Source organism: Thermobia domestica, chromosome 7 (genome assembly GCF_964235325.1).
Source record: "Thermobia domestica chromosome 7, izTheDome1.hap1.1, whole genome shotgun sequence".
NCBI lineage: Eukaryota > Metazoa > Arthropoda > Insecta > Zygentoma > Lepismatidae > Thermobia > Thermobia domestica.
This window is the reverse complement of record NC_137460.1, coordinates 59,649,027-59,772,358: the sequence shown is the minus strand read 5'-3', so window position 1 is coordinate 59,772,358 and position 123,332 is coordinate 59,649,027. Positions and strand designations below refer to the sequence as shown.

At 33.5% G+C, this 123,332-nt stretch overlaps 2 protein-coding genes across 4 annotated transcripts; both read left to right on the top strand.

The window, feature by feature from the left end:
* Positions 1-11,596: 11,596 nt before the first annotated feature.
* LOC145690147 (uncharacterized) lies at positions 11,597-85,932 on the top strand. Of its 3 annotated transcripts, none has more exons than XM_081764754.1 (19): positions 11,597-11,785; positions 19,572-19,707; positions 22,909-22,981; positions 23,545-23,623; positions 26,531-26,654; positions 28,076-28,151; positions 33,381-33,438; positions 34,663-34,759; positions 47,389-47,635; positions 54,184-54,256; positions 56,726-56,765; positions 58,915-58,939; positions 61,855-61,885; positions 65,449-65,533; positions 65,647-65,728; positions 71,395-71,455; positions 73,887-73,959; positions 80,916-81,064; positions 85,578-85,932. In XM_081764754.1, the coding sequence occupies exons 1-18, from the start codon at positions 11,724-11,726 to the stop codon at positions 80,988-80,990; spliced, it is 1,497 nt and encodes a 498-aa protein (XP_081620880.1). In that variant the 5' UTR covers positions 11,597-11,723; the 3' UTR covers positions 80,991-81,064; positions 85,578-85,932. The 3 variants fall into 3 exon arrangements, with proteins under 3 accessions (XP_081620880.1, XP_081620881.1, XP_081620882.1); XM_081764755.1 differs by having other exon boundaries at positions 61,858-61,885; positions 85,578-85,931; XM_081764756.1 differs by lacking the exon at positions 85,578-85,932 and having other exon boundaries at positions 73,887-74,005.
* A 9,526-nt stretch (positions 85,933-95,458) lies between these two features.
* LOC145690149 (uncharacterized) lies at positions 95,459-116,494 on the top strand. Its single transcript, XM_081764757.1, has 6 exons — positions 95,459-95,617; positions 98,142-98,274; positions 102,431-102,518; positions 105,577-105,625; positions 107,648-107,756; positions 116,049-116,494. The coding sequence occupies exons 1-6, from the start codon at positions 95,559-95,561 to the stop codon at positions 116,442-116,444; spliced, it is 834 nt and encodes a 277-aa protein (XP_081620883.1). The 5' UTR covers positions 95,459-95,558; the 3' UTR covers positions 116,445-116,494.
* Positions 116,495-123,332: the final 6,838 nt, after the last annotated feature.

Here is a 123,332-nt window from a genome sequence, read left to right as displayed (position 1 = left end):
AGGAAAGTGTTACGTGCACATAAGATTATGGACATAGGATAGATACGTATGTATAAGTGTTTGATATAGGACATAATATTACACTTCTGGAAGTTTGTATAAAGTATGGCTTTTGAATTTAAACATAGAAAATACTTCCGTTAGGATGGTTGAGTATGAGTATCCCCTTGTCTACTTCCCTAGCCAGCAATATTTATCACTTTGAATTTGATTTTTTTATTTTTTTTTTATTTTGAAGAACCATAGTTGAATTGTAAGTTCATGAATAACATTCTCTTTATTTATAAAAATAAAACAAAACTTAGATGTACTAGTTATTATAGGTTCATGGATAGAGTTCTCTCTATTTCTCAGAAGTAAATACCTAAATGTACCAGTTACTATAGGTTCATGGATGACATTCTCTATTTAAAAAAGGAAACAAATTTTAGATATACTTAATATTATAGGTTCATGGATGACGTTCTCTCTATCTGTAAAAGGTAAACCAAAAATAGGTATACTAAACGTTATAGGCTCATGGATGACGTTCTTTTCACTTATAAAAATTAAACCAAACTTAAATGTATTAGTTATTATAAGTACGTGGATGACGTGCTCTCTATTTGTAAGAAGGAAATAAAACTTAGATGTATTGGTCGTTATAGGTTCATATGTAACGTTCTCTGTATTTACATAAAGGAAGCAAAACTTAGATGCACTTTTCATTATAACTTCATAGATGACGTTCTCTCTATTTATAAAAAGCAAACAAAACTTAGATGTATTAGCTATTATAGGTTCATGAATGGTAATTTCACAATTCATAAAAAGGAAACAAAACTTAGATATACTTAATATTATAGGATTATGGATGACGTTTCTTGATTTATAAAAAGGAAACAAAACTTGGATGTAGTAGTTATTATAGGTTCGTGGATGACGTCCACTTTATTTTTTTTAAAAAATGTTTAACCTGTTAGTTAATAGGTTCATGAATGACGTTCTCTTTATTATAAGAAGTAAAAAAATAAAACTTGGATGTTTCTCATCCATTCTTGGATGGCGTTCTCTCTGTTTATAAAAATAAACCAAAATTAGATATAGTAAACCTTATAGGTTCATGGATAACGCTCTCCTTACTTATGAAAAGGAAAACAAAACTTAGATGTGCTACTTATTATAGATTCATGGATGACATTATTTACAAAAACAAGAAACAAAATTTAGATGTACTATCATTCTACTTACAGATTTCAGTAATTTCTCAATTTTTAGTTTCAATCTTTCGACTCTCCGCTGGAGTCTTGGTCACGAAAGTTAAAAACAGGAAGAAAAAGAATAGAAACATCAAGGAATAAAATGAAGCGGACTTGCCAAGGGAAGAGATGTGTTGTCCAAAAATCATGTTGTCAAGTGCGTCAGCGATCTCAAAATGGCGTTGTTGCGAACTAAAATATGGCGGAGTTCAATTTGTGCGTCTTTCCTTGTTGTAATTACCGCCTCCCATCCGTCACTCAACCATTCCTTGTCTAGATTTAATTTTTTTATAAATGAATAAATAAATTTAAAAAAAAAAGTCTCTCTACTTCATTTCTAGCTCCAAATAAAATTTTTGAATCTTCTAACCTGTGTTGCACTTGTTTTAAATGTTTCGATAAACCTGACCCCGGATTTTCCGCTTTTGAATCTCTAATGTGTTCCTTTGGTCGGATTTTTAAATTTATTTTCCTTTTGCCTGTATAACTCTCTTGGTAACTGCATTTTATTTCGTAAATATCCAATTTTTCATTGCGATCCATGTCATAACTCTTAAATTGGGTGATGTTCTTTTTTAAAATTTTGGGGATTTTAAGACTATACGAAAACCGTATTGTGTATAGTTTCTTTTTAATGCATTTGCCAGTCTGGAAAAAATAGGCAATTCAGTCCAGTTCTTATCCTTTATGTCGGTTTCAAGTTTTGATTTATAACGAATGTACTGTGTACCTGCTGTTGGCCTGTGGTGTACATTGGTGATTAATTTGTTGTTATGCTTTCTTATACTAAAGTCTAGGTACGTAAGGCTGCCGTCCATTTCTTTCTCAAAAGTGAATATCGTGGAGTTCCTGTGAATATTATTTAATTTTAATAAGTAATCCAATTGTGAATCGTTCTTGTACAAGAAAAGTACATCGTGAACATATCTATAATATCGAACCGTACCAAGTTTCCATTCTTTCAAAATTCTACTTTCAACCATATGAAGTACTAGATTAGCTAACAATGGTGATAAGGGGTTTCCCATAGCTAAACCTTCAACTTAATGATATATTTTATCTTTGAATGAAAAGATATTGTATTTAAGGCAACATTCAAGAAGATTGAGAACTTTTTAAGGATTCAAGAAGATTCAAGATGATTTGCAATATTCAAGAAGATTGAGGGTAGATGTACTAGTTATTATTTGGTCACAGGCGACATTCACTTTATTTAGAAGAAGGAAACAAGACTTAAATGTATTAGTTATTATATTTTCATGGATGACATTGTCTTGTCTTTGTATTTTAAAAGGAAACAAAACTTAGATGTGCTAGTTACTATAGGTTTAGGAATGACGTTCTTTTTATATTCGAAAAAGAAACAAAACTTAGATGTACTACTTATTATAGTTCACGAATGACGTTCTCTTTATATCTAAAAAGGAAGCAAAACTTAAATGTATTAGTTATAATAAGTTCATTAATGACATTCCCTTTATTCATAAAAGAAAACTCTACTTTCTTAAAAAGTCGCTTAATATCATTTAGTATAAAATTAAGGCTGAGTAGAAGAAGAAGAAAGAAATCAGTTTAATTATTTTTAGATTTATTTAGATAAACAAAAAATTAAATTCTATGCCAAAATTCATAGTAAATTACTGGCACGCTATATTCGAGGCGTATGTAAAAAAAGGCCGATAATTTTTTACAGAATGTTGGCAACATTGATAAAATTGAGCATGTGCAGAGCATATATATATTTTTTTACGCGCTACTCTAGCCAATTGCTTTTAAGTTGGTCACAAGGAAGCAGGTGAGGTTAGATTTATCTCGAAGTTGCACCACCCGAGTGTGACGTAATGTCACGTGGTATTATCATGGGGGCAAAGGTGGAATAAATCGAGCCCTGCGGGGCTTGTAACCTCCTTCCCTTGCTGACGCTTGCTCAGCTATCTTTCGTAACATAACTAGAGCACTTTTTTATCAATAAAGTTGTGTGTGTAAAGTTGACTAATTACCACGTGAAATTACGTCACGACCGGATGGCGCAACTTCAATGTAAATTTAACTACACCCCAAGGGAAGGGTATGCCTATCTTTCCCCATCCTGGTGCCTCCGGCACCTCCCCCCTCTAGCTCCCCATTACCTCCTAAAACTCCTAGCTTCACGAGGGCCCCACTTCTTGCTCTCCTGCTGGTTTATAACGCCATTGTTTATAAGGGCTATCAGAAATCTCTAGGTAAATGGATAAAGCACAATTTATGCATTATATATTACGTACAAGGGCAAATTAGTATTATTTTTGTCATATTTTAATGAAATTTTTTTTATGAAAATTAAAAAAAAACTTTTGGGCCAGGTTTGAACCCACGCCAAAAGCGATTTTCATTACTATTCTGCTCGCTAGTATGCTTGGCTACGAGGACCGGCAGCATCTGGCGTTTGATTTGTGCTATATGTATACTACATAACGAGAAACATAACTCCAACCAATCAGAACTGTGTCTTTAACTCCTATGGCTAGGGTCGATCGTGATTACAATATGTGCTGCGTAGAAGCATTCTTTTATAATCTGTGCTTCCAACAGAAATAGAATCGTCTGAGTGGAGTTGCGAGTAGCAGTAAGGCGAAATGGCTGCCGTAATATAAAATCCCGCCAAATGTGAAGTGAGATCTGTCATACGATTTCTGAATGCAAAAGGACATAATGCAGCTGACATCCATTACATGTCATTTATGTGCCATTTACTGACTGACGGTAATGCGTGAAGAAAAGGTCAGGCAATGGTGCAGTTAATTCCGGGTAGTGTTTAAATGGTCATGACGATGAGCGTAGCGGAAGTCTTAGTGTTCAGATGGACAATTTGGTGGAACGTGTTAACGAGAAATTGTGATTCAATCGCCGGTTCACAATAACTGAACTCGCCAAAGAGTTTGCAGAAAGTATGCAAAAACAGTGCATCGAATGGTGACTAACATATTGGGTTATCACAAACTATGTGCGGAGTGCATGCCAAGAATGCTGACAGATGCTCGCAAAGAGCAAAGAATGACAACTGCACGTGTTGTAATAATACTAATATCGATATTATTGCTGTTGGTACTTAGGTTACTATGTCAATCAACTATTCAATTAAAACAATGACAGCTATGTCTCAATGACCAAATAATTAAATGACTTGAAACGTTAATAGCTAAGTATAAAGAATAGACAAATGGACAATACAATAATACGAAAACAAGCTGTTTTCATGAACTACCATACCTAGAACTTAATTTTGGATGCCTCGAAAAAGCAGAAACAAACTTAGGTTATTCCACTGTCATAAGTTCAAATCTAGTAATTTGTCGCGACCTTCAGACACGAAGTTTTCTTTTGCTCTAGATGTCAATTTTAAGACAAATTTTGACCGAATTAAGCACATGACGCCTGCAAGGGCGTTATGATCGAATATTTTTCGTGCCTGCAACTTTGTTTCGATAAGTGTTTTCAATTAAAAGTTTAGCTGTTTTAGCTGTTTAGCTTTTTTAAACTTTTTTTTTTTATCAGAAGCGATTCAAAATAACCGCTTCGACCAAACAACAAATAGGCACCTTAGAGAATTTTCGAGGCCAATTTATAGCTGAATTAAGCCCTGATGCCAGCGCCGAAGTTAAGAGTTGGCTAGTATACATATCTAAAATTATAGTCCAATAATTTCTTTCGATTCGAGGCTTAGGTTTCCAGTCAGGATCATAAAAAAAAGGAAACCGAGCGAAGTAGGTCAAATAGCAGTGCGTTGGCTTCGCATTCGGGAGGTCGTGGGTTCGATTCCCGCTGCCGACTATCCTCACGGATTTTTCAGCTTTCCCTCAGTTCTACCAGGCAAATTCCGGGATGGTACCTACTAAACAGGCCCTGGCCGATACCTTCCGAAATCCTTTGCATTGTTATTGTTATTGTTAGGTATCCAGTATAAAATGGCCTCTGAGCTGTATCTGGTGATTGTTAAATAAACAAAATAAAATAAAACAAATACGCATCCTGAGAAAAGAGGAAAATAGATAAAGCCAAAAAACGCTGTATTATTAAAAGTCTTTCTTAAAAGAAATACAAGCTGTAAACTAAAAAGTGGGAGCGTTTCCACTTTTTAAATTCAAATTTGACTTTTTAAGTTTTTTCTTATTAAAACCGAGAAACATATAAGAAAACCCGCAAGTCTAGTTCTTCTACATAGCTTATAATTTTCATAATCAGGCATTTTCTCGGGTATTGAAAGGTGTTTCATCACTGCTGGTTGAATTATTAAACCTTGAGCGCATTGTCAGACAAAGGGATTTGAAAAGGATGCTGCCTGGACTTAGCGTATAAGCTGATGTACTATTCCAGCATTTATATAATCTGTCAAAGAATAACTTGGAAAGACTAGTGAGAATGGATGGCTATCGAATTTTTAGAAATAGAATTGCTCGAACAGCTGTTTCCAGCGAAATTTGAACTTGGTATCTTCCTCGCACATGTAAATAATAATAATAATAATAAATCGGTCAAGGTGTGAGAAAAACCTTTGCAGATCAGCTATCCTAAGATAGGTTTTTCTAATTCGCACCAGGCAAATATCTGAATAGTACCTAACTTTTAGGCCTCCTAATACCTAAGTGGTCGCCTTTAACGAAGGACGTTATCCTTCTAACATCTTCGTCATCAAGCCGGAGATGCCATAACAATCTTTATAATGTGAAGTAAATAAATAAATAAATAAATAAACTTACGTCTTTCTCTGAAGCAGTAGCTAGCAAATTAATATATTATTTTTATTTTTCATGGCTATTTCTAGATGTCTTTGCTTTTACATTTTCAGCAACGGAATTTACACATTTTTTACCCCTCCTTTTTTTCCCCAGTAGGTTGCGGAAAAACTACTACTAGCACTAGCTGCTGAGTATTTATCGAAATTAATGGCCGCTTTCTTTGATGTCAATTGCAGTTACAAATAAGTAGTACCAATATGTGGTTCGCTGTTGTACTTGGTGATATTGGGAACGATGGTGAATGCTTCAAACTAGACCGACGCTAGGTCACATATTTTGTTATTTTTGTGGAGGCCAACCATTTGTGGGCTGAAATAGGCTATATTGATTTAATTTTCTCTTATCTCTTGAACTAAAGTGAAGACCACATATTTTCGGAACCTCTTTCCGCGATTAGAAAGGAACTGGTTTCATCCCGTATTGCCTCGCTCAAATTGTATCTAATCGGGAGACTTTGAATTTGGATCGAAGAGTGCGTGAAAACTGTGGTCATTGCTATGGCAAAACGAAACAACTTCAATGTCACCATATGAATATAGTCCCTACTCCTCACCGAACTCCTTTCTCACCATTCAACTCTATCTTCTACTAGTCTTTAGAAACAAAAGAGTTTCAAAGAAAATCATTTGTAAACAGCCTGGATTTATTTTATTAAAATACCAGAAATCAGCTTCCAGAAGGTAGGGACACCGCATGTGACATCTTGAGCAACAACCGCTGCAGGTTCAGAGTGCTGTTTTCCATTATAAAATAATTTTCTGAAAAATCGATTCCCACACCCTGAAAACGCAAACATTTAAAAGAATTGAGACATTATCCGCGGCAACAGCCTGATGACCAGCTGCTTAGCGAGATTTTTTTTTAATACAGTAAGGAAGAATTTAGAGAACTTCGAAATGTGGTGTTGGAGGAAGATGGAGAAGATAAAATGGATAGAGAGAGCAACAAACGAAGATGTTTTAAAACGGATAGGAGAGAAGAGGACACTTCTAGCCACCATGCTTAGCAGAAAGGCCAATTGGACTGGACACATCTTGCAAAGAAATTGTCTTCTTCACACCGTCGTAGAAAGAAAGATGGAAGGGAAGCGAGGAATAGGAAGAAGAACACAGCTGATCGATGATTTGAAAGATAGGAGAAAATATTGGGAGTTAAAAGAGGAAGCTGAAGATTGAAAAAAGTGGTAGAAACATTTCCAGGCCCAAATCTAAAATTGAAAAAAAAAATCCCTCATTAGTCCCAGGACCTGCCGAAAGGCAGAATACTTAATAATAACATGGAAAGCAGTTCTCGTTTGTTCCAATGAAGTGAGTAGGATCGAATGTAGGGTATACCCACGTACTTCCTAAATTTTAGGTGACTATACGATAGTTTCCAAAAATTAGAGGTGTGTATTTGCCGTATACCCGCGTATACCTTCCATTACATCCCTGCCTGAGAAGTGACTTGCATCGAAGCGTTTCAACGATAATGAAATGCTCAGGACACCAGTTCTGGACTGGCAGCATTTTCAGGCGGAAGATTTTACAAAGAGAATATACGAAAGCTTGTGCTACGCTACCAGAAATGTCTGTAGATTCATGGCGACTACATCGAAAAATAGCCACAGTATGAACTTATACAACAATTACAATAAAGTACTTCTATCATTTTCTTTTCTTTTTTTTTTAATATCGATCTTTTTTTTCTTTTCTTTTTTTTTTTTTTTAAGATATGCACTTCGCATATATACATTTTCAATGGGCACTTCCTTAAAACGTGAATAGCTCTCTGACATGTGATTATCATAAATCTTTTAGTGTAGGGTGACCAGATTCTGACAAGCGAAAAATAGGACACAAGTACTTTGTATAATAGTAAATGATAACCTACTGCGTCGGCAATACACATGTCCTTATATCACTTAACCTTAACCTGATCATTCATTAATAATAATAATAATAATAATAATAATAAAAAAAAGTACCCAACAAAAATATTGAAGGAATTCAACACAATTCCAAATATTTTCATGAAAAACAAATACAAGATTGATGAAACAAATTAAAACAACTTGATTGAGTAACACAAAGGAATCACTTTCGTGAAAAAGAAAACAAGTATGTTGAAGCACAAAATTTTAATAAAACATAATAATCCGCTTCGTCTTAACAGTTATTTATCCATTGCCTTCCGAACTTTTCCCAAAAATGTTAACAAATTATTTTCATTAATATGTGACATACCAGCTAAACATCAGTATAATTTGGTGACAATTTTTTCGTTTGAGTGTACAACGCGCAGTAATTTTCTGTTTTGCAAAATCATGTCATGAAATTAAAGTACATTTGGTTATTATTAGGTGTTTAAGAGTTTCAGATTTTAACTGAGATTTCTTAGTCCACAAGTTATTCACTATACAAATTATCCTTTCAGTCGGAGCATTTGTGGCAAGAAGGCATGTACTGAACTCCTCTTCAAAATGCTTGAAGAATTCGTCGCGTCTTAAATCTATCCTCATTTGACCAGTGTTTCAGAAGTAGCATAGAGCTACTTCTTTACATTTGCAATATCATTAAATAGGTAGATTTTTTTTTTTTTGACAATTTATTAATGTACTTCAAGCTGCTCTAGACCTTATCCCATTCAATTACTGAGTTAAGTGTTCAATTCAAAATGTTAATGTCCGTAAAAGGTGTGGACCACTGCTCAACATACTCCATACAAGTTTAATAAAATGAACAGACAGATTTCTTAAAATTCGATTCAGAAAAATACAATATCTGTGATTCCAAATGTTGTGAATAAAGAATAAAACATTAAAGTGTTGCAAATAAGTTAAATCAGGATATTTTTCAAGATATTGTAAAGAAGAAGGACATTTTTCGATTTTCTAGGGGTCTTTGCAATAGGCAGGACAGCTCTTTGAAAAACAGTAGTGTACAGCGAAAATCAGTACGTCTGGTCACCGTATTTTAGTGTGGAATATTCGGGTTCAATTTCTGGTGGAAGTTCATGTAGTTCAGGTTCATTTAAAGCTGAAGTTCACTTCTTATATCATCTCTATGTTGAAAAGTTAAATCCCAAACCAACTAACTCCATACATGAAAACAAAATTTATTTTTTCTTCCGAAGAGCTTTTCCGTTGTGGTCTGAAAATGATACGAAATAGGAAAAGATGAAAAGAAAAAGTTTACCCTATAATGTTTGTTAGAAAATGGTTTAGGAATATTATAATCTACAAAATAAGTTTTTAGGAGATAAATGAAAAATGTATCGGTTCACAGTCTGTTTTTGCATTACAGTTAGAGACAGTCAGATATCGATTAAGATAAGACTAATTATCGATTAAGATAATTAGTCACATATTTCGATTAAGTGACTATTTGTGTACTGTTAAGATATTATTAGAAGGAATGGGTCAAAGGTAAGGAAGTTACAAAGGAAATCTGTGTTATGGAAGGGGTGGGGTGGACTATGAATAATTGGACAGTCTGAAATTTCTTAGGTGATACTAGCGTTGAAATCAAACCTCTGGCATGTAGATTATTAGATGATTAGGAAGCTCTTGGAGCAGATTGTAACGATCGATTCACGCACAAGTACACCTGAATTGGCAACACAGTTGGGATTATCCTAAAACACCGCGTGTCGTCTAGGGTTGTCTGTAAATGATCTTGATTTGTGCACTACAATAGGCCGAAAGACTACTTACTCTATGTCAACAATTGTTAGAGAATCCTGGTGCAGATTTTGTCATCGGATCGTCAGAATTGACAAAAAAGGAATCTGTGTTTCTACCGGAAGACATCAGTGGTTGTAACTAGGTCAAGAGGCACTTACTACTGGCCAAATGGTTATGTTTGAAATAAACATCGCGTTGTGTATTATAGGTGTCACAATTGGACATTTTATCAGACGGTCTTACGTTCAGCAATGGGAACCTTAATGCTGAATGATTACAGTGGTTCTATAATTTTTGTGCAACAAAAATACTCGTGTTTGGTCAAAATGAAGATGGTTCTGCTTGAAGTCAATAACACCATGTGCCATCGATCACGAGTAGTTACCCAGAACCTCCAGGAATTGTACGTATTCGAATTGATGAAATATCCAGCATGCACTCCAGACCTTGACACTTCAGATCAGTAGCGTAGCCAGGATGTGTGTTTGGGGGGGGGGCAAGTGCTGCTATAGGCACATATAGAAAAATTACAAACACAAAAATATATAAACATAAAAATATTTAAAAAAATACAAACATCAAAGTACCAAAGTACATTGCCGGACCTCTTTGGGGGGGCCCGGCCCCCCCTTCCCTACGCCACTGCTTCAGATTAATTTGTTTCACCCCCTAGCACATTTTCTACATGAACGACAGTTTGAAACAGTTTACAGTGTCAAAAATGGGATAGTCGAGTGTTTGGCTTTCAAATCCAAAGAATAGCATACTAGTGGATTGTGCCTCTCGTAGAATGTTTGCAGAACAACATCAATAAAATGAAATTTATTAGGATCACACAGTGAGAATTATAAGGTTGTGTTGTTAGTACACCCGCCCGTCCATTACTTTGCACGAGAATAACTCTTGAACGAATGTGATATTTTAAATTCTATTTCTTGCAATAGATAACTAGAGCAATTACCTCGATAAAGTTCATTAGTGGAGTCAATCCGTTATCTTAGTAACGGATAACGGCGACTTCAATTGTGGCTTTCCATATCCCATACATATGTCTATATTTCACGTGATCCTCTCTACTGTCTTTACTGAAGTTTCTTTCAGAGAACAAGGCAAGTATTCACGCACTTTACACAGTATAATACGTACATTTTAAAACCAGCTACGGTACGTATTACAACTAACATTTTGTTTGTGTATTTTTGTACCTTTGCTAATACATTTTTGCATTTGGAGTAGAGTGAGGAGAAAGAGATTCCGGTAGTTTTTGAATCCATGGGGAAAGGGAAGGGAAAGAAGACAAAGGAGCAAGGGGAATATAAGTGAAGTTTTCATATTTGTGCTCAGGGCCGGTTTTAAAGTGTACGCATATAGTGGCAACTATACACACGGCCCTGTCTCACTCCAATTTTTGAAGGTATCTCAAGTGATACCTCCTGTAGAATTGGGCCTTCTGGGCCTTCAAATTTCTCTTCCTTGCATTTTTATCTATGATATTAACTGAAAGGATAGGTATACAAGAATAATTATCACACCCTGGAGGTGCCGCATACAGCCATTACCTAGCATATTGCACAAATTTCTCAAGCAATACTCTGGAAAGTGTTACACAAATATGGAGCATCATGTGCAGATGTGTTTTCAGGATTTTCGAGAACATTTCGAATATCTCCTGTAGAAAATTATGTATGCCGTAATTCCACTTAAATTTCACTTATCTACCATTTCTACTGTATTATTACTTGTCAGATACCCTGTACCAATATTTCACACTAAAAAAAGAACGAACGTATGAGATCATAGTATCCTTAAAAGACTCAATTACTTAGTTTTTGGTTTCGATCACTCAACGTAAGATGAATACATATGCAATAATAACAATTGATTTTATTTTCTATCTTTATTCCCTGGTAATACAATCATTGTTGTAACATAAATTTTTCGGCTCAAAATTTACAAGTAGAAAAATGTTACCTTTATTTATATAGCTCTTTTTATATATATCCGGTATGATTTTATTTATTCTTTAAAATTAATTCAGTGCAAAAAATGGGACTACCAGGGAAGTCAAGGAAAGTTTACCATACACCTCAGCCTCATCACATCCCAGGGTAAGTTGATTTTCTTTTATATTGAATGACTAATTTATTAAAACCAAGTCAACAAAAGAATGAAATGAAATTAAATGTTTAAGTTTTACGTCCTACGATTATGCCGAGCAGGCTAAAGGAGGCAGTGATGATTAGAAATGAATGCAATGGTGAAATACAGACGTGTTCAATTTATTAGACTCAACATTCAGTTTCTGAATATTTTTCTGTTCTTACAATATTACGTGAGAAAATACGTTCGAACGTACTCCAAATTACTACTTTGTAACTCTCTCCTAATTTCTAGTGGGTGTGACATTTGGAAACAAAAAATGAAATGGAGTACTTACAAGAAAATTATCTCTCACACAAAGATTAATTCTTCTTATGAAATTCCTTATTCTTTATTAAGTCTTTTATCCTTTGTGGCATTCTATGTACGAGTTTAGCACATTTTGCCTTCAATTCAGCATCGTGATACCACAAATTGTTGATCTCCTTGATCAATTGAAGTTTGGTTCTAATGTGCTTCTTCTTTAGCATTTCTTCCATGAAGCTCAAAGTTTTCAATCGGGTTCATATCAGGACTAGTGCCTGGCCAGAGAAGAACACTAATTTCGTTGTACTCGAAGAATTTTGTCACAGCTTTGGCCCGGTGGCATGGGGCTTCATCATGCATGAAGATGAATTGTGCGTCATCAAACCAGAGTTAAGACATTCCAACTTGAATTCCTCCCAGGTCAACGTCACACATATTGTGAACATTCATCAGACACAAAGATACATGATTCGTCTCTGAAACACACTATTCTCCAATCTCAGCAGTCCAATATTCTAGGCCTCGTGCCCATTCGAGGCGCTTCTTTGCCATGATTGGAGTAGATTCTAATTTTTGTTTTCTTTCTTGACCGTGTGCTTTTATTCCCTCGGCACGAAGAATCCTTCGAACACTTTCAGGCCAAATGTGTGCGCCATACTCAGCCATTCGTATGCTTAAGTCTATTAGAAGTTGCACTTCTGTTTCTCAGAGCCAATCTTTCTAGTTTCTGATACCTTTTAGCGATAGCTTTGGTTTTCACCCACACTTCCCAACCCTATTTTGGCTCTTGTTCATTTCAACAGAGATTCTACTCACAGATTTTTGTTCTATCCCAACTCGACTAGCAATGTATTGCCGTGTATATCTTATTTCCACCAGAAGTATTTTGTTAACTTCTATTTTACGCGGAGGAAGGTCTTTTGCTTTTCCCATTATGCTTCAATTACAGGACTACACAGAATGAAAGATTGATACACGAAACACGTCACGATCATTTTCAACTGGCCCATTCGAACTGTTGAACGGCTTTGAATATCGTTAACTTCTTACGACAGTAACCATAACACTTCAAACTGTAACTTGTTGATAGGAACTACAATAGCTATCTACAACTGAAACACCACTTTCAGAATCCCCCCCCCCTCACTAATACCATCTGCTGTTCAACGCTGATATCACTGCTTCAAGTGTACAGTAAACAAATGAAGGGTCCTATATTGGTGGTTTAACCATTAAATTAAATGTTCTAGAACTATGAAATTAGGACTCCTACATCAATTTTGCATTTTCGAGCGAGAGTCTAATAATTCGAACACGTCTGTAAATAGGGGCGCGGTGGCTCAGTGATAGAGCGTTCACCTCCGGTGATTGGAGTCCCTGGTTCGATCCCACCTCGCGCCGTGTGGACCTTGTGGTGAACAAACGCCGTGCTCGTGGGTTTTCTTGGGGTTCCCCCGTTTCCTCCCAGTTTCTTCATTCCACCATTTCACTCATCTCTCATAATCACCGTCTCCTTTAGCCTAACCGGCATAACCGTGGGACGTAAAACTTAAAGATTTCATTTTTTACGCCTGTAAATAAAGTAAGAGGAAATGGGAGAATCCCGAGAAAACTCACTCACACAGTGATTGTCCACCACAAAGTCCATTTGGTGCGAACTGGAATCGAACCAGGGATCCACGTACCAGAGGTGAACGCTCGACCACTGAGCCACCGCGGCCTAGATTTGTATTCGTCCTGTGATTCCGTCAGTCTGTAACATTATAGACTGGAGAAGAGTTAAGGTAGATATGTGTAATTTCAGGGCCAAATTGCTCATGGTCCAGAGAAGTGTGTTAATGAACTATATCGACAAACTGTAAGAGGTGATTCCTCTCATCAAAATAAGAGAAAAAGTTAATATGGACCTATGGCGAAAAATGAATAGTTTCAGAGCTAGGGCTGTCCAAAATCGCAAAAAAGCTAAATTTCAACAAGCCCTAATTTTCCAGAATTCCAGCTAAATTTCGAGTTCCAGAAACTGTGGATGGTAGTCCTTATTAGCGTAAAGGAAGCCACGCATACACAATCCAAAAGTGCATATTTCATCAATTTTCAATATGTGTACAGGATATTCCTTAAAGGGTGTAACTCTCAGATATGCTCTCAATAGAATTTTCAGATATACCATGATTTCAAGGAGGGCCCAAAGTAGGCAGGAGGTAAGCCTTGACAACAATTGACATCCAATGCTTCGGAGGGAAGTTGGAAGTGTTAGAAACCGGCAGCTCCGTGTGTGTGTGTGTTTTTTTTTTTTTTTGGTGTGTGTGTGTGTTCAGAGTAACGCGTAATGCGATGTATTTCGTCACGGTATATTTCACGTTTTCTTCACTTATAAGCGTAAAAGAAAACATCGCAGCATGCGTTTTCCTGAGTACGAGAGACCGTGCTGTTGACGATCCTTAACACTTCCGACATCGCGCCAAAGGATTCCGTGTTCACTACTATCAAGACTTATCGTTTGCCTACTTTGGACCAATCATAAATACAGAGTATATATCAAAATTCGGTTGATGGCATGTTTGGAAATTTCATCCTGCAGGAAACACTTTGTACACTCATTGAACATTAATGAAATGTGCATTTTTGGACTGCGTATGTATAACTTCCTTTATGCTAATAAGGACCACCCTCCACGATTTCTCGAATTCGAAATAGGGCCTCTTGAAATGTGGCTTTTTCGCGATTTTGGACAGTCCTAGCTCTGAAATTATGCACTTTTCCCCACAGGTCCATATGAACTTTTTCTCTTATTTTGGTGTGTGAATCACCTCTTTCAGTTTGTCGGCTTAATTTATTAACAACCTGTACTTATATATATATATATATATATATATATATATATATATATATATATATATATATATATATATAGTTATTTGGACTTATATATTTATATATATCAATCGGACGACCACGCGGAGGTTTTTTTTTTTTTTTATTGTCCCGAACAGGTAGTAATCCCTGGAACCCAAGTCCGCAGAGTACGAAAGATGTGGCAGCACTGTAAACCCTAGTTGATCTCAGCTGGTGTTAGGGCGTTAATTGCCATGTTGCGGAAGGCGCGACAGATATGATCTGATATATCAGAAAGCACAAGAATTAGGAGGGAAAGCTATCAAAAATAATACATCAAAAACCAACAAAGTCATGTAATCACCGACCATCAAAGAATCCTTACAGTTTCGGAGGAATACATAAAGGATCTATACTACCACAAGAACCGTTTAAAAGATATTGCCATTGAAACATACGAAGAGATGGATGATAAAGAAAAAGAACCCAGAATACTGAAAAGTGAAGTAGTAGAAGCCATCAAGGGCAAGGACGACGACATGCCAGCGGATCTGCTCTAAAGATTAAAAGGTAATACAATGAAAGCTCTGATTTCACTCATTAACAAGATCAATCTGAGTGAAGAATGATCAAAGGATTTTTTTGATGTTACAATGGCTGCATTACCCAAGAAAAAACAAGCAAAGAAGTGCAGTGATCACAGAACCATTAGCCTTATTTCCTACACTGGAAAAATTATTGCGCGCATACTCATCAGGCGGCTGGAAAGTACTATAGGGGAGAGAGTAGAAGATCTATTTGCATTCCGGAAAGGAAAAGACACCAGAGATGCTATTGAATTGATGAGAATTATATCAGAAAGAATTCTTGAAGTAAAGGAAGAGTTGTGTTTGTGCTTCATCGACTGGCAGAAAGCATTCGACCTGGTCAATTCGACCAAACTTCTGAAAATTCTTAATGAAATCGAGGTCAACTGAAGAGACCGGCGACTAATTCGCAACCTGTATATAGGACAATAAGTGAAATTGCGTTTGAATGAAGAAACAAAGATTGGAAGAGGAGCCAGTATCTCGCCCCGATTATTCAACATGTACAGTGAATGTTTAATGAAGGAAGCATTAATGGAAATGGAAGATTTCAAGATTGGAGGGCAGATCATTAACAAGATCAGGTATGCAGATGACATGGTTATTATAGCTAGAACCGAAGAAGAACTAGGACAGACAAAATAGTTGACACTGAGAAACAATATGGAAAAGAAATCAATGTTGAAAAATCGAAAGTCATGAGAATATGCCGCGGAAACACGCCCTTATGGGTCAGAGTAGAACAAAGAGAACTTGAAAAGGTTGATATTTCAAATATCTGGGAAATATTTTAACGAGAACTGCTTACTGAAACAAAAGATGAGGTCAAAAATTATCATAGCCAAAGAGGCATTCAACAAGAAAAGATCACTCTTAACTAGCAGGCTTAATATTGGACTAAAGAAGAAGTTGATAAAGTGCTATATATGAAGTATTAGACTTCATGGTTCAGAGACTTTGACATTACAGAAGTTGAGAGCAAAAATATTTAGAGAGCTTCGAAATGTGGTGTTGGAGGAAGTTCGAGAAGATAACATGGACAGAGAGAATAACAAACGAAGGTATTTTAAAACGGATAGGAGAGAAGAGTACGCTTTTAGCCAGCATCTTTCGTACGAAGGCCAATTGGATTGAACACATCTTGTCAAGAAATGTCTTCTTCATAGCGCCATAGAGGGAAAGATGGAAGAAAAGCGAGCAGTGGGAAGAATACAACTAATAGATTATTTGAAAAACAGAATATAATATTGGGAGTTAAAAAAGGAAGCTGAAGATCGAGAAACGTAGAGGAAATATTTCCAGGCCCGAACCTAAGAAAGAAAGAAATTAAAACTTCATTAGCCCCAGGTCCTGGCAACAGTTGATAATAATAATAAGGTCAACATGATTAAAAATTCAATTTGTAGCAATATCTGTAGGTTTGAATGTCACTTTCTTTCCACAGGATTTCTGAAGGCTCAATAGTATACCAAGGCATTATTCGGATTACCTACACGCGTATATTTATTTTATATAGTATAAAGAATTGAACTTTTTTTTTTTTTTTTAACTTACAGAATGACTACAGCTTGTAGTTATTTTATGAGAAGCTCTTTTAACAGTAATAGCATTTCAGGGTCTGAAGAATAATACATTGATATCAGAAATGAACAACATACGTATATAATTAGCTAAAGGCCATAAGTATATGAGAGTATTTTCTTCTGTAACATTTCGGGATAGAAGTGATCCTTATCCTGAGACAATGTTGATTGCTGATTTACATACTTCTTTTCATTTTACATTGTAGATCAGAAATTTTGCTTCTTGCACTGTGGATCAGAATCTTTTTCTTTTCTTATATTGTAGACCAGAGTCTTTTCTTCTTACACTGTAGATCAGAATCTTCTCTTCTTATTTTGTAGACCAGAATCTTTTCTTCTTACTTTGTAGATCAGATTCTTCTCTTCTTACTTCGCAGACCAGAATCTTCTCTTCTTACATTGTAGACCAGTCTTTTCTTCTTACACTGTGGATCAGAATCTTCTCTTCTTATTTTGTAGATCAGAATCTTTTCTTCTTACATTGTAGGTCAGATTCTTCTCTTCTTACTTCGCAGATCAAAATCTTCTCTTCTTACATTGTAGATCAGTCTTTTCTTCTCACATCGTATATCAGAATCTTCTTATTTTGTAGATCACAATCTTTTCTCCTTACTGTGTAGATCAGAATCTTCTCTTCTTACTTCGCAGATCAGAATCTTCTCTTCTTACATTGTAAATCAGAATTTTCTCTTCTTACCTTGTGGATCAGAATCTCCTCTTTTTATATTGTAGATAAGATTTTTTTTCTTACGTTATAGACGTTTAAATTTCTATTTGTAAATAAACAATCAACGTCGCCTGAGAATGAAGGTCTCTCTAAAGCCAAAATATTACAGGAGAAAATACATTGATACCTGAAAATGTAGTAACAAAGAGGTAAGCTTAGAATTATAACAACATATAATTTAAATGTAGGAGTGAAATGTGAAAATTTTAAATTCGAGGTGCCTTCTAGGATTATTGAGTTAAGATTAATATTGTCGGGATGATCATAGCTTGTTAAAAACTTATTTTTTTTTCGAATTCTATTAAATCTACGAACGCAGCGTGAAGATTATATGTAAATCATATTCTGAATCTACGAACTATATGCTTTTAACTGAGATATAATTCATTTAGACATAACAATTACAGGATGTACAGAAACATTCAGCAATTATATATATTTGAAAAAAGACTCAAATTGTTCATAATAACTAATACTATCTGAACCTGCGCTCTCTACACAGTGCATCATTCACATTTGAGTATGAATCTCTTGTCATTCCTCACAACACCTGTACATGTCCCTTTACAGACACAAGTGAAAAACGTCTTGATAAAAATCGGCAAGCAGTATCATAAAGGGGAGATTTTTCCGATTATTTTTTTCATTATCTCGCACCGTTTGTAAGATTCGAGCCTACTTCCAGTTGGAGTTTCTAATTCATGTATGATCATTGTTTTCTTTCTACTTACATGCAGTATGTAATAAGCAAATATACATTACATACACACTTAATTATAATGTCAATGATATATGTTGTACATTGGGCAAAACACTCCAAACAATAATGATTCATCTTAGCTTGGAGAAATTGTTATCCTTCGTTTTTCGTTATCGTTTGCCATAAAACAAAAGCCTGAGAGAGATACAACTCCTATATACAACAATGTCGCGTTGGAATGTATAACTCACATGATATGATACTTTTTTAAAATTTCAACACTTTCAGTGTAAACCTAAAAAATGTAATAAAGAAATAACGGCTACGTTTTTAAAAAATAAATCAATTACAACTGGACAATCTACACAAAATTTGGAATCGATTAGCGAAAACGGTACGTTTCTAGCAGTTGTGGTTTTCGAGATCTCATTGTCGAAAGGATTGTAAACAAACATATAAACTTTTCTTTGGAGACAAACATATAAACCTATATAATTATATATAGAGATAACTTTTGTGAAGAATTAATCCATTCGTTTGAAAAAATATGGATATTGAAATTGAGGAGACACATTGCAGCGATATCGTGCATGGGAAGCATATTGGTGAAAACCGGGGTAAACGAGACAATTGGTATATATAAGAAATCAATGCTCTTGAAAAAGTAATAAGTAATAATAATAAATGACACGCCTCTAATTATATTTAGCAACTAGCACCAAATATTGATATTATTTTAACATAATGAATTTCATACTTTTTGAAGTCTTTTAAGAACATGGAGTGGGCAAATATAACATTCAACTCATTGTTAACAAGTTCCATGTTTTAAATTGATTTTCATAAAATGAGTCAGTATAGATAAAATATTATGACTAGCAGCTTCTTTGCTCAATACAGAAAGGTTTTAGTTTAGAGTTTACTCTATGGAAAGTGTATTTTGATCATGTTAATGCCAACAAAGTAATTAAACGAAACAAGTTGGAATTTCTATTACGGATATCAATCAATACCAATACCCTGCAAATAATGACATTGACCCTATTTTTGTTTCAGGTATACTGGTTTTGTACCAGATTTTCAATTTAGGTTTGGAGACACATATGCGGCTACGACTCATAAGATACTCACAGATCCAGAGGTCTACACTGCCTATAAATCTGTACTTGCTGGAAATCCATATCATCGCAAGGTCTGTATAATTAATTAGATTAATCAAATAACAGTTGTATACAGCATAGATGTCCATTTTCCACTGGGCTCGCTCAGGATCGCGCTCATTTCTCTCAACTGAGCTCGCACTCACTCGGGCTCGCGCTCATCTCTCTGGACTGGGCTCGCACTCACCCGGGCTCGCGATTACTTCCCTCAACTGGGCTCGCGCTCACTCGGGCTCGTGATCACTTCAGTGAAAACGTTTTAATGAGGAATAGCGTAAATAGTGTGTTCACTTACAACTTGATGAAAGATTTTTTCTTTAAATTTATTACATAGAATAAAAGGATGTTGTTAATAATTAAAAAGTAAAAACTATGAGTTCTGATTACTAGTAGGGATCACATCTGAAACGTTTCTCATGCTTAAGGTAACTGTAACTTTTTATTATTTACACGTGTAAACTTCTATTTACAAATGTTTAATACGCCAAACTTGGCAATAAAAGTATATAGACATTTTTAATAAACTTTTACTAACATACAATTGTTTAAATGTTTTAACAAAATGTTGGTTAAACGTTTTATGAAATGTTTTCTGTAAAAGAATGGTTAAATGTTTCAATGATTAATCAGTTATTAAGAAATATTAGTTAGACGAAAATAGATCTACAAACACCTTCATTTTTTTCGAACGTCATCAAATGTAAAGCGAAAGATAAAGAAAGGAATATTAAAATGTTAATAGTTAGCCTGACTTGTAAATTATTTAGTGATGGATTTCATAAGATAAACCTGACTTGACTGATATAATTAATGGACAGTTAAAACAGCTTAGTGAAAATTTAATTTGCTGAAATCTTACTTTCCAATTAAAATGACTAGATATATTTCTTAAATACACTGAAGTACTGAAATACACTTTTGACGTTATATTTGATCTGTTGTTTCTTCATACTTACAGAACTATATATAGTGTAGCCAAACCCAAACTATCAGTTAACTCATTGTGATGTACTTATTCCGTAGAAAATACGAAAACTCGATTTAGGGGCCGTTCAAAAATTTTGTGGCCCTTGATCCAAAAACCTTATTGGCCAAGATTGCAATATTTTGATCCATTTTTGGATCATTTTCCTAAAATTCTTGTTAAGATCTACAACTATAATGTAAATAAGACTAAATCTGTCTTGTTATTTTGTTCTTTTTATCTTTATTTCTTTCTTGTTTTTATTCTGATTTTATTTTCTAAAGGAGATAGGTGAAAAACACGAGATGTACAGTGTCTTTCAGAAATGTTGGATACAAAGTATATTACCGGTAGGAGACCTCAAGCCAAGCAAGAAATCATTTTTAAAAACACGGTTCAGGAAACGTGCATTTTCAAATTTATAAGCTGCTGAAAACAGGATTAATAACTTTAAGATTATTGAGCTCGGAAACTATAGGTCATATTAAATATAATTCAAGGAATTTAGGTGCATTTGAAGGAAATCACATTGGTAAAAGTTTATATTATCTTATTTCCTTAGTGTAGTGACAAAATTTGAATTCTTAGTGAAGTGACTTTCGACAATAGATCCACTCAAATTAGTATATTCTGTATCTAAATAACAAGTTTGACAATCATGTGGTAACCACATAACTGATTTTATAAAATAAGTTAAGATATGGAGAAATGCTTTAAGTGAAGATGATACATAACTTTTTTTTTTATTTATCCCTGGAAGATAATAGTGGCATATCGTTTCGTTTCTTTTCTATTGATTGCTAAAGATTAGTATCGCTTATCAGTTATCACTTTCGTGTAACCGCAAATATTGTCAAATGTTACGAAACTATACAGAACAGATTTCTTAAAAGTATTTAATAATTAAAAATAGATAAATAATAAGATAAATAAATACATAAATAGATAAATAATAATAAATAGATAAATAATAAATAGATAAATAGTAAATAACATTTATAGTTCATCTAAGTAGATTAAAGGAGATAGATTTGCATCTGAAAATATTATTTTCCATTGCATGAAAACCAACATTAACGCTTAGCGACCAAGAATAGAGAAGCGGAATGGTACTCACTTCTGAGTGTTTGCCATTTAAAAACAAATAGTTCATGTCTCACCTGTACTTACAACGTACTCTCATATTCTTACTTCTTTTGCAAGATCCATTTCACAGGAACCGTATGATTGTGAACTACGCTTTTTTAATTTTTTTTTTATAAAGGAAAATATATCAGTTTCTAAAAATCATTTGAGAGATCTTTGATATATCCCACAGCTTTCGAGCTAAATAACCTTCAAATTGATTTTTTCTATTTTTTTGGCATCTTATAAGTATGAAAATAAACCCGTTTGATCCATTTCTTTTAAGATTTTTTTTCGCTTGGTTTCAGGTCTCCATACGATAGTACATCCTAAAATAGCTATTTTAAAAAATACTCAAAGAACTTATGCAGCACATAATACACATAAATTGAACTCATAAATTTGTTTCATGTTTTGTTAAATATTTTATCAGTAGTTCCTATATATGTAAGTTTATATCTTTCTATCTCTTTGCGTTTCAAATGGCATACATGTATTGAATATTTTAATCGTAAGAAATCCATATTTATTTATTTCAGTTCAGTAAAGTAACGTCTATGTAAAACAAAAACATAAGATGTATTTAACACATTGTAATTAAAATTAAATACTAAAGAACAAATAAAATTCATAAATATGAGGTAAGTGATTATGATGATGTAAATAGAAAAATACATGTTGCGATGCAAAGAAAAATCATCAGGTATCCTCAATAGTCTTTTGTGTGTATGTGTGTGTGTGTATGTGTACAAGAAGTGTAAACAGTGACCTATATCATGAAATCGATTTACAATTTTAATTATATATATGAGATGCCTAGTATCAAAATCCGCCACATCCATTTCGCTTAGTTTCGAGTAATCTCGCACGTGCAATGAAGCTCCATATATACGCATACAAAGTCCCACATTTGAACTAGTTGTTTTAGTATGAAATATTAAGCTTTTAAACAAAATTCTATTTCCATGGAATTCCTTTAGATTAAATATATAACGAGCGATATATAACTAAATTTCGGTAAAAAAAAAAAAAAAATTTAGAGGCTTTTGATACTAGATGCCTCATATAATGTTCATACAAATTCCGAGTACTTATTTACATGAATGACGTGTTTGTTTATACATTTTTTCTATTATAATTTCAGAAATGTAACAAAATAAGGCATCTTCCTGAATGTGCTGAATCCTCCAAAGATCCTCCAACAGTAAAAGAAGCAGGTAAATTTGCTAGCTCAATATTACTACTATAACCTTCACATCAACTTCTACTTAAAGTAGTGGAAATATAGGTCTTGTCAAATTTAATAACAAATTTATTTGTTCGTGCATAAGATAATGTCAAAAGATTAGTACTTTTATAACACAAGTGAACTATTTATATTCTTGAAACGCTGGACTCAGAAACGTCCGGAATGTGCGAATTGTGCAGTCATTCGATTACACGACTAATGAGCACAATAAAACAATATTAAAGGCTCCTTTACATTCTTTTCTTTAAAAAAGTTTAATAAATCTACTGAACTGTGTTTTTAGATAACTGTTTGCCTTGGAATAATTTATGCCGTGTGAAGATCATTCATTAGTATCGTATTCTTTTGTTTTAATTATTTATTATGTTATTTTTATTTTTAAAATCTCAGATAACAATTTTGTGGTCAAATTATACTTAGCAAAATGATATTTGATGTTTTCTAATTGCATTTGGTAAGTGATATTGATAAATTATTCTTTGATATTTCAAAAATTAAATTAATTAATTAATATCTTATTACTCCTACTAGAAGGCGTTGTGTGTTCAGCACTTGCACCTAAAGTATGCCCTGCTATGAAACCATCACATCATCCTTACTACATTCCAGGGTAAGTGAAATTAAAATCAATACTGAAATGCATAATAGTGATTATGTCAAAATTGTGCTGAAATTTTTCTATAGATGAGCATTAAGTGTACTCCCCATTCCGTACATTGGAATCAAACTGGTCCTGATATTTCAGGTCATAAACCTATCCTTTATCCAAGAAGGTGGTGAGGTAAACTAGATGATAGATAAAAAGGTAAATTTAAATAAGAAAACATTGTATTAGATTCACTCGTGTCCAGAGGTTAAGGTACATCATAGTTAAGTGACACACGAATGAATATGTGGAACTAATGCCAATCTGCAGAATCGAACTTGTGGGGAGATATCCAGGGACCACACGAAAGATCAAATGACACAGAAACATAGCAAAGGACGACTGTAAGGCATCCTCTCGTGTGAGTTCATGCATCGATTGCACACTGCTCCTCTTTGATATAGCCAGAAAAGCTCAGCATGATGTGAGATTACTTTGAATGGCTATACAGGTTGCACAGCGTGTTTTCATACTGTGGATGAGGCCGTCTAGCAGTTCCTGTAGTAATGTGTTTCTCTCATAAATAATTCCCTTGGTTGGTTTTATAGTATGACTTCTTTAAAATTTTATCTATTATTGCAATCTTTCTATCTATATATATAAAAATGAAAGTCAATGTGTTTGTGACTTAATAATTCTTGAACCACCCGACCAATCTCGATCAAATTTTCGACATAGATGAGGTTCTAGACTGAAATGTTTTATATATATAATTTCACTTTAACGGTGCAACTTAGGGGAGGTGGAGTGGGAGATAGATAAAAATTGTCGAAAATGACCTAGATTACTGCCGAATCCATAGTTTTCAGGGTTGCTTAGATGAATAGTGACATTTCCGATGCCATTTAAATCCAAATTCAACTCTGCAACTTGAATGGGAGGGGCTAGTGTTGAATCCTTAGTTTTTGGGGTCGTTGAGATAAACAGTGACATTTCTGATGACGTTTAAATCCAAATTAGTACCCCTAGGGGGGAGCGATGACGTAAAAATAATTGAAAATGACCGATATTAATGTCGAATTCATAGTATTCGGGGTTCCTAAGTTGATTGGTGACAGCTTTTGTGCCCTTTATGTCCAAAATGAAATGTATTCTTCCCATGCAAAGAACGGGCATTCTCCTGGTCATAGATATAATGAAAATGATAAGTATTCAACTATTTATATAAATTGCATCACAAGCTATATATATATATATATATATATATATATATATATATATATATATATATATATATATATATATATATATATATATATATATATATATATATATAAAGATGGATCAATGTATCCCTGTAAATATACAATCAAAGAAATAGTTATTTCGTTCTTCATTTGATTTTTTTAAGATACAATCACAAGGATAGTATGATACATATCGTATCGGATTGATAAAGCTCACCCGGTTATAATCAAATTTGGCATGGTGATACATCTTGATTAACCAAGGGCGCCGATCCTGGGGGCTGAGGGGACCCGGGCCCCCCAAAGCTGATGTGGGCCCTCTTATTGTATCTAAGAGTATATAATATTTGGCATAATTTAAATGCAATTTGTCTTAAAACCCTCATGTATGCCTTCAGCATCTGAATGCCCCCCCATGAGGAACTGCACATGAGCTTTCTCATCACCCTTTCCTTTATTATAAAGATTTCTATCCAGTTTGTACATTAGATAGCAAATAAGTAATTCTCTAATAGTTCTTTTCTCTATAAGTTGAAACTCCTACCCGTAGCAGCTCGTAGAATTGGTTTGTTGGTTAAGAATGACTCTGTCTTTTGCAGCGCGAAAATTAGGTGAGGGTACCTCTCTTGCCCGTTGCAGCTCGGAGGTAAGATTAGAGGAATCTCTTCCGCCCGATGCAGCTTGGAGAGATAGATAGGATATGACCAGTTAACAACTGATGTCTTCTGTCTCGAGGTGTCCGTTTATATAGCCAGTCTTTGGAGGTAGAACTTGTGGAGGGGTTGAAGGCCTCGTCCTCTTCGTATCTCTTCGTGTCATCTTCGTGTTTACTCGGTGATGACACCTGTATTTGCAGATGCTTGAGCCGAAGCATGTGATTTTGTTTACTAATATGAGGGGATATTGCAATATTATACGTATATCGTATGTTATCGATGAAACTCGTCCACTCTTGTACAACCTTGGGATAAGTGGTAGACCTTGACGAGCTAGTGCACATATAAAATATTAATGTGTGCTATCATTTGGTTCCCGAGTTACTGGCCATCAAATTTCAGATTTGGACTTAAAAATTAAAGGATATCAACTATTGTATGAGATACATGAAACTCAACCTATGTTGACCCAACTTGGCATGGTGATAGATATCAACGAGTTTAGTAAGAATATGGAGTATTATGATGTATAGACCTTTGATTTCTAAGTTATTGACTGTCAAAGTTAGAAATTTGGACTGTGGTTAAATTTTAGCAAAAATATTACTATAACGCGATCGATGAAACTCTTCTGATCTTGACCGTAAGTGGTATGGACGGATATTTTATTGACGAACTTGACATGCATATGAAATATTATGGTATGCACACTTTTGGTTTATGAGTGTTTGGCCATCAAATTTAGGGTTTGGACTTCGTGAAATATAGGAAATTTATCAAGAAAGTAAGATTCTAATATGCATCTCTAGGTGGGAAATAAAAGAAACTTTTTACACTACGAAAATTATTAAATTAAGTCTTTTGCTGCATTGTATGCTCAAAATGGAGTTTTTCTAAAATCATTAAAATACTTTTTTTTTTTTTTGCGTTAAACTTACTTATTTTTCTCTTAAGTCATACTTCTTGAAGTACGTACTACATGTTTAAGTTGTAATACAAAAAATTAATATTACATCTTCTTGCTTCAGATATGCAGGCTTTGTGCCAGAATACCAATTCTTGAACGGGCAAACATACGGAGCTGCAACGCGTCAACTCCTACTTGATCCAAGTGTTCCTCATGGTACAGAACCATTGTTAAGTGATTTACGTGTGAGTACGTTTTCACTTTTTAAAACAGCATTCTAGGTACGCAGAAAGCAAACTAGCTACTTAGCAAGGGAAAAATTAGGTATTAAAACATATGAGCGGCTCGGGGGAAGACAATGGTAAGTCACATTTCTCTAAGTTCCGAGTAAACTAGAAAAGGAAGTTAAATATTCTCATCCAATGCAGTTCAATGACATATACTAAACAAGATTCCCCTGATCTGAAGGTATACTTGCAAAAATTAAATACCTACATACTGTTCTGTGGTCCGATCTCAACCTACTCCACCTAATAACTCAATTTCACCGGAGAGGGCGAGCGGTGGCTCAGTGGTAGAGCGTTCACCTCCGGTGCTTGGGGTCCCTGGTTCTATCCCAGCTCGCGCCGTGTGGATTTTGTGGTGGACAAACACCGTGCTCGTGGGTTTTCCCGGGTTCTCCCGTTTCTTCTCACTTTCTTCATTCCACCATTTCATTCATTTCTCCTAATCACCGTCTCCTTTAGCCTAACCTGCATAAACGTGGGACGTAAAACTGAAAGATTTAACTTATGAAGAACAATTTGCATCGAGTTTTTTGTAAGCTATAGTTAAAATAAGTGTTCAACCATATAAAACCTAAAATTCATAATAATTTTTGCGGAGTAGTAATCTGTTAGTGAAAATATTGTGCACAAAAGCCTCATAAAGTGAATTTAGAGGTAACTACATTAGAGCAACAAATATACATAGATATATTGTGGAATTCCTATGAGTTATTAATTAACACAATATTATTTTTCATAAAAAAAACAACGAGTGGACAGTTTAATAAGGGATAATTACCAAGGGTAATCAAAAACCAAAATTGAACCCAAAGAAATTAAACTGTCCACTCGTTTTTATGAACTATATTATTGTGCTAATTAATAACTTACGTGGAATTCCACAATATATCCATTAATTTGTTCCTCTAATGTGGTTTCCGCTATGTTCACTGTATAAGGCTTTTGTGTACACTATTTTTCCTGGCAGATTACCACTTAGCAAAAATATTATTGTGAATTTTAGGTTTGATATGGTTGAACACTTATTTTGAATATAGCCTATAGAAAACTCGTAACAAATTATCCTTCACAAGAAAATTAAAACTATAAAAGAAACTGTAAAGGTAAGAACTCGGTGAAGCAGTAATAAAACTGGTGTTGACAACATTCCCGGCGAGAAAAGAAATATACAATTAAAGTAACAAACACGGAGGCACAAGTAAGTAGCTTTTGTTTTTTAAGTTGTCTTTTAGTAACCAACTATGCATGTTTATAACATGAAGCTTTATGAAATTTACTTTTATTTTTTATATTTAGAAAAGCATTTTGATTTTTTTTTTTTTGTAAAAGTTAGCTCTTACTTCTCAGGTTGTATTAACGTGTGATATATTGTTTTGTAGGTGAATGAAAGACCTGATCATTATTACTGCGGTAAGGCAAAAAGAAAACCATACAGAACCAAGACTTGTCCTGCAGGTAACATATAGTTCTCATGTCTTTTTAGATAATAAAGTAACAGCAATTTTTTTTTTTTTTAATAATTGACAGTTTGTTGCTTTGATAGTGTTATAAAGTAACAACTAGTAATAAATATAAGCATCAGACAATGCTTATTAATATATTTAATATGTTGTAGTGACTAGCGGTTTCTAGATTGGCCCAAATGATTAATGGATCTACAAAAAAATTGCTGAAAATATAGTATAATTTATTTTAATATTCATTAACTGAAGGGTGTTCAGAGATGGAACAAGAGAGTTCCAAATAAGTGCTTGATGAGTTCACACTAACAGTGTATGAGAAATCGTTTGAATTTGTATTGTAAACTGCTAATCTATATTGGTAACTCATGGTTTCTGAAAAGTACTAACAGCTGATTTGCACCCAGATCAAGCTGTTTCAGGGAAGTTCAATCGATTCTGGCGGATAGGAACTATGTTGAAAAGTGAGTACTGCATTACATAGAGGACAAATGTACCTATCAGGTACAAATAAATAAATAAATAAAATTGGTTAACAAATAAAAAAAAATACAGTCATGGAAGCATTACTTTTCAATCAAGCCTCGTAAACCGAACTCGAAATATATTTGTGTTTGTTACAGGATACTGTGATCCCAGGGTAACAGATTTGAAAGGGATGTCGATCACATAAGGCAATTTCAAGTCTAAATGACGCACGTAGTTGGCGCTAACGTAGGAGCGATTGCTATTAAATTCAGTGTTGTCTTGTTTACTTTTTTCCGGATCATCCGATCTTATTTGTCTGGGATCATATGGAAACTTTGATGTACGAGGGCCGTTCGGAAAGTAACCTCCGATTGGTTAAAAAAAGAAATACCGAAGTAAATACGAAGAATTTTATTATATACATCTGAAAACTACTTTTTTGCTCTATTTTTCAACATAGTTTCCATAAACATTCAAGTACTTATCATATCTCTGCACTAGCTTAGAAATTCCATCAGCATAAAAATCTCCCGTCTGTGCCTTGAGCCAGCCTGTCACCGAATCTTTTATCTCATCATCACCAAATCGCCGAGATCCAAACCACTTCTTCATATACATGAAGAGATGATAATCGCTGGGTGCTAAATCTAGGATGGGCAACCTTTTCCATCAATTTTCTGAACGAGTTTATCAGTGACCACTGATGACCTGCCACTCCTCTCTTCGTCATGAATGTTTGTTCATCCACTTTTAAATGAAAGAACCCATTCACGAACAACTCCCTCACTCATCACACTTGATCTATACACGGCATAAAGTTCTCGATGAATAGCTGCTGCCGAATGCTGGGGAACTTGTGATTAGACAACCTTCACTCTACCACGGCTGGATGCAGACTAATCTATCACGCACGTCTGTGCAAAGATGGTAGCGCTTCCCGCTACATCACGCACAGTAACCAATCGGAGGTTACTTTTTGAACGCGCCTCGTATATCTCCAAAATTAATAATGTGGACTATTTTCGTCTGAAAATTATAGAAGTTACTGAAACAATCTGCAGTACTGTATAATGAAGACGCACGCGTTTTGTTTCGAAGTAAATTGGGCCTTCGAACTACTTCTAAAATACTATGCATGAACTACACTGTAGTAAGTACTTCTTACCACTAGTTTCCAACGTAGCTGTCTACTGTTCCCTCAACACAAATTAGAAGTTCTTCCTATGCACGAGGTATTAATGTGCTAATACTGCGAAAAACACTAAACAAGACATTAGTAAATATGATAACATCACACTTTCTGTAAAATGATTCACATGTTTTCTTTGCATTTGAAACTAGTTTGTTGCAAATGTTGCAACCCACATTTGTTTACAAAAAATGTGAGCGGGTATCGTAGATATCTCTATCATACTCCACTGGACAAGTCATCTTGCGCTTATTTGTTTCCAGCCTAAAAAGGTTTTTTCCAGAATTCATAGATTTTGAGTTTGATTACATCACTTTCTGACATTCCGGCAGCTTGTTTTTCCTCAACTAAGCATTTCTATACATTGGTTCATTAACCATTAACAATTTTTACTTTATTGAAACGAGGAACGTCACTGTGCAATTTCAGTAACATACGTGGATCAACTCCTCGTATACAAAAAATATTTTATAGTAATGTTAATATGCATTATTATTATTATTGATAGAGTTATCTATTAAAGACAGTGCTTCAGTGGGTTCTAAAATAACTTTCTACGGGACCGAAATTGAAAATTTTTCCACTGTTAAAAACATATATAGGGCCTACACAGTGTGAAAAGATTTTTAATGAGATTATGCAATTAATTTCTATCTTCTTTTTTTAAGTTACTATCAGTCAGTGGCGGCTAATGATAGTGTTGCAGCGTCGCGCAACGACCAAAATATTTGAAGAAAAAAATATTATTAGCAGTAGTAGTAAAGAGTAGAAAAAATACTTTCTAATACTATTTATTTACTAATATACACTTTAAATAATATATTTTCTTATTTCTATAACTCTAAAATCCTTTAATACGTTTTAAAAAGCGAAACGCAACCCGTTATAGAGTCTCTAACTTATATTGCGTTGCAGCGAGCATACAACGACCAGATTTCTTCAGCGCGGCAATTGGAGCGAATGTTAAGTCTCCTTTTCCCTATCTCAGAAGTTAAAGGCTCTGGTCGTTGCAGTGCTTCTGCAACAACGCGGCACGGTTTCCAGTGAACGAGAAGGTTTTCGCGCTAAATAAGATTTCTGAATTTTATTTCACTACCAATTACAAATAGAACTTATTTTTATGCATTCATATTTTTAAATTAGGGGACTATACTCAAGCAAATCAATACAATTACAATTTTAAAAAAGTGATACCAAAATTACAAAATAAGAAAGAAAACATGTAATAAGGTAGAAAACAAATGAAAGTAAACACTCATTTACAAGTTAATTCCTACTTCTATTCTAGATAATGAAGGCTTCTTGTACAATAATTTGCTAACCAAATATTAATAAGTCAATATATAGACCCCCCTTCCTTTTGTGGATAGTATTTTAGTATATACATATTTCTTTTATAAAATAAATGTATTTTATACTCTTGATAACTTTCCACATAAAAGTGTATGATGGGAATCATCACATTGAATTTGGGACTAGTTAAAGATGTTCAGGGGCGCAGCCACGAGGGGGGGCACCAGGTTCGGACCTCCCCAAAATTTCGAAACTCGACAAACATTTGGAGACTTTCTTAACGAACGATACTTGTTTAACAGAGAAATGATTGATGTAGGCTGAATATTTTATTTTACGCCTCATCATGTACTTTTCTTATAAAAATAATCGATCTATCATTTTTTCTAAACATATAGGTGACAGTAATTAAGAATTACATATCGTCTTTTCGGGTGTAGAATAAGATAGGTTCGATATTATATAGACGTATTGGACTCCCTCAAATACTTTTTACCCCTCCCAGCAAACATTTCAGGCTGTAAAACTGGCAATGTTGTTTGTTTTGACGTTCACTGACTTTCGACTTCTGTTACATGCCGAACCTACATCTGGCGGGTTTCAGAGTTTGTTTACCAGAACTTATGACATTGATAAGCATTGTTTCGCCTTATGTAGAAGTATATTGTGTTCATCTTGCATTGCTTACAACCAAGACGGATGATTTGGAGTGTAGTTTTCCTTTTACGCATGTATGTGTGTTGGTATATATACGACATTCCCGATTTATATATCTCTTTTCTATCAGCTGTTTTGGCTTTTGTATCAGCTGTTTTTCTTTCCATTTAGCTGTTTTGGTTTTTAGTTATTAGATTTACTTGAATTGTGTGTGCTCTAATTCTGTAAATAACCTACAAGTTCTGAATGAATTCTATGCCATGATTTCTGTAAATAACTTATAAAAAAAGGCAATTTGCCCAGCTCACCACTGAGGAAAAACTTGCAATTAAGGCAATTCAGGAGAGTGTTAAAAAGATATCCGGTTTAAATTCGCAGGACATCTTATGGCAGATATGTTGTTTGCACTAGATATATTTCCACAATTTGTTTTCAATTTTGCTAGATAAAGTGTGAATAAAGTGTGTTCAATACCTTTTTAATATATAATACTAATCTCTGCCACGAACTGTCTTCAGTCTAAGCTACAGAGGAATTTGGATAACTGTCAGGGACTGGGTTTGCTAGAATGAATTGTTCACAATAATCTACAAAAAATATTTATTGAATCTACAAAGCTTCTGAAATTAATATTAAGTGTACCTATGACGTCAGCAAAACGAGAAAGGCGTTTTTCCACATTGAAAAGAATTGACATTTTCAAGGAATTGAATGTTCCAAGAAAGGTTATCACCATTGGTTATGCTTTCCATCGAAAAAGACCTGATAATAAGAATACCCAAGTTCAACCAGCATGTATTAGACAGATTTGCTCCAACCAAAGAGAAGAGAATGGACTCACTAATTACATAAGATGACTAATCGGATAAAATGATTTGCATTATTTTTTATTTTTAAAAAACAGAATTTTATTTAATTTCACACGTTACATCATTTGCATCTAAAGTTATGCTGATTAGTCAATGAGTCTAGTTTATATCTTCTGTCTCCGATCGTTCGTACTGCAACACCCGAAACCACAATCCACCGGCCGCCACTGCTATCAGTGCAGCATTTAGAAGCTCGGCGCCCCTATTCACTTTTGCTGTCGGCGCCCTCAATAATTACATGTTTCACCACCCCTTCATCCCTAACTTACAAAACAAAACTTACATAACAAATTATGCTTAATTAGTAAATTAGCAATTTATTGCAGTTAAATACCACTCACTAGATGCTACAGCTACAAATACGTAACAAAAAATAACAAATGAGAAATACGTTCTGAATTATTTTTAGATATCTTATGCTATCATATTAAACATATTAGAATAGTAAAAAAGGATTGTTCATGAAATAGTATATTTGTTCTTAATTTTTTAACTTTTTTACGCGAAAAAAAATACTCGTATTATTTAATTTTTTAATTTTGAGCCCTTCAAAAGGTTTGCGTATCTAGGCACGGACTCAGTAAGGTTAATGGGAAATCAATAATAATAACTATTACTTTATTTATATTTTTTTAAATTTTGAATGATACTAAATACGGACTTCTATTTTATGAATTACAATAAGAATGTTCACTGCCTTAGTGTCATTAATCAAGACTAAAAGGAGTTTTATTTAATTTTGTTATAGGCCGTAATGAATGCTCAAAAGTCGTACAACGTACCACAGAGTCTTTTTATTTTGGAAGGTGAGTAGCACGAGAATAATATATCACATTAAATAAGCTTCGTAGGCATTTATATCCTAATAATTTACACAGAATGTTAGTGTTAGTAAGTAATACTTATATTGATATTCCCATTAGTAGTACAATGCGAGTTTGTAAAACCAAAATTACGTACCATATTATTATTATTATTATTATTATTATTATTATTATTATTATTATTATTATTATTATTATTATTATTATTATTATTATTATTATTATTATTATTATTATTACTTTTAATATACTTGGAAATAACTTAAAAACTTCCGTCAAGGTATTACTGTAACAGATAGAGCTTGTCTTTATAAAATCAGTTGTTAACAAATTTAATGATATCAGATTTTCTAAAAATAAGATAATTCGTTTCAGGAAATTATATGGCTAGCCTTGTTGTATGAATTACATAGAATGTACGTAAATTCAATGATAAAAATATTTTATATGAATATGTGTATAAATTAGGGCTATGCTATTTACGTACATTTGCTGATGGCTGTACAAGATTGAGTGAAACGTGGAGATAATAAATTTAAAAGAAAAATAAATAGCTTAGCAAGTTATATTTACAAGAATTTTAGGAAAACTAAAAATGGATCAAAATATTGTGATCTTGGCCAATAATTGGTTGTTGGATCAGGGGCCACAAAATTTTTGAACGGACCCGAAATCGAGTTTTCATATTTTCTACGGAATAAGCACATCATACTGAGTTAAGTGATAGTTTGGGTTTGGCTACACTATATGTAGTTCTCCAAATATAAGGCCTACAAAAAAAAAAAAAAATTGTTGAAATATATTGGATCTTTTGATTAAAAAAATGATTGTTGTTGCTCAAATACTTTAGTTTTAGAGAAAAAATTATACAATAATTGGAGAATAATATCTAATTTAAGAATTCAGTAACATCTATTAGGCACCAGTTTCATTAACATTTTTAACTTTGTTTAACTATTCTACACAATTGTGAGTACTTATTAAAGTAATTGATTATCTCATTTATAATCGCAACAGACGCCATTATGATGAGTGGTAATAAGTGTTCATGAAATACTCAATTAGTCTTATGAATCGTTAAATAGTATAACTGTAAGAGTTATCGTTTTTAAACAAGCAGCAAGTCTTTTCTGATATATATATAATTTAGCCTATATGTATATGTGTGTGAACATTTTGGATAGTTATAGTTATTTTTTCTTTCAGTTGTGAGGGAGAAAGACCAGGCTGGAGAACAAAGAAGACTTGGCTGGAAGTTGAGGAAGGACCTGCATATGCAAATGAATTTAGCACTGAGAATGAGGTTTGTACATTGTTATTCTTTGTTTGCTAAAGATATTTATATACAGATAACGCGATCAGGTTAAATTAAAATATTGGATCTAACATTACCCAACTTCTGTAAAAAAAAATATACTATTTTACTTTGGGTTGAATGACCTAATACAACAAGAAAGAAATTTAGACTCATTAAGTACTTTCTTTAATAGATAGTAATCATAATAAAGTAAACCAATATTAACACATTATCTGCCATGTGTATCAAATTGATACACAAAGTGACTTCCCTGGCAGGCCATGTTCATAAAATTGATACACATATTCTATACAGTTTTGTGTACCTGAAAAAGGTCTCAGCCTGGTAGGATTCATATCCGGCAAGCAACGTGTGAAACTTGCTTAAGCACCCGTATAATTAACTTTTCCGTATATGTTTCAACGTAATTTTGCCATCATCCTCGGTATGTGTCCGTTAAGGTGATTTTACGTTGATTCGTGGATTCATATTACCGGTATATTGCTGTTCGTTAAAAAAAAAAAAAAAAAAAAAAAAAAAAAAAAAAAAAAAAAAAAAAAAAAACTTGAATCAGTAGTTTTGAAAAGGTCATGAGTCAGAAAAGTAAAATTATGAAGAAATAAAACAAAAATTCTGTTTAATTTTTCAAACTCCTGCTAGACATGAAATGATCGACCTTTGTTTGAAACAGTAGAGCTTCCTTGTCATTGTACAAAATGAACAACTTATTTAGAGCAATTCGTAGCAACAAAAAGTGTACTCACTGTAAACTCGCTATTTACTGACTCATGACCTTTTCAAACCGACTGAATCACTTGTATTTCATTGACATTAAGCACCTTCTTTTACTATAAAAGAACCCACTTGCAGGGTTGATGCATCAAAATGAAATCGCAGAATGTGTGACGTCCTATTGCTCCTTTGGTTAGAACAGACAGAAATGATACCAATAATAATAGTCCTAGAAACGACATCAAAGTTTCTTAACGGACACTACCACGGGTGGTGACAAGGAGTTAATGAAAGGTATACGGAAAAGTTAGTAATACGAGTTCTTAAATAAGTTGAAAATTGCTTTACTTTATTATTGGATATGCACCCTATCAGTTCATTATAGTACGTACAGTAATCATTTTTATTTCCCTTCAAAATTATTATATAATGTAAACCTGAATTTAAAGAAAATAATACATCGGATTTGAGAATTATTGTTTTCATTTTATAATAGTAAGGTAATAAGGCCAATATAACTACTAAAATGTCTTGTAAGAAAGTTAATATTTAAATTTAAAAAAAAATACCTGGGTAGTTATCAGAAAACTTCTGAAAACATTTTAGGAAGTACACTTTTTCCACATTTACATATTAAACAGATTTTAAATTCTTTATTATAATTTAGCTGCAATTAAGGTAGTCAATATATTTGCCTTTTTGCTAATTTATAAAATCCCCTCATTGACACTCAGGTCATACTACTATAACTAGGAATGTAAAATTTGAACAAAAAAAATCCTTCTGTCACGAAAGAAAGAGGTAAGAAAAGATTTTTTGAAACATATATAATAAAAGAGGTTAAGTTAGTAACTGTGTAAATCCTCGGCAAATAAAATCATGATTAAAAATGGCTAAAAACATATTTCAGTGTTTTCGAAACTTGCGTTATCAAAAGGAGTAAGGGGGATGAATTTCAATTATATTCAAATTTCTGCCTCATTATTTAAATAGTGTTCAATGCGAGGATTTGCTTAAGTTCAGAGGTGTGAAAGTTGGCATTTAAACTAAAGTAAAACTAAGGGAATACGTGTCCAGCCTTTTAAAAAATTCCATTTCTAAGGGGTAAAGAGGACACTTTCCAAAATATTGAAATTTCCGTTTTTTTTTTTTCCTTCATTAAGTGCCCAATGTAAAGATTTTCTTAAGTTGGAGGTGTGAAATCCGTTCTATAATCTCTTAATTAAAAGTTAGGGAATAATGTTTCAACCATTTTGAAAATTTCACTTCTAAAGGGGGAAGGGCTGAGGAGGAGGAAAAAAGAGAAACGTCTACAATATTCAATCCTGTGGAAAGAACAAACACTTCTGATGGTTAAATATAAAGAAACATGTGCTACCACTTTTATAATGATACAATATATCAAGAATATGTACAAAGTAAAAGCGTATTAAAATTACATCATAACCTCTGAGCCTGTCAACATATTTTTCCCATCATGGCACAACTTTTAAAATACCCTCTACAGAATAGTCCCCCTTTTGGGAGTATCTGCGCACAACCGATTTGACTTCGTCATCGAACTTGAATCGTTGGTCGACAAAGATTTCTTCACCCTATGATACGAACTTCCGTTTGCTTGATGCCCGCTCTTGGCAAATCCGCAAGGTTCACACGGCTCTCCTCAAAGAATTTGCATTACCTAAACATATTGCTACGGTTCATGCAGTCTTCTCCATACAACCACAAATTTTCCTTGTGAAGTTCACTCCGGTTTCGTTCATTTTCCACCAACACCCTCCCCCCCAAGAAAAAAAGAAAAACCTGCCCATACCTCTCTACCCTTCAAAATTAAGCGACTGTAGCACATGATGGGTCATTTTGCTCAGTAGTCCACGCTTCTGCCATTAGAAGTATATCTAGTCGAATAACTGTTGACTATAGTACGAACTTCAAAGTATTTCTCTTTAAATTTTCATGTTCCATATCAGTATAATATAGCATAAAAAATGTTGTGCGTTACTTGTTGATCCCCTCCTCGTATTTTGTAAACGTAGTCTTTTATTTTCTTCGTCTAATATCTAACGTACTATTAACTATAGGCCTACTGTTCCGATATTCTTTTGCACCATTCTCAGCAAATCTGGTTACACACTTCATTAATTATAATTTTATCTTGCACTTTTCGTATGCACAGTAAACAATGATGAAATTAGAAAACTTGTTAATATGATAATGTAAATGCCTTGCATAAAAATTATTTTCTTTTGAACAAATCTTCGGCAAGTTAAAGAAGTATATAATTATTAAAGTTTAAGGTGCAATTTAACACTTAGCGTTTAATCATAGATTTAAGATTTTAACAATATCTTTACGAATTGTGTATTAGAAGTGAGCAAGATTTCTACAAACTAGCACAAAATTGCAAGTCTTCATAAGATCATCTGCAGGAGCTTCTAACAACAAGATTTCCGAAAGAAAAATTTATTAGTAAAAGGAATTTACGTTTTTATATATTTTTTTTTAAAAATTAGCCCATCGCTGTATACCATCCGCATGAAAAAGTGCAAAATAAAATTGAAAGAAGTGAGAAAAGTTGCATGTGGCTTTCAAAGGTTTTGCTGAGGAAGATGTCTGGAACACCGAAACACTACAATCAATAGTACATTATACATTAGACGCAGTAGCTAAAAGAGTACGTTTACCAACGTTCTAAAAATTTATTCCTCTTTCTAATTACTTCTACTACTGTACGTTTCACCACTAATATTTGTAACATTTCACCACTGGTTTTTCTTTACACCAAGCCGATTATCATCACTACTATTTCTAGCATTTTTTCATTGGTTTTTCTTTCGACCTAGAATTTTCACCATTACTATTTCTAACATTTCCTCATTGTTTTTTTCTTTCGACCTAGCTAATTTTCACCATTACTATTTCTAACATTTCCTCATTGGTTTTTCTTTCGACCTAGAATTTTCACCATTACTATTTCTAACATTTCCTCATTGGTTTTTCTTTCGACCTAGAATTTTCACCATTACTATTTCTAACATTTCGTCATTGTTTTTTTCTTTCGACCTAGCTAATTTTCACCATTACTAACATTTCCTCATTGGTTTTTCTTTCGACCTAGCTAATTTTCACCATTACTATTTCTAACATTTCCTCATTGTTTTTTCTTTCAACCTAGCTAATTTTCACCATTACTATTTCTAACATTTCCTCATTGGTTTTTCTTTCGACCTAGAATTTTCACCATTACTATTTCTAACATTTCCTCATTGTTTTTTTCTTTCGACCTAGCTAATTTTCACCATTACTATTTCTAACATTTTCTCATTGGTTTTTCTTTCGACCTAGTTAATTTTCACCATTACTATTTCTAACATTTCCTCATTGTTTTTTCTTTCAACCTAGCTAATTTTCACCATTACTATTTCTAACATTTCCTCATTGGTTTTTCTTTCGACCTAGCTAATTTTCACCATTACTATTTCTAACATTTCCTCATTGGTTTTTCTTTCGACCTAGTTAATTTTCACCATTACTATTTCTAACATTTCCTCATTGGTTTTTCTTTCGACCTAGCTAATTTTCACCATTACTATTTCTGACATTTTCTCATTGGTTTTTCTTTCGACCTAGTTAATTTTCACCATTACTATTTCTAACATTTCCTCATTGTTTTTTCTTTCAACCTAGCTAATTTTCACTATTACTATTTCTAACATTTCCTCATTGTTTTTTCTTTCGACCTAGCTAATTTTCACCATTACTATTTCTAACATTTCCTCATTGGTTTTTCTTTTGACCTAGCTAATTTTCACCATTACTATTTCTAACATTTCCTCATTGGTTTTTCTTTCAACCTAGCTAATTTTCACCATTATTATTTCTAACATTTTCTCTCTTTTTTTTTTTGTATCGCCCTAACTTATTTTCATTACTACTGTTTCTAATATTTCTTTGTTGGTTTTCGTTCCTAACTAGCAAATTTTCTTCATTATTCTTCTTACTCATATTTTGAACACTTCTAGCCGTTCCTTGTAGCCTTTCCGTAATTTTCGTTTCTGTTTTGTGCAGTACAATATTCCACACTAAACTTAACATGAGTCTTTTTCGTCGTGCTAAGTTTAGAGATTGACAAAATATTTACACATTACCACCATTCAGATTAAGAATAACTGTAAGTAATATCAATATAATCCAAATATTTAAATGGAACACCTGGTATCATCTTCTTAACAGTAACATCAATTTGAATAAATATGTTTTATGTCGCTTAGTTTACATTCTAATACGTGTAATAAATAAATCTTTCATACATTAGGAATTTAACCATTTACTAAAGAAAACTTAACACAATTTCAGAAACAATTGACAATCATCTAATTTAACTAACTGGTTCCATAAATATTTACACATATTTACATCACACACATTACACACATGATTTTCTGTTCATTTCTAAATAAACTTAAGACCAAGTTAGCTACAGAGTTCTCTGGCATTTAATTGGAAGTATTAATTACTTTCAAAAATTTAATAAAATATAATTTTCCCAGTTTGTTTTTTACTTTCAAAATTATTTCATTTCTAAAGAGATTAGTAAGTATTTTACGTAATACACTAGCTGAACCTGCGCTCTCTACACAGCGCATCATTCTCATATGAGCATGAATCTCCTTATCATTTCTCACAACATCTGTACATGTCCTTTTACAGACACAAGTGAAAGAAGTCTTGATTAAAAAAAAAAAATTGGCCATGGATATCATAAAAAGGAGATATTTTTTTATATTTTTTCAATATCTTGCACCGTTTGCAAGATTTAAGCCTACTTCCGGTTGGAGATAGAATTGTCGTAGGTATATTACATTTGGTATATGTATGTATCGTAATGAAAATCGACAAAGGGGTATCATAAAGGGGAGACTTTATGGATTATTTTTTGAATATCTCGCACGGTTTGCGAGGTATGATTCTACTTCCGGTTTTGGAGTTACAATTATTGTTGTAGGGATGTGAAGTTTGACCTATGTATGTATCTTGATAAGAATCGGGAAGGGGTGTAATAAAGGAGAGATATTTTCAATTATTTTTTTCAATATCTCGCACCGTTTACGAGATATGATCCTAATTCCGGTTGTGGTTGGACTTGTCGAGGGAAAAATGAAATCTTTGAGTTTTACGTCCCACGATTATGCCGGGTAGTCTAAAGAAGACGATGATTATGAGAAATGAATGCAATGGTGAAATGAAGAAAGATGGAGGAAACGGGAGAACCCGGGAAAACTCACACACACCGTATTCGTCAACTACAAAGTCCAATGGTGCGAGCTGAGATTGAACCAGGGACCCCACACACCTGAGGTGAACACTCTACCGTTGAGCCAACGCAGCCCCAATTGTCGAGTGAGATGCAATTCGGTATATGTATGTATCGTAATGAGAATCGGCAAGGGGTATCATAAAGGGGAGATTTTTCGATTAGTTTTCAATATCTAGCACGTTTGCGAGATATGGGCCTACTTCTAGTTTTGAAGTTACAATTATCGAGGAAGATTTTTTCGATTATTTTTTTAACATTTCGCACCATTTGCGAGATATGATCCTACTTCCGGTTGAAGTTTGAACTGTCAAGAGAGATGCAATTTGGTACATGTTATGTATTGTAATGAAAATCGGCAAGAGGTGTCATAAAGGGGAGATTTTTTTGATTATTTTTTCAATATCTCGTACCGTTTGCGAAATATGAGCGTACTTTCGGTTGGACTTAGAATTGTCGTAGGTATATTAAATTTAGTATATGTGTGTATCGTGATGGTAATCGTCAAGGGGTATTGTAAAGAAAAGATTTTTTTCGATTAGTTTTTCAATATCTTATTCCGTTTCCGAGAAATTAGCCTGCTTCCGAATTCAGAGCTTGTGTTTAGGAGTTGAGATGTTGGACGTCATATCCTAGCGAATTTCGTTCACGCAATGCAAAATTTGCGTTTTAGTTTGCGCTAATTAACATAGTAATTATAATTTCTTTTTGCATTCTCGTCGAATAGTATGCGAAGAGTCTTTAGTGACAGAAAGATTTTGAAAGCACCAGTGGTTTGATTTTGATAAATGGGTGGTTACTGCAATTGACTTCTGTTGAAAAAACTCGTATTCAATCCACCGCCACGAAAAGTTTTAATATGCTTGAATTTCAGTTTCAATACGTAGGTCAGTGGGGCAAGATCTCCTGTGAAGAAGAAAAAAGATATACTCGAATGAAGAAGAGAAAGGGACTGCAATATGTCAATGAATGGAGAGAAATATTTACAAGTTTATTTCCTAGAATTATTTTAGATTTGGTACCATTTTCTGATTAATGTATGATCAGTGTTTTCTTTCTTCTTGTATGCAGTATGTAATAAGTAAATACATTACATACACAATTAATTATAATGTCAGTGATATATGGTGTTCATTGGGCAAAACACTCCAAACAATAAAGATTCATTTTTGCTTAGAGAAATCGTTATCCTTTGTATTCCATTATCATATGCCCATCAAACAAACGCCTGAGTGATATACAACCCCTATATACAACAATGTTGTGTTGGAATGTATAACTCATATGATATGATGCTTCAGTTTTTTTAAATTTCAACACTTCCAGTGCACCCCTAAAAAATTGTAATAAAGAAATAATGGCCATGTTTTTTAATATTCAATTAGAACTGGACAATCTACACAAAATATGGAATCGACCAGCGAAAATGGCACGTTTCTATCACTTGCGGTTTTCGAGATCTCATTGTCGAAAGAATTGGAGACAAACATATACACTTTTCTTTGGTGACAAACATATAAACCTAGCATTTTAACATATAGATTAATAATCATGTAGAAGAGAGATTAAAGAAAATGAAACATTTGATATTATCGTTTCATAGTTTTTTAAATAATGGAAAGAAAATGTCAATTTTGACTATATATAAGTGAGTAATACTGGAACGTTTATAATAATAATAATAATAATAATAATAATAATAATAATAATAATAATAATAATAATAATAATAATAATAATAATAATAATAATAATATAATTTCAAAGCAGTTTATTGGCAACAACAGCTTGACAGCCACTAGACAGTGCACTAAGAATAATACATGATACAGTGAATACATTGAATCATAATAATAAAGGAAACAAGCTAAATACATCATGATAAATGAATGTAGAAATAAAAAACAAACATTTAGTATTTGTAATTAAAAAATACATAAATAAAGATTACATACGAAAAATTACATGCACACATGGTAAAATTACATGCACACATGATAAAATTACATGCATGAACATGAAAAAATCAAACATACATTTATACAAAAAGACCGACATTATTAGAAACAAAAGAAAATATATACGCATATTAAAGGCAGCCATCGAACAAAATTAACGACTTTTAAAAAGTTTAAAGAATTGATGACGACCAATTGAAAATTTAAATTGGAACAGGTCTAAATTAGAATAGAAATTTATTAGCTGTCTCAATACAGCTATAAATAGAAGATTTGGAAAATGGCCTGGCACAAAGAAAAGGAGTAAATTTCCTGGTTCCACAATAAAGAACTCTTAACGAAATGAAACCATTTAAATAAAAACGTCCATGTAACAGATTATGTAAAAAGTTTAGATCAAACTGTGTCTATCAGTTAGTTAAGTTTACATCCTCGCGTATAGCATTTAAGCTCATATTATCATAGTGCCTAAATTTCCATTTTAACCAAGCCAGAAAATTATTCTGAACAGATTCAATAGTTAGCAAACTATTTAGGTTCACAATTCCAAACAACAGTTACATATTCAAGGCGAGACGGTACATTACATAAATAGAGAACCTTGCATGTATTAATTAAGTTCAAAGTTCTACACAACCATTTAATGGGTGTTAAATTTCTCTTCGCTTTAGATGTTACAACTTGCAGATGTTTATGAAACAACAGTTTTGTATCCAAAATAATTTATAAATCATTAACATAATTTACAAATTGAATATGATGGTTATCAATATTGTATTTATATAGAAAGGGATTTGTTTTCCTGAAATAAGATATCCCTTGAGTTTTAGAGAAGTTCAAAAGTAGGGAATTTATTTCAGACCAATGTACAATAGTATTAATATTGTTTTGTAAAATTACATGATCATTCGTTGTTAAAATACGATGAAAGATTTTAATATTGTAACCGTTCGGGGTTCGATTCTTTTATATTCCTGCTCGGGATGCCATTATTCATAATCGTTGTGGTTCGGATTCTATTCGGTGCGCTACATTACCACGTTGGGATTCGAACCAAAACTGTGAACTACTTAGTGATCAGTTTCTTCAATAGAGCGGGAACATACTGAAATCACCATGTGAATAACTGTATGAGATTCCGGTACGATTTTCATTCAGTCATTCACATTGAAGCACAAACATTACAAATTTAGCATGCACATAGCTTAAAACTAACCATATAAATAAATAGGAACACTTTCATTAAACAAAATCAATTTAGTTTAACATGTATATTTTCGGGCTGTCGTAGTGACGTTTGTTTTATTGCCCTCTTTACTGATCACAAATACTTACATGTTTTATATCTCATAAGATTATAAATTGATCTTTGTAACATTCATTTTCAATTCAAACCTGTATTATATGAATCGAAGATTTTAGCTCACACTAACGCGACACGCACACGGACGATGACGGTATCGACGCGAAATTCGCACTGTTTATTATTAGTCTACATATTCGATAAACTATAGTGATCACTATTAAGTACGAATAATTCAGTGCTGATTTAACTTGTTATAATATTTTTTTTCACTATTTTTACACAATGTCTGTCTCCAACACCTTTTATGTTTGCTCCTCCGTCTTTTGCGTGTGTTGTTCAGAAGGAATGTATGAGCAGGATTTGTTCTACTGTATTCCTCCGCCAGTGCTATACTGCGTCATCATATCTTATTTACACGTGATATAACTAATTCACTAATTAGATGTATTTCTTCAGCTTTGATGAATTAATATTGAAGGGAAAGGTAACTAATTTTTATATTTTGATGGTTATAGTCCGATGATTGGCGATATTCAGGGGGATTACTTTTTATAAATCATTCTAGTCCTCCGCAAGTTTACTCACTGTTTCTTGCTGGCTATTTTACCTTTATTTGGGTGCGATTTTGCACCGGAAAATTTACTCACACTAATACAAATTCACACAAGTTCAGCCACAGATTACTCGAAACAGACTATCTTACAGTTCACCAGAAGACGTCCCTTTTCCTTACTTGTTTCCGATTAAAAAAAGTTTTTTTTTTTTTTTTGTATATAATAAGCTTGCACACTTATAATATCATCCGCATACAACAAATAATTGCAAGTAATATTCTCAGATATGTCATTAATAAAAAAAAAAGTAAGGGCCCCAAATTAGACCCCTGAGGTATTCCAGAAGTAATATTACAAATCGAGGAAGTATTTCCCTTATATCTTACCAAGAGTTTCCTATTAGATAAATATGAGACAATCCAAGTAATTATAGAACATGGTAGATCAAATTCCATTAATTTACCTAATAATATAAGATGAGGCAGCTTGTCAAATGCTTTTGCAAAATAGAGATAAATGACATCAACTTGATCATCATTATGAATCACAAGGAGTACATTATGCATAAGACTTGATAAATTAGTAACTATAGATCTACCATTCAGAAAACCGTGTTGGTTAATATCAATCTTAGAATGTACCAAATTATATATATTTATATATTATTTTTTCAAGAATTTTAGGTATAACATTCATTACGGAAATGGGTCTAAAATCACTGATCCTATCTCCACTAATTTTAGGAATTGGTGTTACAGCAACAATTTTCCAAATATCAGGATATATATTAATATTACGGCTCTAATTAAATAAAGAAGTCAAAACAGGAGCAATGACCTCAGCTATTCCTTTGATTATAAAAGCAGGAATACCATTAATACCATAAGCAGATTTAACCTTTAAAGATTTAATAGCGTCTAACACATGTTCAATAGTAATTACAAGTGGTTTCCTGGCTGAAAAATAATTAGAAGATCTAAGTACTTCTGCATCTTTATCAGGAAATCTTTTAAAAAACTGAAGCAAAATATTCAATGAAAGAATCAGCCAACAATTTACAATCAGTTATCAAAACATTATCAGATGTTACATTACTGTTAACTAAATAATAATAATAATAATAATAATAATAATAATAATAATAATAATAATAATAATAATAATAATAATAATAATAATAATAATAATAATAATAATAATAATAATAATAATAATAATAATAATAATAATAATAATAATAATAATAATAATGGTCTTTCCTACTTTACCTATAAAAAGAATATTTTTCCAGCAACTTTCTAACATTTTGATGTTGAATTCCTTTCTAACAATTTTCTAATATTTTGCATTTTGTTTATTGAAGTTTCGCGTGACTTTTTGGCACAGGTGTTACATGAAACGTGAATCTGCAGTTTAAGTTGGAATTCGAACCACTTAATGCGTTCAAATTTCAATGCTCTTTCATTGGGAATCGAACCTGGGGTCACGTGCACCAAGGGCGCTCGCGTTGACAACTAGATCAGCAGGGAGGACTTGTGATTGAACATGGACGAAGAGAAGAATGAAAGAGGATGTTTTTTCCACTTTATGTGTATTATGTAAGTTTGTTTTTCCCTAGAAAACTTTTCTGTCTCTTGAAATAAGTTTCTGCAGATGCCCATGGTGTTGAACTCATCCACTATTTTAATATCCTCCAAGGAACTCAAGCTTTATAAATTAATATTTCTTTAAAATCTTGTCTGTAAGCGACCTAAAATTATAGAAAGCTACAAACGGTTTCGTCGAACTACTGTCGATTTCGTCAGTATGACTGAGAAGCTAAGGTTGCTTAAACCGTTATGTTACGTTCAAATAAGAATACAAATGGAATGGATGAATTCTTGATGCACTATGTAGAAACGAAAATGTTTATCTTCTTGATTCCTTAAAATGAATAGATCGTAGGATCAATTTACACAAAAGTTATTAACTTCGAAAAGAAAACAACGTTTATATGTATTACTGGAAAACTACTAACGTAACAATGTTGCGTATTGAACGCTTAACAATAATAAAACAGGAGTAACTATTACTGCTAAAAAAAACTTCCGAACAAGCTGTTTTACTCACGTGTACTATTGAATGAAAAACTTCGAATTTTGTAGATAACAAATAGAAAGAAGTCAGAACTATTAACCAAGAAGACAACTGGGGTTTAATAAAACCATTCCTAACTTTCTACTTATTTCACGTCGCTTATAGGAAATTTTTTAATTGTATAATATGGGTCCAATAGTTTCTTTAAACTAATATTTTTCCTGTTGTCTGTCTCAAACTATTTGAAGTACAATTGAAAATAGAAAGATTGAGGTAAAATAACAAACATAGTAACAGTAAGTATAACTCTCTGAATGGCGGAACATAGTAATCTGCTTCCGCCAATCTTGATAACCCGTATTTCATTCTACCTTATCTCGATAATTGTATCTCTGCATTCATCTGTGAACGAACGTTCATATTTACTATTATATAAGATTTTCTTCTGCTTGATAATTTATCTTAATCTTCTTTCATAATATTGAAGAAGAAACTACAGCAGATAGACGAAATAGTATTTCAAGTCGCTGTAAGAATTAGAATTTTACATAAAGTCCAATTTCATAGAGTATATTAAAATGTAAAATTTAATTTTTATGTGACATTCTCGGCACGCTGCCAGACTATAATATATCTAAACATAATAATTCTAGATATATTTTAGTAAGCCTTTTTTTGCTTATTTACCATTACAGCCATGTCCAGCTGCACCTTGTTCTCAGCCCCCACCTTGTGCTCCATATCCTCCTCCCTGTGGACCTCCGCCACCTTGTGGACCTCTGCCACCTTGTAGACCTCCGCCACTTTGTGATTCATATCCACCTCGTTCTGAACCTCCACCATGTTCCATATCTGAATCCAGTCTTAAAGAGCCCGGACCACTTTGTGCTTGTTCTGTTGGTGCTTCTAGAGGGAAAGGTCCAAGAGTGTCTTGCAACGTACGTAAGTATTATTAATTGATTATATTATTCAAATGAAATTTGTTTTACTGTGTACTATAATTAACACAAGGATGAAAGAAGCTCTAGTGCAAATATTTACTAACATCTCTTACAGATTTATTTGATTTATGATAGTATATTACAGTTTTCATATTATTTATGTATAATACGGTAAATTATAACAACAAATTATGTATAATAAAGAAAATATATAGTTTTTCGTACCTTTGCGTCATTTTATTTATTATAATCCTAATATTTTCCTCACTTTTGCTTCTGCGAACTTCTTCGAAGGCTTTTACGTTTTGAAACTTAAACCTACTGGGAATTCACGTATTGCTTATTTAGTCCCTTCCTCACAGATATTTCACTGCAAAACAACTTCTCAAAGTACCTGCACTGCTCACCTGTTCAACATTAGAGCGGATGTTCGCAACTTTTTCTTAGAGCATACAAATTAATCTCTTTAGAAGTAAATTCAGAACAATTAAAACTAATTCACAATTTAGATGTACACAATATATATATATTCCAAATTTACTGTAGAAAAATAGAAATCAAAAGTGTTGAAAATTTCTACGCTACATAACACAAGTTTAGTAAAGGATTTACCTAGTAATGCGAAGTAGGACTCGTTCTCTTTGTGTCCTACCTTTCATATAAATTGCGAAAAAGTAGCTAAAAAAATGTATGATTTCAATGTAAGGCTTAAATCACTGATGGAATTAGAAAGTAACTTTACACGATACAAAATTTACTGTGTGGATGATCTTAGTTCCAGGTACATATTTAGTAATATACGATTGTCAACAAACTTATATCAATATGACTAAAAGAAATGTAACGAAGAATATAAAAAAAAACATATATGAGACTATTATTATTATTATTATTATTATTATTATTATTATTATTATTATTATTATTATTATTATTATTATTATTATTATTATTATTATTATTATTATTATGTATTCTGCCTTTTGGCAGGTTCTGCAACTAGTGAGGCATTTTTCATTTATTTATTTAGGTTTGGTACTGGAAATGTTTCTTCCACGTTTCTCGATCTTCAGCTTCCTCTTTTAGCTCCCAATATTTTCTTCTATTCTCCAAATCATCGATCACTTGTGTTTTCTCTATTTCTCACTTTCCTTCCATCTTTCCTTCTATGCGGTATAAAGAAGACAATTTCTTCGCAAGATGTGTCCAATCCAATTGGCCTTCCAACGAAGGATGCTGGCTAATAGTGTCCTTTTTTTCTTTAAAACATCTTCGTTTATTATAGCTCTCTGTCCATTTTATCTTCTCCATCTACCTCCAACACCAGATTTCGAAGCTCTCTAAATATTTCTTCAATAAGAGACTATAGGGACCAAGATCTCGTGGTTTCAGAACTATCTAAATACTTGGCTGCCTCTAGGTACACCATTAATAAGGTACAGTTACTCCTTAAGACCTCTTCATAAACAGAAAACTCCGGGCACATAATACTTCATTAACGTGTGAATCCTACTTTATTAGAACTAGGGAGCTAAAATTAAATCTTGACCAAGAACCACAAGATAAAAATTGAAATTATATTAATAAGCTAAGAAGCACCATTAAAATTGTTTAATTTAAAAAGTGAGTTATAAACTACACAAAAATTTTCCATACAACAGCAGATTTTTTTCATCAGTTTTACGTAATAGATGTAATAAATGAATTAATGATTGGGATTGTCTACTATGGATTATAGTGGCTAGTGTATAAAATGTTATTTTTGTTGATTAGTCTATAAATGCATTTTTTATACATAATCGTTGAAGTTTTTAGGAGTTCTGAAGGTACTTTGAAAAGTTGTTTCCGGGGAATATGTATGAAAAAAAGGTTAAATAAATAAATAAATTCCCAGTTATTAAGTTTCAAAAAGTAAAATCCTCCGAAGAGGCTCATGGAAAGAGAAGTGAGCAAACTAGGAGTAAAATAAATAAAACTACACAAAGAAACGTAAAATTGTTTATTTCTTAATCTATCATGGGTTTGATAAGGAACACTGTTTCTAATATAGAGTTCGAATATCGGGGCATAATATTTCAAAAATAGACAATTAGATTCAGGATAATCAATTTTGAATTGAACAATTCATATACATGTTAAAAATATCTTACCTTAAGGTAAACCATTTCGATTGAGGGTGGGAAAGAAGGGGCAAATTACAACGTTGTAAAGACTTCACTTTCCATATCTGTTGTGAAGACTTCGCAGTGTGTGTTTTCTCCCACTTAGTTAGTGACAATTATTTTCGTGCAAAACACAAACTGCACAGCCCTGTGAGTTTAGGCAGAAACTATTCCTACTGGACACTGGTCGCCAGCTCTAAATTTCTAGTCGCCACTGGCGACCATAAATTTTTTGTCCTGTCATAAGTAATCTACTATCAATAGGAGGGAGGCTACTTGTCAGAAACTGAGAAATTTTCATGCGATTCTTGTTTAATCCCATTTTTCATTCGCAGGAATTACCAATAATACACAAAGAGTGAAAAAGTACACGACTGGACCGAACCCGGGTACCGTTCCGATGCGTTAACCACTACGTTACCCAATCTACTGTCCGAACAGCCATACAATCTCTTACTTTTCAGTGCTCTTCCACTCTGTCCAATTATCAATTTAAATATTGATTGACCAAATGGAATCGTTTACAAACTAACAACAATAAGTTGTAGAATTACTTACTTCAATTTACAAATTTATTGAAGTATTTAAACTTAACTGAATATTCAACACATAAAATAAATATGCAAGTTAAAATTTTACAATTTGCTATTAGAAGCGCACTTTTTTTTTTTTTTTTTTTTTTACAGACTGAACACTATGTAACCTGCAGAACCACAGAGTAGTATAGGTTGTCTATTTTAAAGGGCTCTTGAGATACTCTATACTTTGTGAACCTCCAGAACATGTGACCTCGAGTCGAAAATAGAAAAACTAGCTTTGTACGCGGTTAGATTTGGTGAAGATCTCTCTGCGTACAAAATGTGGTGGCTCCAGGTGACTCCTTTTTATGCGAAAATCTGATGGCACACACACACATATTATTTTACGATTCTGAAAGCAAAAATATATGATAAATGATCATAAAATAATCACTACAGTTTTATAGTCCCTGTAGATGTATCACAAAAATTTATGGGAGAACTACACAGAAAAACAATATAAAAATATAGAAATTTCTACTTCAGCTAAACAGAAGTATGTATGATAGAAACCGCAGAAAAACACTACAGTTTATTAGCTCTTGTAAAAATACAGGGTGATGCGGAGCCGAATGATATATTTCAAAGTTGAATATTGCACAGGCGCAATAGCTTGGAATGGGTTATGGGTAGGAGATTGGAAGAGAATTGATGGCATTTTATAGGAATACCATAATTGTTACCATGGACATCGTTAGAGCGTTGAACAATGTGTTTTCTATGTTCGTATTTATTACGAAACGAAGTCAGTCATTAAAGTTCAGCGATTATTCAGACACTTCACTGTTTTGTAACTGTTGCAGTGTTCTTATGAAATGACATCCTATCCACTTTCTAACTCCCAGCCGCAATGTGAAAGTTATGGTGACTCTTGTGTACAACTGGGACAGTGTACTCTTGACGTATATCTTTCCTCCACATCAGAACGTCAATGCACAGTTTTTTTTTTTTTTTTTTTTTTTTTTTTTTTTTTTTTTTTTTAACACAGCCTGCGACCAGCCTTGAGAAAGAAGCGATCACACTTTTTGCAGAACTTATATATATATCATTTTGCTGGACACCGGGAGCATACAGCGCAAGGTGTAACTGATTTGTTCGACTGATGGGGTGGCAAGTGCTATACTATTCCCCAGACTTAAACTCTTGTTACTTGACTTGATCCCTGAGCTGAAAGAACCTCTCCGTGGCATTCATTTCAGAACTGTTCAAGAGATTCTTCAGGTAGTAAATCGGTCTCTTAAAAATATCAACATTTCAGGTATCCAACGGCTTCTGCATCACTGGCAACGCATTATATAGAATGATAGTGATTACAATGAAGGACGGTAAACCTTTGTAACATGTATCTTTTTGTATCAGTTGTAAATAAATAATTGTCACTATTAAAGTTCCAACCCTCGTATTTAATTTCCCGCTTTGATCTTGAAATCTCAACAAGTGAAATAATGGATCTAATTTCCGGACTTCTACTCTTTCTCTTCAGCTGAATCACTAGTAATGGAGAAATTGATCTGAAGCTCAGTTAAAATTGTAATAATAAGAGTAATACATTTTAACATCATTAGAAATGTCTATATCCTTGTTTTTAACCTTTTTCATTACTTTGTCAAATTGTTGCAGAATACAACCCTACATTGATTATTATCAATGCTATCTTAATTCTAAGAAGAACCTCAGTTTAATACCCGTTTTGTTTTCTGAAATTATTTTTTAACGCAACAAACACTAATTTCTAATCTTCATCAAAACTCTTACAGGAATCACTGCACACCACTGAATTTTAATATCATAGTTTCAGAATCAAAACATATTTCCAAGGTGTTTTATCTCCATATAGAATCCAAAAATTAGTTGTATAACTTTTATATTATCTATATATATAAATATATAAAAGTATTACAGTTGTACAGCATTATACTGATCATGAGCCAAATAGATTCAGCAAGTGAGCTGAATATGGAATAGAGGATTTCTGTTCTTAAGTATTGAATGCAATTTCAGACATATCTGTATTATCTTATGATTAACCTCTACAGTTGCCAAGTTTCAGACCATGTGGTTCTAAAGCATTCGAAACCCTCATTTTTTTTTTTTTTTTTTTTTTTTTTTAAATAGAACACGGAAATTTTACAAGTGTCAATTTACATCAGCCCAATTCCAGTTTTATATTTAACAATTATACTTAACTGATCATTATGGGATATAGGTGGCGTGGAATTTACTGTGGCTGAAAAGTTCAGAAGGAATAATTTCATTACCTATTTTTTTTCTCACTGATAACAAAATTGCTTGTGACAAGTATGAAGTATATTTTTGCCCCAGAGTTGCTAAACCATAAAATATGGTCTGCCAGAAAAGAATCATATTTTGCAGTTCAAAACACGTAATGAAATTTCATTTTTAATAGAGCCAAACACTTGTTTGTCTCCACGAAATTCCAGAACCTTAGAAGCTAGTTTGTTAACCACAGAAAAAAAACTTTTTTAGCACATTTTCCCAACATATTACTTTATGTTTATGCTGGCTGAGCGAACGTTTGTCAATCCTGTTCATCTCGCTTCCCTTGTTTGTCAAGAAGACTCGATGAAATACAGAATTTTCATGTTCATTCGTTTGTCAACTTGGTTATAATTATTGAAACCAGATGTTGCAAACAAAGAACAGTGATCCTTGGCTGGGAGAATAAACAAAATATTTACGGCTAATATTTCTCCATTCACTAAAACAATCTGAAATAATTCTTTCGCTGCAAAATTGTTGTGTTCTATCGATATACCACCACAAGGACTGAGAAAAGTAAGCAATTTTGTTTCATTTATACCACTTTTTTAATTGAATAATCCCGAATGCGGACAGTGTTTTCCCAATAAAAGGAATGATTACCAGGTACAGGATTTACCAAATTCACTGCTTAGAGAACGTAGGTTTTATACATTCTGCCAGCGCTCCGAGATTTTCAAATTTTGTATTGTGTGTTCTGTTTTGAACTACCATTTTAGCTGGATTTTCAGGCCTCGACTGTTCACTTTTATTTTTACCACTAAAACACGAGTCCAGTTAAGGTATTTTCTCTAAAATTTTACACTCTTGCTCTGTCTGTTTTCTAAGCTTCCTTATCATATGCAGCACCACTTAGCATAGATATCTGTCGCGTGAGGTCCCTGGCTCGCTCTCATCTAAGTGGGCTTTGTAGTGGACAAACACCGTATACGGGGGTTCTCCCGTTTCCTCCCGCTTCCATTATTCCACAATTATTATCCATCACATCATTAATATCTTCCTTAGCCTCGGTGCATAATCGTGGGATGTTAAACTTAAAAAAGAACTAGATAGTCGATCCGATACCAAAATGGACGCCTTTTGCAGTCATCCACCTTTCGCCTGAAAATCTAACTATACGGTTTAGTCATCATTATATAGATCTTGCCATCTCACGTTGAAAGGAGTACACTAATAGTACCATATCAATTTAATGTCAGAATGCTAATCTAATGCGTGTTTCCTAATAATAAAAACAATGAAAATATTAACTTGTTTTACTACTATCTACGTTCTACAGCCCTGTACAACTGCACCTGTTACACATGCCTAAATAGGACTCTACACATACATGCACATCCACACACACATCCACACACACACACACACACACACACACACACACACACACACACACACACACACACACACACACACACACACACACACACACACACACACACAAACACACAGTACTATATATATATTTAAATAATAATTTTTGGATTTGTGAATCCTTGTCAAGATAATGATATATAATATTTTTCCAGTTTCCAGAAAATATTCGTCAGGATTTGGAAATCGAAGGAAAGGCGATTCACGTACTGCTGGCTTTTTAACAGGGTAAGAATAAATAAATAAATAAATAAATAAATAAAACTTCAGAGGTATTTCGTAATATTTATCTACTTTTCGTTTGTTTATAATACAAAGTATTGATACTTATTTTAGTCTAAGCTGAAACAATTTTTTAAATGATCATTTAAATTTGTATACTGTAAAGACAAAAGGAAAGTCTGGTCAGATGTATATTTTTTTAAAAAAGTTAATCTATCTATTATGCGTTTACGTTAAATATATTAAATTTCTTATTATAACAATTACAACGCTACTCTTGTTTTTTCTTCCCTTCTAGGGAAGTATTAAAAAGCATTGAAACACGTCTTTAATTATTTCGTCCAATATACCAAATTTCATGTCTCTAACCTTTAGAGTTCCGAGATATGAACATTGTAAGATAATAATTGCTACTCCTCTGTCTTCTTCTCCCCATCGAATTTCCAAAAATCCTTCCTTAGTAGGACCTTACATCACATACCCTATGCCCTGTCCCAATTTCAAGTTTTGGCTTAAGTAATTTAGACTGAAGGCACACTGTTGAGGAGACAGAATAATTAACTTTTTATTTTTAATTTTGAATAAGTGAATAATTAGTTATTTTTTTATTTCTCTGTTCAAGTGAGAACAGGAAGCACTAGGTCAGAGATACCTGAGTGATTGTTTTCTCTTTAGAGGAAGTGGTGACCCAAAGACAACAAAGTTATTTTATTTTTATTTATTTATTTATTTATTTATTTATTTTTGAAGGAAAACTGAAGTCAGGCTTCTTTGAAAGTTCAAGTATCGGTCAAACTAGATCGAAGAGGCGACCAGTGGTTCCCGATTAAGGCAACATGCTAGGCGTTGCTTGTAGACAGAGATTTAGAACTCCAAGATAAAAGAGCTCACTACACAAATCAATTTCCTTTTTTAAAAAACTGAAAAACATCGACATCGATTTTTTAAAAAAATCGTTTATGAATAAATTTATTTTGTTGAACCTTATTCAAATCCAGTACTTTAATTTATGAGGAAAGAAAGTAGGCTCATCCTATAATCTTAAGTTTAGATAGAGGTAAGTTGATTTGTAGGCTCGAACTTCGGTTGTAGGAGAAGAAGAAGAAAAGATCAAATGTAAATGATAAGGCAAGAGAAGAGATAAGAAATACTACATATATCCGTTGTGTATAATTAATGAGACTCATCCCCTAGACAAGTGAAACCAAAAATAAATAAATAAATAAATAAAAAATAAACCCTATTCATATTTAGGGATTTGTTCTTATTTTGAATAGAGAAGACACCGCTACAACGGAAATATTATACAGACCTCTACCTGTATTTGCCTATTTTTCTTCTTTTTTTTTTATTTTTCTTTATTTGAAAGAAGTATTATCTTTGACCTTTAAGAGCCTGACATACTAAAAATAATACAAAATTTGCTGTTTTTCTTTTGTTTATTTTTAATAAGTGAAAGGATATAATGAAATGCAACTTACCACAATCATAGATAATTATTCTACAACAGAAAATATGAATCTGAAGAATGTTCAGTGTTGTCATCCATAGAAATTACATTATTGGCAGAATAACATTTCCCCCAAAACCTAAATTAAGGCAGCGACTAGAGGAACTTACTCAACTGCATTTAATTATATATCATGTTGTTTTGGTATCCTGTAAATTACTTTTAAGTAATAGTTGTATTTAGTTTGTAATAAACAAATAGTTTTAACATACAGTGATTAAAATTAAATAATAATGTTATTTAAAAAAGTAGTTCACAGGATACCAAAACAAAATGATACGTAAACAAATGCAGTTGAGTTCGTTCCTCTAGTCGCTGCCTTAACTTAGATTTTTGGAGAAATGTTATTCTGCCAACACTGTAATTTTTATGGATGGCAATATTGAAAATTCTTCAGATTCATATTTTCTGTTAAAGAATAACATTATCTATGATTGTGATAAGTTGAATTTCATTATCTTCTTTCAATTATGAAAAACAAGCAAAATAAAAATGTTATTTTTTAAAAAAAATTTTTTAGTATGTCAGGCTCTTAACCGTTGTTAATAACTTCGGTTTAATCTTTTGCAATATTGGGATCCACAATTCGTCATTCCACAGAATGAACATGTGCTAATTTACTACAACTACTGAAGTGTTTCAATGTTAACCATGTGTAATCGTCCTTCCGTGTTATAATTCCACCTGTTCGGCAAGAAAGAAGTTGAGTAAGCAATAGAAGTAGCACTTGTTCAAATTAGAGCAAGCTATCTGCTAAAAGGAACCATTTTTTGTGTTACATGTATTTATTTATGTCACTGGTATGCATATTTTTAAATTTAATTTTTATTCTAAAGGAAGAAAACACTTATGTGAAGCTAACAGTAACAGTTACAAAGAGTAGAATGAAAAGATCATTATATTAAAACTATTATCACACAACATTTTGGAAATATTTAATTGACATTTAACTTTATTTATTCCAGAGCGCCTTGTGTCTGTAACCAAGAGGAAGAAAGATTTCCAGTAAGTATTGATATTTTATATAATGTATGTGTTTGACTTCTTTTTAAAAATCGTAATTGATTGATAGTTTTCCACGTAAATGAAGTTAAGTTTAGCCGAAGAAGAAAAATAATACTGAAGACAATAGTCTATAGAAAGTCAACTTTGAAACTTAGTCAGTCTTAAATAATAAATAAAAATGCCTATTTGATCCGTGTTAATAAGTCTGAGTTGAAACTAATTGTGTGAAAATATGAGTGTAACGAGCCAATAACATTATAATCAGATTAACCTAAAGGTATCTGAGGTGGGAGAAGAACGGAAAACCTGATCAGACGATTGGTGGGAACTTTCGTGCCCGATCTCTCTTTTACAGATACTCTACCATTTAGATACTAACGTAAATATTATAGAATACAGATTGTATTGATTGTGACTTCATTGTGGGGCATTTACCTGACAAGCGGACTGTACTAAACTCATCTTCTATATATCATTGAGTTGCTACTTCATTGCAACGCCTATTAATTAGCATCATTGAGCTGCTTGTCCATCACAACTCCTAGTAACAGCACCATTGGGTTCCTACTACATCTCAATTCCTCTTTATCAGCACCACTGGGTTGCTACTAGGGGGAACCGTAGCCTAATGGTTGGAGCATTGGACTTACGTTCACTTGATTCCGGTTTGATTACTGGCTACTCAGAGTCGTGAAGCAAACTGGGGAGTCACATGAATAAAAGATGTGACGGCCACAAGGTCTAGAAAACTCTGACAGGACGATGCAGTGCGCTGACCACGTGTTAATCACTAGATTGGACGTGGTTTAGCCGGTCGCAAACAGATGGTGTTAGAGAGGCTTAGACTCACACAGGGCTATCACGCCAACTGGCTTTTTTTTTTTTTTTTTTTTGTCAGGTTGTAGCTTTACCGCAACTATAAATAATTTGCACTATTGATTCATACCATTGTAACTCCTATCAATTAACACCAGTGGGTTCATATTCCATTGCAACTCCTATCAATCATCAGTCATCACGTTTGGGTTGCTACTCCATACCAACACCTATTAATCAGCACCAGTGGGTTGCTACTCTATTTCAACTCTTATTAATCAGTACCATGGCATTGCTACTCCATCACAATCAACAACTGTTGTTGTTACTCTATCACAATCAATACCTGTTGTTGTTACTCCATTGTAACTTCTATTAATCAGGGAGTTATCTTAACCCGTAAGTCCTCCTTCAATTTTAACTACTGCAGATTATTTAATCTGTTCCTTAGAACATCCACACCTTCACTTCGTTATACCTCTTGGACATTAACAAAATTTCATTAAACAGTCCCTCTTGGACAATTTCATTATTTTAATCTTATTCGCAAGATGGAGATAGGACTTGAGTTCCTACCAGTCCAGAAAAAGGAATTTTCCGTTATTCTATCATTGACCTAAGATTATCGTCTGAAACAGAAACAAGAATTTAAGTAGCGTAGCTTTAGCTTGACAAGCAAGACACTCTTTTAAACATGTGTAGAACTAATAACAACAAATTCAAAAAATCATAAAGAATTTTTATATAAATTCAATATAAACATTAATATTGTCGACCGCAATCAGCAAATTTTAACAATTAAAATTAAAAGAAAGAAGTTAGAATTTATGTAACAATTAACGTGAAGAACAGATGAGAAATGATTTATGTGATCAAATTATGTGATTGACTGGGGAAGATGTAATGATTTGAGTATACATGTTTTTCTCTTTTTGTTCTCTCTGAAACATTGCTCTCTTCCTCATAGTCACTAAAGTCGCTGTTTATACAGGAATTGTATACTTCTTTTGTACATAGCGTTAATGTTTCTGTCTGTTCTCCACACACGTAGCTTCTAAACTGAAGTGAAGGGAACTCAAGTGCTATTATTTTATATATATATATATATATATATATATATATATATATATATATATATATATATATATATATATATAAACAAACTGGATTCTGGTTTTCCCAGACATTTTTGATCTTTTACTAAGTAATAACCAACTTTTCGGCACGAAAAACTTTGTGAATATTTCCATATAAAATATTTGAACTGATTTTCGCTTTAACTATTTGTTTCTTGATATTATTCTTTATCCAAACAATTTTATTTATATTTCAGCCTCCACTTTGTGATTGTCCAGACGGTAAGTGGAGTATATTTTTCTTTTTTTTTCTTTTAATATTGTATATATTGGTTTCTAATATAAATGCAAGTATATATTTTTTTCTTTCCATTTAAGTTATTCTAAAAAGGGAGAACTTTTAGTTTTTTAAACTGATAAAAGATTCAACTATAAAATAATTGCTTGAGGTTGAAGTCGAACTAAACTTCTACAGATAATCTGTCAGCTATCCACGTTGTGTTTGTTTTTTGTAAATAATTCTCTAGTTGCTGTTTTATTTACTTAAAGCACATGATCATGACTTCTTAAGTTAACATAGATAATTTGTCAGCTTCAAAGTTTTGTTTCTCTGTTCTGTTAACAATCTTATGTACTCAAAGGTCAATACTTGGTTCCAGAAGTATTATTAATGCATGAACAAATGGTTGACTATGACTATTGTGTACGTGATGTTTTGAAGTTCAAAGATAAGACAGTCACATGATAGATTAAATGTTCCCTTTTGAAATCTCTTAACAACACACAGGGTGAGAACAACAAGATTAATTTTAAATATATAAACTGAGAACATTCACAGATAGATTATTCAGTGTTAAAATTATAGACGCGTAACTATCGTGAACGTTCGTCTGAAGAAAACTCTTTTTCTCATCCACCCACGACATATACTTATATTTAAAGAACTACGGTTCTTACTGGCTGACTGCTTAGTCTTAATTCTTTCGATTCTTTCAACTAGAAAATTAACTCTTTGTCCTGAATCTATTTTTGGAAAGTCAAAATCTTAACACACTTCAAAACATCACTTCAAGATATAATTCTTATATATATATATATATATATATATATATCATTATTTTATTCTATGGAATCTTAAATTTGTGAATCTTGTAATTAATACTTTTAATTTTTACCAACAATAAATACGGCTTTCTCTATCCGGGATTTGCCGCGAAAAGATCCTACCTACTTTCTTTAAATCCTTCAAGAACCTCCGGTTCTACTACAATACCGTGCTAATTTTTATTTAACATTCCATTGGTTCCATAATTTTGGGCTACCTGAATCCTTACATTTCACAATTTCGGTTCTAGTCTCCTAACCAATGGTTAGACAGAAGTAATTTTCTGTTATTTAATTATTTGCACTTAGAATAAACTTAAAATCAAAATAGCCTTGAAAAAGTGCTTTTCTCTGTACTGAACTCGTAAAAATTTTACTTTTTAATTGAATTATATTAGCTTTTTCCAAGCCACCTTGTTGAGGCTTTCGTCTTTTTTGACTTTTTCTCCATTCTCTAAGAGAAGGAAGAAATTTTAATAGGAAGCAGAAACTTCAAATAAACACTAAACTTTATAGAATAACTCCTGTAATTCACAATGTTTCTACGAATATTATATATATAAGTGAATATTCTGGAATACCTAGGTTTCCAAATCACTTTAGATTTTTTCATGTTTTTCAATTTCATGAATGTACGAGGTTTGTCTGAAGAATAACTCGCCTGGTGACACTGACAAGTTGTTTTATGCCAAAATACAACCACAAGTGTCAACTCCAAAGCAATCTTCATTCACTCAACACACTTGTCCAACCGTCTCTGCTACGCCTTCATGCTCTGCTGTAGGATTCTGCTGGGATGATCCTAAACTCTGTTGTTACAGCCTTCTTCATGGCCTCCACTCCTTCAAAATGGGCCCCTTTGATCCCCTTCAGCTTGGAGAAATAGGAAAAAAAAATACAAGTAGTAGGATCTGGTGGATACGGGGGTTGATCCAGGATGGCGATGTTCTTCTTGGCCAAGAACTGCTGAGAGAGCTAAGAGCGTTGACTTGGTGAGTTATCGTGACGCAGTAGCCACGATTTGTCCTTCAATAGCTTCCGTCTCTTCTCGTGCATCATCAAAAACAGGATTTCTCTGTAGACGCCTTGATTGATCGTCTGACCATGTGGCAAGAACTTTCTGTGAGCAATGACAGAAGAACGTTATCAGCATGACTTTGACTGCCTTGCTTTCCTTAGTTTTGGTAACAAAGGAGTCTATCACTGACAGCTCTAGCGCGTGGATTGTGAGTCATACTCAAATATCCATGACTCATCACCATTGATAACTCTTGAAGCAAGTCTAGTTTTGTTTGGAGATGAGAAATGATGTCGTTCCACATCTGCATGCGGCACCCCTTCTGATCATTACTCAGCAGCCGTGACACAATTTTTACGCAATTTTCCACATGCTCAAATCTTCGACGATGATTTTGCAAACAATGTCCTTTTTTCATGCTCAGTTCACTGGAGATCATTCGAACAGTTAGCTAATTATCACCACACAATACCTGCCTTATCCGTTCCTCGTAAACGTCAATCGTGCATATAGAAGGCCTCTAGCTCCTAGGGTCATTTTTCATTTCCTTACAGGTCTCTTTCAACTTCTTGTACCTTTCAAAAATACTTGTGCGTGACATGATGTTCTCTCCGTAAACTTAACTCCGAGTACTTCTCCGACGGAGTTTTCCCTAACAGTACCAGAAATTTTACGTTAATTCGTTTCTTCATTTTTCCTCAGTTCTCACAATTAAACGACCTGCAAAGACAAAGGTGCATGTAAGAGAGATTACAGCCATCATATTACCAAAATATCATATTATATGGTTAAATAATTAACCGATCTCTATTGTGCACACCAGAGAGTCAGGATATTTTTCAGATTTACCTGATATCTTGAAATTTAGATGGAAAAGAAATATAAGGGAAAAATGCAGTGTACTCAAAAATTTTCAATTAAATAAAATTGAATTTAATATGAATATTGAAATAATGTATTAAATGTTATTACATATTCTAATTTTATCAAGAGTTTTTTTTTTTTTTGCTTAAAAGAAATACTTTCTAATATAAAGTTTTTAATCAATTAACCGTTTCTTTCTTTTTTTCTCCAGTAGATTTGCCTCCAGCTGGTCAACGTCCACGGTAAGACAAAAAAGTTACAAAGACATTAGTAATTTTTAAGGAAGGAAGAAACACAAAAAAGTCACATGTAGATTATGTATATAAAAATATTTTAATTACAAATAATATACTGCATTTCTTAATGATAGTTGTGAATATTGTAGCATACCACTTTTGTGTAACTTATATCTTCATTCTTCAACTCGATTTACCGTTTGTGACCATAGCCTCTACTGGAACACGAGAGCAGCCTCAGACCATTCCGATAAGAAGTCGCAGAACTTGTTATGGACTTTGTCCGAAATCAGTAGAGGACGTAACTAAGAACAATGTTTGTGTAATTTTAATGAGTTTAGTGTAGAATATTTCGTAGTTCGGACGAAAAATGTTGTGACCCATTTAGTATATTCAGCCAGTAGAACAACGTAAATTATTGAAAACTTATTAAAGACAATTGATCAATGGTTTATTTCCAAATAGAGCAATTATATAGATCAGGTTCAGAGCTTCACTTCAAAGCGAATTTGTAACCATTCACGGGCAATATATTTATCATGCATAAAATAGTCAGTAGACACAATTATATAGACATAGATAACATAGATCGCATGAAGACCAGACGGCACACAGAAAAGATCTATATAATATTTCAGCAGTTCACCAATCAATGATGAGAACTGGGAAATCAACATAACATACAGTTAGTTATCAGTCTTACAAGGGTTCATAAGTGGAGTGATGTGCAAGGATCTACTAATTTCTTTTCTTATTATGAATCTGTGATAAGTTTATATAAAAGTGTGTTATTCGATTATTTATCTGAAGGTGGCTTGATTTTTCTAGTTCGAGAATCTGGTCAGGCTGAGAATAACCTTCTGTTCATGTATTTTTTTTTAAATTTTTGTTGTTATTTGGGAGTGGGTTTATATAGTGAGTTATGAAGCATCGTAAAGACCCCACTTCTCATCGCTCGTCAGCACTTTGTCTAGAAATGAATTCTTGCCCCGGCAAGACAACAATGAAACACATTCAATTGCTCGTGTCCGTAACTGTAATCGACTCATGTGGGATTTATCAACTCATTTCGTAAGCTAATAGAAGTGTAGGCGAATGATTTCTGCACTGCAATTCAATGCTTTTTCCAAACCTCACATGTTTGTCTATTATACCAGTGGTGGCTTTAGCGGGTAGGTCGGTTAGGCACGGACCTACCCAAAAATTTTGAAAAATGTACAAACGCTAAAAAATACAATAAAGAGTAAATATTTTTCCCACTTTTTATATTAATGGTAGATAACTGTATAAAAAATAGCATTATCCACTACTGTAAAAGTAATATCCTACTGTCATAAATCAATCAAATGTGTATGTGTATCCATAGGCAAGGTAGTGGGCCTACCCAAAATTAAAATCCTAAAGCCTCCCCTGTATTATAAGCCTCAATAATTGTCATGAGGGTCTTGTTACCTCTGACTTGTTGATGTTCCATACATCGTGCGTGCTGGAAGAATTTCTGCGCCATTTTAAAATGTGCTAAACTCATATTATATAAAGAGTATCCGGTACAATTTATATATTATCCAATATCTCTATATATATATATATATATATATATATATATATATATATATATATATATATATATATATATATATATATATACAGTGAAACCTGTCTATGTTGGCCACCATCGGTTCCATCGAAAAGTGGCCAACTTACAGAAAATAAGTGTGATTTGTGTATTTTTAGAATAGGATTTCTAGTATTACTTGATTGTAAAATTTTAATAAGCAGTGGCACGACAGCTACTTATAAATAATATTAAGAGTAATCATAAAAATATAAGCACTAGAAAATATTACTATAGTATGCGAAAGCGCCGATTTCTCTGTAAATTGGGGGGGGATTCAGATGCAGAAGGCATATATATATATATATATATGAAGATTTTAAGACAAATTGCACTCAAATTATACCAAATATTGTATACTCATAAGTAAAATAGGGCCATATGAGCTTTGGGGGCCTTCCCCCCCCCCCCAGGATCGGCGCTCTTGATAGTATGTTTAATATATATGCATACCTTTCTCTTCCTGAAAACTAGTCTGGTACATTGGATTATTCGGATTGAAAACACAACAACACAAACAACCATGAAATAGGAGTGTATGTACGCACTTTATTGAAATTGATATTATAGCACACTGAGTTATTCAGATTGAAAACAAGAAGGCTAAGTTATAAATTGAGAAATTCATATGCAATTTATATTACTTCTTTTCAGTTGTTACTGGAAGGTGGGTCATTCTAGACATATTTGCTTTATTCTTTTTGGCAGATATGCACATTCTAATATTGTAGTTAACTACCTCTTGTTAATGAGCTAGAAGTGTTTCCCTCGGAGCAAAAAATGTTTTGAGAAAATCTTGAGGGAATTCATATGTCAAAACCTCCGCTACCTTTTGACATGCTTGCAGGTGTCAATAAATGACAATTGAGCTTTAACCTTGAGAATTTTTCGAAATTACTAAAGCTTCCCACTGATGAAAGGAGCCGATATAGCTAATGGTTTTACCAAAACAGATACGTAAACAAATACGTACAACCATTTCCTGAATTTTTGTACGTGCTTTTCCTTATTCACATCTTCCTTAACCACCCTTTTATGAGGGTAGTGTTCTGGCCATTGACCTCCAAGAACAAATCGTGCGAATCTATGCTTCTTTGTGTCCAGTCTCAAATACAGAACATCTGCCTCTCATATGGGAATTCGAAAGAGTCAAGAAAAATAACAAAACTGTATTTTTCGTGGCCAAGATACGCAGGTAAATTTATCATTATCATCATAGGGTAAACATAGCTTCAGTGTGGCCAACTTCCAAGATAGACAGGTGGCCAACTTATAGAGTAGTAAGTAACGAATGTCTTACGGGAAAATGCAGGTTCAAGACGAACTAGGCCAAGATAAGCAGGTGGCCAACTTAGAGAGGTGGCCAAGTTGATAGGTTTCACTGTATAAACTCGATCGTAAACTTTTCTGCTGTTAGTAAGATTCTTTAAACACAAATAGTTATTCCAATGCTCTTAATTATTAGAATAATAGATCACTTTCATTTTAAAATATAATAATCTAGTAAATAAAATTATTTTTGTACAGATTCAATTCTGTCGAAGTTATAAAACTCTTGAGTCGAATCACATAAAAGAATAATACAATATTTTTAAAATATTACATTTCCCATGTAGAGGAACTAAAATTGTACAATTTCTTACACTATGATTTGGTATTTTGAAACCAATGTTATGTAAACAGCACTCTGTACAATATACTGTATACATAAATATATCATCCAATACTTTTTCCATAAAAAACTTGGCCAACAAATGTTGTTTTCTTAGTAAGATTCTCTAAACTTTTAACTCTCGAAACCTTCCTAATGCTTAGATCAATAGTTCAGTTTAAAACATAATAATTTTCTGCTAAATTCAATTCTGTTTGTCGAAATTGTAGAAATTCTATCCCATATTATTAGTCAGTAATAATAATAATAATAATCCATTTTAACGTTATGATCTTATTTTAGCCAAAAAGATACCCTTGGAGCTGGAATGGATAGCGTTCTTCTTTGTGGATCACAACAGAAGAAGAGCGGGAAAAGTTCGCCACAAGTAAGTACTATTAAAACACTGTATTCAATAAAATTGTTGCTATTATAAGAATATTAGATTTAAAAAGAAAGAATAGTTTAAAATAATTTAATATACCCATATTTTTATTCTAGAGGTCTGCTAGCAGCATTTGTCCTTGTCCTCCATCACCTAACATGCCTAATTGTCCTGGTGCTGAAGGTTGGTTCCAAGGAGGTAAGTTTCTGAATGGATTTAGTGGAAGTAACAATTAATCATAAGCTAGAAAAAAAGAGTATAAATCTGTTAATAATGTCCGAAATGAAGACTCTACTGTCCGGCTCAAACCTTCTGACGTTTGGCAAAAACCATTGGCGCATAAGAGCGACGTTGTCGGACTTCATTTTCTTTCGTGTACAAGTTTGACGTGAAAACTTTTTTTCGTGAAATATAGATGAAAGAATAAAGTAAACGCTTCAAACCGAGAAGGTGAAAGAATAAACATTGGTTTAGATTGACTTGTATATGAAGAAACAATCTTACAATCAAACAATGAACCACTGTACGTAGAATTATGCTTTTCTCCACTAATTATTTAGATACGATTTTCTTTTTTTCCTAAACATCATACATCAATATTTTTTTGAACAAAGAAATTCTTTAGTGCAAATAATATTTCTCCCAAGCATCGAATATTAAATAACCGCTTAACTTTCATTGGGTATTGCAAGAAAGAGGACACGCCTTAAGCGTCAAGAGGCTTGAGCCAAACAGTAAATATATACATTGTGGTGTGCATCATAATCCAAAGTAAAGTTAAATCAAGTGAAAACGATTTATTTGTATCCAATTTAAACTATTTGCTGGCAATAAACGTATTGTTTTCCTCAGCAAGTAGTTTAAATCGGTTTTAAGTCTACTAAACCAAAGTTTGTATAGTGGAAAATATTGCAGAAATATCAAAAACATGTTTCACTAATTAAAAAAAAAGAAAACTCTTCTGTAAACTTAACTGCTTTTTTGACATATGCTCTTTCCCTAAGGCAAAGTTACAAATTCCTTAGTTCAATTAACACACAATTCTAACTTGATTATAATACGAAAATTCTGACAGTGAAGTATGTGTGTAAAATGTAATTACTGTGCTACATATAACTTATTCACTGTTAGGATATATGAGACGCATGCCAAAAAGAAGGACCAACTGGTTATTACAAACAAGAAAATATTGTAATTTTCTCGCCCTATACCGTCCACTATTTGTAATTTTCTCTTCCTCTCCGTCTTTTTACTTCAACTGTACCTTTTACCACATTTCACAGGATACAGCTTCTTTTTCATGTCCTAACCAGTATCTTGTCCTCTTTTCCAGTTCCATTCAGTATTACCCCTTTCTCACCTACAATATTTTCTTGTATCTTTGCTATTTTTCTATATAGTGAGAACGAAGCTTCAAGCATGTTTGGTAGCGTGACACAAGCTTTTGAATACTTTTTTATGTAGAAATCTGTCGCCCGAGACTGAAACCAGTCAAGAAATGATTCACTGTCATTGAAACGTTGTGAAGCAGGCCACTTCTTTAGGTTAAGGAAAAAATCACGAGGGGTCATGTCGGAACTATATGAAGAGTGTATAATAATTCCCATCGGTATATTTGAATTGTGTGTTATACTTCTGAAGAGCTTCAATCGTAACATTTCTCTACACCCATTTTAGATGGTGCACAGCAGATTAGAGAGTGTTTTGCAATACACATCTGCTGTGACTGTTCGTCCCTACACGGGGCTGTTCGGAATTACACGAGGATTACACCTTTCTGGTCCCAAAACATGATTTCCATGATTTTGCGATTTGGTGTTTGCTTGAATTTCTGTAGTTTCTGGGAACCGACGTCACGCTGTTGCACTGATTGCTGCCTTAACTCATTAATGGCGTCGGTTATCCATGTATCGGTTCAGTTGCTATGTGAGCTAACAAGGTTAACTCCCTTTGACAAACGAAACGGACTATATCATGTCAAACAGAATGTACACGATTGACGACTGAAATATTCTAAACAGGTTTAACACAGCAAGTAACAATCGTAAACTTCAATTGTGGAAATCTGAAAACTTGTAGATGACAGGAACATATGTAGAAAGGAAGATTCTGTAAGAACAGCGTAACGTATTTCAACTGAGACTGAAGAACTGTTTTACCGCACTCGAAGAGAACATGAACATTTCAAAAGTTAAGGGGAAGATCACAAACATTCTGATGGATATAACAACAACGATAGGAAGTATTACGAGAAGATGAATAAGAAGAGAATCTGCAAAGAAACACAACACCTGATGAGGAAAAGAATTGAAATAATGGATGATAGTGACGATGAGTCATCTAAAATAGAATATATGGAACTTTTCAAAGCAATAGGGAAATGCATTACAAAATATATAAGATATTTTAACAACAATCTCGTAAGAAAAATGACTGAATACAACATGGATCTTAAGAAGGTTAAGCATAGTCTAAGCAATGGTCTGAAATAGATCGAAGAACTGAAAGAGAATATGGCACAACCGCTATTAAAAAAAAAATAAATAAAAAAAAAAAATAAAAAAAAAACTGTGAAGAAGTACTGAAGGAGATTTAACTACTCAACAACAAATTATATTCAAACGATGAACCGAAAATGAAAGAAGGCGAAGACAAAGAAAAGAGACCCCCTAAACCTGTAAAAGGAAGTTGAATTCGATATAAGGAACATGAAACGATGAAAGGTATCAAGAGATTGAGTTATTAGATGCGGTAAAGTAAACTGACAAGGAACCGGAAAAATCGTAACATAACTTTTTTTAACATAAAAAAACATAGCATTTTCCCCAATTTAAGCTTAAATGATCTTAATAAATATTTCTGCAATATTGCTAATTTAGACTTGAACGTAAAAAGAAATATATATTTTATTAAATCGAATAAATAGTCACTACACCATCATTTAATTTCCTTTATGTTTCTGTAAGTCAAGTTGACTCAACAATCTAAAAAAAGAATCAAATGCTAGAGAACCCGATGAAATATGAATTCTTACGGTAAAAAATATTTTGCAGTATGATACATGCCATATGTGATACACGTAACAAGTATTAGAACAGATGCATTTCCTGATCAATGAAAACTACTTTTGTAAAGCCCATAGCGAAATTCTCCTTTCCCGCATTGCACTCAGGTTATAGACCAGTGAACATAACATCAGAAGTATCAAAAATTTTAAAATATCCTATCCATGAGAAGATAATAAGTTTCTTACAAGAAAATAAACTAATGAATTATTTCCAGTCTGTCTTCAGAAAACATCATAGTACTGCAGCAGCTCAAATCAAAGTATTCGATGGCATAAGAGATGCATTCAAAGAAAGGAAAATAATAACTATGGTAGTGTTAGATTTTTCAAAAGCCTTCCAGCGACTCGACTTCGATATTTTATTAGCTAAGCTTAGTTCTTATTTCAACTTATCCTCCTAGTTGTTACTGAGATACGCTCGTATTAATTCAACCGTAAATAAGTAGTAATGACAGATGAAGTTTGATCTGAATGGATATATTTACAGAAAGGGGATGCCACAAGGCACAGTACTTGGTCCTATCTTTTACTTATTATATGCTCATGACCTTCCAAAAATAATAAGCTATGCAAAATATCATCTATGTGCGGATGATATCTAACATTATGTCTCACCAAATTCATCAAATATTTGAGAATCAATAACAAAATTAAATTACGATATGTAGAATATTGAGATGTGGTCAAAAGAAACACACTCGAAATCAACCCGAATAAGTCTTACGTTATTTTCATTGAATTCAAGAGAATTAGAGATTGGTGTGCAAAACTTAAGGGGGAGATAATTAAAGTAACTTAAAGTAATGCATGTAGTCAAAGAAATGAATGAAAACCCAGCAGCATGTTGCCAGAGGTCTTCCACATGTGCACAGGAAGAAGAGGTTACATTACGTGACCATAGTGCTAAATGGGTCTACTTCCCTCTATGAAGCAGTTGAATGAAAGGAAAGAGGCAGTGTGTGCCAGTCAGAGCTGTTAAGGTGCGTTGTGGTGGTGTTAGTTCCAACAACATGGAGACATTTTTGTGACCGCACACAAGGAAGAATTATCGGGAAACTGGAAGGACGACGAGGTGTGACTACAATGGAGGACAACCGCTACATTGTGAAAGAGGCAAGAAGGGACCGACGTCAAACTGTGGGTAGGGGACTGCAAGGCGGTCAATCTCACGTTCCACAGTAGTACATCAATCGTTTACAGGTGGTCTCTTTTGGCCGATGGCCATGATGTATTCCGTAGACACCCGCCGTTTGTGGTGGTACCAAGAACATCAGGAGTGCACCAAGGAGTGGGGTCGCGTTCTCTTCTCCAATGAAAGCAAATTCAATCTAAGTAGTGAATCTGGGCATATACTCATCTGGCGAGAGTTGAAAACACACAAACGTTGTCGAACATTATATATACTTATGAGAGGCTCGGGGAAACAATGGTATTTCACGTTTTCAAACTTTCGAATAAACTGGAAAAGAAGGTTAACCATTCCCATGCAATTCAATGCAATGACACATACCAAACAAGCTTCCCCTGTCATCTGATGGTACATTTACAAAATTAAAGTACCTACATGTTGTTCTAGCCCAAGCAATTTCACCTAATAACTCAATTTAACCGGCAGTGGCGTTTGCTATTATGTTCGGCTGAGCCGCTCATATATACTGCGTCCGTACTTCGCATCAAATTGTCCGATGTAATTTCTGCGCACATCGTTTTAATCTTATCTCAAAGTGTGTCCAGGTTACGTAGTTTAGCACGGTATGTATAATCTTTTATTGTGTTCCATAAGAAAAAAATCGACTGGAGTAAGGTTTGGAGAGAGTGCAGGAAACTCGATTAGTCTTCTGCGTCCTATCCACAAGCCTGGCACATTTTGATCTAGTTGTGCTCGTACACCCCTATGGTAGTGGGGCGGGACGCCATTGTTGGTAATAAAACCTATCAGTACTGTACATTGCACGAATGGTAGGGAAGATAGAATCAGCAAGCATTATTAGGTACTTTTTCTCCAACACCACGACACATATTTACAAGGCAAATTCACATTTTTTTTTTTTAACTTACCACCTCCCATGTGACTCTTGCCTTGAAGATTTATGTGCTGAGCGCTGAAACGGTTGCACAGCTGAGGATTCGGCACTTGCAGTCAGGCAAGGTCCCTTGATTGACCTTTCTGAACATCAGACACTATTCCATGAACCTCGAATTTGTCTCGTAGACGTGAAATTGTTACCTTGTAGATAGATCAGGCTCATAATCACATCTCCACTATCCCTGAATCGCAGCAACATTCTCAAAGTTCCAGTACTACTTTATAACCTGCTTCCATTTTTCAAAACTCAAACTTCTTCTGTCATGTTGATGTGACTCTTCTGTAACTGAGTTGCGCAGCTAGACCAGCGATTCTACTACTTCCTATTGAGGAAACATAACAATACGTTTTCTCAGAAATTTAAACTTGTGTTGGAAAATACATTTTCTATGAAGTTTCAAGTATGTATCCATTTTTTGACGCATCCGGTATATGTATGCAATGCAATAACACATACCAAACAAACTTTCCTGACATCTCTAGATACATTTCCGAAACTGAACTACCTACATATTATTCTGTGGTCCGATCCCAACTTACTCCAACTAATAACTCGATATCACTGAAAGTGGCGCTTACCATTGTCTTCCCCCGACTTACTTAATTAAAATATGCATCCTATTGTCTCGCTAAGTAATCATTAACAATTTATTGTTTATTCGCAAACTGAAGTGCTAATTATTTTTTTTAAATAAATTTCCATTCCTTCAGGATCATCAGGTAGCATGAAGAAAGATTCTTCTAGGGCTGTACGTGGCCGACCTCCGAATAGGTATGTATCAAGGTTGACTTTCACTTAAACATTTGTTTAAGCATATATTATAGGTATGTAAAAGTACTCTTAAGTAGTAAAATGGTAGCGAATGTGCCTTTACTCTGTGTATTCCTGTGTTTAATTATCGGTGAGGGCATAAAAAACTTTCGTTCGTAAAGATGTAGTAAATATCGATCTAGAAAACCAGTAATAACAGTAATAGGATTCAATGTACTGACATACATTAACCAACAAAAAATATATATGTCGTCTACAGCTTTTCGTGAGTACTAATGCCACGAAACTTATTTTATGTAGTTTAAAGGGTAGTTGCATAGAGAGGGTAAGCTTCATTCTTTTCTGTCAAACTGTTCTCTTAACTTGATTTTTTAAAAATGTTTTGTATTAAAGAGGATTTTCAGCTAATTATGAAAATGGATCATATGTAAAAAACATAATTAAAGTGTTTATTTTTATTATGTGAGAAAAATAAAGTGATCCATGCAGAGGAATTAGAAAACAGACAGCCAAGTGCAAAAATGAATACTAGACATTGATGAAAAGACTATTGAACGAAAAAGAAAAATATGGTAACTTACAAATTACAAATTATAGTCGAAATGATAAGTTATGACTTTAATATGCTCATGAAGCTTCCATAAGTAGGTCTACTTCTGCATGCTTCCTTTCAAGTAAAATTTAATTTTAAAAAAATAGACATACTTGAAAAATGAATACTAGAAATTGATGAAAAGGGTAGATTTTTGTATCCAAGAATTAACTGCGAAAGATGTTGCTACTTGGTTCTTCGAATGTGATGATCGGATTGTTAGTTCTATTTGGTTGAGGTAATAAAAAAGTATTTTTCACGTTTTTAACACTATAAGCGTGAAACAATACATCACAACATGCGTTATTTCAAACGTGAGGAACTATGGAGCTGGTGGTGCCTAACACTTCCGATGGAGGCGGAAATCCGATGGGCCTATTCGTGTCTCCAAAACAGACCACAAATGTTCAATTATGTTCAAGTCCGGGTATTTGGCGGGCCAGGAATAATGTTCAACTTCCTCCCAATGTACTTCAAAACACGACGCAACAGTTCCAGCTGAGTGAATGGGCACATTATTATCCGAAATACGAAATATGATGTCAATGTCTGGAAACAACATCTGAATATGACCCCCTAAAATGGCGACATATCTACGGACAGTGATGTGACCAGAAATCATCAGCACAGGACCCACTGAAAACCAGGATGTTGCGACCCACAGCATCACAGAACCGCCACCGTGTTTCACGGTTGATCGCAAATATTGCGGACCCTACGTTTATTTTAGTGTCTGCCTCACATAAACATGGTCCGTGATTTGAAATAAGAAGTCACCCAACCATATCACATATTTCCAGTCATCAGTGGTCAATGTTGTGTGTTCGCAGCACCATTGGCGTCATGCTAATGCGTTATGGCCCCTTATCAACGGTTTCGCCAGAGCAACCCGACCTAACGTGTTTAGATCATGTAACTTGCGGTTCACTGTAATTGTTGACACAGGCTGTGGAAGGTGCTGCTTATGTTCCTCCATCACTTGCACAGCAGTCGAACAATTCCTTTGAACAACAAACCGCTTTAGTGGTGGCGGCTCTGTCACTGAGTATTATCTTCCAACCACTGTTCCTCTTGGCCAATGTAGTTTTGTAAGCCGTCGTCACCTTGGACATTGTCCATTGTGACACATCCAATATACCTGTCACTTTCGTTACGCTCGAATCACATAAACGAACGCCAACAATTTGTATTTTATGGTAATTATAGAGATATAGTGTTTTACACTCAGATGCTCATTCATCGCGCATTGAAGTCCTGAAGCTCCTCACGTAGTACTAACGTGTTTCTAACTCCATGTGTTTTCATTAAATTAATAAGTATCAATATTTATATTCATATACATAATCTTATGATTTTTATGGTGGACTGTAAGTTTATTTTCCAATCTTAAAACAAATATACATGTATAGTATCAACTGTTCGGTACAAAGATATTACAGTTTATTTAATTACAGTAAAACGTATTGCAATTGCTTGAAATATCTTTTCGATACAGAATGAACTCTTTCTAACAGCCGATACTGCACGTTATGTTGTTTATTCAGAAGATACATATATCATGTCTTTTTAATAGCACCTTAAAGTGTCACCCACTTCATAGCCAGCTAGTGTAACTAGTATATATAGAGTAGCTAGCAAACATTTAGCTTTATTTGGGTTTTGTAAAAAGCTATTTCTTGTTAGAAAATAAATGATACGTGTATTTTGTAAATAAACAACATAACGTACACTACTGGAGGTTAGAAATACTTCATTCTGTAACCAGAAAATTAAAATCTAACCAGAAACCGGTTTTTATTTAATCAAAAATTATATACATATGTTTCTCTTTTGTTTCAGGAACGTATCAAGCGCCAACAATGCCAGTAGATCAGGCGTATTAGCGAGGAAAGGTCAACCCACAAAGATCGGGGTTAGTATGCACTTACATGCGAAGTAACTACAGAAAATAAGTTTCAGTAAGTTAACACTTTCTCTTTGTGTTTCCTCTGTACTTCTAATCTGAGACTACGGTATATAGTTTAAACAAACAAGTTTTGTTTGACAGTGAAGTTACGGAAGACTTCCAAACTATGCGAATCCAATACGCAAACTTGAAGTATTACATCTATAACTCCTAGTTGCAATAGAGTAATAAGATGAAAGATAAATCCTGTTCCTCGGACGCTGGATCCATATCAAAAAACTATTAAGCCCGTCTCACACAGATCTGAACTAAGGCCTCAATCCAGGCTACAACTTAACAGTGTTGCTTATCTCAAACTTCCATACAATTTCTTTTATCCTGAGGCGATGTAGGGGTCTCAGACGATCCTCAAAACTAGGTAGGTTTTACCAGCAGAGCCTCTCGTGGTCGGTGTATTAAACAGACAAAAACACTTGAAGAATGTGTTACGCACAGGGCAATCAACTGTCGTAATTGTAAATATTATTGTTTATCTATTTCAGAATATGAGTTCATCTGAAGATGAAATAGCCGTAGCAGTGATATCTGCTCCGTTGTTGAGACAAAATCCGCCCTCCCCTCCCCCCAAATAACGAAAGAGAAAGAGTAAAGAGGAGCTGCTGGTCAGGGAGTGAATTCTTCGTCCCAATAATGCACAGTAAAGCACCGTATTTTCAATGGTGAATAATGAACAACATACAGAAGATCCTCGTTCCTACAAAAAAAAAAAAAAAAAAAAAAAAAAATCAACAGAGTGAACTATTCAGAATTCCATACGCTCTTGAAATTAGTAACTCCGAAAATTCAGCAGCGAGATACGAACAAGAGGGAGTCTGTATCAGCTGAAAAAAGGTCTAGATCCTTGTATCCACCAGATTGTAGAACTAATAATCAAATGACTTGTCCGCATATGTAAATGAGGACAGTTATCAGGCGCGGAAAGCTAAAATAAAGAAAGAGCAATTTTCTAGTATAGGTACTGAGTGTATCCGCTCAGCTCACTACCCACAAAAAATGCCCACATAACCCATAAAGTAAACTTATACCGCACCGGGAGCTCCTCTCATGCACTACACCTGGACTTTCTGTATTGTGCCAGCATTGTAGAATTGTTCCCTAAAATTGCACGAAGGCCACACAACATTGATGACAATTAACTCTCATTGTCTCTGTTTCTGATGCTGGTTTACTTTACTCGTACCACACCTGAATTTTATGTTTATATGTGTAGAATTACTAGTGTAAAATTATTACAAATGCTTTACGACGGATAAAATAAGTGAGTTCATATGAAAGATGCCTGTATAGAAACTAATTTCCACCGGTGGTGAATTTCTGCACAAGCGTGCAGAAGTTTTATTTTGTTTACAAGGGAAACGTTACTAGTATGAAACTATGACAAAAGCTATTGAAACCCGCATCATTGCCAAAACCCATTCGTTTCCACTACCCTCGCTTATGCGGATACCCTCCTTCACTGACGAACCCCCTCGCTAACATTCGGGCCCTCCAGCTTCGGGCTAGATAGCATTCGTGCTTTTTAGTGGCGACCTAGCGCAGGTTGTTTTGTGTTTTTTGGGCTGTAGTTTTTATGCATGAGACCGGATGCTGTATTTATAGGCAATAGTAAAATAATTATAATTTTTCTTCAATTGCTTATGATACCCCCTTGAATTTTAACTATGCATTGTGGATATTTTATGTCGCCTAGCACAAATCATTTAGAAAACAATAAGAAGGAAATTAGTAAAGGAATTCTAATTTTTAAATAATTATTTCGAGTGGTGCGTCAAAAGTAAACCTGCACGATTTTTAAAACATGTTACAGTTTTTGATATACAAGTTGCACAACATAATTAAATAACCTATTTTTATTCTTTTAAAAGATGTAATTACATTTGTTGACATCTGTTGTGTTCGGGCGGACACTACTTAGGCCTACTTCACTGCATACCTTCTCTAAGGTCTTTATTCTTGAGTTTTTTTTTTTTTTTTTTTTTTTTTAATAATATAAATCGTGCTTCACATTATCTAAAAATTCATATTTTTCATGATTCTATTAATAGTTTCAATGTTTCTCTTGTCCAGGCAGCATTGTTTTGAAATTACAGAGAGAAATAAAGTTCAATGTCGTCAGACGCTACCGGTACTCTTTTCTGCTTGGTAGTTGTATGGAAGTCCAGAAGAAAATAGAAACTGCTTCTATTTCTTCCAAGTTAGGATCCAAATAAAGACAGCAGAAAATTTCAACCTGATCTAAGGGCAAGTTACCTCTCACACGATCGTTAAGTAAGGTCATGAGTTTTAGATCGTGAATCGCAGCCTTACTTCAGTCCCGTCTGAGACAGGCTTTACTCGCTATCTCTTACTGTCAGAGCCTGACCTACTAAAAATAATACAAAATTTATAATTTTTCTTTCGCTTGTTTTTCATAAGTGAAAGGAGATAATGAAATGCAACTTACTACAAGCGCAAATAATGTTATTCTACAATAGAAAATATGAACCTGAAGAATTTTCAGTGTTACCATCCATATAAATTACAGTGTTGCCAAAATAATATTTCTCCAAAAATCTAAGTTAAGGAAGCGACCAGAGGAACAAACTCAACTGCATTTGATTACGTATCATGTTGTTTTGGTATCCTGTGAACTACTTTTTAAATAATAGTTGTATTTAGTTTGTAATAAACAAAATAGTTTTAACATACAGTGATTGAAATTAAATAATAATGTTATTTAAAAAGCGGTTCACAGGATACCAATACAACATGATACGTAATCAAAAGCAGTTGAGTTTGTTTCTCTAGTTCCTACCTTAACTTAGATTTTGGGAGAAATGTTATTCTGGCAACACTGTAATTTCTATGGATTGTAACAGTCAAAATTCTTCAGGTTCGTATTTTCTGTTGTAGAATAACGTTATCTATGATTGTGGTAAGTTGCATTTCATTATCTCCTTTCACTTATGAAAAACAAGCAAAAGGAAAATGGTAAATCTCGTATTATTTTTAATATGTCAGGCTCATAACATTGAAACTGGAAGTGCTAGGCCTAATTGATGCCTACCACTTCCTGTTGCAATAAAGCAATAAAATCAGAGGTGAAACATATATTTGAATCCATATCAAAAAACGGCTTGTCGCTATCTATTTCCATTTTATCTATTAAGCCTATGTGATCAGTGTTGTAACCGAAAAACCTTATACATCCTTCATTTTCATCAACTTCCGGTTTTAAGAAAGAGAGAAAACTATAGACGAAAACTCATTCTTGGGACGCTGAATCTGTCATAAAACCGTTTTGCAAAATCTCTCACAATTTTTACTCCGAAAATTAATATTGAAATTGTGAGTACTACTAAATTTCAGTCACTTCTAGTTTCCGTAGAGTGTTGCGATTGGTAATATGTTCTGAATCGATTGTAAGAAACCGTTTGTCGCTATCTATTACCGTCTTGTTGTATGACGATAAACGTTGAAACCGGAAATAGCCAATTTAAACCACTTCCGGTTCGAATAGAAACTTAACGGTGGAGATGGTACCTATTTTTGTGACGCTGAATCGATTGCAAAAAACGGCTTGTTATCTATTACCGTTTTGTTCTATGGCGATAAACATTGAAACCAGAAATGGTTTATTTAAACCACTTCTGGTTTGAATAAAGAATTTATTGAATAGATGAAACATATTCTTGGAACGTAAAATTAATTGCAAAGAAACCCTTCTTGATATCTTTTATTGCTTTTGCTCTGATACGTATCTTCAGACAAACGGACGAACATAGGCGTTCTATAAGACTTTTAACACGCATAGCATAGTTTGAAAGTCTAAAAGAATGTATACATAGACTGAATAGTAAGCCTCTCTTGTTTGCATTTTTAAACAACATTTTGAAAACGAGTCTTACTTATCACTACAGCTGGAGCTTAATAGTTAATTTTATTATTGTTTAAGTAAATGAACTGCTGCAAGATTAAAATATGTACAATGACTCACCTTAGTATACATTAAGATATTTACTTACTTGACTTTAATTACTTAATTTACATATTTGTACCTTTTATTCCATAAAGAGGTACATCTAACCAGTTGCGAACAACGCATTAAGGGAGGCTCATAAGAATCGAGCACATAACCAATTTGCTGAAATCTTACGCAGTGTGAAATATAGAGCTTCTAGAAAGTAAGCTTTTTGAATGCGATTACAATATTTGTTTCTTTTGTGTGTGTGTGTGTGTGTGTGTGTGTGTGTGTGTGTGTGTGTGTGTGTGTGTGTGTGTGTGTGTGTGTGTGTGTGTGTGCGTGTGTGTGTGTGTGTGTGTGTGTGTGTGTGTGTGTGTGTGTGTGTGTGTGTGTGTGTGTGTGTGTGTGAAAAATTAATTTAAAAAACGTCGTAAGAATGGTACACAAATTAAACGTACTGCATGTAAGCGGAATCATTTCGATATCACTGTGCTAAAGGAGAGGAACAGAATCATTCCCTGGCTACGTTGATGCATCTAATCGTATTTACCTGATTGTAAGCCGACTTTGTTTTCTTTTTTTCTTTACCTGTTTCTTAGCTCAGAATCTGTAATTTTAACACACAGGCAAAGTAAATTACATCCTTTATCGTCACAATAGAAAAAAAAAAGTTTCGAGATGCATTTTCAGAAGCCTCCACAAATAGGTTTTCGCCAATATTTAAACTCAATGTTGCTAATTGGTGGACTTTCTTGTACATAATTGTATTGGATTTTAATTCGTTTTTTTTTTTTTTTAAATTCAAGAAAGCGATGTAAATTTTATTTTGCTCGTATTTGAATTTAACAGATAGTTTAAGTATTCTTAGCGAGAAAAAGAAATTTATAAAAGAAACTGACAATGAATCTGAATCACTTGATGGTTATGACAGACTAAATAATTAAATGGCAGAAAATTTACTTGTTATACTTTATGTGCTTCATTGATAAATTTAAATTTTATTTCGCTTTTGATTTTTGAGTGTAAGTTTATAGTGATGGCTTATAATCGAATAAACTCTGGTATACAGTGAAAAAGGATCACGTAATTTCGTCTGGTAGTTGTCAACCGCTGAAAGACGTTTACCGCCATCTAACGGCGAGATGTGTAATTTCTACTACCCTTAGCAAAATACAAGATTCAGAAAGTTCCCTTTTGTTCAAGAGTTATCGTGTGCACTAACCATGCTCGCCGACTATGTGGGTGCTCCGGCACCCACACAAATAATATTGTGGGTGCGCTGCACCCACAAGATTTTTAGTTTGGACCGGCGTTTGAACCCGTTTCTCTTGCTTTTAAGTCAGTCGTGTTACTGACTGAGCTAGACCAGCCCCAACTTATCCTTATAGTACCTGTATATTTTACTTTATCACAGCAGAGGCCTTTATGAGAGTGTTAATAAAAGATTTTAACTAAAAGTTAAATCAGTCAAACATCGAGATTTTCGTGAAAATATACAGGCTAAGACATCCCACCATTGATATGCACACACATAAATTTTGGAAAGTCGGCGCCGTTGGCACTAACTGACAAACAGAAGTCATCGTTACTCGTTTAGGTGTTAACAGATTGACTCTGTTAACCTTTGGATACCCAAGTGGGATACAAATGTACCCCACGCATGTTTTCCTGTATATTTTGTGTCAGACGCCCGAAGGAGACTAGCGTTCTTTACATTGTGGGCCGGACTGTAAGGAAATGTATTTCCTGGATAACAATTAGATTGTAAGGTAGTTTATGTGGCTAAAACTACACTGGGGTACATTTGTACCCCGTTGGGTATCTATTATGCCATATTTGTTTCAAGTATTTTATTATTTGATTTATGTTCAACGGAATATAGAATAAAGAACGGGTAATATTAGAATCTATTACAATGTATTTTTGCAATATGGCATTCATGTTCCAATATTGCAATCTCTAATGCGACAAAAATATTACGACATATTACAGTTCTATAGCATATAAACAAATTTCAGTTTCGCTAACCTAACTTACATAAAGATAGCTTACACTAACAAAACCAACATAACATTACAAAGCACAAGCACAACCCAACATAAACTAACATGTTGAGTTTATGTTGCCAATATTATCGATGCCACAAATAAGGATGTTTCTAATTGCAAAAATTTATGTTGGGATACACTTGTACCCCTCTTGAGAATCCGGAGTTAAAAAATATCATGGGTATCCGAAGGTTAACCAAGTCGGCCTAGATAATCGCTATTGAAAAAGAAAATCTCTTTTGTTCAAGAGTTACTATAGGCCCTATGCACTAACGGAGAAACGTAAGTTTCCGTTATCCGTTAAGATGCTAACGGATTGATTTCATTAACGAACTCAGTCCAGATAATTGTTCTATGTACACTCATGTTCAAAATGATTGTCGCATAACTATAACTGTCTTCTTGTAAGAGTATAATTTGATAATGGTTTTCCAGAGCACTTTTATTACTGAAACTATGTGTATAATCGAGAAATGTATATTTCTGGTAAATTTCATAGGAAAAGAATTATAAATACGAAAATTATAATGAGTAAAATAAAATGTTGCTAAATGGACGAGAAAATTTTATTTTCGTTTTATTGTTTTTATTTACTACTCTTTGTACATGAAATTTGCCACATACATATCTTTGCCGACTATACACATACTAACATTACAAGAAATACCAGGCGAATTCATTATATTCCTAGAAAAACATATTTATAGACACGCGACAATAAATTTGGACATGAGTGTACATATTTATTGTACCTATACTATTTATGTTGTGTCTATTATTTATGTACTGTATATGAAAATACACTAGCAAATTATATCTGCTGTTGTAAGATTTCTCCTAACTGTGACGGACATATTCCTTACCAACTAAAACGAATAAGATGTTTTTTTTTCTTTCTTTCGTTTTTCCAGTCACGTAACAGAGTTAGCACCCAGAAGTCTCCTACTCATCTCCCGAGAGAAATTACCTTTGTAATAACAACATAGTGTAACGAACATTAAATGCAAATCAAGTGGTGTTTTATGATTTGCACTCAAAAATGTGAGAAAGTAGAGAAAATGTAAGTACTGTTAATTTATTTATTATATTATTTTTTTATTAATGTTTATTTGAAAATACATAGAATTAATTCAACATGCCATCTGCAATTCATAAATAAATTCATTCGTTACTTAAAAATAGATATTGAAAGTGGGCAATTGAAATCTTTAGAACTCCTTCTTTATGTTTCATACAAAAAATAAGAAACTGTGATGAACTTGTATTTCTGCTTATTTAGGAAATATTGTTTTCAGAACCTTTGAATATTAATTTGCATCGTTAACAAACAGTGCTGCTTGCTAATTTGTTCAATTTGCCTCAGTAGGGCTATCGTAAATAATATTCTCGATTAAAAAGTTAACAACTCACGTTCATTAATCCACAATGGCAAGCAACTCATATTAAATGAAAGAAAATCTCAAAAAGTTTTATTTTTTTTAATACATACGTGTTATGTTCTATGTCAAAGATGCTCAATATGAGTACCTTTTGTAATCCGGTACACATCAATCCAATAGTCTAACTCTTGCCACACTCTCTCCAACATCTCAGAGTCAATAGATGCAACTGCTTCTTGAATACGCACTCGAAGTTCAAGTAAATTGTTAGGTAGGAGTGGCTGATACATTTGGTTTTTAACATACCTCCCTTCCCTACCCCCCAAAAAATAAATCGCACAAGGTAGTATCTGGCGACTGGGGAGAGAGTCCAAGGAAGCAGAACCTGATGTTCATGACTAGCTCAACTTATCCATTAATTTGCTAACCTTCTGTTGCGTTCCCTCCTGACATTCTAGCGCCAATGTGGTGGTGTCCCATCTTACTAGAAAATAAAATAAAAGTTTCCATGTTCTCTTCCAGGTGCCGGAAAAGTGGTGTAGGAAAGTCCGTTTATAGTGTCTTCCTTGAGAAACATGGAGCCATACTTTTTTTTCGGGTGGCTGCACAAAACACGTTCGCCTTGGAGGGATCACGAGTATGTTCTTCATAACCATAGGGATTTTCCAAAGCCCGGTTCTAACATTTTGTTCATTTATTTTCCCCCTAAAGGTGAAAGGTAGTTTCATTACTAAACACAATTGACTCAATGAAACCATCTCTTTCCATAAAGTTTTGCATCGCAACGCAGAACTCAAGTTTTTTTATCCCTGTCAGTAGGTTTAAGTGCCTTCAACAATTCCAATCGGTATGGTTGAATTTCAAACGTTTTCGCAGAATCTTTCACATTGTTGCTTGCTTCAAGTTCAATTCGTTGCTTGATCGAACCGTTGATTTTTTGTGGATTTCTAGCGAAAATCGCATAAACACGATCAGCTGTTTCCTCATTAACTCCTGGCCAATCTGTTGATTTTCTCTTGGAGATATACTCATTTTCTTTAAATTGTCTGTGTTACTTCCGAATTGAGTGTCCGCTTGGTGAATCTAACCCGAACTTCGTCTTGAAACTTCACTGAACACTAACTACGGACTGTTTTACATGAAATTCGAGAACACAAAATGCTCTATTGTCTTCGTTTCCTGCCATCTTTATTTACTATTGCACTAGCGACAGAATGAGTAATTAAACATTAGTTTTGACAGCTTTTAATTTAAAAAAAAAAAATTCTTCCATTTAGCATAAGTTGCATGTCATTGTAAATAAAGAAACTTGAGTTATTAAACTTCGAAATCGAGATGATTTACAATAGGCCTATATTTTGAATGGTGTTTCATTTGGGTACGTGCTTTGTGGTGTACAAACACCATGTGTATGGGTTTTCTCAAGATTCTCCTGTTTTCTCCCATTTCCTTCATTTCACTACTTCATTTATTATCATCATCACCGTCTTTCTTAGTCTTGAAGCATAAATATGAAACTAAAGAAAAGATGGAAAGTCTATATCTTTCGACTTCATTACTCACTTTTGTTTATAATGTGTATCAATTAGCGTGCAAGACAGAAACACGAAATGTTACTGTTATTTTTTTTCTTACCATTTCATTTACTGTAGTTACTTTAATGCTTCCATCACATCACTTACATCAATATTAAGCACTCAGAACTCAGATAATGTCTATTAAATAGAAATACTGCATGAATTAAATTCAACTTAATTTAAGTTTGTGCATGACGTTTTCCTGCCTTAAGAAGACAAAATACAAGGTTTTATTGTATAATATATTCTACAATTTTTGAAAATCAACGATAATGGAACAGTAGACTTACCTGTATTCCACGATACTTTCTTTTGTTTATTTGTTAAGTATTCTTAATATTTCGACCTCTCTCGAGGGTCATGATGACGATCATTTCAATTTATGCTTGCTGGAAACTCACTATTTCCAAATGAAGAACTGTTACTAAGAACTACCTCATTCTCTTCAGTTAGTTAGTGAAGAGATACGATATTAGCTAGAGCTCCTCCGTGGCTAAGCGGTTAGCGTACGCGCCTTTGGCGTGGGAGACCCGGGTTCGATTCCCGGCGGGAGCTCATGTGGTTCGGATTCCACGTTAATCAGTAGGTCCACGTCTCATATAGCCTCGCTGCTGAAAGGGACGCTAAACTAAAAGTCAACTCAACTCAACGATATTAGCTATGTAAGCCTTAAAAGGTGATACTTTTTTTAACGCTAGAAGCCATTTTGTTTTACAAGACAAACATCATAGGATGTGAAAATAGTGAGTTTCCAGAAATTAGTGATCATTATCATAAATCCCGAGAAGGTCGAAATATTGAGAATACTTAACATGAATACATGAAAGAAAGTACATCTGTACAAAGGCCATTGTTCTATTTTAAGATCTACTATGTATCGTATATTAGTAGTTACCAATGACAATATTTATTACATAAATGGATACATTTTAACATAAAGTGGACCATTTATCTTGAAACGCTCTGTATTTGAAAAAAGCTCGGGTCGACATCTTCCACAATCTTTCTTCTAAAAAACAATATTTGATAGAAAATACACTCTGAGACCTACGTAAGATTGAAGTCAGATACTTTGGATTAAAATTAATCATCCCAAATACCAAAAGAAGAAATAGATTGTGGAAATGCCAACATTAATCCATTATTAATAAAAACAAACCATTTGAAAACTTCTTGTATGCTCATTTTAAAATTATTGGAGCATAAATTTACGAAATTCGGTTGAAATTATAAACTAAACCTCCGAATGTTTCGAAGTAAATAAGTTGAAAAGAAAGTTAATTAGGTTTTGGAAACTTATGTGGATTGTGACGTAGAGAAATCAGCTGCTTGCAAAGCGTCTTTGCGTTGGTTGAATTGGAATTTAACGGCTCTTTCAGCACCAAGGCTATACGAGACGGAAACCTACAGCATAACATGGAATCCGAAGACATGAGTTTCCACTGGGGATCGAATCCGAGTCTCCCGCACCAAAGGTGCGCGTACGTTAACCATATAGCCATACGGTAGCTATCAAAGCATAGAATAATGTGTGGTAAATGAGAAGGGATTGGCATATATACAGGATAGACCATTTATCTTGAAACGCCCTTGTAACATTTAAGCTAATAAATTAAAAAAAACACTAAAATATTGACAGAGGGATATTGTTTGACGTACTTTGCAATACCTTCAGATTAACAATATTGCCAAGCAAATATAAAGTGTATTTTATCAAATGGCACTAAGTCAGTTTATTACGTATTACAGATTACGTATTAAACAAAAACTTACAAAACCACATTTATTATTCAGTAATACAAACTAAGGATGCTACAATAATAAACATCCAAATTTTTGGGGTCTCTCCATCAGTAATAGAACAAGTTAGACGAGCAGTTCAGTACACATGCAAAGTCTCTTACTATGTCTTTTGGAATGAATAGGTACAAAGTTACAAGGGATTGTAAACTTGACCTTTTTCCAAAGAAATTAATTTAGAAAAAAGAAACGCTTAGATAAGTATCACTATTACGTCACCATTACAATCATGTAGATGATTTACAAAAGGCGTAAAAATCAAATTACTGTTTATAGCAATATGGTTTCTCAAACCGTTCCGGAGACATGAAAATATAAGTACAGATTTCTACACTGGTTAAAATGACATATTCATGAAACTTTTTTGTGGTGGCTGTTGCTTTCCTTCGCTTTTCTATCATATGAGCAACAGTTTTTGGTAGTTGTAATTGCAACAAGTTCTCGCAGTTGTATAATTTTAAGGAACATTGCAGATTTTATTAATTTTTTATCATATCTCCGGAGTGGTTTGAGGTATCAGCTGCTGTAAACGGTATTATTTCCTTTACGTCTATTGAAAACCACCTATGTACGTAAACGTAATACTTATCTCCAAACAGCTTTTCGAAATAAAGATATTTTAGAAACGTTACATTTGAAATATGCAATAATAATCCCGTAATACTATTTGAAATAACAAATCTTCATGTTGAGTTGGCAACACTGTTAATATGGTGGTATTCGGGGTAGTATGTATTATTATTCTCAATGCGTAATTTAAATATTTGCACCACGTCACAACTTAACTATTTATCCAATATTCTTCTTCCTTTTTCAGGGTTAAGCAGACAATAAATCAACAAGTTCATTTTATCTTTGTTGGCCTTTTGTGTAAAATTGTGTGTAATAATTGTGTATCTTTGATATTTCCAATATACTGTTCCCTACATAATTACAGTTGTATTATTATAACTTGAAAACCTAATTTATAAAGTAATTTATTTTGCTGTCTCTCTCATCTGTTGAATGAATTTACCTTTGAGATACATAAAGTACACTCCTTCAAAAGATCCAAAAAGAATGCAAGAATGTTTGCAATGTATCACTGGGTTTTCTTGTATACATCATGACTTAGTTGAAATGTAACAATCTTTAATCGTTCGTCACAAAGTATTCACCACACCAGTATTCAGAAATTTGCTAAATTTCATTTTATCTGAATATTGTTCTTGTTTGAACAATTTTCTGTTATATATTGTTTATTTATTTTTGTCACTGTATAAAAATGTTATAAAAAATCATGATTATATTAAAATTTACTCTTCATTTCAAACCGGACAGAATCTGTAGATTTGTCTACGATTTTCTTGTTTTATATTATTGGGATCAGAAATCTGTACTGAATTGTACTAACATCGAACACATATTGTCAAGATTGATTTGGCTTGTATATCGAGCTTTTATTTTAGCAGAATATTTGTGTTCAAACCGATAATTTAGAACGACAATTTTACAGTTTCTCTTATTCTACCTTTTCGGAAGAAGTAAGATATTTTGCTGCAAGGGGATTAAATACCACAGAATGTTCGAGTAGACAATAAATCTGTCCTTTCTTCTGTTTTACTATGTGCCATTGTTATAATTTGTAAAAATCGAGAAAGTGGAAATTTTGATTTAGTGCTTTATGTGCTATTCGATAATAATCATACAAGTTGAACTTAACTATCGGCTTTGTTATAAGAAGAAGCTTATAATAATGTGAGGATGCAAATATTGCTATTGTTTACATCATGGCGGTACGAAAAGTTTACGTACCTAAAGATGCTTATAATTATATGTAAACCCAGTTGCTTTCATATAATCTCTTTAAATGTGAGAGAATTTAGGATTATTATCGGTATTCAATTTACATAAAGAGCTTTTACGGTGAATTTATCGAATATGTTTCGTGTTCAATGAATCAGTAATAATAATATCTTTATACTGTGTCAACGAATGGTTCAAGTTCTACTAATTTAATAGATAAAAGAACATGAGGCATAATTGAAAGATAGTAAAACAACGCATAACGTATGTAATGTGTACTGTTAGGGGTCTATGTAAAACCACGCTCAGGAATTCTAACTATCATTCTACTTACAAATATCTGTAATTCCTGAATTTTCTTTTAAACTTCCAAGCTTTCGACTCTGTTCTGGGGTCTTGGTCACGGAAGATAAAACAGGAAGGAAAAGAATAAAAATATCAAGGAATAAAAAAGAACGGAATTACCAAGGAAAGAGCTGTGTTGTGTAGAAACACGTTGTCAAGTACGTCAGTAATCTTCAGATGCAAATTAAAAAATGGCGGAGTCAATTTGTGCACTTTTCTTGTTCCTTATTGGAAGGTTGCCAACTCATGTTATTATTTTTATTGTCATGCCAATGCAATGATGTGAAAATTTTGTAATTACAACCTCCCATTCGTCATTCAACCATCCTTTGTCTAAGTTTAATTTCTTTTTTTCTTGTTTCTTTTTTTTTAATGAGCAAATACATTTTCAAAAACTAGTCTTTCTCCTTCATTTCTAGCTCCAAATAAAATTTTTGAATCTTCTACCCTGTGTTGTGTTTCTTTTAAATGTTTTGATAAACCTGACCGGATTTTCCGGTTTTGAATCTCTAATATGTTCCTTTACTCGGATTTTTAGATTTCTCTTCGTTTTGCCTATGTAACTCTCTTGCCAAGTGCATTTTATTTCATAAATACTCGATTTTTCATTGGTATCCGTGTAATAACTCTTAAATTGGGCGGTGTTCTTTTCCAAAGTTTTAGGGGATTTTAAGGCTGTACGAAAACCGTATTGTGTATAAATCCTATTTAATACAGTTGTCAATCTGGGAAAATTACTCGTGTCAATCTTTTTGCGTGCCATACGTCTTACTTGCTTAAAAGCAGATTTACAGAGTTTGAATAACCGATGAAGCTGGGTAATTTGAATGGGTACCCACCTTCATTATTAAATAATTGGTACAATCAAGTTAAAAGGAATTTAAATTCCGATAAACTTGAAACCGAAATGAAAGATAAAAATTGATTGAATTGCATATTTTTCCCAGATTGACAACTGCATTAAATAGGATTGACAACTGCTGTCAAGCTGTTGCCTACACTTGGTATATTAGTAATAAATAGCCTTTTTTAGGATAAACTATAGCATGTAGTATAATTTTTCTCATTTTTCTTAAAACTTGGGTTTTCTGACATGTGTCGTTTTACATACACACATACGCATACACAAAGATTCAATTATGTTATGTAGTCAAATTGAAAGTCAAACTCTGCTGAAACGTCCCCTGCAGCTAGCAGAGACAGTTTTCGCTTGCAATTATGTATATTGTCATTACAAAGGCGAGTGACTGCCCATGGTGGACCTTTTGTATAATATGCACCTGTTTCTTGTGTAGAAAAACCTACTGAACCTAACAAATTTGCATTCAATTTCTTTCTCTTTACTTCTGAGACGATAATGTATCAGAATTTTTTTCTGGACTATTATAACTTTAGAAGTAATAATAGAGCAGTATTTTGAATTATTACAATTATAATCATGCTGAAAAGAAACTGAATATGTTAATTGTTAAAATTTTCGATTTACGAATGTAGTTTTGAGCTTTATAATACTTTCGACATATGAATATAGATTCAGCTTTAATTCTATGAACATTTATAAAGTTTTAAAGTTTAGAAAAGGCTTGGCGTCATTCCATTGCTGTTAAATTGAAAGCTGGCTCATTTTAATATGAAAAGTTAAAAAGTAACGATAATAGAATCAGATGTATAGTATATGACCAGGTACCATGTATCTGTAAGCAATAATTAATAAACTGCATCGCTCTAGCTCGTGGAAGTTGGCTACATGATCTGTAACACACATATGTAATTAAATATTTCGGTTCCAGTTCGTTTAATAATCTCCAAAACTTACCACGATAGTTATTTCAATAAATTAAACTATTTTTTTTTAAATTTTAAACTTTGTATTTCCTTAATACTTATCATTCATTTCGCAGAAATTAAAAATACGCTTCAATCAACTATGGCTTCCTCATTTATTATATCTTTAACAGCATAAAGAAAACAAGTTTAATCATGTCTGGAAATAAGATTTGTTATCATAAGATACCGGACTATTGTCCTAGTTGCCTTAAAACTCAATATATATATAAACGTTATAGTTGCTGATCCAAGATAAAATGAGAGATGAGTGATCAATAGATAAACTTTTTTTTTATTCTTTTTAGTTACAGATCATTGTGTCTTTATTTTAGAAGAGCGAACTGCAGATTTCACATATTTCAACGTATTACAAGCTATAATTAAATGGGGAAATCAGTGGCTATCCTGTCCCTGTTCCATTAATCTAATGATTCTATTTAGCTTCGTTAGACAAATGAGCTAGAACCAGCCTTCTAGCAGAACGTCCTACAAAAGAATGAACTAGCTAAGATGTTCTACTTCAGATGTCATGCTTTCAAACCATTTCCTAGCCATATTAAGATATGAACATTTCAAGGGTCACATACTTTTCAAAGTACTTCTTAGGGATGAACCAATCTTAAAATTTATATAAAGCGCAATATATTTTCAAAATATTTTCTAGGAATACACTATGATATGAATATTTCCTGCATAGAGGCTAAGTTTAGACTGGATTTTTCCTGTTTTCATAAAAGTGATGATGGATTTTTTTTCTTTCTAAAAATAAAGATACCAGTCCACTAATGTTCACTTCTGATATAGTAGACTCCCATACACTGTACTCTGTAAGCATAATCGAATCGATATACCAATTTGTTATTTAAAAGAGGAAAAAAAAATATTTAATATTTTATAGATAAACATCTAGGAGTTGGTAATACGAAGTCAGAGAAAAACACTGGAAAATTTAATTCAGGAGCAACTGTGTAATTAACATTACAATGTCAACATTATACACTTTGTAAAGAAAAAATAGCGACACCTCAATTCTCAAGCAAACTTACACAGAAAAAAAAAGTTGCAGCCCGTTAGAAGAGGAATAGAAGGAAATGAAGAGTGGGATAGTTCATTTGCGTTATTTGTAACACCTGTGCTGTTCGACATGGCTTGCCAATTGTTTGTGTATCAGTAATATTTTCACTAGATGGCACTGAGTGCGTCTCGTAAATTATTGTAGTGAGAATTTTGTATTTCATTTGTGATCTATAGACTGAGGTAAATAGCGTTTTATGATTGTTCTTTGCTTGTCAAGTGACAAAATTGTTGTTGTGCAGCGTTGTTTGTATGTTATATTGTTGCTACATGTGGACTGTAAACAAATAAGATGGGTAAGAAATGTGACTTGTTGCCATGTGAACAAGACATAATTATTGCTTTGCGCAGCTAAGGCAAATCTCTAAGGGAATAGATGGAATACTGAAAATCCATGATTCTACGGCAGGAAGAGTAATCCACAAGTGGAAACAGCATAACAATCGTCCCTTCGTCAATAGTGTGCAAGAAAAATGAAAGCATCACCCAGTGCAGGTTGCTAAATGAAATCAATAGCACTGCCGATTTCAGGAGTGATTTCCCCAAAAATCGCTTCTGTAGTTTGACATGATCTTGGAACTGCAGTTACTCGTACAACTGTATTGTCTTGACTGTATGAAGAGGATATTACAAAGAAGAAACCGCGTAGAAAGTCCAAACTGACAAAACACAGAGGATTTCAACATCTAGTTTTGTGAGTTGATATGCAACTGGAAGCACGTCGTTTTCTTCGTTGAAAAGAAGTTTAGAATAGAGGGAAACGATGGTGGTGTGAAGTTGTGGATACGAACAAGCAAGGAACTTGACAAGGATTTTGTTTAAGAGATGCAATTACTCAGTTACTGAGTGATGGTATGGGCTTGGTTCATCGTTAAAGACGTCAGAACAACGGATATATGTGAAGGATCTTTTGATGCACGAAAATATCTTCAAATTCTGGTACGTAAAGTTCTTACAACAGCTAAAGACGACTTTACTGAAGAAAATTTGGACTACTTCCTTTTCCAGGACGATAATGCTTCATGTCACCGAGCGAAAATCCTTAATACGTGGTTCAAGAATATGACTATTTAGAAACTCATATGGCCTACAAACTCACCTGGCATGAATCCAGTTGAAAATTTGTGGATCAATATGAGTAGAAGATTAAATAGACAACTATCTCAAACAGAATGGAATTCAAGGAACAGATAATCCGGGTGTTATTCCGTGAAATCGAGGTTGCATTTTGCAATAGCCTTGTTACCAAAGGGCTCCGATGATTCGCTGCACTGCAGAAAGCCCATGGTGCATATACAAAATACTAGTTTGGTGTATGGTACTTCCCGATGTTTGCACACAATATGTCTTACCCTAAAGAAATTACATTTCTTGTTTTCTGCTATTGTTGTTGATCTTTTTCAGTTTTATGTATAACTCTTCCTATAAACGATTTTGCTCAAAACACACATAGCTACTTATATATGCATATAAATTCATATCAAAAGCCTGAAACTCTGGCGCAAGTATTAAGAATGAACTGCTCATTAAGAATATGCATTGTAATATTATCAGGAATTCATGTAAAAAATCATATTGATTAAAGTATGTTGCGAAAACCATATCCGAGCAAGTGTCGCTATTTTTTCTTTACAGAGTGTATCTTCTTGATATTGGTGAGATTTGCATTCTTTCATTTTTCTTTCTCTTCTCTTTTGCTTTAAAGTATATGGAATAACAGGAAAAAATATCAGAAATCAGTAGTCTCTCGTTATCTCTGATTGCTTCTAACACTGTATGATAAGCCAACTCAAGTATGCTAAGTCAAAAATCGAATTAACTTGATATACCAAGTTCAAGTTTGGAGACACCGTGGCTCAGTGGTAGAGCGCTTATCTCTGGTGCGTGGGATCTCTAGTTCGATCCCCGGCCAAGTGAGTTTGTGGTGAACAACATCGTGTCCGTGGATTTTTCTCGAAGTACTCCCGTTTCCTGCCACACTCTCACTCCATTGATTCTTCTATCATCATTCACTTATCTTAATCATCCTTTCCCTTAGTCTAAAGGGCGTAATCGTGGGACATTAAAATGAAAGGTTTGATTTCATTTCATTGCAAGTTCAAAGTCGTCTAGAACACTGCATAGAATAAACAGCGTTTGTAAGGTAAAACAACTTTACATACCGTGAAATTTATGCCATTGATAACATTAGTTTTTTTACATATAATGTCGAAAATTAGATTATTTTTGAAGTACTTAATAATTTGCTTTTAGTAAAGATACATATTAAAAAACGCTGTAACATGAGTGAATGATGGGCATCATTATCAATACCGTGAAAATGTTACTAAAAATTAAAATTAGATTATATTTTATTGCATTCTCATGATCAGGTACACGCTTGTATACATCATGGTATAGGATATATCAGTAGCTAGGAAAGAGACAATTAGGAACTATAGTAGCATACATATCATATGGTGTTCGCATACATGTTGTTACAACCTTTTGACGTTCGGCGGACGACAATTGGCCAAGACCAGAAACAGGCTGGCAGGAGGTACTAATTACAGGCTGGTAATTAGTAAACCATTGTGAAGTGCATCATAATATAGAACATTTGATTTAATATACTTTATTCACTTTAGTGTGCATTATATTGTATGGTACCGCATGTCTACACGTCATGCAATAAACACGTGTGAACTACATGTGTTAGTAATAAATAAAAACAAACAGACGACGGTCCCGAAGAGGAGTCGATCATCATCGCCAACAATCGGAAGAACGAGAATCAACGAAGGAAGCCGATAATACAGGATAAAAGGGACCTGCACGCCTCGACCAACATCAATCTTCCCGGATTGATCGAAACACCTAAAACCCCTCTCACGACGCTTGGTCACCGAGAGGTACCCATCCTTATACCCACGACGCTTGGTCACAGGGTTCCTTTCCTCTTTCTCACGACGCACGGTCACCGAGAGTACCTCGCCTCAAAGCTCACGACGCTTGGTCACCGGGCTCCTATCTTAATCTTACCTAAATATTAGAGAAATTACTTATTATAATTTGTGTACATAAGAAGACTTTTTATAATAAAAAGGTGAAGGGAAAGTCCAAATCCCGAGTACATTTTATTGCTCTACCCAAGAAATTTTACATGGTAGATGCGTCGGCGTCTATTTACAGAGATTAAAAGGACTTTCCTACGGGACGCTCTTTTTATTAACGAAAAAACGGAGTTAGAAACTTTTTAACAATACTGTGATAAAGCAGGATCATATAAAAGATAGAATCCGTATTGCCATAAATACTCTCATTACTCTTAACGGTAGATTGATTCGCTTTAGGCTGACAGGTATTTATGCCGACAACTAGATCTGGGAAAAATACATATAAAGAAGGCGATAACAATATGGCAGAATCCCGTATACCTGTTAATATTCCTCATTTAACTAGATATTCCGGTCACAGTACAGACGACCCTAATCGATCTTTCATGCTGTTCGATCATTTGGCTTTACTTCAGGCTTGGACCCCCGAAAAGAAGAAAGAAATTCTCCCAATGTATCTGCAGGACGCAGCTTTCGACTTTGTCTTCCAATTGCAAAATCTGAATCAATTCGACACACTAAATTACGAACAACTGAAAACCAAATTAATTTCTCTGTCCCGCCCAAATTTACCAGCGTATAAGGCGGAATTAGAAATTTTTCAAATTCAACAAAACGAAAATGAGTCGGTCGATTTATATTTCTTAAGGAAATTAAGGGCCATCAGACAGCTAATGCCAGAAGCTTCAGAGGAACAGAAAATTTATTTTCTTTCATTAGGACTACAAAGAAAGTTACTGCAAAAGATAGCATTGGAATCATTTCAAACAATCCAGCGGCTGCAGGATCGATTTACAATATACAATGATTTCATCATACATAAAAAGTACAATAAAAGAATACTCAAAGTATATATGCACAAACTTCATGCTATGGCGCAAATATATTTAGGGTTAGGACGACATCCACTTGAACCTGTCATTTTAAATTTTCACTTTAATATTGAGCAACACTGTAAAATAGATGACAGTGCAAAAATTTTTTGATCTTGTGTTTAAAAGTTTTACTATCCAGTTTCTTATATTGGTATGGTAGGTTGTTGCACAGGTTTATTCTCTCGAATACGATTATGTGATAGAGTTTTGTTAGTCGTATATTGGTAAGTATATATATATATATATATATATATATATATATATATATATATATATATATATATATATATATATATATATATATATGTGTGTGTGTGTGTGTGTGTGTGTACGTGTGTGTGTGTGTGTAAATACTCTAATGAGAATTTACAAAAATAATGTGAGAATGTGTAGACGAAACTGTTTCCAAAATATGTTAAAGCGTAGTAGAGGCACAGAAGACATTTTTCGCAAAAACTTTTTTTCTGAAGAGTGAAAATACTTCTCACTAGAGCAAATTCATCCACAATATGATTTTGTATGGTAGCAGAAAATGAAAGATTGCGTGATGTACTATTCTAAAGTTAATGGTTGATAATATTTGGTTGAATTAACGAAATACAAATATCCTTTCGTATAACTTCTTAGATATTTTAGTAAGCAGTTGGCAAGGAGTGGATTGATTATAACAATAGTATGAATATGTGTTTGAATAGGATCTCGTACTTATTATGTTATTAAAATCTTTAGAAATCCCTGCACTTGAAGTACCAATGACGTAAAACTTCTCCTTCTCATGTAATTGCAACCAGAATATTTAATGTTTTATTGTTTTCAAGCGACAAAGAATAGCGGAACGTAGATAGATATATTAATATCTAAGTCTGGCTAAGTTACCAAACTTACTTTAACAGTTTTGATATTCAAATTCATTACATATGCATTATGGGAAACTTTTTTTTTTTTTTTTTTTACTTCTTTGTTCTAGTTCACTGCTAATGCATATTTAATAACAACTTCAGTGAACTTCCAGAGTAACTGGGTTTGTTTTTGGTGCACGTGTTCACAGATTTAAGTATCTGAAATAGAAACTCGATTGTGGTTCGGATTTCTATTGAATAACAGATCTCATCCTTCTATTGATGTTAGATAAGGAAGGAGAACAAATCTCAAATTCCTTAAGCTTGCTAAGGTCAGTCATAAAATTTGATGACGATCAATATTTATGTTAATAAATAAATAAGGTATTTTCTTAGAAAAAAAGTATATAGACAACATTTCCTATATTTTTCTTGTCTTATCTTGAACCTCTTGCGAGGTATTATTATATTTATAAGCCATAACTCTAATAGACTGGTCGGCTATGTCTCTAAAATTGTCTTAAATAAATATATGTACGAAAATAGCAAGTGCCAAGATGGCCAAAATTGCCTGTTTCAAGTAAAAATGTTTTTCACACTGTCACTGTAAGTAAAAGGAAGAAGCGGCACATGACCTCGTGGAAAATGTAACACAGTGTATGAAAATTGTAACAAACATTAAATTGGTAAAGGTAAAAATTGTAAACAGTAAAATTTTAAGAAAAATAGTGAGAGCAAAGCTTCCCAACACTTATCCTTCACAGCGCCCTTTCTCATGTTGTAGAACAAGAATTAGTTTGTTGCTATTTCATTTCAATAATTAAATCAATATATTGTTAAAAATATTCATCACTAGTCACATAAATTTTTTCAATGTAATTATTGAAATTTTATGTATCAATATATTTATATATTTTATTTATTGTTTATATGGTATTTTTAAATATTTATTTTCAAAATGTTTGGGAAAAGAAGATACAAAGCACGATATACTCCTGAACCTCACTTTATCCCAGGGTATGTAATAACTAGGTATTTTTGTAAATCTAGGTTTAGTATACGAATCATTTATAAGAATCATAATTTCATTATTTTTACTTTCAAAATATATATGTTGGGCGTATGAAAAAAATTGTATAGCTTTGAGTAGATTTGTAGAATTTTATTTAGGAAACTTCATTAACAAGAGTTGTGTATTTGTGGTAACATAGACCTCCTCGATAGTCTAGTGGCTAGCGCGTGTGCCTTTTTTTGTGCACGTAATCCCTGGTTCGATTTCCGGTGGAAGAGAGCACAAAAAAAAATTAATTTCACAATCATTCATCATGAATTAACACAATTTTACAAAGTAGTAGAACAGGGTTTCACACTGACCTTGAAAGTCAGAAAACATCGGAGAAATTATATTGCGTCAGGCAAATGCTTCGAAATATGCTGAAAGTCAAGAAAATCTGCATTATTTTACAAAAAGGTCAATGAATTTTATTCAACTGCTCACAGAAAATACTGTATAAAGAACACCTCAAAGAATCAAGACAGATTCGGAAAGATGATTTGAACGAAATAAAAGAGAGAGAGAGAGAAATATGTTTAATAATAAGGAAACTTAAGGAGCGCCGATAGGTATTAAAACTTCAACCTTTGAATGAAGAACAATAAATTAAATCAAAAACTCTAATGCTAAAGAAGATAAAATCTTAGGATCGTTGGCTCTAGGTAATCAAGGAGATAGACCAAATTGTAATTTATATTTACTTCTTTATGAATATATTCAGAATTTGAGATATTAAAGATATTGTTGTGTATAATTATTGTTTGGTACAAATATTTTATTACATTCTAAATACTTAAAAAATAAAACATTGGGGATGGTGGCAGCCAATTAAAAAACAAAAGTGATTTTTTCGAAACCTAACCATAAATGACAGTGTTCATGCTGGAAATACAAAGAAATCAATATGTTTTTATAGTACTCGCGCCGAGCCGTGAAGCTTGGGTTCTAAACCAATCATAGAAATATTTTGTTTGAGCTCCGATACATCGGAAAACTTCGGTACAATTCGTGGAGCCACTTCCCGAGCGCACACTTGGGAGACGTCAAACAGCTGAAATTCACCAACAATGTTGCCAAACTTTGAAGATAGTAAATGAGTATTTAAAAAATTACCAATAATAAGATTGCACAGCAATAACCGCTGTAATAATTATTCTAAAATGGTAACAATAACACGAATAGTAACAACGAAAATATAACGCAACAGAAAGAAACAATTAACAACACGGAACTTGGAGCCAAACCTACAACACTGTACTCTCGGGAGATGTCTTCCGTGTAGCGCGAGAGACGACACTGACAAAATTTGATGGGTAGGGGTTGACGACCGAAACATACCCTCGCGTTCTATTGGGTGGTGAAATCGGTACATCTAGGTAAAGCTTCACGACTCGGCGCGAATACTATAGTATGAATCCTGTAGGAGCTTATTGCAATCAAGACTGTTCTACGTTATTCTTGTTAGCTTCCCCGATTGTGAGATCCGTTAAATATTCAGCCATGATATTGCTTCTGAGAATCTTAGAGTAAATTTGAAATATCAGTCTTTATATAAGAATCATAAAAACCTGGAATTTCGTCAAACTTTCTATTTGTTTATTATCTAAAGTCGTAAACCCCAATTAGAATCTTATAAATTCTGTTAAAATTTTTCATATACACGTATATTTTGTTTTTAAATGAAAGAAATTAATGAACAATTGACTTATTTCTGTTCATAAGGTGGATGACCACTCGGAAGTCAATGCATATTTTAGCTCATTCACTTAATTACTGCCTAATGAAACATTACATATTATAAATATTGTAATGTAAGATAGAGTTATGTTTCGGCTACAACACAAGATACTGATTTATTTGGTTGTGTCTTCTGATATCGAAAAAGATAATAAATAAAAGAAAATATTTGATTAGTTTTACAATGAGCATATAAGAGGGAACTCGCTGTTAGATCTTACTAGAAGTGCTCAATTTTATGAAATGTTTATTTGTATGTATAAAGTATTTTAAAGTAATGATCTTATTACGAAATAGATATATTGTTTGACCGTTTTTCGTGTTATGTTTCAAAATTTATTTAAATATTAATTTACATTTAAGGAAATAGATTTTGATAAGAAACTAGCACAGAACGCCATAATGCATTGCTGCCAAATTTGAACGTTTACTGTGGTAGTCATAATAAGAAAATTCCTGGATTCTAGCGTTGCAGTTTGAGAAGAGGAACTTTGCTGTGAACTGAGGGAAAGGTCGAAAACTAATTTCTCCAGTAATTATCCAAGCAGAATTCCATCATTACTTCCTTTATTATCTGGCGTCAGTAACACTAGACACTATCTGGCAACGCTGCACTATTCAAGCAGCGTTTAGCATAGCACTGAGAACACCTAGTGATCCACCTTAACGAATATAAATATTTACCTAAATTCATAATATTATTTCTTTTGTTTCTTTCTATATTAGTTAAAAAGTTTAAATTTTCTTCAGGTATACTGGATTTATTCCGACCATGCAATTCAGGTGTGGAGATACATTTGGAAATGCAACTCATAAAATTCTTACTGATACATCTGTCGATCATGGTGGGAAATCAGTCTTAGCTAATGTAAATAGAACGGAAGTAAGTATTGTCTTCCATTCACTGATAAACAATATTTTATACTAGAAACTTCTAACTTGATTATGCCTTCTGTGAGTTATATTTCTTTCTTTACTTTCTTTTATATTGTTTAGTTATGCGCGAAACTCTTTTTTTTTTTCAGCAAAACATATGGCGTTCAGTGTATAAAGGAATCAAGTCTACTTTTTAATAATTTTGGACATATTTCACCTTTAAGATCTCTATCTGAAGCTCCTTCAGCGACTCCAAAAACTATGGATCAGACACAAATATCGGCAATTTTCGATCATTTTTATATCTCCCCTTCCCATCCTCCAAGTTTCGGGGCACGGCATCGGAAGTGTCATCGGTCATCTCAGCGACCCCCATCAGTTTTATGTAGTTCCCTTTCCCCCAATTTACGGGGCAGAATTTGCATCTAAACGTGATCGGAAGTATCACTGTTTATCTCAGCGACTCCGGAAACCATGGATATGATACTGATATTGATCATTTTCGATCATTTTTATATATATCCTTCCTCCCCTCCCCCAAGTTGTGGTGCTGAATTTGGATTTAATCAACATCAGAAGTGTCACTGTGCATCTCAGTAACCTCGAAAACTATAGATTCGACACTAATATCGGTTGTTTCTGATCATTTATAGATGTTCCACTTCTCCTTCCTCCCGTAAGTTGCATATATATATCCATGCTTCCCCTCCCCTATGTAGCACCGTCAAAATGTAAATTGATAAAACAATCACAGACCCGAACCTCATCTATGTTGAAAACTTGATCGAGATCAGTTGTGTGGTTCAAGAGTTATGATGTTTTATTTATTTTCATATATATCACCCCCCTCCCCTAAGCTCCCGCCCCAGGTTCTACCATCAAGATGAAATTATAAAAAAAACTTGCCAGTTCTGAATCTCATCTATGTTGAAAATTTAATCGAGATCGGTAGGGTGGTTCAAGAGTTATCAGTTTTTATTTATTTTTATATATTTCCCCCTCTCTTCCTCCTCCTCTAAGATCTACTGTCAAAATGATATGATAAAAACCACTTCAGGTGTGAAGCTGATCTATGTTGAAATTTTGATTGTGATCGGTCGAGTGGTTCAAAAGTGATAAAGTCACAAAGACAATCACTTGTATTTTCATTTTTTTTTTTACATGTATCTCCCCATCCCCCTCCTCTACGTTGTGCTGTCAAAGTAAAATCACAAAATCGTCACAGGTCCGAACTTCATCTATGTTGAAAATTTGATCAAAATTCGTCTGGTGGTTCAAGAGTTATCAAGTTTTATTTATTTCCATGTATATCTTTCCCTTCCGTAGGTTCTACCATCAAGAGGAAATTATAAAAAACTCTCCAGCCCCAAACCTTATCTATGTTAAAAATTTGATTGAGATCGGTCGTGTGGTTCAAGAGTTATTAAGTCACAAACCCAGTAACTTTTATTTTATTTAATTGATTTTTATATATCTCCTCCTTCTCCCCTTTCCTACGTTGTTCCGTCAAGGTGAAATGATAAAATCCATCCCAGTACCGAAACTCATCTATGTTGAAAATTTGGTCGAGATCGGTCTGATGGTTCAAGAGTTATTAAGTTTTATTTATATTTTTCTCTCTCTCTCCTCTCCCTCCCCTTAGTTCTACCTCCAAAGTGAATAGATAAAAACACTCCCAGGCCAGAAACGCATCTACGTCAAAAATTTTATCGAGATCGATCAAGCGGTTCAAGAGATTAAGAGTAACAAACATAGTCACTTTCAATTTTATAATATACAAGCATCAATTACCCACTTCGCTGGGTTAAATTAAGAAAAAATAGTAATATGTTTCGTTAGCCAGTCACTTTTTACTATTACTAAAACGCTCCTTGATATTGGTCATTTTCGATGATTTTCATATATCCCCTCTCCTCCCCATGTTGCGAGCCACGGCATCGGAAGTGTCATTGTTCATCTCAGCGACCCCGAAAAGTATTAATTCGACACTGATATTGGTCATTTTGATTATATCTATCTATCTATCTATCTATCTATCTATCTATCTATCTATCTATCTATCTATCTATCTATCTATCTATCTATCTATCTATCTATCTATCTATCTATCTACCTATATTAAGTTTTATTTATTTGTATATATATCTCCCCTTCCTACCTCCTTCCCTAAGTTCTATCGTCAAAGTAAATAGATAAATACCATCCCAGGCCCCAAACCCTCATCTATGTTGAAAATTTGATCGAGATCGATCAGGTGGTTCAAGAGTGAAGTCACCTAAACATTCACTTTCATTTTTTTGTTTTTACATGTCTCCACCTGCCCCTCTTCTACGTTGCACCGTCAAAGTTAAATGATAAAAAAATATTCCAAGCGCGAACGTCATCTATGTTGAAAATTTGATCGAGATCGTTGGGTGGTTCAAGAGTTATTAAGTTTTATTTATTTTTATATATCTGTCTTCTCCCCCCCCTAAGGTCTACCGTCAAAGTTATAATGATAAAAACCACCGAACTTCATCTATATTGAAAATTTCTTTAAGATCGGTCGCGTGGTTTAAGCGTGATGAAGTCACAAAGACAGTCACTTTTATTTTTACTTTTTTTTTTTTTTACATATATATCCCCCTCCCCTTTGTAGCACTGTAAAAGTGAAATGAAGAAAACATCCCAGGCCTGAATCTTATTTATGTTGAAAGTTTGATCGAAATCGGTCGGGTGGTTTAAGAGTTATTAAGTTTTATTCATTTTCATAAATTTCCCCTCCTCCCTCCCCTCCCCTCCCCTCCCCTAAGATCTACTGTCAAAATGAAATGATAAAAAACTTCCCAGGTTTGACCTTCATATATGTTGAAAATTTGATTGAGATCGATCGGGTGGTTCAAAAGTAATTAATTCACGAACATAGTGACTTTTATTTTTATATTTATTGATTTTTGTATATCTCCCCCTCCACCCCCTCCCCTACGTTGCTCCGTCGAAGTGAAACAATAAACATCATCCCAGACCCGAACCTCATCTACATTGAAAATTTGATCAAGATCGGTCAGGTGGTTCAATAGTTATTAAGTTTTATTTATTTTTTCTGTCCCCCTCCTCCGCCTACCCCTAATTTATACCGTCAAAGTAAATAGCTAAAACCACTCCCAGGCCAGAACCGCATCTACGTTGAAAATTCGATCGAAATCGGTGGGGCGGTTCAAGAGATTAAGAGTCACAGACATAATCACTTTCAATTTTATAACACACACAAACACACACAAACACACACACACACATATATATATATATATACTTGTACCCTTGCAGCATAACTTGAACTTGAAATTTTTTTGTTTAACGTCCCACGTTATCCCGTTTAGGCTACAGGAGATGGATGATTAATGAAAGTGAATGATTGTAAATTTTTTGTGCTCTTTCACATGAAATCGAAGTCGGGACCTTGTGCACCAAAGATACAAGATCTAGCCATTAAACCAGGAAGGGAATTTGTTGCATAGAGATGCTGTATTATATATTTTTATATGTATTTACAGCGTATTTCAAAACAACACCGACGACGTTTGGGAGGTGATTCCTGACTCTAAGATAAGACAAAAAGTATAGACTATCCGGTGTGCAGAAATTCGTTATTTTGGAGTTATAGGCAGCCGAAAACATGAAAAAATGAACTTTAAAGGTCCATAGCTCCAATACTATGGGATCTACCGTAGTCGGATCAAGACTTCACTTGCAACTGGCATGTGCCCTATCCAAATATCCATGTTTCAGGATCGTGCTGTACTTCCGCAACGATTTTTATACAGGTAGTTGATGAGCACTTCAAATTATATGCCAGTAGCCAAACTCCCTCCGTAAAAGAATGTTATGTGAGTACCGCAGTATTCTGAAACATGGATATTTGGATAGGGCACATACTAATTCCTAAGTGATGTCTTGATTCGAATACATTAGGTCCCATAGTCTTAAGTACATTTTTCCATGTTTTCGGCAACCTGTAACTCCTAAAGGAAGCACTTGTGCACCCAGATTGGTCAATACTTTTTTGTCTTATCTTGGTGTCAGGATTTACCTCCCAAACGTTGTCGGTGTTGTTTTGAAACACCCTGTATATTTATATGAGATGAAAACAAGATGTTGAACTTATATCTTTTGTTCTTCCTCAGCAATATCTCTCTGCCTGTCCAAAGTGCACTAATGGTGATGAATGTGAAAATCCGTGCCTCTGTATATGCCATCGCCCGAATAAATCAGGTATAATACTATAATTTTGACTCGTCCTAATGCAAATAATTAAGCAAAAATAAATTATTATTCATACTTAAGATGTAACAAATCTTAGTTTAATTACGTGATCTTTAAATATTTGTGGGGAACTGTGGTTCTGCTAATGTTAGAAGAATAAACTTAAAAGCTTAGTGTTGAGACTAAGAATGCGAAAACAAAACCAAGGCTAAAATCAAGATAACGATTATGATGTAGTATGGTTACATTGTCTCTTTTGTGAAAAGATGAAAACATATTCTTCATTTTCCTAACACTGCCGTTAGAAAAAGTGAAAGAAGAAAAAACCAACAAGATCATTCTTCTAGAATGCAAACAATTAATTATGTATGAGCAATTTTAAATTAATTGTTTAGTCAGAAATACATAATTAATTGTTTAGTTTACTTTTTAGTTGTGGATATTACAACTTATACAGCAAATCAAAATATTACCGAAGTCTATATTATTATTATTATTATTATTATTATTATTATTATTATTATTATTATTATTATTATTATTATTATTATTATTATTATTATTATTATTATTATTATTATTATTATTATTATTATTATTATTATTATTATTATTAAACTTGAAATAGTCCAAAAGTGTTTTCTTTGGTTAGGATTGTATTATTACTATAGCATGTATGAATACTGGAAAACATATTTTAAATTGCACACGAGTAATTTAATAGACTTTGTATTTGTAGAAAAGATACTTGATAACCGATGTAACTCGAAATATATATATTTTTTTTTAAATGTGGATTTTAAAGTTCAAATATACGGTACAAGGGTAAAAATATTGCAACCACATAATAGGAAACATATTTTAAACTCCAGACTTTTAACAAACTATAATAGACCCATATCTTAAAATGTGACTTTATTTTAGAATTTTTAATACAACTTAGTAGTTGCTTTTATCTTTACTTTTAATTTTTGACGTTTCAGTGTGACATTTGACGTTAGGAAGTGACATAAACTACGCTGTCAGAGATTATCTTATTATCAATTCATGTTAAAAAGTTAATCATTATTTATCTCTTTTACTATGTTATAGTGTTAAAATAATGTAGAATATGACAAAGTGCTGTATTTTTGCTCTATTTCAGTTATTCTCAGCGCGTAAATAAAGTTTATTATTTTTACTTTTGCCCTAAAACTTGTTGCTGGCTGCATAGGAAATGGACACGCATTTGATAAGCATCGAACGAATTAATGAATAGATAATAACTTCAACATCATTTTTGTAGATGTAATGAGAGATATAATGCATTGATAAGTGAAGATGTAAAATTTAAACATCATATGAAAAATCTAAATAATTTAATGACACTATGTCGAGTAGAAGCGCTTTTAGTTAAGGAGTAAACTCACTGGCGTAGTCACGTTGATGATCCGACTCAAGATCACTTTACCAGAAGTGTCTACTTCGACCTAATCTCACTCGACCTAACGCCATCAACCCGACGTCACGCTCACTAGACTCACACTTATAGCATTTTGACTTCATGCTTATATAATCAACCTAACATCACGCTCATATCAATCCAACATCATCACATTCACAATGTAATTTCGACATCACGTTCACATGATCATTTCGACATATTCTCACTCGACTTCAAACTAACATTATTTCGACATCACTCTCATACGAACTTACACACATATCATTTCGACATCACGCTCACATCAGTTAGACCTTACACTCACATCATCAGCTTAACATCACGCTCAGATCAATCAGATATCATCATACTCAGTCAACTTCACATTCATAATGTCAGTTCAACATCACCCTCACCCGACTTCAAACTCACATCATTATTCCGATATTACGCTCACCCGAACTCTGATTCACATCATTTGAGATCACGCTCACTTCGTGCAATTGAGGTCAGGAACCTAAGTTTTCGGCTCGTTAGCTCTAATCTCATGAGTTCGGGCACCTATGCCGCTTACTATAACGATATCAAATATGGATTCTGGTTACATGCATTTGTGATGTACAGTTATTTTTATTTATTTATTTATTTATTTATTTTTGTAATTTATCGAAAAAAAAACAAGTGTTGCCAGTCAAATTATCAAAAAATTGGCTACTTACCAATGATTTCTCTCTTGGAAAGCCTAAATATTTTTCAAATGTTTCCGAACTCAACGCTGATTCCGTCATCAAGGTGAAAAGGATTAAAACGGATACGAGATAAAAGGTGTAAAACAAGGAATACATACCACTAAGTAAATAAATGTAAAGTAAACAATGCATCTTGAAATTCCACGAGCAGAGCGAAGTGCGAAAGGAGTGAACTAAATCGAAGAAAGCGCGGTGTCTATGTTAAGTCACTATTACCAGATTCAAAATATGCATCAAAGGTGGGTAATCAAATTCTATCAATGTTGCCAGTATCCAAATTCAAAGCAGGTTTGTATTCATGAATAAAGAATGATTCTTTAATCTCCCGTTATTTCTTTGTTTTTACTGAACCTATTACATTAACCTGTTTCATATTATGTGTATGTTTTATGTGTGTGTGTATGTTTTAAATGAAGCACCAATCCCGATATGCCCTCTTCTTGTGACTTTTTTTGATTGTCTAATATGTTCCGTAATTCAAGTGTCGAAGTAAAAGTTTAACCTGTCAAGCAATAGGCTTAGTTGGGAAATTTCAAAGAAAAATATGTTTCAATTTTTTTTTATTTAATTGGGTTAATATTACAAATGTTGTCGTGGGACATTTAGCCAACATGACAACATGCAGGCCTATCGATTGACAAAAGCGAATGGAAATGAAACCACAATTATAATATTTATGTTAATTCATTTTGGAACTTCGAATTTCAACGTGTTGTTGAAAGCATAGAAATAATTAAATACTGATATTCTCTATGACTTTTTCGTAAACTGCAATTTAATTTTATTACAGAAGCATTAACATAATTGTTGAAATATTTTCCAGCAAGTATATAAATATACACAATATCTTTACGGTCAGTCCTAAATGTTTTCATAAATGTATCTTTCTCTGTAGCTCTTGGTAAAAATCTTCAGGACGCCCAGAATACCACTAAACCAGGAATGTAAGTATGAAATTTAAATTTACTATTATAGTAGAAAATAATGTTGGTATAATACTCAATTATTTATTAATTATAATCAACGCATTAAATGTAATTATATACAATAATATATGACGAATATGTTTTTTTTCTCTTTGATAATCCTTTTATCATGTACAGCAGTCATTTTCAAATGGTATGCCTTGATAGAACCACTAGTGCACCGGTAGAAAATTAGAACACTGAAACTACAATGCTCACTTATATAAAATTTCGTTATTTATTTTCCCTTCTTTTATTTTCTTATTATTTTTCAAAACGGTAACAATAACTATTTTTCGTTATCGTATGTGATAGGTGGGTAGTCGCAGCTTCATACATAATGCTTCTCCATGATTAAAAATACAAAGTACCTTGTCATTAACTATACAAAAAATTACATTTTTATAGTTGTGCTGTAGAATTGTAACTTACAATTGAGGGGTATAGAAGCAAAACCTACTAAATCCATTTTTCAATTTTTGTCAGGAAACGAAAAAAAAAGTGACTCCCTTATGTTTCTGAATTGTTGAACAATTGTTTTTCGTTAGTGGTAGATTTCACTCATCTGCATTAAGTAGTGACAACTAAACAAAATAGTTGTTCAACAATCCTGAAACATAAGGGAGTCACTTTTGATTCGTCTCATGACAAAATTAAAAAATGGATTTAGCAGGTTTTGCTTCTATATCCCTGAATTATGTGGCCGAAATTGAAAAAGATTGAAAAAAAAAAAAAAAAACTGTTGTACAGTTTTGTCATATTTTTTCTCACTTTAGATGATTGTATTCACATAACCATGTGAAGAGCAATTTAGAGGTTTAGCTTGAAATAAAGATATTAAACACCCAAAAAGATTTTATTTACCCAAAAGCATGCCAAGTTTCTTAAAGAAAAGTAAGTGACAAGGATCTTAAAACAAATGTGTGTAGTCCCATTGGAGAGTGTATTTTCTTTAAATAAAATAACTACCGAATGCGTGGAATATTTTGTATTTAGTGCAGATTCATAAAACAATAGAGAAATTGATATAACGCAAGTTGATGTCAGTTGGTCGATTTATCAGATCTTGTTGATAGAAGATATATTATAACAGGTAATTTAAACATAATTGTTAGAATGTACTTGGACTACATTGATCTAAGTCTAAAATTGAAATTTTTCTGCAGGGAAATTTGAATTTCAATACCTCATAAAAAAATTCATTTATTTCTGTTATGATGGCAACCAATATCATAATTATGTATTAATGACAGAAGGAAACAACCGACTTAAACGTAATTTTGTACATCAAGTTCTCTGTAAGTGTGAATTCAATAATATACAAAGAGTGAAAAAGTGCATACATGACGCAGAACCTTTAGCGCACCGCAGCATCGCGCAAACCACACTCCACCCATCCGCTCTCAGAACAGCCTTACACTCTCCCACAGTCCGGTGCTCTTCCACTCAGTCAGATCACGTGGCTTGTATCACAACTTAGCTATTTGCTTGGACAAATCCAGTGTCTATGTTCAGAACACCGCTAACGGTTGTGTTATCATTATGTTAAAGAAAGAAGAACACAATCGATTTAAACTTATTTTTACACACCAAATCCTCTGTAGGCATTTCTGCACTCTCCGTGTGTTATTTAATTTGGTGTGTCTTTATTATAAAAATGCTAGAACAATAATTACTAGAAGTGAGATAAAAATAATAAAATAGGAAAGTGGTACTTCAATTTAAATTTAAAGATAAGGATAGATTCACATATAGGTATTACAACTAAAATTGATTTAAATAATGGAAGCAAAAAGTTTTCTCAAAGAAGACTCCGCTGTTTTTCTTTATAATACAAATAATTATATATTTTCGAGAAAGTTTGAAGTTTATTTTGACTGTATCGACATTTCATTTATTTCATTCAATGACCAATGTATCCTTGTTATCAATGGTAAGATTTAAAAAAAAAAAATCACTTCAAACATTATATTTTACAACATTTATGAACCTATTTTTCAGGAAGTTGACTCGTAGAAGAGACATAGATATTCTTCCATTTGACCCGAAACACTGTTTCAGAAATGAAACAAACAAACTACCAGATAAAAAATTTACAGTAGATTGTCCGGTAAGAATTCTCTATTATATGCTTTGTATTGATGTAAGATCAGACCAGTGTGAACTTCAATCTGTTTTATATAGTGGCGTTATTCAAATTATTTAACAACCGATTCTATGACTAGTAAAGTAAGTTGACTTAGTATTAATATTACTATTATACAGAGTGTATTGTAAAGTACTTTATAACTTTGAAAACTCATATTGATTTATTTATTTATCTTACAGACATGGTTTTGGTGTCATTTTGTAGCAAAATAGATCAAGTTTTGACTCACGTAATACATTAGTTCAGAAACAAGCCACCGCAAGCGCTAGCGGCAGTTGCAGTAAAGATGGCTGCCTTTACTGGCCCCGAGCGTGCTAGCTATGTGTTTTGGTTTGAAGAATCCAAGTCTGTGCCAACTGTGCAACGTAATTTTCGTACAAAGTATGGTAAAGATCCTCCCAGTAGGCCTACTATTTATCAGTGGCGTAAGTGTTTTTATTGAAACTGGATGTTCGGTAAGACACAACAAATCTTCAGGTCGTCCCCGTAAAATTAGTGAGACTTCAGATAGTATGTGTGCCACATCATCTATGGAAGCCACATTAAATATCTTTAGGTATAAGGTTTAAAAAAAAAAAGTGATGTATTTTGCTACAAAATGACACCAAAACCATGTCTGTCAGATAAATAAATAAATCAATATAAGTTTTCAAAGTTGTAAACTTCTTTTTGATACACTCTGTACAGTATGATTATATTATGTATTTGTGTGTTATTATTTATTTCAATTATGCTAGTAACAGTGGCTAAGATTAAGTCAAACAACATGTTTATTTCGACACTTCGTTGATAAATCTCACAAAGTGTTGAAAAAGGCCTAGAATTAAAGAAGAAACCACAAGGCTTGTTGATAATTAGCATACTCGGGGGTTGGTTTCTTACATGGATGTAATGGGGGCATATACGTGAGTATACGGCGTATATCTACCTTATATTTTTTATAGCCTAGCATATATTCTCTTAAATTTACGAAACAATGAGCTTATATGGGGGCAGTGTTGCCAGATTGGGCTACATGTAGCGGATTGGGCAATGTTTTAAGTACCCTCGCTACCAAAATTTCAAATTGAACGACACGCTACTTTTGGGCTACTTTTAATTATCTGTAGGCTATAACTCTTAAGAATGCGCTTCTTTCTTATTTTCATATATGAAATCACAAATTATGAGTTGTATACAATACAATCAAGTTTTGATTGCTAAATATTCTATTTAAAACGAAATAGTTTTAGCAAAAGTAACATGTTCGATATTGTAAAACTTTGTCTCATATAGGATCTTTGGGTAGAGCAGTTAATAAAAAGAGCGTCCGGAATCGACTCCCACTACCAGTTTTTATTATAAAAAGTTCCTCTATAAAAGTATTTTTACAAAATACTATACAAATTGATCTCTCAAGAATCAAGGTGAGTTATAGGTGGTCTTTGACCGTAAGGTCGCAGACAGGATCTCCAACAGAGCCCCGTAGCAGGCTAAGAGGAGTGGAATTAAGGAATCAATGCTCCGTAGCAAGCAGAGGCGGGTTAAGTCGCCAACAGAGCCCCGTAGCAGGCTAAGCGGATGAGATTAGGATTCCCAGACAGAGCCCCGTAGCAGGCTAAGCCAGGAGATAGGATAGGCGTAGTCCCGTAGCAGACTAGAGGCCTGGGGTTAGGTTACTCCAAGAGTCCCGTAGCAGACTAAAGGAGGGTCACCAGAAAACTGGTGTCGAGTTGCCTTCGTCCATCCAATTTATAGGGTCTTTTTGGGTGGCGATGGCGCTGCTGCTCCGATGTCGTCTTCTGCTCCATGGGAGGGGCCAGAAGCCGTCGTCTGCATGTGATTATAGGTCCCTCTGGTGGGAGATCCTCTTGCCGAACCATGTGGTGGTGTTTGTAAACATTGATGCGTGGAATTGCTTGTGTACGACATCACATAGGATATTACAATATTAATTTAATTCTTATTTTAGTATTTTTTAACCTCTGCTCTCAGGTAGAGAATTTAGTAAATAAATTAAAAAAGTGAGGAATTTCCGTGAAAAAACATATTGTAAACGTTGTAAAGTATATTTAAAAACCTACAAAACTGACAAGCAAACATGTCTTCTTGAAAATCAAAAACGTCCCCTTACTATCACCACCTACCCAGTTCATTCTACTCTGCAGTTCTACTGCTTTTGCTGTAGTATGGAGTTTGCCCTAACATACCACCGTCAACAGTCCGAAACTGCAGTCGCTACCTGACCGTTGCCAATACAGACATCTGACGTGTTTTCAGTTGCAGGTTTTTCTATTAAATCAATAAGGATATGTATACATGATTAGTAAAAGTGTATAACTGGAAAAAAATCATTTTTAAGTTTAGGCTACAAATAGTTCAAATTCGCTATTTTTAGAACACAACCTCCCTACTTTTTGATCTCCGAATCTGGCAACATTGCAAGGGGGTGGATATATAGATATTTTAAAAAATGGTCGAACGTATATCTACCATCTACCAAAACTTCTAGCATTACATAACTTTTTTTGTTGCTGTTGTTAACTTGACAGTCGGCAGCAGTATAATGTGCTTGGCGTAAATATGATTTCATAAATGAGTTGCAGCCCATTCTTCTCAAGACTTTCACATAAGATTTACTATCACGAGATGAGATATAATTTCAACGAGAAGGAAATTTCTTTTATCTACCTAGGTATAGCTACATTGTTTATTAACCCACAAACGCTCCTTGTGACACCAGTGACCCACTTTATTTTTCACTACGTTACATGGGCTATATAATTCATTTAGCCAAACCCCCGTTGTTCCACTTCAGGCACACTACCCGTTCTCTTGTTGTACGAATTTCGTTCAGTTTTCTTCTCAGGTTTTCGATGTAACACGGTATTGTTCAGGCAGTTGCTAACGAATAAAACTGGTCTTGGACGTTTGTGGGTTAAACTAAATACCTTCTCGACCTGTGGAATTTATAAACTTATTATTATTATTATTATTATTATTATTATTATTATTATTATTATTATTATTATTATTATTATTATTATTATTATTATTATATTATTATTATTATTATTATTATTATTATTATTATTATTATTATTATTATTATTATTATTATTATTATTATTATTATTATGATACACCACTTCATTATCACACTCATCACTGTCTTTAGCCTAGAAACATAATCGTAGAACGTTACACTAAAATAAATGTAGGTATTAGTAATTCAAATTACAGTATTCGAATGTATATTCGCATACTCGTAAAGTCATGTTCAAAACCCTATACCTTTGGGAGAATGTCATTTACTCTGGTTGGTCAATTCATTTAATCATTGTTGGTAAAAGGGTTTACGAAGAAATCAATTTTTTAACACGATGATTAATATTAAAACACTCACTCAGGGTGCGAATTGCCGGGGGGGATGAGGGGGATTTTCCCCCTCAATCACATTTTGTTCCCCCTCAAAGAAGTCAGCTGAAGTATCCCCACCGGGGATGCTCGCTTTCCCCCTCAAACTATGCTTAGTATAACTCCAAATTTCACTGATTTTTGTTATTTCTTGTAAATTTAATCTTCTAGCTGTATTTCGAAATGATCGATGTAAACTGTTCAGTTTTGGTCATTTCTACTTACCACCTATTTACCCACTATTTTCAACGTTGTTTAGTAGAACTATATTATTATGACTACGGTTGTTACTTGCAACTGTACCTTCGTACCCTTCAGTTCGTCATCGTTTGTGAATTTGAATGTACTAATTGCGTATAACAAAGCCACATATAGATTTATAAATGTTCTTAGCGGTTGGCCAAGAAGAAGTAAACAAATAGCTTCTTCTACCATACTTGGCGAAGTTCGGATATGTCATATTCATCCTCTATATTTGTATCGATTATCATCTTATTTTAATTTTTGTTATAACATGTTATTTCATTTTCCATGTGTACTCTTTGTTAGCACATGGTCTTCATTCCCTAGTAGGTTGTGTGTATGCAACTCAAAAGTTGCATTTAATTTGTGATAATTAGCATAGTAATCACTGCTTTTACAGTTTACAGAAATGAACATTTGAAACTGTACTCAAAATCTGAGATATAGGTATTCTCTCGTAAGTATATGTTAACGTACACGCTGGGGGATACGCTCCTAGTGAGCAGACATGTTAATGAAGGTGATTTTTAAGTGAATAAGCGAATAATTCAAGATTTGTTTCAGCATTTGTTAATACGACTGGTTCTCCGTGTCATTGTCCGTGTCTTTTTTTTTTTTTTTTTTTTTTTAAGTTAACCCTTCATTTTTCCATCTTTTCGCTGTACAGTTTGCTGTCCACGCAATTAATGTTGTCTGAAAAACTTCAGTGTAATGTTTTACTTGATTTGAATAACGTAGCCCATAGTGAATCAACTCATCTTCAACCTAACAGTAAAGTAATTTTTAAGTGTTGACTTTCCGTGCGCATCACGGAATGGATATTTGGAGAAAAAAAGTCGTGATGAGCACAGCTTCAGCGGGAAGTAGAAGCACAAGCTCGAAATTTGAATTGAGAGATTTTAAATATTTGGCCTTCGATTTGACCTTGATGTGAGAAATCGGAACAAGCAACAATCCATTTCTTATTTGATAGGCTAATATCTAGATTTTCTTTAAAAAAAAAAAAAAAAAAAAAAAGTCCGGTTTAACTGATAATTTTAGTGGTTTTCACAAGACTGAAGTAGGTTTCTTTTCGCAACCTGTATGTAGTAAGGCAAAGTGGAAGCTTTCAATATGAGTAGAAAAATTAACATATGCTTGTGATCATGGCTATCGCTCGAGCCGAATTATTAACTAAATGAACCTTAGAGAGCTACGGGGACAAGAGTGAGTACAACATTAAAACACGTTCAGAAAGGTTTAGTGGGGTGTGTGTATGTCAGACAATATATATGTGCATAGTTATTGTCGGTAGATTTATTAAATTAATAAATATCTTATTTATTACAGATGTCACACACACACACACACATATATATATATATATATATATATATATATATATATATATAAAGGGGGGTAAGGCATTTATTGTCTCATTTTGAAATTTGAACCTTCAGACTATGTCCTTTGGCCTAATTTTATCCCCCCCAATATAGATTATCTAATTCGCACACTGCACTCACTCCTGAAATTAAGTAAAACTTTTCATGTACACTCTCTTAACATTTTATGAAATTGGAGACAGAAAATATATATTATTACAGCTTGCTACACAACTGATACTATTAGAAGAGGAAAAAAATCTATAAACTAAAATTCATTCAGTAAGTTTGAAAATTAATGACGTGTAATTTCGTAATAAGATACTATATAATGATATGTAGGAAATTAAAAAGAGAACAACTACCAGGAGCTCATTTTTCAAAACAACTAGTGTAAAACTTTTCACTAGTATCATTTTGAAAAGTAATACTAGTGTAAAATTTTTCACTAATATCATTTTGAAAAGTAATACCAGTGTAAAACTTTTCACTAGTAATATTTTGAAAAGTAATACTAGTGGAAAACTTTTCACTGGTAATATTTTGAAAAGTAATATTAGTGGAAAACTTTTCACTAGTAATATTTTGAAAAGTAATACTAATGTAGCATTTTCCACTAGTAATATTTCGAAAAGTAATACTAGTGTAAAACTTTTCACTAGCAATATTTTGAAAAATAATACTAGTGTAAAACTTTTCAAAATAAAATATTTTACAGTTGCATACACTATAAAATTATGAGAAATTAGAGGTACTAGCATTACTGTCATTCTTCTGTTATTCTAATGATTTAATTTCACGATATTTTAGGACTTGTGAAGAAACGTATTACAAGGCTAGTAGTTTTGAGAAATAGGTCCCAAAGGAGTTCTTACAGTAATATAAACAGATATTAATTGTATAACTTATTTTTATAGTAGTCTGATTCAAAGGACTGGATAAAGTCATTTGATATGAAACCATTAATTTTTAAAAAAAAATAAAACAATAATTAGTTCACGGTACGTCATTGCTTTATTTGTTTAACTTCTATCTTTGAGTGGGTTTCTGTGACCTGTTCAAAACATTTCATACCTTGTTTTTATGTACCTTATTTGTATTCTAATGTATTTTGTTACTCTTTTTTATTTATTTACTTTGTCTGTCCGTATATATATATATATATATATATATATATATATATATATATATATATATATATATATATATATATATATATATATATATATATGTGTGTGTGTGTGTGTGTGTGCCCCTTCCGGTAAACAAAATGTCTCAAGAACTATTTGATGGAACACCATCAATTTTGGCCACGATTTAGAGGGTAAGAAGTTAGGAATCGAGTTTGTTTACGAAGGTAATATTCAAACCGGAAGTGGTAGAAATAAATCACTTATGGTTTCAACGTTGACCCATATACATGCAAAAAATAGTAATAAATATTGATAATCGGTTTCCTGCAATCGATTAAGCGTCTCAAGAATACATACATTTCATCTCCATCCTTCGCTCTCTACTAAAACTGGAAGTAATAGAAATCCAGTAGAACTTCCGGTTTCAATATTGATCTATGTGGCGCAAAAACGATAAGAGATAGCGAGAAGCATTTTTTTTTTTTGGAATGCATTCAGCGTTCTACAAATAAGTATAATCGTCCAAACCGGAAGTGGCTGAGATCTACCTTTTCCGTTTTTAACATTAATCGCTACAGAATAAAAAACAGTAATAGATATCGAGAAGCGGTTTTCTGCAATCAATTAGACGTCTTAAGAATATATTCCATCTCAATTCTAATCTCTCTCTACTAAAACCGGAAGTGGTAGAAATCTACTGTCACTTCCGGTTTTAATATTAATTTAAAAATATCACGTCATACAAACCAAACTTCTGTACGTGTTGTACATATGACACTACTGCTTGTTATACATATTCGAATTTATTTTATTTTAATCAGTTAAAAGTAGTCGTTTCGTACAAAGATACGAGATTACTAGCTCGAATCAAAAAAGAGGCCAAGGAAAAATTTTTATTCATTACATTGTTCGTTCATTTTCCTTATACGGTAGAAGTCAGTCAGCCGAGGACATTAATCGTGTATTGGAAATCTTTCATCGATATCTAGAATTCATTTTTCATGTAGCCTAAAACATCTATGCAATGCAGCATCCCAACTAAAAATATTTAGTAAATGAGAACATCAGCTACTATGTTACACCTTTTCACTTATATTTTCTTGTTCTTGTATCATCATCTTTTCTGTTACCCTACATAATTATTCCTTCTATCTATTTTCCAAACGCTAAGAGGTCCTGTAAGCTATTAACATCGAGATTTCTTATCAAAGCTTTCTTACGTCAATGCACCAAGAACAGCGCCCCTGCTACTTGATGACCGCCACCAAGCTGTCAATTTGAGTGCACTTCCACTCAGCCTGTAATTGTTTGGTCACCTGAGTTGAGTTTGGAATATTTGGTAAGCACTACGTCATGTGACATCATGAGACGTTGATGCTTCCGTCTACTACGAGCTGTATGTCCAAAAAGATATGATTTCCACCCATGCGCCAAGGATAATAGCAGAAGCACCAACGAAAAAATAGAAGTCAATAAAAACTTTGATTTTATCTTGTTTTTGATCAGAGGAGTAGAGATTGTGTTCCAAATCTGCAAATAGCTGCCTCTCTCTCTCTTAGTGATTTACGAGAAGTGTCTGGAGTACATAAAAGATGTTCCCTAAGATCTGATTAAAGGACCTAATGCTGTATGAGTCTTATTGTCTTAAAGTACTATCTTCATATTAGCTTATTCTATCAAGCTAACAATTTACCTTTCTTATTTTTCTAAATTGTTGTTTTTATTCCGTAACTCTTGAATTATACTAAGTTGTTTATTATGGTACAAGATACATGAGTAAAATATTCTAATTCTATTTAAGTGGCTTTAGTTCAACTTTCAACACTAAAGTGTAGATATAAGGTCAAGTTTGCCAAAGAACCTTTTCTTTTTGTTTCTGTACGTTATGAAATGGCACCATATCATCTTCTAGTCTCCCACCCTCAACCCACCTCAAGTTATCGTGCCTGTATAATATTCAACTTTGAAATGTGTCAATTGGCCCCGCGTCACTCTGTATAGACGAGTATATATAGAAAATACAGTTAACAAGCTATATTTTCTACCCACGACAATAAAAGATTTTTTAATTTAAAAAAAAAAATACATTTAAATATAACGATTTCTTTTTGTTTCAGTTTAATGCGTTGAACAACAGTTACCATCCAAAGAGGACTTCAGTTTATCGATGTCCTCCAAAGAACATCACGCCGTCATTTTTTAGCCCTCCAAAGAGAGAATCTGCGTGTTTGTGTTCTCCGAAGAAAATTTCGATGCGGCGCCATTTCCCCACAAATACTTCCGCTCCACATTTTTCTCCTCCAATGAAAAGATCTGTGTGTTTCTATCCAGTCAACAAAGCATCTGTGTGTTCTCCTAATCTAAAGAAAGCACGTTCATCATGCCCTTCACCCAAAATGGAAAACACACCTATAAAAGAGATTAAATATTGTACTTGTTCAATCAATGGGAATGGTACTGGAAACAAGGGTTCACGGTGTGAAAGTCATATCTTATACGTAAAGGCAAAATAGAAAGCAAATAAATTTTCTCTTTGCTATAAAGCTTAATTAACACTTAAAAACCGATGGACGATCCTGAGCGTCCATCCCTTTACTAACGTTGAATCCGCTGGACGCTCACGAGCGTCCAGGCATTTAAACATAAAAAAAGAGTATATAAACTTAATTTCAGACTTTTTAAAGAATAGTCAATTTCCTACTCCTTTGTATAATGCAGGAAAATCTTCATTTTGATATATTTTCATACTTTTTGGGGCAAAACTTTTTGGCAAATGAAAGGGTACTTTGCAAAATTGAGGCAATAGGTACAGGGAGCAACAAATTAACAAGGAAAAAAGAAGGGACCCTTGAACAATCTTATCTTGATGTATCAGTATATTAGCATACATTTCACAAAATTTCTTTGACTAACTACAAAAAAGAAGCATGATATGATATTTTAAAATAACCCTTGATTTCTGCCGGACAGGGCGGTTTCGAAATTTAAATCCCCATCGGCCTTTAAGTGTTAATAGTGAAAAAAAATATTAGTATGCAAACCGTTTGCGTTCTGTTATTGTTTACAAAATTACCTTTATATTTGTGATAATTTGTAAACTTTACGTAAATTTTCCTCTTCAGATATTTCAAAACTGTGTATTATGCGTATTGTAATATTACCATCAGATTTTGTGGTGTTTTTTGATCTTATTGTATCTTTATAATTGTATTATATTTCTTAAATATATATTACCGCTATTTTTTTATACTTTGTCAAAAGCAAATGTTGTTTTCATTTTGTTTTATACTTTTTGTAGTGCCTTTTTTTTTTTGGCAAGATGGAGTACTGGCGTACTTTCTTGAAGGTTTATATTATTATTATTATTATTATTATTATTATTATTATTATTATTATTATTATTATTATTATTATTATTATTATTATTAATAATAATAATAATAATAAAAATAATAATAATAATAATATTTAGTTACAATTTCTCTAGCCAATTTTAAGGGATTTGGTTTACTAAACTCCTTTATACAGGGTGAACCTGAAAGATGTGCACAAACTCCGGGAGGGGATTCGTGACATCAAAAGAAGAAAAAAAAAGTCCTCTTGCATATTGTCGAATTTTGAGTCGTGTAAGAGTGACAGAGGTGCCAACTTGGAATTGAAAATCGAATCGTGACAATTGGAACGGAACAGAAAGATGTGCACATACTTCGGGAGGTGATTCATAGCATCAAAAGAAGACAAAGGAGTCCTCTTGCATGTTGTCGAATTCCACGTCGTGTACGAGTGACAGGAATGCCAATTTGGTATCGAAACTCGAATCTTGACAATTGGAACTGAATAGAAAGATGTGCACAGCGTACACGACGCGGCATTCGACAACATGCAAGATTACTTTTTATCTTCCTTTGATATTACAAATTACCTCCTGAAGTATATGCATATCTTAAAGCTTCACTCTGTATAGTCACTCTGTCGTCTTTCTGGAAGACAAAAAAATCTCGAGAAATAATTGATGGATCAGAGTAAATTTTGGTCAGGATGTAGAAAGTCCAAGGTTAGGAATCAACTTCGATAACTGCTTCCCGGATTAACCAGAATATTTACGTTTAGCGATAATGTGTAAAACTGGATTAACCCGAGTTATTACAGTCATTATATTTTTTTTACGTTCTTGTTTGGAATAGCCCGAAATATTGCGTCATGATAAAGAAAAGTGCACGGAACAAATATTTACACGTGATTCAACCGTCTTTTGTTTTGGTTTCTTGATTTAACACCACTGGTCAGCGTACTACTCCCATAATAGTCTCGTGTTTTCTTAGTATTATCGCTACAAGGGAGCTGTTTGCTAGTTTCTTTTCTATCCCTTTGAAGAAGTTGTGTGTTTATATTACAACTGCATTGTTTTGAGTGCATTTTGCAAACAATGATTACTGATGAAGAAGAAAATTTCAGTGTTTTTAGTGTAGATAGTAGTAGTGACAGTGAATTCGCTACAGACGATTCTTTTTGTATTTTAACATTTCCAATTTGTATAAGGGTAAATAAAAATGTAAACCTAATTTATAAATTACGCTGTGGACAAAACACAGAGGAGCTGGCACAATGAAAGTCAACATGAGGTAGTATTAACAGTTCTCTGGTGTGATTACAGCGTAATTTATAAATTGCCTTTACTTTTTTGTTTGAATTCGTATTACTACTAACTTTTACATTGGATTTGCTTCTATTATATGAAAATAGCATATATTATGACAATATAGCCATTATATTATGACATATGGAACAGTATATGAATATATATAGCATATTTTCAGCATATATTTTATTTCATTCTAACATTTTTTTCTATTTTTCAGTGCCCGAAATAATTCGGGATAATCCAGAAGAAATGTAACTTTTTTCAGATAGCTCCATATTATTATTACGCGGAATTTTTGCGTTTTTTTCTGTTCAGTAACAAGTAGATAAAGATGTTTCTGAATAGAGCATATTTTTTTTAGAGCACAAATTCATTCTATTCTTACATTTCTTGTATTTTTGAACTGTGCCCGAAATAACTCGGGAAAATCCAGAAGGAGTTTTTTGAGGAGCTATAACTTTCGAAATTTAGTGCTGAATGACAATTAACATAGATCATGAGAGGTTGCATTTATGATTTAAAATATGAAATTTTTAAAAAAATATGACTTTTTGGGGACATTTTTCTGCAAAACTATAGACCGGGAAGCGGTTAAAGAATGTGATATCAAAACCGGATGTGATTGGAATTAACCATTTCTGGTTTCAACATTGATCACTGTAGTCCAAAAACGGTTAGAGACAAGCAGTTTTATGCAATCGATTAAGCATCAAAAGAGTACATTTCATTTCAGTCCTTAACTCTACTAAAACTGGAAGTGATATAAATCGACTATAACTTCCAGTTAAGTTGAGTTGATTTTGAGTTTAACGTCCCGTTCAGCAGCGAAGGTATATGAGACGTGGACCTATCCGAATCACATGAGCTCCCACCGGGAGACTATAATTTCCAGTTTCAATATTGATCTATAGTCTATAGAATAAAAATAATAAGAGATAGCCGGAAGCAATTTTCTGGAGTCGATTTAGCGTTCTAAGAATAGATACAGTAAAACCTATCAACTTGGCCACTTCTCTAAGTTGGCCACCTGCTTATCTTGGCCTGGTTCGTCTTGAACCTGCATTTTCCCATAAGACATTCGTTACTTATTACTCTGTAAGTTGGCCACCTGTCTATCTTGGAAGTTGGCCGCATTGAAGCAATGTTTATCCTATGTTGATAATGATAAATTTGCCTGCGTATCTTGGCCACGCGAATACGTTTTGTTATTTTTCTTAATTCTTTCATATTCCCGTATGAGAGTCAAATGTTCTGTATTTATTACTGGAAACAGAGAAGCATAGATTCCCACGATTTGTTCTTGGAGGTCAATGGCCAGAATACTACCCTGACAAAGGGGTGGTGAAGGAAGATGCAAATGAGAAGAAGCACGTACAGGAATTTAGGAAATGGTTGTACGTATTTGTTTACCCTGTCTGTTTTGGTAAAACCATTAGCTATATCGGCTTCTTTCATCAATGGGGAGCTTCAGTAATTCAGGAGGATTCTCAAGGTTAAAGCTCAACATCTCAATTGCCATTTATTGGCACGTGACTGCTTGTCGAAAAGTAGCGTTTTTGAGATATGAATTCCCTTAAGATTTTCTCAAAACGTCTTTCTCTCCAAGGGAAATACTTGTAGTTTATTAAGAAGAGGAAGTTACTACAAAATTAAAATGTTTATATGTGGAAAAAAAAAACATACGTCTAGAATGAACCACAATGAATAAATTTGTTATTAATAACTGATTTGCTACTTTTTGAAAGGTATCTACAGAAAATATTTGTCACTGCCGAAATAATCATATAAACTGCATTGAATTTATAATTTTGCTTTTCTTGTTTTCAATCTGAACAACTCAGTATGCTACAAGATCAATTTCAATAAACTGCGTACATATGTTTCGATTTTATAGTTGTTTGTGTGATTGTGTTTTCCATCCGAATAATTCAGTGTACCAGACTAGTTTTCAGGAAGAAAAAAGTACATATATTAAATATACTGTAGTATTTTTTCCAGTACTGTATATTGTTATGATTACTCAATATACATTATTTAAAAGTAGATGTCGTGGTATTGCTTATTAAAGTTTTACAATCAAGTAATACTAGAAATTATATTCTAAAAATGCATCAATCAAACTTATTTTGTGTAAGTTGGCCACCTGTGTAAGTTGGCCACTTTTCAATGGAACAGATGGTGGCCAACATAGACAGGTTTCACTGTACCATCTTATCTCTTAACCCACTACTCAAACCAAAAATGTCAGAAATCAACTACGACCGGTTTTAACATTGACCGCAATAGGCTAAAAGCAGTAATAGACAGGGAGAAGAGGTTTTTCGGAATCGATTTAGCACTTTAAGAATAGTTACCATCTTCTCTCTTAACAGTCTATTAAAACCGAAAGTGGCTATTTGTTGTGTATGCAGTGGCGGCGATTGGACGTTAAAAGTGCGGAGGCAAAACATGATCTGAATATTTGTATATCAATGTTAGTTTCCACGGTTGATGCTAACACTTTGTTTGACGAAAGATTGTATAACTAATAGGATACTATCTTTTTCACTTAAAATACCATATATTGTATTTCATATTTTATTAAGTAAATTGACAAGAGCAACACAAGTAGGTACTAGCCATTTGTATTCTTAAACGAAGGTGTAAGCAGAGATTTGATTTCTTGCTCATGAACATCTTAAAATTCTGTCTGGAAAATTGTGTGATCAGATTATTTAATAACAAATTTGCAAAATAAATAAATAGAAAGGATAATATTAATCATAATAATGAATAATGAGGATTGTTTTGTAGAAGTTACATTGAAACTGGGGATTAATGAACAACTCACATTTTTAATTCCACACATGATATTAAATGTGTGTTATTACTCTTAGAAAATGAAATACAGTAAATTCAAGCACTATTATACAAGCATATGCTACGACATTTAAAGAAATACTTACTTTTGCAGCTTCCCGAAACATGTTCGTTGCCATTAGGTGCAGTTTTCACTTTCTTGGAATACGGTACATCAAAACTCAACAATACTTACTGGTTAGAATCACTCCGCACTCCAGTTATATAAAATAATCCTAAAAACTAGAATTATGTTGAAGTCACTAAATTTAATTGTATATACATTCATTCACCCCTAAACACACCACTTCACTCGAATATTACACTGCAAAACAATGGAAAAGCTAAAGTTTTTCTTATTATTCTCTTTTTAATGAATATTCCTTACAATTAGAAAGAAGAAAAGACATTTTAAGAACTGTCGATTTTTGTGCAAATTAAAGAATAACTTGTGAAAGACTTTTCCCCCCAAAATGTTATCTCAATTAGTTTCAAAGCGGCTGACTAACATATTCAAGCCCTTGTAAGAAGAAATTAAAGCACGCTGGAATTGTTGCGCTCAAATAGATTGATTTTGAGGCTATTTTCTGTGGCAATTAAAACGCGATTCCTGCAGATTTCTTAACTCCACGGGAAGACAACCAATACGTATTCACGCAATGGCAAATATGTTATATGGCATCATTTTTTTTCTATGAACCAGTCATACATACAATAACGTTACATTTCCAAATGAAACTATATACATTAATGGGTCACTTCAAAAAAGTGGGGATGACAACTACCCCCTTTGCCCTCCGTAATTGCCGCCCATGTGTGTGTATGGATAGGTTTATCTCATACATTTTTCGTAAGAAATTGATAGTTAAAATTGTGTAGTACCATATACAGAACTTTGATAGATGACCTCCTTAAATAAACCTCAGAATTAAATAGAAGCCACACAGCTTTTAAATTTTTAAATTCTCTTCAAACAGCTGAAAGCCCATTTAACACAGCTGGTTACGGGACCCGGACAAATCCGCCAATTACCAAATGCGCCAAACGCGAAAATGACCAAATGTGCCAATTGTGAAAATGGACAAATCAGCCAATGGACAAATCTGCCAATGGACAAATCTGCCAATTGACAAATCTGCCAATTGACAAATCTGCCAATTACCAAATCTGCCAATTACCAAATCTGCCAATTACCAAATGCGCCAAACGCGAAAATGACCAAATGCGCCAATCGCGAGAATGGACAAATCTGCCAATTGACAAATCCGCCAAATACCAAACCTGCCAATTACCAAATCTGCCAATTACCAAATCTGCCAAACGCGAAAATGACCAAATGCGCCAATCGTGAGAATGGACAAATAAGCCAATTACCAAATCTGCCAATGGACAAATCTGCCAATTGACAAATCCGCCAATTACCAAACCTGCCAATTACCAAATCTGCCAATTACCAAATCTGCCAATTACCAAATGCGCCAATCGTGAAAATGGACAAATCTTCCAATTGACAATTCTGCCAAACGGAAAACACCCAACTCTGTTTGTATTATTATCAAATAACTGGATAATCTAGTAAAAACATAAAGAAAGAAAGTATTTATGAGTAACAAGCAAGAAACTAAGAGCAATTAAGAGAAAGTAATCAAATCATCGCCCAAATATTTGAGGATTTGAACGAGGTAACCATTTACAATAGCATTAACATTTACTTATTGGGGGAGATCGGGGCTGGTTGACGAACTGCATATAACTCCTTCATTAATTAACATAATGAGCTGTTGCTACTGTCATAAAAGAGCGACCTATAGATGCAGCTGCCACCTTTATATGGAATTTGTAACTTGCGGATTATGGTGTCTATTAGATAAAGAGTGTTTTTGCCAGTCTGAAGTATTTTTTTCAGTTCTCTGTTACATCA

What these genes read in the sequence shown, in the direction of transcription:
- LOC145690147 (XM_081764754.1), top strand. Translation starts at nt 11,724, where the DNA reads ATGGGACTACCAGGGAAGTCAAGGAAAGTTTACCATACACCTCAGCCT. An exon ending in AAGAGGAAGAAAGATTTCCA is followed by an intron (nt 56,766 to 58,914) that starts GTAAGTATTGAT and finishes TTTATATTTCAG; the next exon opens with CCTCCACTTTGTGATTGTCC. An exon ending in GTCAACCCACAAAGATCGGG is followed by an intron (nt 73,960 to 80,915) that starts GTTAGTATGCAC and finishes TCGTTTTTCCAG; the next exon opens with TCACGTAACAGAGTTAGCAC.
- LOC145690149 (XM_081764757.1), top strand. Translation starts at nt 95,559, where the DNA reads ATGTTTGGGAAAAGAAGATACAAAGCACGATATACTCCTGAACCTCAC. An exon ending in CTAATGTAAATAGAACGGAA is followed by an intron (nt 98,275 to 102,430) that starts GTAAGTATTGTC and finishes GTTCTTCCTCAG; the next exon opens with CAATATCTCTCTGCCTGTCC. An exon ending in CCATCGCCCGAATAAATCAG is followed by an intron (nt 102,519 to 105,576) that starts GTATAATACTAT and finishes CTTTCTCTGTAG; the next exon opens with CTCTTGGTAAAAATCTTCAG.